Genomic DNA, 144,179 nt, shown 5'->3' with positions numbered 1-144,179 from the left:
CTTCTGCCTTGTTATAGAGGAGTTCCACAGGGTTCTTTCTTAGCTCCCAGTGTGGACCTTGATATGCTATGAATCCTTATGGGATAGAAAGGAGCCCTTGGAGGGAAACCATCATTTCTGAGTCCAGGTTGGGTTTGGTGACTGGCTCTGATGAAAGGCAGACGTTTTAGTTAACTGTTTCATGTAACAACTCATCCTCAAGCTCAGTAGCTTAAAACGATTATTTATTGTAGTCTCTCATGGGTTGTTGGATTGATTGGGCTCCAGGTCTCATACAGTTGCAGTCAGGCTGGGACTGAGTCGTCTACATGCTCTGGATGTTCAAGATGGCCCCTGTATGTCCAGCACCTCTGCTGAGAGTGTGGGAACAGCCCAGCCAAGATTGGCATGCCTCTCTCTCTGTGTAATCTCTCGGTCTGTCTAGCTTGGGCTTATTCAAAGTTTATTCTATTTCTTACCTAATGGCTGGCTTTCCTCAGAGTAAGAATTCCAAGAGACCCAGATGAAGCTACAGGTATTTTTATGACCAAGTCTCTGAAGCCATGCAGCATCACCTCTGCTGCATTCTACTGGCCCAAAATGAGTCACAGGGGCCAGTCCAGATTCAAGGGAAGGGGATTTACACAAGGGTACGAATTCCAGGAGGCATGGTTCATTGGGGAGCTAACCTTGGAGACTAAAACCATGGTTGAGCAAGAATTTTTTGGGACTTTCTAACTGAACTGGGTTCTTGGCTTTTGGTAAATACCCACAATGATACTGAGGGGATCTCCTGACTAGAAATAGGTGTGGTGAACTCATTCTACAGGTACAAAGTATTAATTGTCCCCAAAGTACTGTGAATGGGGCATAGAAAACCAGTTTCGTGAGCGGAATGGTTTGGTCCTTTGTTTGAATTCAGTATTTTAGAACTGGCCAAGGCAATCATCTATGGGAATGATCTGGAAGATGCTTAAGGAGAAGTCTGTACCTAGAGACAAGTGAATTGTGCTTCCGAGGTCCTATACCTGGATAAGTTCCTGTCCTCACAGACACTATTACTTGGCATTAGATAATAAAGCAAAGCAGAATACAGAGGACCAAAGGCTAATTCTCTGCCCCTGTGGACCATTTGTGACATTCATTCATATCTCAACGTAGAGGAGTTTATTTATGAAATCAGCTCATTGACACTTTGGATCATACCTAATGCTCTGTCTGAATGTGTGAGGTGCCAGGAAGATGGGTTAAGTGCGGGGCAGGGAAGCGTGAGAAAAGCAGGACTATCAGGTATTGCCCGAGAAACTTTCTTGCTAACCCTCCAATACCCTCGGCGTCTCTCTCTTTTTTTAATAAGTCTCCTCCTCGTTTCCCCTCTTTCTTTCAAATTTGCAAATATAATAAGGAGAAGAGAAACACTAAATTAACAACAAAAATAATAACAACAATAGAGAAAGAGGGGACAGACCCACTCAGGAAGAATTCCATATGATGGGAAGTGTACTTAAAGAAAGGATAACCTGGACACCTCACTCTGACAGATTTTATGCCAGACATGTCATTTTACAATCAAAGAAACAAACAATCTGGGACGGCCAGAAGAGAATGGGTAGAAGAGAGATCAACTTAATGAATGCAACGTGTAGGTAGTCTCTGGGGGACATGATTTCAGGAGAGAAAAACAAGGGAAAGAGCAAGGAACAGTGTGGCAGAGAAGATAATAAAATTAAAAGAGTGGGAGGGAGCCTCAGAGAAATGTCGGGAGAAATCAGAGGCTGCCCTGGGGAGGAAAGTACAATCACTACCAACATGTTCCTCTCCATTTAAATGCTGAACATAAACCAATATGTACAGTTTACAATAGTAATTTTTCTGAGAGAAAGAAGTGGAGAGAAGATAAAGGTGTCAGGAGAGGGGACTCTGAGATAAACATGCACAGTGACAGTGACAGAGGGAGAGGGTCCAGGGCAACGTATTTTCTCATGTTCTCTTGAGAACAAAACCTTATGGATTAGGTTCATCCCCACACTTTTCCCGGCCAATATTGTTGCTGATAGGGTTGCAATAAATGCTCCTACCAAAAGAATTTTGCACTAAAACATTCATTTCTGATGTCTCCCTTTGAATGAAGACATAACCAAGAAAATATTGGGTGTTGACTCATTGTATGGCTTTGGAGTCAACTCCTGGCCCAACCCTTTTCCCAGTGGTGTGACCTGAGCCAATTATGTATCCTCTTTCAGCTTCAGTTTCCTCATCTGGAAGGTGTGGGACAAAAGCAGATCACACCTCATGCAGTTGCTGTGAGGAGTAGACAGAATCTGCGTGCGGAGACTGACCATGTTAACAGAATACCTCGGCACACGGTAGCCAGTGTTATTATTACTCTATTGTTACAGGTAATAATAACATATTTCAACCTTCTCTCTTCTATAGTATTTGAAGCTCCTCCCCTCTCCCAAGGCTGTACTCTCTGCCTGCAAAATCAAAGCATGTTTCTTTGCATGGTACAGTCATGTTCCTGAAAAACTTCTGAGAGGCCACACATGAAGTGTTTTGGCAGAGATACAGTGTTGACTCAGATATACTGGTTAAGCCACACACAACTTTTCCATTTTCCTGCCTCTCAATTAGCTCTAATTCTTGACTCCACTGCTCCTGCTTTTGGAGCAAAAGGGTTTTCGATGGTCCACTGGGCTGCTGGATTAAGCTGTACTTAAGTTACTTATTTGCAGAAATAAACTTGTCTTCTTTGCTCTTATCCTTCCTGTACAATGGCACATTCCTACTAATGACATTATTCTCTATGATTCTCCAGGGTCCTCCGGATAAGAAGAAGAAGCAATGTTACAAGACATATGCTTTTACGCTTTATTGGTCACCGTTATCCATGGGCCTAACACTGAAGCTGAGCAAGCAGTCCAGACCCAAACGTGAAAACCCAACGATAGTCAATTGGGTGGAGTCTGAATTTGATTAGAGTGCCATTTTCCTGCCCTGTCCTCTGTGCTCACAGAGAAAGTAACAGCTGGTAGTCCCTAGGAGATGCTGCTTGATTTAAGCCCTGTGAAATTCTAACCAAAAGATAATAGCAAGGAGAAACCAACCTGATCAAATTGTCCTTAGGAGCACTGGTCTGTTTCACCTGTGGAGAAAGTGCAGGCCGAGTTCGGGTCTGCAATTCGACAAGCTATGGAAAGTTGCCAGCAAGAACTACCAGTAAATAACCCAGAGCTTTGGAAAACAACCTTTTATGCTCTCTGGTATTGATTTAGATGAGGTCTGAGAAGACAGTAGAAGCACACAGGGCTAGTACATTCATTGGGGTGACTTTGGGGGGAAGTAATAGTTATTGGTTAATTATAAGAAGAATTTTGGTGCTATTAGGTTGTTAGCTGGATGAAGGACACTGTTTGGAATGAAGGTTGTTTTCTAATAAGCAGAGTAATAGAGGAAGGAGCCAAGGAGCCAGTATTACCTCCTCCTTCTGACACAGATAATTTAGTCTATTTATTGGAGCTAAGGAACAAAGAAGGAAAAAAAACAAAGAACCTCACAGGTGTCCTTTTAATTTAATCAGTGCAGTTGGTATTGTGACCAAAATTGCTTAGGCTGCAGGGCCTTCTGCTAAAAGGGCACTGCATAGAACCATCCTCTGGAAAGGTGTCAGGAATGCAACTGTTTATGGCATAAACAGGGAGCTGAATCTTAAATAGCTTACTCTGAAAATCTGATATGAAAAATAAGAAAAGGCATCAGAGCGTGGGTTTCACAGGCGGACGCCGGTTCACGTCAGCTTTGCCAAGCCTGATGTTCACACACACACACAACCCTCCATCATGGCTCGATGGCTTTTGATGAAACTGGAAACTGGAGACAGAGTTGAGGATAACTCAGCTCATGGTGAAGAGATCAAAGTCTTTCTGTCTTTTGTGCCAGCGGGCACTTGGCTGCTCTTGAGGACAGAGCAGAGAGCATGGGGGGGTCGGTTGGGGGGGGCGGAGGGGAGGACAGCAGCAAGCAGATGTCAGGGCAGCTTCACTCACCAGGAACAGGGAGCAAGACAGAAATTCACACTGGTTCTTGCCCTTCTATCAAGGGGCAAATGTCTCTTCCGGATCAACTCGGTTTTTCTTTTCATCTTGTCCACGATGCACATCACATCAAAGCCAGAAAGAAATTCCAGAAATGAGTTTCAATTCAATGCTGCAAATATTGATGGAGCACCTAAGGCACTGTATCTGGGCATGTTAGCAGAGGAGAGATTAAAAAGCAAAGATCAAGAGCTGGCCACTCTTTTCCTTTGGAGGGGAAGACCCACGTTCCAGGTAAAGCATTCAGAGGTGCTCAATTCGAAGGCAACCTTTGTGACACCCTCAGGTGGGAAGGTTTCACAAAAGAAACTGTTTCTCTGGCTGTGGGTTAATTTAGGCACAGCCGAAATGCCCCTTTGATGGCACTTAGTGCACCGTCGCGTTATTTTCATCTCAGCGAGTATTAGGAGAGAATGATTTTCCTTTAGTGCAGAAAGCACTGCTGTGAGGGACTGGGGGGATACAAAGGCAGCGGCCACATGACCAGGAGAGTCAGTCCCTCCTGCTGTCCCAGGCTGAGTCCTGGCAAGGTCCAGACTCCACAGCCAGCAGCTCTGGCCGTTGTCAGCTGCAGTGACACTACCGTCCCTTTGAGGCCTGGGAGAACGTGCCCAGGATAACAAAGACACACATGTAAGAAGGAGCTACTGGGGTTCGCAGGGTTTTGACAGTTCACCAGTGTCCATTTGTTGAATTCTGTATTCATGAAGCAATAAGAATAGTCTCTGACCTTTTGTTATGAGCAAGAAGACCAACTGGGGGCCTGAAAAAGTACATAATGACAAATCGGCAATAATATTAATAATAAAACTTTTGAGAAACGGGCTTTTTTCTCCCCTCTCCCTGGCCTGTTTCCCATCCCTAGCCTTGGATCCCTGGGTTAGAAAAGCAAGCATCCCCGTTTTCTCCCCCGTGTTTTGTGGGCCACTGCCTCTGGGGAGATTGGTCATCTCTCTTCAGGTTCTCCCTGCGACTTGCAGGAGATGTTGCTATTAACCCCACGAGAAAGCACTGGGCCCAGTTCTTGGTTCCTGAGCCCTTTTTAATTTTTTGAAAAATGTTTAAAAATTTTTATTGGAGTAGAGTTGATTTACAATGTTGTATTAGTTTCTGCTGAGAGCAAAGCGAGTCAGTTATGCATATACATATATCCACTCTTTTTCAGATTCTTTTCCCATATAGGTCATTACAGAGTATTGAGTAGAGTTCCCTGTGCTATACAATAGGTCCTTATTAGTAATCTATTTTATATATAGTAGTGTGTATGAGTCAATCCCAATCTCCCAATTTATGACCCGCCACCTTTCCCCCCTGGTAACCATAAGTTTGTTTTTTACATCTGTGAGTCTATTTCTGTTTTGTAAATAAGTTCATTTGTACCATTATTTTAGATTCCACATATAAGTGATATCGTGTATTTGTCTTTCTCTGTATGACCTACTTCACTCGGTATGACAGTCTCTAGGTCTACCTATATTGCTGCAAATGGCATTATTTCTTTTTTTTATGGCTGGGTAATATTCCATTGTATGTACCTACCACATCTTTTTTATGCATTCCTCTGTCAATGGACATTTACGTTGCTTCCGTGTCCTGGCTATTGTCAATAGTGCTGCAAGGAACATTGGGGGTGCATGTATCTTTTTGAATTATGGTTTTCTCTGGATATATGCCCCGGAGTGGGATTGCTGGATCACATGGTAGCTCTATTTTGAGTTTTTTAAGGAAAAAAAGGGAACCCTCCTACACTGTTGGGGGGAATGTAAATTGGTAAAACCACTATGGAGAATGGTATGGAGCTTTCTTGAGCCCTTTTTAATTGAATTGGCATAACAATCCCAAATTGAGAGAGTGTATCACCATTTTTGCATTTTTAACACTGGAATCCAGAAAGCACAGAGGATGATGTCTGTGCTTCATGAATTATGTCATTCATTTCACACTTAATACTTTGCTATTACCACTTACTTAGTAGTAAGTAATTAGTATTACTTAATAATACTATAACTTACCTTTCTGAAAAGTTTTATTTTTTTCTTGATTATGAAAAGGATACAGCCTTACTGAAAAATCTTAGATCATACAGAAAAAAAAGCTATAGTGGGTGAATTAAAAATCATTTGTCATTTCATTATCTAGAGGTAGCTACTATTAATATTTTTGCATTTATTCTGTAAAATTAACTTTATGCTAATACATATTCTTTTGTTAAAAATTCGACTATACTATGTAAGCTGTTTAGCAAATGCCTTTATTTTTATCTATATCCATGAATACAAATCTTAATTACTTTTTTACGGCCTCATAGTATTCCATAATGTAGATGAACCGTAATTGACTCAAGTTATCCATTGTTGTTGGGTCTTTGGCTTGTTTCTGATATTTTTAAATCTTTGGTCTTAAATAAACACAGCCACAGTGAATATCACTGTACGTATACCTTTTGGACTTGCAACATTATTCCTTTTGAAAAACTCCTAGAAATGTAATTTCTGGCTCAACGTGTGTAAGCTCTTGAAAGGCTGGAAATGTATATGACAGCCTCCAGAGAGACTGTCCCAGTTTTATTTTTTCTTTTTGCTAGCAGCAGGATCTGAGTGCCCATTTTCTCAACCCTCACCTCTCTATGCCTGTCTATTTCCCATTCTGATGAAAACTAAGATGTTAACAACATTTTGATCTTTGCCAATGAGTTTGTTGTTTTATTTCACTTTCTTTGTTTATCAGTGACATTTAAGGTCTTGCTATTCATTTATTTATTAGCTTATTTTTTTACTCATTTTCAGTTATCTATTAAATGACTAGTACCTGGAGGCCTTGTGCTCTGACCTGGGGAAGCAACAGTGAGGAAAAAGAGTTCTCACCTTCATGGGGCTTAGGGTCTGACGGGATACTGTATTCCTTTCCAGAAACCGGGTGGCCTTAAAACAACAGAAATGTATTACCTCAGTTCTGGAGGATAGAAGTGTGAAATCAAGGTGTTGGTAGGGATGTGCTCTCTCTGAAGCCTGTCAGAGAATCCTTCCTTGCCTATTTCTAACCTCTGTTGCTTTGTTGGCAATCTTTGGCGCTCTTCAGCTTGAAGATGTGGTACCTAGTCATCTATCTTCACCTGGTGTTCTCCCCGTGTCTCTGTCTTCATATGGATATATTTTTGTAAGGAACCTAGTCTCATTGGATTAGGGGTCCACCTACTCCAGTGTCACCCCATTTTAACTAACTACATCTGCAAGGGCTTTATTTCCAAGTAGGGTCGTGTTCTGCCGTACTGGGATTTAGGACTTCAACATATCAGTTTTTTTTGGTAGACATAATTCAACTCATAACAGGGACCCAGACATTAATGAAGTGGCTAGTCAAATTAAAAATTTCATCTGGAGTCACTGCCCCGAAGGAGAGGTACACGGGGCTGTGAGAGAAAAGGACTGAGGGAGAGGCAGCTCAGTCAAGAAGCTCAGTGAAGGCATCCCCAGGGATGGATGATTTATTTGAGATGTTATGGAAGAGCTGAATCAGCCTGGCTGAGGGGAACCCGTGGAGGAAGAGCTGCCAGCAGGGCTCCCAAAGGCATCAGGAGGGCAGTGCAGTGTGGGGACTGAGGAACAGCCTGACCAGGGTGCAGGGAGCAAGGGCCAGGAGGGTCAGGTGAGACCGGAAAAGGTAGGTGAGGCCAGTCATGTGGACCAGAAGCTGGACCCTGAGGCAAAGGGCAGGCACTGAAGTGCTTTGTCTGGAATGGGGAAGAGGACGGCAGGGTGGCATTTGCATTTTTACATGTATGGACCCACTGTGGACATGGATTAGACGGCTCTGAGTAGATGCCAGAGCCAGGTGGAAGCTGTTACAAGGTGTGGTGAGAGACACCAGTTTGGACTGTGGAGAAGAGGGTTAGACTTGAGAGAAGAGAGGGGGGCAAAAGAATTAGGATTTGCTGATGGATGAAGTGCCAGAGGTAAGGGTAGGCAATGTCCAGAAGAAGCCTGGTTTCCAGTTTGTGTAGCAAGAGGGATGGTAGAAACCTCACAGGGAGTCTGCAACCCTTGGAAGAGATCCAGGGATCCAGATTTGGGGCATCTTAGGTTGAGATGCCTTTAGGATGTGTGGGTGGAAATACTAGGCAGGCAATTGAAGAACTGGGTCTGGGGCTTTGAGAGGTGGCGGAGTCAAAACCCCGAGAGCCTTTTGGGCTCTTTTGCGATTTGCCCATTAACATTTCTGCCTATATCTCCTGTAAACAGGAGCTCTTGATATGTTATAAGAGCTCTTTTTCATTTACAAGAGCTTGTTATCTAATGGGAAGTGGGGATACAGCTGCTCGCCACTCAAAAGCCAACAACGAGGCAAGGTTGGTGGAAAGGAAACTGCTTTACTTCAGATGCCAGCAACTGGGGTGTGTGTGGTGGGAGAGCAGACTTCTGTCCAAAGGCCGGCTCCCTACACCTGCCAATCAGGGGACAAGAGTTCTTATAGACAGAGGGAGGGGGCTACATGTAGAAACAGCACAGTCAGCTCAGTCATCTTGAAGTCGGTCAACGGTGGTCTGACCAGCGTCATCTTGATTGTTTTAAGTACAGTTCATCTTCAGTTCCAGGGTTGGTTTGTTTCCATTTCTTTGAGGCCAGTTCTCTGAATTGTGGCAGCTTATGTGATGGCTTCAGTCTGGTCATCATGTAGTTAACTTCTTCCACCTAATGGGGGTTTCAGTATCTATAAGACAGCTCACAGGATATGGCTCAGGATATTATCTATAGCCCATGAAGAGGAACTAAAGGTCCTTGACTTTGCTTAATGACTAAACTAGTATTATTTAGTCTTGTTGGACTGTTTTTCCTTCGTTTTTGCATTTTCTCACTTCTTTGATTAAACTTATTCTTCGGCTAAAGTTTTTCCACAGACAAAAAGGCAGTCAGAGGACATGGTGGGGAAGGACCATAGGGTCCTGCTTCATTTCTGTTATATGTTAACACATTACTTGAAATATATATTGCATTTTCTCTCAGTTTGTTGCCCATCTTATAACTTTATTCATGGTGTTGCTGTGATTGTTTTAGGCATTAGGAAGGTTATAGATATTTATGTAATTTTAGGTGTCAACATTTTTCCTTCCAGTACAGTGCAGCGTTTAAGTTCTCAAATCACACTGCCTAAGTTTGAATCCTGTGTCTGCCACTTATTACCTGTGTGGTCTCAGGCAGGTCATTTGCTTTATTTGTGTGTCAATTTTCTTCCCTGTAGTATGGGGAGGACAGTGGCACCTACCTCATCATGGACATTAAATAATGCACGGAAAGAATAGCGCCAGGCACAGTAAATGTGTAAGTCAATAAGTACTAACAATTATTGTTGCTGTTACTGCAGAGTAAATATGACAAACAAAATTGTAAAGAAAATGTATTTGTAAGTTCAAGTTCGAATAGTATTTTAGAAATAAGTAAAAATAACTATCTGGGGAAAAACAAGTTTACAAACCACCAAGACCACAAAAGTACAAGGAAAGTGGAAAGCAGAGAGGTCAGTTTAATACCATCGATAACCTGTAATAGAAAATAAACCTCTGGTACTTTGAACATTCTAATCACAGGAGAAAAATGTGGTTTGCACGCAGTTGGGAGAAAACCAGCTAGCATTGTCTCCTAGGAAGAAGTGTCTAGGCTTCATATAAGAAAATCTGGGACCTCAAAACATGCCCCATATTATGATAAAAGGTTATTTTCTTGATACCCAATTTCCAACATGAGCGGGGTTGGTTCCATACAGCAACAAACAATTCTTGGACACCAAGAGTGTGTCCAAGACTTCAACTCAATTCTGACACTATCTACCAGGAGAGAGCGTCAGATTTCACAGGGTAAGGGTTCAGCCTTACAAGACTTCTTTGCACGCCACCGTCCCCACACCAACACACACACACACACACACACACACACACACACACACACTCACAACACTTCAGACACCAGTCACAAGCCCAGGCTGTTACCCGTGCTTCTGACCAACTGGCTATAAGTCAAGAGTTCCCACAAACCCCTCCTCAGGTATGGTTAACTTGCAAGAGGGGCTCACAGAACTCAGAGAAACATTTTACATACTACATCACCAGTTTATTATAAAAGGGTCAGGAATAGTCAGATGCAAGAGATGCATAGGGCAAGGAATGTGTCAAGTGGGAAGGGGCAGAGAGCTTCCATGGCCTCTCAGGGCAAGTCACTCTCCCCACGCTTCCACATGTTCACCAGCCTGGGAGCTCTCCAGACCCTCTCCTTTTGGGTTTTTATGGAGGATTCATGATATAGGCATGACTAAGTCATTGGCCATGGTGATTGAACTCAGCCTCCAGCCCCATTCCCCTCAACGGAGGTCTGGGGGTGGGCCTGGAAGTTCCAACCTTCTAATCACATGGTGATTATTGGAATCACAGGGCTCGTTGGAAACCAGTCCCATCCTTAGGTGCTTTCCAAAAGTCATCTCATTAACGTAACAAAAGAGTCCTCAATAGCTCTCCTCACTTAGGAAATTCCAAGGGGGTTAGGAGTACTGTGCCAGAAACTGGAACAAAGACTGTTTGTCTGAAAAATATGTATTTCTTATAAATCACAATATCACAGTTATACATAGGGGTGATTGTATGAGCCAATTTGGGGCAGTGCAACTGGCAGCACGGAGGGACTGCCCAGGCTGACCAAGGTTGCCTCGAAGGTGGTACCCCAAGGTAGAAGTGGCCTGGAATCAAAAGTGACAGCAGAAGAGGTGGATTTGGTTTTGAATAAATATGTAAATCAGCAGGTCTGGCTGAGCATTTCTGGGAGACTCTGTACTCAGGATTCTTCTTCCTGATCTTTTGTTCAGTTGACATTGTTACATTAGAAACCTCAGGCAGGGAGAGGTAGTGATGTTACCTGGATGCACTGGCATTGGCTCAGGATCTGGGTGATTTACACTCCTTTGTGTTTAGATTGACTCCTTGCCTTTGTTAGCAGGAGCAAAGGGCTGGAAGGGCTGTGCCTGCCCAGAGTGGACTAGAACTGATGTATACCACTTTTATTATTGTCATTATTAGGATACGGATTGTCATAAATATCATTAGCAATGGTTTCTGTCTCTGTCGTCACGCCTAGTAAGACCTTCCTCATCCTGAGACTGAAAATTATTCATCTGTATTTCCTTTCTTGTGCTTCTGTGGTTGCATTTCGCTTTAGAACTTCGGTGTTAATCACTGTAACACATGTTTTCTATCTCCCTAATTCCTTTCTAAGCTCCTGGAGGTCAGGAAAAATGTCCTTGTTACCCTCTGGCTGGCCCAGCACCGAGCCGATCCTGGTGGACCTTCAGCAAGTGTCTACTGGTGATGAGGGTGATGTGACATTGATTACAAAAGACTATTTTTCCTTTGTGTTTGGTAAGGTTTGGGCCTTAGTTTTTGTATGGTGTTCACTGTGAATGAAGGAGCCTGGATTAGACTCTCTCGGTAAGTGGTCAGAGCCTTCCACAGTTGGAGGTGGGCTCAGGAGGAGTCCCTGAGGACAAGCCTGTCAGGTAATAAATACACATCACGCTCTAAACAGTATGGCAGGCAGCCATTCCTATCCTTAACATCCTTGCCAGCACACGCAACGTGTGCATGTGTGTGGAGCTGGCCCATCACTTTTATCACATCTCAGAGAGGTCAGAGACTAACAAATAATAAGGACCCATTGTTCACCGCTCCAACCTGGGATAACTGGCTGGGTTGCTCGTGAACTCTGAGGGCTCCATTGCCTCCTTGTCCTCTTTCCTCAACTTGTCTGCTCTGGAGAGAGAGAATAAGACTCTGGCAGAAGGATAAGGGGCGCTTTGCCCCGAGGCCCTGAGCAGAGCTGGCTCCAGGGACCACCGTGGACCTCAGTGGTTCCCAAGGCAGAGAAAGTGCTCTGGCCGCATCCTTGGCCTCATCTAATCCCACAGCTTCATGGGAGGAGAGAGAAAAAGAGAGAGCTCGTTGAGCTTAGGATGGAGTTTCAGGACCTCTTTTTTTTTTCCTTTGTCCCTCATAACTGCCTGATAGAATGACTTATTTCTTTGCTTATATGTTTAAATGTGCCTCCTTTTACTAAGTTCTGTATTAGATGAGAGCAGTGGCCTCATATACTTGTTCACTACTTTATCCCCAGCAGGAAAACTAGTATTTGGCACATAGTAGGTATTCAATAAAGGCATGTCTTAGCTAATACGTGAACAAATTCAGGTTGAATTATTTTTTTGACAGCACTAATTGTGTTCGCTCAGCTAAAGTCTTTAACAAGTGCTAGAAATCATCAAGGACAGGTCTTGTTGCCATGTCCATTCACACCCACATAGCATCTGGTTACATGCAGAGAACCAACTGGGTACCCGCGATCTAAACAAGGCAGAGCCTATATCCTCTGTACACGTCCCCAAACTGCTTCCAGGGAAGTGCAGTTCGTTGTATAAATCTAATCTAATCATTACTCAAGTTGGGATCCGCTTTCATGATTTTAAATGACATGTAGTAGCAATCGCGGTAACTATTGTCCAACATGCAACGGCCTCACCCCCCTTTTTTTTTAAATTTAATTTTTATTTTATATTAGAGTATAGTTGATTAACAATGCTTTGTTAGTTTCAGGTGTGCAGCAAAGTGGTTCACTTACACATATACATATATCCATTATTTTTCAGATTCTTTTCCCATATAGGTTATTACAGAATATTGAGTAGAATTTCCTGTGCTATACAGTAGGTCCTGTTGATTATCTATTTTATATATAGTAGTGTGTATATGTTAATCTCAGACTCCCAATTTATCCTTTCCACCCCACCTTTCCCCTTTGGTAACCATAAATTTGTTTTCGAAGTTTGGGAGTCTGTTTCTGTTTTGTAAATAAAATCATTTGTATCATCTTTTTAGATTCCACATATAAGTGATATGATATGGTATTTGTCTTTGTCTGATTTAACTTCACTTAGTATGATAATCTCTAGGTCCATCCATGTTGCTGCAAGTGGCATTATTTTATTCTTTTTTTATGGCAACCTAAGCGTCCATCAACAGGAATGGATAAAGAAGGTGTGGTACATATATACGATGGAACATGACTCCACCCTCTCTCCTTGAGAAGCCTCATCTCTGCTGGTGCATGCAGATCTGTGTCACGTGGTAGTAAAGCCTCCTCATCTTTCTTCTCCTCCGACTGAAATCTTGCCGATTTCATTAAGTGCTGGAGATCTGTTAGTGCATCTATTCCTGGGGGTAGAGCGATGAGGGAAGAAAAGGAAAAAAATATTGACATTTGTTTATGTAAGAGATATTTATTAAGTGCTTCTTAATACCAGAGATGATGCTGGCTCATGTGGAAGCCCAGATACATGGAGGTCCTTGAGCAGGAGAAGAAAAGCTGAAGCAGGAAGTTAGCACTAACTTTCAAGTATAAGGTGAGGTATATGATCTGCCTGTAAGGTGGTGAGCAGCTTTCTTTTTAATTAATTTATTTATGGCTGCTTTGGGTCTTCATTGCTGCACGCGGGCTTTCTCTAGTTGCGGCGAGTGGGGGCTACTCTTGTTGGGGAGCACGGGCTCTAGGTGCACAGGCTTCATTAGTTGTGACATGCAGCCTTCAGTAGTTTGTGGCTCACAGGCTTAGTTGCTCCACGGCATGTTGGATCTTCCCAGACCAGGGCTTGAACCCGTGTCCCCTGCATTGGCAGGCAGATTCTTAACCACTGTGCCACCCGGGAAGCCCAAGCAGCTTTCTTCATGTCAACTAAGGATAAGGCCAAAAAACACAACAAGCACCCAGCGACGTTTGGGTTAGATGTGACTGTAAACAGGACTGACGTAGGTACGGGGGCCATATTTTCTGAACTAGAAATTGAGACGCACGATGGAATATTTTGGATTATGAGTGCTCTAGAAGAAAATCTCTTACAGATGGCCTAGGTGTTGTACACAGCCATTGACGTTGTGACTTGAGGGACATGCAGAAAATGCTGTGCCCTTTTTCCAGATATTGTTCCCATAATATGCATTCTGCATATTTTGCTATTAGAGATTTACTTCTGTGTCTTATGGAAGCTTTTAGATATCCCAGCTTGTCTTATTCAAATGGAAATACTTCTAGTAGGTAAGATTTGGAACACTTCTCAAGTTTCAGATTGGGGGGGTTCAGCTGTGAAAGTAAAGGTATGCAGGGATGGGAAACCTGTGGGGAGAAGCAGCGATAGGAGTGAGGGAAATATTCTTCTCTTCTACCTAGAGCTGCCTTCATCTACCAGAGTTGCCAGATGGTGTCACAAATAGCCAGGGAACTTGTGAATCTCTTCTTTGCAGATTTGAAAGATGAGATGGCTGGCCAAGGGGCAGCCTGGCCCGAGGGGCCTGAGCCCAGAGCCAACCCTGCTCACGTCCGGTCTAGCAATGAATATGATGCATAAAGATGCAGGAGAGCCCTGCCCCCTGTGCACGTCCAATTCTGTGACTCAGGAAAGAAAGTTCACAGCGTGGTCATCTCCGTAGAGCAAACTCTTGCCTTTAAACTGGCAGGATTTGAAGCGGCAAAGTCTTGTGTGAGCTCATGACGGAATTCCACATTCTTGTTTGTGCCCAGTGCCTGCGATAGTTTTGAAATTTGAAAACTATAATCTCTTACAGAGAAGAAAGAAAAATGACCTTGGAAGATGTCAGGTTTAGAAATAATTATTTCATAAGTACACGGGGGTGGAGAGTAGCTGAACTATTGGAATGTTCCAGTCCTGCCCTGTTCACACCTTGGCCACAGCTGCTCACTCTGGGCAACACATCTCAGCAGACATTTCATGATGAGACATTTCTTAATAAGCTTTGTACGAGCGTCTGTCTTGACTGTAGGCCACTTTATTATAGTACCAAAACAAATGCACGGAAGAGTCAAAGATACACAGTGCATAAAGGACATCGGTGTAAGCTCTTCTGCTAAAAAAGAAGTTGCTTGAACGAAGTGTTCAGCTCTAATTTCTTTGGGGTTCCGTCCCCTCCTCCAACCACAAAGTGATTTTAACAAGCTAGGCTGTTATTCAATTCATGAATGAATGGCTTAATTAGACAGAAGACTTCTTTTTTGCTGTAACGCGGGCCTCTCACTGCTGTGGCCTCTCCCGTTGCGGAGCACAGGCTCCGGACGCGCAGGCTCAGCGGCCGTGGCTCACGGGCCCAGCCGCTCCGCGGCATGTGGGATCTTCCCGGACCGGGGCACGAACCCGTGTCCCCTGCATCGGCAGGCGGACTCTCAACCACTGCGCCACCAGGGAAGCCCAGAAGACATTTTTAATCAAGGGGTTTTCTTAGGACCTTTTCATGACTTAGTTGAGGTTTTGTTGTTGTGGTGGTGGTTTTTTGTTTTTTTGTTTTTTGTTTTTTTTTTTTTACTTCTACCTATACTAACACTTGTACAACTCATGAAAAAAAAAATCTCAAACATGGGCCAGAAGAGGCCACATTAAAATTAAAAAAAAAAGAACCAAAGAGGAGGAGACCTCATGATATTCTTACCATCTGCATAATTTCTGCTGTAGTTAGTTATCAGTGGCTATTTAGTGTGCCGCAGTTTCCAGTCCTGTGAACCTGTGAAAGATTATCCTGCAATACAACTTCAGGTGGAGAAATAAAATGGAATCCTCACCTTTTTCGCCCTAGACTGGGAGTAGCTGGTGGATAGAAAATGTGTCCATTTTCTCTATTTCTTGAGCACTCAGCCTGGTACCTGGCATTTAGGTGTTCAATATTTGATTGTGAAATAAATAGCAGAATAAAATGTTTCCAGTGGCTCCTTTGTTTAACTGCCTTGAGAAAACCTTTGAATAAATGACGATACCTATTTTACACATTTATCACTTCCGGCTCCTCCTAAAAGCATTTTAGGGGATGCAAGAGTGTGAGGAAATACAGAGGAAACAATGCAGAACATCCCAGCGCTGGGGACACTTGCTTGCTCATAGTAGGAGTTTAAAAAATATGCTTTGAGCTAATGTATATGTACACATGCATATGTGTATGTATATATGTATCTACATTTCCCCTTAACTGGGATGTTTAATACAACCTCTGAAGCTTTGAGCTTGGTAAACACAAAGACACTGTTATTACTCTAAGTACTCAATAGTGGGCCTTCGGAAACTGGTAACACATTTTAAAAACTATGGTTCTTTCGTTTGGCGTGCTTTAGTTCAGTTGCTTGTTGAAAGAGGTGAGCTCTAGTCAGCTCCTTCAGGGGAAGAAGAGGTCTGCAGTGCTGGGAACTGGTAGCAGGGAGCCATCGAGGTGCACAGCACTGTCTGGCACAGGTGTTCAGGAGGGCACGTGACAGCAGCATGAAGCAGCTAGACTTCGATGGAGGAACCCGCAGGGCAGGTACTCTGACCTGGCTTTCTAGCTCCTGTTTGTTAGAGGGAGCCCCAAAGGCCATTTCTCTTATTTTCCTAACATAGAAAATAACTGTACAATGGACAGTAAGGGATTGAGAATATTTTGACAGCATTTCTGTTGATATGCCAGGGAGAGGTTTAATCCTTCCTGTGGCCTATTCTTTTTTGGGGAAAAACCAACCGGTACTATTACCAGGGCATGAGCTAGAAAGCAATACAAACAAGGGTGATGGATTGTGAGTGTGTGTGTGTGAATGTGAGTGTGTGTTTATCCTTGGTCTGGAAGAAATGTGTGGAGTGATCTTCCTGGTTGTAGGTTAATCTTTTCCCACATAAATAGAGGGGTTTAAAGAGAGATATAAATACTTTCCTACCCTGAGAGAAAACAGACTTTGTACTGCAATGTACAAAGTATCCAAGTGAAAGAAATTAGAAGTAAAATAAGGAAAGAGAAGGGGAGAGAGAGACAGGAAAGTGGAAGCATCAGAGTGTGTACTAGTGAGAATTCTCTAGGGAAACAGAAACAATAGGATGTATATCACATTATCTATCTATCTATCTATCATTTATCATCTATCTATCTATCTAACACCTATCTTTCATCTCTTGAGAAATTTATTTTCATATTTATCCTATGGGCTTGGCTCACATGATTGTGGAAGCTGGTAGGTCCCCAGCAGGGCAGCCAGAAGGCTGAAGACCTGCAGAGAATTGGATGCTGCAGTTCAAGTCCAAAGGCTGTCTGCTGGCAAAATTCCTTTTTCCTCAGGGGAGGTAAGTCTTTCTCCTGTTCAGGCCTTCAACAGATTGGATAACGCCCACCCACATTTTGGAGAGTGATCTGCTTTCCTCAAAGTCTACTGATTTAAACGTTAATCTCATCTAAAACAAACCTTCACAGAAGCATCTGGAATAAAATTTGACCACACATTTGGTTACCTTGGTCTAGCCATGTTGACATACAAAATGAACCATCTCAGAGGACATCTACACGAAGCCCATGTGAGGATTTCTGGCCAGCTGCAGCAGTGTGAACTATAAGCCCCTGCAACACATGTGGGACAAGAATTTAAGATATTTCTACCTCTCCAGGAGAGGGAACTGGAGGTGCTCTGCTACCCTGCAGGCAAGTACAAATCAGACCAAGACCTAGGACAGCTCAGACATGGACCAGTAGAGGCTTAAGACCCAAATAAAACGTATATTTATATTTAGCTACCTAATGATATTGTGATACATCAGACTTTTATATTTGCTTTAGTGGTCTATGTATAACTTATACTTCCAGTAAGCTTTGCTTATAATGTCATCTAAAATGTGTATTAAGCTTCACATAATCCTCAATATATTTTTGTACCTTCAGATTAAGAAACTCAGAGTGAATGAGCTGTAGTTAAGGGTTAAATGGAGGGAAATTCCACCAACTCACTTCGTTCTAAACTCTGCTCAGGCAGAGTCAGGCTAACTCTGATTGGCGCAGTGGGGAAACACAGGGTTTGAATGAAGGCTCTGCATATAGATGTGCCATTTAAATGATGTGACTGTCACTTAAACTTTTAGAAACTCCGTGTCTCCATCTGTTAAATGGGGATTATGATACCTGTCTTGTAGGGTTATTGAGAGTATGAAATGAAATCATGCAACCAAAGCATCTAGTACAGTTCTTGAAAAAAGAGTTGGTGCTAAATAATTGTTACTTACCTTCCTCCTGGGTCAGGCCAGGGTTGGAGTATAAGACAGACACTATTAGTTGCCTATCTAATTTCCCTTCTTTCCTTTTTCGTTGGTTCAGGCCAGATCCTGTTAAAGAAACCTACATTTCCCAGCCTCCCTGTGGTTATGAGTGTCATTTAACATGTTCCATCCAATGTGACATAAATGGAAGCCATCTACTTTGCTGATAATGGTGCCATCTCTTCCTCTTCTTCACTTCCTTCTTTTCCCTACCTGGTATGCAGATTTGATGGCTGGAGCTGTGGTAATCATCTTGTGACCACTAGAAAATGGATAAGAAATCCAGAGGTCTCAGCACAGATATCCTTGCATCACTGAACCAATTACCAGCACCTTTTTTTTTTTATCATGATAACTTCTACCTGAGTAAAAATATTCTATTTTGTTTAATCTACTATTTAATCAGATTTTTTTATCAGTAATAGTCTATTGCAATCCAACCAATATGGGAGTTAACTTAGTGAATAGTAAATGTAGTTTTAAAAAGTTGTTTAGGAATATTATTGACTACCCAAATAAAGTTGTCCTGTAAATATCTGTGATTGGTGTCAGTAAACTATGCCATACAACTTGAGGCATACCTTCCCCTGCTCCCTGTGCCTTGCTACTTTAAATAGTTGTCAAAGTTCAATGGATTCCCCTCCTTACCTCTTGCCTCTTCCAAATCCCATCCACCTTAATTTTTATTCAGGTCACACATACAGAATTCTCTCTCAACCATTAACCTCTATTCTTGCATGCCAGAAGGAAAAAAAAAAAGGATGTTTTTCTGCTTTCACAAAAATAAACTGAGGTATTTCTATAACATTTAATCCAGTTTTCTAAAAACAGAATTCTATGCCTTCCATTTGAGGAAGACTTAGAAGTCACCTCTTAGGTACCGCACATCAAGCTCTAAGCAATACTGCTATTTGTTGGTTGCTGGTCTGCAACGAGATGATACAGACATTGAGAGCAAGCATTTAGAAACTTTCATAATCATTAGACATGATTGCAACATTTACTTTTATGGTATTTTAAGAAAGTATTAGTCCATCATGGATTGGAAATTTGAAAAAAAAGATTTCTTTTTTTTTTTTTTAAACCATAGTTAGTTTGAGAAGCACTGTTGTAACGGATAAATACCAGGCGGTAAGAAAAGTCACTACAGAATTTATTATTATTTTCAAAATTAACCTTTAAAAATGATAGTATTTTCATAGTGTGAGAAATAAACCTACTGAGTATTTGGAAAAGTTTTTTGAGGATTTGTCCAGTATTTAGTTCACACACTCCTGCGCACACACCCACACACACCCCTTATGTGGTTAGAGACCAACATGAATACTCACTACAACAATAGCTTCTTATTTTTCTTAACTAAATGTGATTAGCCCTTTGCTTATATAAATTAATACTTCAATACACAGAATGATAATGAATTATTCTCAAAAGTAGGACATAATAGTATCTACAACACATCAAGAGAAATTTAGAAATAGGACTATCTAAGATAATGAGAGGCAATTGGGAATTTGGGGAAGAGGTGAATTTAACATATGGAAGTAATTATTATGAATTTTAAATATTTACCAAGTATAGCAACATTGAGATGCTTTTGTTAACCAACTTCAGAATTTTTTTTAAAAAAAGAAAAGACCAAAATGTGGAACAACTGCAGGTATTCTGTACTCTAAAAAAAATATAATGAATCAAAAGTCTTCAATCCTGTAAAGCTCTTGAGAAAATCTAGGACTAATCCTGGATGGATACAATGAAGTTTGTTTGTTGTTAGTTGATACAGTCATTGTTCCAAGAACTGTGAACCGCGTAAGTCAGCCCCATGATGTGGAGCATTTTGGCTTGCAACTTTTTGCCTAATGCTTTTCTGTTTTCCTTAAGAAGAAAAATATCTCTGTGCTGTTTACAAAGACTTCGGTGTGCTGCTCACCATTTTGGCTACTAACACAAACAACCTTGACAATAATAATCTATTTTTTTAATCCCTTTTCACCCAGACAAGTAAGCAATCATCAATTATAGACCCTCACGTGGAATACAAATTTAGCACCATGGAAATGAAAACTACAGCAATTTGTACCTTTTCTATTCCAAGGGGAATCATTCTTGGTCTATTTATTATGAAATATTCCCTCTATCTTATACTCTTCTAAGTTATATCAATGTCATCCACCATAACTTGAATCATAATGAGTAGATGATGCTCTTTCATGACTGGAATCATGTCATCATTATTAGATGACCTAGTTAGCATATGTGGCTAAAAATGCCACTGGTTTTTTATTTATTGACTTATTTCAGAATGGCGTAGGTTATATCAGGACTGGGCTCCTGGATGTATCTTTATGAAATAGCATAGTGTTTGGTTTATTTTTTAACCCATATCCACTAACCATATACATGGGGCCATCCACACTACTTTAAAATATTTCTTTACAAACCATATATTTTTATTATCAATGCCCCTGGAAATAAAGGTAAAACACGGGCAAAGAAATGTGATAGCCTTGTTTCAGAAACATTGGTAGACTTTAAGAGGAGGAACCTCAAATCAGGAAAGATGTCAGTGAGAGAAACAAACCTTCTTCCTGAACCCATGGGGCTCCAATCTGTGCCTAGTGTGCTTGTGTTCCTCGAGGTCTGTGTACATTTATGAGGGAAGGAGTGAGTGGTCGGTACTCCCTAAGGATGTTTCCTGAGAACGCCACATCCAAGGTCAAACGTCTTGGCACCATTTCTGGTCTTGTGCTTACGAATAAGCATGCATAAAGGAAGAAAGAAGCATTTGCTTTAGAAATGATGCTAGAATTTATCTTTACCTGACTCTCCTGCCACTGAGATCTGTATTTGGCCCTTAATCATTACTTCCCGCTGTTGCAGTCCCCCTCCCCCTCCCCCCCACCCCTACTCTTCGTTGGCCACTACCCTCAGAATTCTCTTCAGCGGAGACCAAAGTGCCCCAGACAAGTTATTCTCTCCATTTTGGAAGAACTCACTGTCTCATGTCCTTTGACTTTTTCCTCTGGCCTTTTGCTTCTTTTCAAATTCTATTCAAGTCTCACCTTCTGTGCCCTAAGCATTCTTTGGAACGCCTTCTTAGTGTTTATGGGTCTGTTCACTTACTTGCTAAATCTGCCTGAGTTAGTTCCCAGGATTTAAAAGAAATTAGGGTAGATTAAACATATTAAGCAGCATGCCTAATGAGCAATGAAATGTATGTATATATTTTTAAGTTTTGTCCTCTTGTAGATGGTTATTAGAGAATTTGGGTTTGTAAGGAAACTGAGATTTTCTATGTATTAATATGATAATATCAGTGATTCTACAGCATGTTTATTTTCTGATCTGCTTAATGGTTATACTAGTTTAGTTGCATGATACCTAATTAATGATATCTTTGGAAGTCTCACCAGATAATATAATGATAACTTAACTAGAAACTGATAAAATTAGCTGAGCCACCCTCATATGGTCTGAGTTTTCTTTGCAGACCCAAACTGTGGGTGGTAAGAGAAGGTGAGAGTATTTGAATGAGTAGTATTTCTAAAGGTGAGAAGACAATGCACATACTGTAAGTTAAGTAAAATGAATCCACTTTTTATTTCTACTATATAATTGGAGGAACAAAACCTTACCCCCTCTGAACCATTACTCTCACTGTAATGCTCATTAGCTCATGATTAAGTCTTAATATCAAATGCCATGGCTTCTTTTTCAGATTAAAAACTTAGCTTACTGAAATATGACTTACCTTCTATTGACAATCATCTGGCTATTCTAATTAACTCCCCCTTCTTTCCCATTTTCCCCAGTAGCTTCTTCTTTCTTAAAAATAAAAATATTTGAGAATATGGTTGTGACACTCAATCTAAAATGAAAGTCAGAGCTATTACTAAGGAAATCATATAGCTTCCATTCCCAACTGTATACCCTTTTGACTAGTGTATTTTATTGCAACGTTTGTTATATATGTTAGTCATTGGACTGGATTTGTGGCCCCTGTTTTTGAGCATGTGAGTTGCAAAGATCTCAAAGGCAATTCTCTCTGCTCTGTGAAGAAGGACTTACATTTTTTTAAACATCTTTATTGGAGTATAATTGCTTTACAATGCTAACACATATATATGGAATCTAAGGGAGAAAAAAAAAGGTCATGAAGTACCTAGGGGTAAGACGGGAATAAAGACACAGACCTACTAGAGCATGGACTTGAGGATATGGGGAGGGGGAAGGGTAAGCTGTGACGAAGTGAGAGAGTGGCATGGACTTACATTTTTGAATAGAATATACACTAGAAATAGAGGTCTGGATTGCAGCCTTTATGTTAAAGCAGTATGTTTCAATTGACCAAGCAGGACACTAACAATTCAGATAAAAGCATGTAATATCAATTAATGGACTATAAAAACCCCTCAATGAACATTAACCCTTTAGAGCACATAGGTATGTATATGCATTGTAAACATTTATTTAGTTGGTGATAATGACGGCTTTCATGGCGCCACTGTTATTATTTAAGTTTGTGATTAGCTATTTATATACACCTGGGTGGAAAATAAGAAGTCTGATTCTAAACCTCATTGCTCTGATCATGAAGGGTTCTTTGAAGGGGAAATTGGAGTTGACATAGAAACTGAAATACAGGCTAAGAGTCATTTTATCAAGAGTCACTTTAAACATTTATCAATAAATGTTTAACAAATAGATTCTTTGGAGGTGGGCCTGTGTCAGGTGTGGTGGAGGTCACGGCCCCATGCCTCAGAAATTACAATCACAGAAGTTCAAGCTAGTCTAGTAGTCATGAAGCAACTCAAGGGTTAAGGGTCTGACTCTGACTGCAAGCACTGACAGAGCTCAGAATAGGGAGGGAAAGCATCAGAGTCTCGGATGGCTGGGGAAGGCTTATGGGACTGATGGTCCTTGATCTGGACTTTAAAGGAAAGCCTGGATTTGGATCAAGGGAGATAAAACTGTAGCAGAGGCTGGGAAAGGGAATGAACACCGTGTGTCATGGGCATGGTGGAGACCAACTGGGCTGGAGCTGAACAATCAACAATGCACAGAGGACAAAGGGATGGAGTGCCCTGACATGTGCAACTAGTTAGAAGAGTCATGGACTGAGTGACAAGCTCTGACACCTATTGCTGCTGATCTGGAGGAGCTAATGGGCCTATGTGGCCAAGCAGGTTGGGAGCAGGTTGGCATCACAGAGGTGGAGCCCAACCTTGCGAGTGTTGGAGAAGATGTCAGGTTTGCAGAGGGAAAGACACATCTTTTGGCACATGGGGCTGGCTGTAAATGAATTAGTGTATATGGACATTTATCTTTGGCATCTCTGCTTTATCACCCTCTGTGTTTCTCCCATAGTTTGGGTATCTTGCTCTGGCTTCAATTGCACAAGGCTTCCCTTTGCTTTGCCTTATTTTGAATTAGTTGTAGTTTCAGTTTCCTTAGTCTCACATCCTGAAAGTTAGAATCTCTGGGGTTCTGCTAACTATGTAGGTTACATGAAAGAAGGATAGCACCCTGTGCTTAGTGACTTTGGGGACGATATCTCCCCTTTTTCGGGTGAACATTTTAATATTCTTTGGTTAAATAAGTGTTTTAGTATCTCTAAAATCATGTCACCCTCCCCCCCCCACATTTAGTCTCTGTATAGCGGTCAGGCTTCATAAACTCTGCTTTGCTTAATTAAAACAATACCAAGCCCTTATTAAATGATACAACTGGTATGTGTGTGTGTGTGTGTGTGTGTGTTGCCTGGCTAATTCAGTTATTTAAATCACGATATTGAGTCTGAGTTTTCCTGTATAGGGCATTTAAACTTGCAGAGATAAAAATGTAGTCCTGTGCACACAGATTTTATTCTTAGCTTTATATAAAACCCTAGGAGGATCTTATAAAGGAATTGTGGCCACTACTTAAAGCTGGTATTGTGGTGATGTCTCAGGTGTGGTGGAAGAAAGTGGTGACCAGTAACATCAGGTGTGTATGTATAAAACCACTTTTGGGGGGGAACTAATTATTTTCACAGGAAATAATTTGCAACCCACAAAGTTGCTCCATGAGTTCTGCCTCAGTTATTTCTTAAAAAATGGCACAGCAGGTCTCTAATCTGATTGATTATTACCAGATTTCAGGCTTGAACTGTCCTTTAAGATTTGACTTTTAGGAGAGAAAATGGAGGGAAAGGAGCATAGGAAATATATCTTTGAGAGTACGGGATTATAATAGGAAAATAGCAACTGAATTCAGTTTCACTGCTCAACTCAGTTGAATTTCTCAATTAAACTTTGGTGTTAAAGATGAAAAAAATGTTAGTGAGCAGTTTTAAACACAATGCAGCTGTGCAAACTCTGGCATGGTGATGTTTATCTTGCATCGTCCTATGGTCTGAACACAGTGTTTTTTAAGTGTGGCACCCAATAAAAATTGGTTTCCTGAATAACTGAATAATTGAAAAGTGAGATTATTATTCTAGCTGGTGATTTGGAATGTATAATTATTTGACATTTGACGTGAAGAAAATTGAAAATAAGGCAAATCAAATGCGAATTTAAGCATTAACTAACTACCAGCAACCTGTTTCCTTTCATGTCACCAAAAGTTAAAGAAGGACATTTCCCATGATTAATTAGAATTAGTTGTTTTTCTATTTTTTTAAAGTTGAAAAGTATATATAAAACTATATTTGATGCTTTAAAATGAGGAGATTAATGTATTAGTCTATTTTTAAAGGATTTATAGTTGGTCTGTGGAAAATGCAATATTGTTTGAGTGTTATATATTATATTAGTAAAGCCATGTAATTTAGAAACTCTGTACTTAAGTGACCTTCTCTAAAATGTGTTACTATGTGCTCTGTACAGTGGTCTATCAGTTACTTTTTACTTAAATAAAACCTGATCATTTCTGCATTGCAGAAGTTTGGTCAGTTAATTGTTTTAAGGATTATTTTCTTGTCATGATACATGTAACTGTTGATACCACAAAAGGTGGGCACAAAAACTGCACCTCTTCTCTATCATTTTAAGGCTCTTTACTAGACTTTTTGGTATAAGTTATTAAAAATCTGTCCTCTTAAACATTATAAATAAATAATATATAGGAAAAGTCATTAAAACTTTGAATTTTGGAAGTTTGTCTCCTCTACCTTCAGTTTATTCTTCAATGGTAAAATGTCTCCACATCACATCCCCTGTCATCATCTAAGCCTGATGCCATCTGAATATTCTTGTCCAGAGAATTAGGTTTCTGTAACTCATGGTATAAAATATAATTCCACAGCATCTTATGTTCTCCTCAGTGTAGGTGGAACCATTCTAGTACATTGGGAGCAAGTTTTAAGTAACATGGTTTAAATGTAAATTTCAGAAAATTGCAGACAAAACACACACATAAAATTTAGTCTCTTATTTTCTATTAGTTGTTTATGAAATCAGAACTAACATTCCTTTTGGAGGGGTGGGTAGAAACTGTTCTTACCTAACACAATAAAGATCAACTCCCTTTATGAAATTTCCTATTGTAGTAGATCGTTATAATAATGGTCTCTAATGAATCATGCTGACCTGTGTCCCTGCCCCTTTGTAATGGAATGCTGCTGCTCGTTCTACTGTGAGGTAGAGTCTATTTCTCTACCCTGTTGAATCTGGGCTGGCCTTGTAAATTGCTTTGACCAATAGAGTGTCGCAAAAGTGACAATTGTATGAGTTCCAGAGCCTAGGTCTCAAGATATTTTGCCTTCACTTCCTGGGAACCCCGAGACCACCCGGCTGGATAGAACCCTGAAATCAAAGAGTTCTGGTTACGCCAACCAACAGTCATCACTAACTGCCAGACATGTGAGTGAGGCCACTTTGGAATTTCCAACCCAGATCAGCTGTAACTGCACGGAGATCCCGGCCAAGATCAGCGAAGAGCCACCCAATCAACCCACAAAATGATGAGAAATGACAAATGGTTCTCATTTTAAGCTGTTAATTGTTGAGGTTAGATTGATGCCTAAAACACCAATGAAACGCTAAAATCTGTCACACCAGAAACACCCTAACTCTGTAATAGCCTAAAGAACATTCTGCATTATTTTTCTAAACAATTTGTGCTGATCTTTGCCAATATCATCTAGCTGACTGGAAACTTTCAACACTTCATGAAGAATGCTTGAATTTTAATTTGCTATAGGGACCCTCCCAGGACTCTGTATTTCTTTGTTGGCCTTTTGGCTGCAGAGTGGAATGTGCTTCGATTGAGCTGCTTTTCATAGCCAAGGTAACCTGAGTTACTTCACAGAGGAATGTACTGGGGGGTAGTGTCTCTGCCAGCTGTAGAAGGACAATTATGTAATGGCTCATACAGCACTTAATTTTTAGAACTTGTCTTACTGAGAGGAAGTGTAAAGAAAAGGGAAAATAATGGCTGAATATTGGACCCCAAATACAGAGAGAAACAGCACCCAAACTTTCCATGTCATCCTTATATTTTGCAATTCATTTTTAATTGACATTGAGAGGCTGTTTAAGTGAGTCATAATTCAATTCTGGAAGTATCCTGTGTAATTGCATACATTCCTTATTTCCATGTAGCAGACAAATAAAACCATATGTAACTTCTTTTGAATTAGTTCATGTTACATATTCTTTAATTTCTTTCATTTATGTTACAGGGAAATTTACCTACCTTCAAAGTATCTTGTGATATAGTCCACATAGATTGATGCCATAGGAGAAAGAGCCATCTGAATCATGAAGATATGTAATTCATACTGCAAAAGAAATCACAAAATGTGATTAGTGGGTTATATTTTTCCCCTGTTACCACTCTGTTAAATAAATTCTATCAAAAATGTAGAAAAACAATAAGTTGTATAAAGTCTCACAGTAGAACTCAAGTGGATTAGTGTCCCAGTAACAAGTGCTCTAGCTGCTTGTTGGTACCCCAGGAACCAAGGAAGGAGAGAAACTCTATTTCACAGGATCTAGCTTGTTTTCACCTCTGGTACAAAACAGGAAGTCTACATTAGATGAATTAGTTTGGGGTCAAGGTTTCATTTTTTTAGAGTTCAACTCATGCTTTTCCTCCCCTTTGCTTAAATAATGCTCATTCTAAACAGGTATGGATTCCTTCATGTCACTTTTCAGTTTGCTGTGCCTGTGTATGAATGGTCTAATTTACAGAGAGCCTGGTGATTAAGCTCCAACTAGAATGTTGGAGAAATACCTGCACTGCACAGCCCAGGGGTTCAGTAGATAGCTTATGTTCCGCATGAAGCAAAATCCAAGAACCCTAGAGTGCCAAATAGCTCAGTTCCTTGCTATTCCCCAGGGAGTCGTGTTCCACCATCCTTAGATCATCTTTTCATCCTAGGCTTCCTCATCGGATGTTTCCCCAGAGTTAGCCACTGCTTTGTGTCCTTTGACATGCTCACAGTGAAGTAGAGGAGAGGGACTTGACTACTTGAACAGTAAGTGTGTTAAGCCAGATAACAGAGATATGGACAAAGTGCGAAGGGAGCAGAAAAAGGGAGATTCACAGAAGCTTTGGTGTCAAGGCATCAATACAAGTTTACTGCGGGGGAGAGTGGTCCAAACTGCTAAAGCACAGTCAGACATGAGCATGAATTGTTTAGAAAATAGTGCAAAGCTTCTCATGAATAACTGGGCTTCAGATCCTTGAGGGCAGGGGATTGGTGGGATATGAAGCGTGTGAGGTAAATTGGGGCCAGATTGTGAAGGGACTTTTATGCTATAATGAGGGAGAAAAACCTCAGTTTTGAACCCAACTTGTTAACGGCTGTGCAACAAAAGCTTGACCTGAGTATTGAGAGGGTTGTGGTTCTTTCTAGGACTCTCTGCTTCATTATGCATAAGATGCGGGTAATAAACAGGCAATTAGTTGACATAAAATTATTTATTATTCAATTATGTGACATCATGATGGTCAATATCCAAGAATTTGGCTTTTTCGAAACTGAAACCTGAAGAGTTAGAATGATATATAACATATAGAAGCAAATTAAAAAGTTATAACTAATAGATCTGGCACTATTATTAATTAAGGATAATCAACAAATAGGGTCACTCTATTGGAATGAAGGGTTGAGATAACTGTCTGGATAATTGACACCCAGAACCCTAGTTGACCCGAATTACCTGAGGTTTTTGACTTTAATTATGCAATTAGTTGCCTCTAATTCCCCATTTTGCTTTGCCAGCACACTACAACATCATGACTAAATAGGCCACCGAAAAGAAAATGAAGTTCTCAGCAAAGATGATCAGAAACTATTTCAAAGGGCACCTGACAAGCATGTGAACGGCAGTTATAGGGTGACTTCCAAGAGCAAACAGCACTATATTTCTAATGCTGTCAACCTGAGATAAAATGACTTCTTATTTTAAAGAAAATCAACTATTTAAATTGTGCTTAAATTGCTGCAAAATTTTAAAGGACTCCATACCGAATGAGGATAGCATACTTTTCCCTTGGCTTTATATCCTAATATAATTCTGTGCATGGGTACTTATACCTGTGAATGTTTTCTTTTCTTAAACATTTGGTTTCTGCTGTCTGGAGATGTGTCTCTTGTTTTTGTGAAGATTCTATAGAGGACTGTGATCACGTGACTCTCACTCCACTGCTTGTACACAAACAGAACCATCTAAAGCAAATATCAGACGTCGATAACTTACAGTAGAGACAGAGTTTTGAAAAATAAACAAATACCTGTACTTTTAAAAATTGGCTCCTAAGTAAGGAAGTACAGACCAAAAAATAATAAAATATACTTTGCCTTTTTTTTCCTTAGTACATCAGAGTTAAAAATCAAATCAATATCATTTCAGTGTGAGATAGTGGCTACAGCATGTAGACATCAGCAGGGTAATTAAAAAGCCAATGAGTTTACTTGGTAAGGTGTAATTTAGCCATAGTCAGTGGCTGCTTCCAAGAAATCTATTTACCCCCAAGTATCCTCAGGCATGGATGGGAGAGTGTGAAATGATGGAGTTTTAGTTATTCTTGTATGTAGCAAATTTCAATTACCACTTCTTCTGTAAAAAAAAAATTGTTATAGTAATATTACCTTGAAGTTCCCCAAGCTTACAGGCACCAGAGATTTAAGAGCAAAAACATTTCTGTTTTACTGATTCTGAAAACCTCACTTCATAGATTCTGCCCCGCCCCCCACCCCATTGGTTAGAAATTCCTTGATTCAACTCACAATGCCTGCTGTTTCTGGAGCTTAGGTGGCATGCCTGCTTAGAAACAATTTGTGGAAAACAACAACAAAACTTTGCTTCTGAAGTGTTTTGATAAAGTGTACCCAGATTCTCCAGAGAGATTTTCACCCACAATTTAACACATAATGAGACCTTGCTACTTTTATGACATACTTCAGAAAGACCAAGGTATGCACAGAAGCACAGGAGTTGGAAAATAGGTTTCAGGTCAAGCACCAATCCCCATAGACTGTTAGTGGGGCCCTGTGCTGAGACCATCACCAGGGAAAAAAAGGTACATTTCATTAACAATGTCTGCTATGCATGCAGGAGGTGCAGAGGCCAGCTATCCTTGCTTGGCTCATTAGAACAGGTTTTAGGGAAGCATTTCAAAGTGAGGCCATGGATTCGCATCTTTTTGGCCTTCTTCTGCCTTCAAGAGTGGTGTTCTTTTTCTTTCCCTATGCCACCTAAAACAATACTTTGAACATGAAGACATGGGGCAAACACTCCTCTGATGACCTCATTGTCCCCAAGTAGGAAGTAATACCTTTGCCATTGGCTTGCCATAAATGCCCCAGGCCCTCGCTGAGAGTTATCTGTAATGTTACATTAAATCTTTTTAGTTCAACATTTCTATATCGTTATGGCAGAAACGTTCAGTATAGTCATGGTTTTGAAGAAAAGGTTTTCCCAAGTGTAAATGATTATAAACGTTTCACATTCTTGTCTTCTTAATGTGTTTTATATAAAAAGTTTTATTTTCTTCTACAGAAACCTATAGAGTCATTAGTAACTTTTGGAAAAATTTTAATTATTAACTAGTTTGTTTTTTACCATTTCCCACCTGAAGAGTAGAAAATTGACATTTATCATTTTACTTTGAGGAAGAGGAACATTGATCAAGGGAAACATTGATCAAGAGAATACACTACATAGGTACTTGATACAGGCAAGTCTGAGGCCATTTTCTAATGAAAAATTCTAGAGCTGTGCTCTTCTCACAGGCTGGGCATCTTCCAGGACTGTCGACTTCCCAGCATGAAAGCAACAGTGCAATTTCTTGCTCAAATGATACTGAATACATCTTGTAGAGCTGCACTGCCCAATGCAGTAACCTCTAGCTAAACGTGGCTATTTAAATGAAAATGAATGAAAATCAAATAAAATGGAAAATCCAGTTCCTCAGTCACAAAAGCCACACTTCAAGTGCTCAACAGCCACAGGTGGCTTGTAGCTAACATTACGGGACAGTGCAGGGCAGATAGAGAACATTTCCATTATCGCAGAAAGTTCTATTAGAAGATGTATTTTAGAAGGTTCCCCTGTTGGCAAAAGACAGTGGTGATTCGATTCCCACTCTGCACCCCTCACATAGTTTGAACATCCATACAGCAGAGACAGAGCTAGAAAGCAAGTTTTCCTAGTATAGTCAGCTTTCAGATTTACCTTTCCCCATTTATAAATTAACATATTTACTTATTGACACTGTCACAATAGCCTTCCTATTTTAGACTGGATTTTTTTAAACATCTTTATTGGAGTTTAATAGCTTTACAATGGTGTGTTAGTTTCTGCTTTATAACAAAGTGAATCAGCTATACATATACATATATCCCCAAATCCCCTTCCTATTGCGTCTCCGTCCCATCCTTCTCATCCCACACCTCTAGGTGGTCACAAAGCACGAGCTGATCTCCCTGTGCCATGCAGCTGCTTCCCACTAGCTATTTTACATTTGGTAGTGTAAATATGTCCATGTCACTCTCTCACTTCGTCCCAGCTTACCCTTCCCCCTCCCCATGTCCTTAAGTCCATTCTCTACATCTGTATCTTTATTCCTGTCCTGCCCCTAGGTTTTTCAGAACCATTTTTTTTTTTTTTTTAGATTCCATATATACGTGTTAGAATATGGTATTTGTTTTTCTCTTTCTGACTTACTTCACTCTGTATGACAGTCTCTAGGTCCATCCACCTCACTACAAATAACTCAATTTCATTTCTTTTTATGGTTGAGTAATATTCCATTGTATATATGTGCCACATCTTCTTTATCCATTCATCTGTCGATCGACAGTTAGGTTGATTCCATGTCCTGGCTATTGTAAACAGAGCTGCAATGAACATTGTGGTACATGACTCTTTTTCAATTATGGTTTTCTCACGGTATATGACCAGTAGTGTGATTGCTGGGTCATATGGTAGTTTTATTTTCAGTTTTTTAAGGAACCTCCATACTGTTCTGCACAAGGAAATTTACATTTCCACAAAGAGTGCAAGAGGGTTCCCCTTTCTTCACACCCTTTCCAGCATTTATTGTTTGTAAATTTTTTGATGATGGCCATTCTGATCAGTGTGAGGTGATAACCTCAATGTAGTTTTGATTTGCATTTCTCTAATGATTAGTGATGTTGAGCATCCTTTCATGTATTTGTTGACAATCTGTATATCTTCTTTGGAGAAATGTCTATTTAAGTCTTCTGCCCATTTATGGATTGGGTTGTTTGTTTTTTTTGATATTGAGCTGCATGAGCTGCTTGTAAATTTTGGAGATTAATCTTTTGTCAGTTGCTTCATTTGCAAATATTTTCTCCCATTCTGAGGGTTTTCTTTTTGTCTTGTTTATGGGTTCCTTTGCTGTGCCAAAGCTTTAAGTTTCATTAGAGTCCCATTTGTTTATTTTTGTTTTTATTTCCATTTCTCTAGGAGGTGGGTCAACCAGAATCTTGCTGTGATTTATGTCATACAGTGTTCTGCCTATGTTTTCCTCTAAGAGTTTTATTGTGTCTGGCCTTACTTTTAGGTCTTGAATCCATTTTGAGTTTATTTTTGTGTATGGTGTTAGGAAGTGTTCTAATTTCATTCTTTTACATGTAGCTATGCAGTTTTCCCAGCACCACATATTGAAGAGACTGTCTTTTCTTCCTTGTATATTCTGGCCTCCTTTAACAAAGATAAGGTGACCATATGTGCCTGGGTTTATCTCTGGGCTTTCTATCCTGTTCCCTTGATCTATATTTCTGTTTTTGTGCCAGTACCGTACTTTCTTGATTACTGTAGCTTTGTAGTATAGTCTGAAGTCTAGGAGCCTGATTCCTCCAGCTCCGGTTTTCTTTCTCAAGATTGCTTTGTCTCTTCGGGGTCTTTTGTGTTTCCATACAAATTGTGAAATTTTTTGTTCTAGCTCTGTGAAAAATGCCATTGGTAGTTTGATAGGGATTGCATTGAATCTGTAGATTGCTTTGGGTAGTATAGTCATTTTTACAATGTTGATTCTTCCAATCAAAGAACATGGTATATCTTTCCATCTGTTTGCATCATCTTTAATTTCTTTCATCAGTGTCTTACAGTTTTCCGTGTACACGTTTTTGTCTCCTTAAGTAGGTTCATTCTTAGGTATTTTATTCTTTTTGTTTCTGTGGTGAAGAGGAGTGTTTCTTTACTTTCTCTTTCAGGTTTTTCATCATTAGTGTACAGGTATGCAAGAGATTTCTGTGCATTAATTTTGTATCCTGCAACTTTACAAAATTCATTGATTAGCTCTAGTAGTTTTCTGGTGGCAGCTTTAAGATTATCTATGTATAGTAACATGTCATCTGCAAACAGTGAGAGTTTTACTGCTTCTTTTCCAATTTGTATTCCTTTTATTTCTTTTTCTTCTCTGATGGCCATGGCTAGGACTTCCAAAACTATGTTGAATAATAGTGGTGAGAGTGGACAACTTTGTCTTGTTCCTGATCTTAGAGGAAATGATTTCAGCTTTTCACCATTGAGAATGACTTTTGCTGTGGGTTTGTCGTATATGGTTTTTATTATGTTGTGGTACAGTCCCTCTATGCCCACATTCTGGAGAGTAGTGATCATAAAGGGTATTGAATTTTGTCAAAAGCTTTTTCTGAGTCTATTAAGATTATCATTTGGTTTTTATCTTTCAGTTTTTTAATATGGTGTATCACATTGATTGATGTGTGTATATTAAAGAACCCTTGCATTCCTGGGATAAACCACACTTGATCATGGTATATGATCTTTTAATGTGCTGTTGGATTCTGTTTGCTAGTATTTTGTTGAGGATTTTTGCATCTATGTTCATCAGTGATATTGGTCTGTAGTTTTCTTTTTTTGTGACCTCTTTGTCTGGTTTTGGTATCAGGGTGATGGTGGCCTCGTAGAATGAGTTTGGGAGTGTTCCTCCCTCTGCTATATTTCTGAAGACTTTGAGAAGGATAGGTGTCAACTCTTCTCTAAATATTTGATAGAACTTGCCTGTGAAGCCATCTGGTCCTGAGCTTTTGTTTGTTGACATATTTGAATCACAGTTTCAATTTCAGTGCTTGTGATTGGTCTGCTTATAGTTTCCTTTTCTTCCTGGTTCAGTCTTAGAAGGTTGTGCTTTTCTAAGTATTTGTCCATTTGTTCCAGGTTGTCCACTTTATTGGCATATAGTTGCTTGTACTAAACCCTCATGATTCTTTGCATTTTTGCAGTGTCAGTTGTTACTTCCCCTTTTTCATTTCTAATTCTATTGATTTGAGTCTTCTCCCTATTTTTCTTGATGAGTCTGGCTAATGGTTTATCAATTTTGTTTATCTTCTAAAGAACCAACTTTTAGTTTTATTGCTATCATTTCCTTCATTCATTTTTCATTTATTTCTGATCTGATCTTTATGATTTCTTTCCTTCTGCTCACTTTTGGATTTTTTTGTTCTTCTTTCTCTAATTGCTTTAGGTATAAGGTTAGGTTGTTTATTTGAGATGTATCTTGTTTCTTGAGGTAGGATTGTATTGCTATAAACTTCCCTCTTAGAACTGCGTTTGCTGCATCCCATAGGTTTTGGGACATCCTGTTTACATTGTCATTTGTTTCTAGGTATTTTTTGATTTCCTCTTTGACTTCTTCAGTGATCTCTGGGTTATTTAGTAGTGTATTGTTTAGCCTCCATGTGTTTGTATTTTTTACAGTTTTTTCCATAATTGATATCTAGTCTCATAGCATCATGGTTGGAAAAGATACTTGATATTATTTCAATTTTCTTAAATTTACCAAGGCTTGATTTGTGACCCAAGATATTATCTATCCTGGAGAATGTTCCATGAGCACTTGAGAAGAAAGTGTATTCTGTTGGATGGAATGTCCTTTAAATATCAATTATGTCCATCTTGTTTAATGTATTATTTAAGGCTTGTGTTTCCTTATTTATTTTCATTTTGGATGATCTGTCCATTGGTGAAAATGGGGTGCTAAAGTCCCCTACTATGATTGTGTTACTGTCGATTTCCTCTTTTATGGCTGTTAGCATTTGCCTTATGTATTGAGTTGCTCCTATGTTGGGTGCATAAATATTTTCAATTGTTATATCTTCTTGGATTGATCCCTTGATCATTATGTAGTGTCCTTCTTTGTCTGTTGTAATAGTCTTTATTTTAAAGTCTATTTTGTCTGATATGAGAATTGCTACTCCATCTTTCTTTTGATTTCCATTTGCATGGAATATCTTTTTCCATCCCCTCACTTTCAGTCTGTATGTGTGCCTAGGTCTGAAGTGGGTCTCTTATAGAGAGAATATATACAGGTCTTTTTTTTGGTATCTATTCAGCCAGTCTATGTCTTTTGGTGGGAGCATTTAATCCATTTATATTTAAGGTAGTTATTGATATGTATGTTCCTATTACCATTTTCTAAATTGTTTTGGGTTTGTTATTGTAGGACTTTTCCTTCTCTTGTGTTTCTTGCCTAGAGAAGTTCCTTTAGCATTTGTTGTAAAGCTAGTTTGGTGGTGCTGAATTCTCTTAGGTTTTGCTTGTCTGTAAAGGTTTTAATATTTCCATCGAATCTGAATGAGATACTTGCTGTGTAGAGTAATCTTGGTTGTAGGTTTTTCCCTTTCATCATTTTAAATATGTCCTTCCACTCCCTTCTGGCTTGCAGAGCTTCTGCTGAAAGATCAGCTGTTAACCTTATGGTGATTCCCTTGTATGTTATTTGTTGCTTTTCCCTTGCTGCTTTTAATATTCTTTCTTTGTATTTAATTTGTAATAGCTTTATTAGTATGTGCCTTGGTGTGTTTCTCCTTGGATTTATTCTGTATGGGACTCTCTGCACTTCCTGAGCTTGATTGACTATTTCCTTTCCCATGTTAAGGTAGTTTTCAACTATAATCTCTTCAAATATTTTCTCAGTCCCTTTCTTTTTCTTTTCTTCTTCTGGGACCCATGTAATTCGAATGCTGGTGTGTTTAATGTTGTCCCATAGGTCTCTAAGACTGTCCTTAATTCTTTTCATTCTTTTTTCTTTATTCTGCTCTGCAGTAATTATTTCCATTATTTTTTCTTCCAGGTCACTTATCAGTTCTTCTCCCTCAGTTATTCTTCTATTAATCCCATCTAGAGAATTTTTAATTCCATTTATTGTGTTGTTCATCATTGTTTGTTTGCCCTTTAGTTCTTCTAGGTCCTTGTTAAACATTATTTGTATTTTCTCCATTCTATTTCCAAGATTTTGGATCATCTTGACTATCATTACTCTGAATTCTTTTTCAGGTAGACTGCTTATTTCCTCTTCATTTGTTTGGTCTGGTGGGTTTTTACCTTGCTCCTTCGCCTGCTGCATATTTCTCTGTCTTCCCATTTTGTTTCAGTTACTGTGTTTGGGGTCTCCTTTTTTCAGGCTGCAGGTTTGTATTTCCTGTTGTTTTTGATGTCTTCACCTAGTGGCTAAGATTGGTTCAGTGGCTTGTGTAGGCTTCCTGGTGGAGGGGACTGGTGTCTGCGTTCTGGTGGGTGGGGCTGGATCCAATGGTGTGTTTTGCGGTGTCTGTGAACTTAGCATGATTTTAGGCAGCCTCTCTGCTAATTGGTGGGGTTGTGTTCCTGTCTTCCTAATTGTTTGGCATGGATTGTGCAGCACTGGAGCTTGCTGGCCGTTGGGTAGAGCTGGGTCTTAGTGTTGAGATGGAGATATCTGGGAGTGCTCTCACGGATTGACAATATGTGGGGCCGGGAGGTCTTGAACTCGGCTCTCCCACCTCAGAGGCTCAGGCCTGACACCAGGCCTGAGCACCAAGACCCTGTCAGCCACATGGCTAAAAAGAAAAGGGAGTAAAAAAGAAAGAAAAAATAAAATAAAATAATTAAAGTTAAAAAATTAAAATAAAAAAGTAATAAAAAATAAAGAGAGCAACCAAACCAATAAACAAATCCACAAATAATAACAAGCACTAAAATCTCTACTAAGATAAACAAAAAAATCAGGAGCAAGTCAGTTGCAGACAGCAAACCCCAAGTCTACAGTTGCTCCCAAATTCCACCACCTCAATTTTGTGTTGATTTATTGTCTATTCAGGTATTCCACAGATGCAGGGTACATCAGGTTGATTGTGGGGATTTAATCCGCTGCTCCTGAGCCTGCAAGGAGAAATTTTCCTTTCTCTTCTTTGTTCTCACAGCTCCTGGGGTTCAACTTTGGCCTTGCCCCCACCTCTCTGTGTAGGTTGCCCTCAGGCATCTTTTGGGTAGTCTGAGGTCTTCTGCCAGTGTTCAATAGGTGTTCTGTAGGAGTTGTTCCACATGTAGATATATTTTTGATGTATCTGTGGGGAGGAAGGTGATTTCCACATCTTCTCTGCCATCTTCAAGGTCCACCCAAGAAGTTACTTTAATCAGTCATTTTCTGGGACATTGGATGCCTCAGACCTTGGATCTTTATAGTTAATGGGGAAACACTGATGGGAACACAAGCAGATTTCAGGCCCTCATGTTCCTTTACTCTCTGTCATGCTGACAGTGGTGGTGATGAGCATGGTGGGACCATCAGCTCTGCTTGGTGATTTGCGGGAGTCTGTTGGCACTGAGCGTGGTTGACGTGGCAGCAGCCAAAAATTGTTAAGCACACATTTTGTTATGAAAAAATAGGCATCACTGTAATTCACGTAATGAATATTATTCCCAAATAATTGCCCAAATTAAGTTTGCTTTTTAGAGATAAGCACATCAAAGTTTTTCAAAGATTCTTCACCAAGAAGAAACAAGCCTATAAAACTATGATAAAAATTTGTATTTGTTTTGATGTAGTCCTACTTGTTAGTTTTTTCTTTTGTTACTTGTGCTTTTGGTGTCATAGCCAAAACCACATGAGGTACCACCTCACCCCTGTTAGAATGGCTACTGTCAAAAATGCAAGAGAAGTGTTGGTGAGAATATGAAGAAAAGGGAACCCTTGTGCACTGCTTATAGGAATGTAAACTGGGTCAGCCATTATGGAAAAACAATGAGAGGTTCCTCCAAGAATTAAAAATAGAACTACTGTATGATCCAGCAATTACACTTCTGGGTATATATCCAACAGAAATGAAATCACTGTCTTGAAAAGATATATGCATTCCCATGTTTATTGCAGCATTATTCACAATAGCCCAGACATGGAAACATCCTAAGTGTCAGTCCAGTGAATGAATGGATAAAGAAAATGTAGTATATATGTACAACGGAATATTATTCAGCCACAAGAAAGAAAGAAATCTTGTCATTTGTGGCAACATGAATGGACCCTGAGGGCATTATGCTAAGTGAAATAACTTGGACAGAGAAAGACAAATACTCTATGATATCACTTGTATATGGAATGTAAAAAAAGCTGAACTTTAGAAGTGGAGATAAAATGATGGTTACCAGGGGCTGAGGGTAAGGGAATTGGGGAGATGTTGGTCAAAACGTACAAACTTGCAGTTAGAATATGAATAAATTCTGGAGATCTAGTGAACCGCTTGTATTTATAGTCAACAATACTGTGTTATATACTTCAAAGTTGCTCAGAAACTAGATCTTAAATAGTCTTACCACAAAAAAGAAGTGATAATTATGGGACATGGTAGAGGTGTTAGTTAATGGTGGTAATCATATTGCAATATATAAATACCAAGTTAACACTTTGTGCACCTTAAACTTATACCATGTTATATGTCAATTATATCTCAATTAAAATATGTATTTGCTATATCTATTTGGTAAATTTATAGTGCATTTTGTCCATCATTTCAATTTCTAGGTATTATAATTATTCTCAGTTTGTAAACAAATTTTTAACAAGTTTTGAGTTTACTTATGCTTTATGTAATAATTTTAAAATCTATCATTTTTCAGCATTATAAAATAACTTTATTCAAAATTTCTTTTCTTTTAAATATGAAATTCATCTGACATTTACATTATTTTCAGGTAACATTTTATCTGACTTCAATAAAAAATTATATTTGTTTATTTTATTAGAATATCTGGAAAATAAAGAAAAGTTCAAAGAATTGAATGAGCATCACCCCAAATCCCAATACCTATAGATGACTATTTTCAAGTTTCACTGTGTTTACTTCCAGTCCTCTACTCCATGCATATGGGTGCATCTATCTATATGTGTGTTATCCATAAAACAAAGGCAATCAGGATCATACTACACCTACTAGAGACATACAGTATAGTTTGAGACAGTGATGCCCAGAGGTTTGAGTGGGGAGTCAGGGTCACACTGCTATAGTTCAAATCCATACTCTACCATTTACTAGTGGTCTGAACCCAAGCAAATCCTTTGTCCTGTCTCAGTCTCAATTTCCTCATCTATAAAAAGGGGATGATAGGGCTTCCCTGGTGGTGCAGTGGTTGAGAGTCCGCCTGCCGATGCAGGGCACATGGGTTCGTGCCCCGGTCTGGGAAGATCCCACATGCTGCAGAGCGTCTGGGCCTGTGAGCCATGGCCACTGAGCCTGCGCATCCGGAGCCTGTGCTCCGCAACGGGGGAGGCCACAACAGTGAGAGGCCCGCGTACCGCAAAAGAAAATAAAAACGGGGGGAAGGATAATAATAATATCAAGGCGGTGTAAAGATCACTTAAAACACTGCAATAAGAGCATAAAAGTTTTTTTAACAATAGATCGTGAAGATCTATTGTTAAATAACTTTTGACATATAGGTTTTAATGGAAGCATAGTTTTTATAATGGTAACACTATAAATTATGTAACCATTTGTTTCAGTTACTTTTACTCTTGACTCTGGGCAACAGAAAAGCGAAGTAAAAGTGGCCTTAACAATAAGAATACTTTTTTGTGTGTGGTACGCGGGCCTCTTACTGTTGTGGCCTCTCCCGTTGCGGAGCACAGGCTCCGGACGCGCAGGCTCAGCGGCCATGGCTCACGGGCCCAGCCGCTCCGCGGCATGTGGGATCTTCCCGGACGGGACACGAACCCGTGTCTCCTGCATCGGCAGGAGGATTTTCAACCACTGCGCCACCAGGGAAGCCCCAAGGATACTTTTTATATCATATACCAAGAGGTTTTGAGGTAGACTTGTTTCAAAATGGATTAATCCAGCAACTCAACAACAGCACTAAAGACCCATGTTCTTTCCATCTCCCTGCTCTTTTTTTCTCAGCATGTGGGCTTGTTATACTAGGTTGGATGCTCTCATGGTTCCCAGACATTGGCACTGTTCCGGGTATTGCATGCAGACATATCAATGCTGACACCAATAAAACAGAAAAGCCCTGACTAACATCCTTAATAAGAGCAAGGGAAACATTGCTCAAGCCCAGCTTGCTCTCGTGTAGAACTGGTCACCAAAGGCAAGCCACTGACACGATATGTCAAAGTGAGAAAAGGCTGCTCTTGGTTTTGGCTCCAGAATCTTATCACTTTTGGTACATCACCTATGATTTCACTAGTGGGTGACTCAAGCTTGTTTTCTCTTCCCAGTTCTGAATTCAAGATTTACAAAAGTACATCTGATAGCAGAATCTGAATGACATCCAGAATTCTAGATGAATTGGGTTCCGGAGAAGTAAATTATAGCTTTTCAGCTTTTGCAGTATAAGAAGACATTCAGGGAGGAAGTTGGACAAGATACTGATAAGCCAACCCTCAATTTCTCAGAAATTCTACTTCTAGGAATTAATTTAAAAGAAATAATTGTGTATGTGCCTAAAAATGTAGCTAAAAGGATATTCATCACAGAGTTGTTTATACTAGTGGAAAATTGGAAACAACTTAAATGACCAAAAATAAAGCTTTGGTGTTAGTTTTGGAATATTTTTAAATCATTAAAAATGAGGCTCTAGGAGAAAATTTCTCTAGGAGAAAATCTAAGTAACCTGGAGTTTGACAATGAGTTTTTAGATACAAGATGAAAAGCTCAATCCATGAAAGAAAAATTGATAAGTTGGACCTCATTAAAATTAAAATTTTCTGCTATATGAAAGACAATGTTAAGAGAATAAAAAGGTGAGACACAGTGGGAGAAAATATTTGCAAAACACGTATCTGACAAATGACTTGTACCCAAAATTTACAAAGAGTAATTTAAACTCAACAATAAGAAAACAAAAACCCTTCAAAAACTGGACAAAAATCTGAATATACACCTCATCAAAGAAGATTTATAGATAGCATATAAGCATATGAAAAGATGACATTAGGAAAATACAAAATTAAAACAACATGAAACACAACTACACATCTATTAGCAGCGCTAAAATCCCAAACATTGACAATGCCAAGTGCTGAGTAGGATGTGGAGCAACAGGAGCTCTCATTCATTTCTGACGGGACTGCAAAATGGTACAGTCACTTTGGAAGACATGTTAGCAGTTTCTTACAAAGCTAAATATAGTCTTACCATATGATTCAGCAATCATGCTTCTAGGAATTTACCCAAATGCATTGAACACTTATGTCCACATAAAACTTGTATGCAAAAGTTCATAGCAGCCTTATTCATAATTGCCCCAAATTTGAATTAACCAAGATATCTTTAAATAGGTGAATGTACAAACAAACAGTGGCGCATCTACACAATGAAGTATTATTCAGTGATAAAGAGAACTGAGCTATCAAGCCATGAGAAGAGATAGAGGAAACTTAAATACATATTGCTAAGTGCCCGTCTGAAAAGGATACATAATTCCACCTATAGCACATTCTGGAAAAGGCAAAATTATTGATACAGTATAAAAGATTGAAGGAAGAGTAGAGAAGGATGAATAGGTGGAGCACAGGGGATTTTAAGGACAGTGAAACTATTCTGCATGATACTGTACTGATGAATATATGACACTGTGAATTTGTAAAAATCCACAGAACACAGCATAAGGTCTGGACACTAAATGTAAACTCTAGACTTTAGTTAATGATAATATATCAATATTTTTCCATTGACTATAACAAATATACCATATTAAAGCAAGATAATAACATGAAACCATGTATGGGGGGGAGATGCATGTATAAGGGAATCCTCTGTATTTTCTGCTTAATTTTTTTCTGTAATTCTAAAACTACCCCCGGCAAGTCTATTAATTTTTTTAAAATTAATTAATTTATTTATTTTTGGCTTCATTGGGTCTTCATTGCTGCATGCAGGCTTTCTCTAGTTGTGTCGAGAGTGGGCTACTCTTCATTGCGGTGCACAGTCTTCTCATTGCAGTGGCTTCTCTTGTTTTGGAACACGGGCTGTAGGCATGCAAGCTTCAGTAGTTGTGGCATGCGGGCTTAGTAGTTGTGGCTCATGGGCTCTAGAGCGCAGGCTCAGTAGTTGTGGCACACGGGCTTAGTTGCTCCGCGGCATGTGGGATCCTCCTGGATCAGGGCTTGAACCTGTGTCCCCTGCATTGGCAGGCAGATTCTTAACCACTGTGCTACCAGGGAAATCCCAAGTCTATTAATTTTTAAACATGAGGCTATAGAAGGTTATTTAATGTCATGAAAAATGTTAATAATACATTAAGTGAATAAATCAGATCACAAAATTCTATGTTCCTATTTTATTTTATTTATTTATTTATTTATTTATTTTTTTGTGGTATGCGGGCCCCACTGTTGTGGCCTCTCCCGCTGCGGAGCACAGGCTCCGGACGCGCAGGCCCAGCGGCCATGGCTCACGGGCCCAGCCGCTCCGCGGCACGCGGGATCCTCCCGGACCGGGGCACGAACCCGCGTCCCCTGCATCGGCAGGCGGACTCCCAACCACTGCGCCACCAGGGAAGCCCCCTATTTTATTTTAAACACATGTACAAGTGCATTTCCCCCATGCCCCGCCCCCCCACACACACTCATGGGCAAAGACTTGCACACCTTACCCAAAAGAGCAATAGTCATTGTCTCTGAGATATGGAATAAAGTGCAATTTTTTGTTTACCTTTTAATTAATATGAATTTTCCAAAATTTCACAATGGAACCTGTATCACTTTTCTGAAAAGAAAAAAGTAGCTTTAAAAAAAATTTCTACCAAAATATCTACTATAAATAATTATATTTTTATTGGTAGATTCTATTGGCAAGTTCAAGAAATGGTACAAATGTTTTTCTTCTCTTGAGAAACAAACATTTATCTAAAAATATTTGTGATAAATTATTTCCCCCTGGAGATAATTATTTTTTAATGCTCACTAGTTATTTTTACAGAGACATTAGGTTAGGCTACAATTTGAAACTCACAAAGTCTGAAGTTGAAGTCACCATCTTCATCTTCCTGTCTATACTCATTCCTCTAGCATTCTTTTTTTTTTTTTTTTTTTTTTTTGCGGTACAAGGGCCTCTCACAGCTGTGGCCTCTCCCACCGCGGAGCACAGGTTCCGGACACGCAGGCTCAGCGGCCATGGCTCAAGGGCCCAGCCGCTCCACGGCATGTGGAATCCTCCCGGATCGGGACACGAACCTGTGTCCCCTGTATCGGCAGGCAGACTCTCAACCACTGCGCCACCAGGGAAGCTCACCTCTAGCATTCTTTACATCTGAAAATTGCAGTGTTGCCCTCTCAATCTCTTAGAGTTACAAATCACAGACAGCTTCCACATCATAATTCTCTCCTGACTCCCCAGTTCATCCGTCATACAATGTTAGGCTTTTCTTTTTTTTTAAATCATAATGTCCTTCTTCAAAACCACTAATAACTGTATTGTCTAAAGGACTGACTAGAACTACAATTCTAGTTGAGTGCTTGACATTTACCCTTGTCTGACCCAATTGACCTCTCCAGGTATATTTTCCAGAATACAAGACACATCTTGTGCCCTATACAAAATGACTTTCTGTTTCCCTTACATTCTATACACCACTCTTTCTCACCTTCATTTCACATGTCAAACTTGGAATCTGTTTATCCTAACTCATTCTTCCAACCTCAATATCTGTGGCTGTTGAAATCTTATTTTTCCTTTAAATCTTTGATCAGTTCCTTGAAACTGTTCCTTTTTTAAAAATCCCCATCAGAATCCATCTCCTCTCTGATCCTCTATGTTGAGTCTATATGTTGGGGACTATGTTGAGCCTCCATTATAGCACTTTTTATAATCTCCCTTATGTAATGTGAGTGATGCCTACATCCATTTTCCTCAATAGATAAAAATATCCTTTAGGATAGGGACCATGCTTTTGTATCACCTAAAACACACAAAGTACAATAAATGGCTGTTAAATTGAATTGATTTAAATTACATTAGAAGTCATTTGAAAGTGCTAGCAAAATACCATTAATGGTGTCTGTGTAAGATGCTTTGAATTAAATGTGAGGACAAATACATTAATGCTAACATGCTCTCAAGCAAACACCACCAGCTCTGCAGTGAAGATTATCAAACATCAGCTTCCCTACCTGGGACTTGTGATTTGAATGCCTGATTCTGTAAGTTCAGAACAAGTTCACTTTTCTTGTTTGAACCAAGAACAGAAGGGTGCTTCATAAGATCAATATAAGAAAAAGTGTAATAGATGCACAATTTGAGAAGTGATCTGAGATCATTTTATGTGTAAGAACATGTTTGTGCTACTACAATGAAAAGAAAGTGAGGAAAGCAGAAGAAATGTTGTGTGACCCCCTTCTCTCTACTCTTTTCCCCTCAAACCAAATTAGCAAACAATTGATGATCCAGATTTGCCTTTTTTTGAAAATCAAATAATCTTCCTCTAAAAGTGGTTATTTAATCATTGCTCTATATGGGAACATGTTAAATGTGGTTTGACATCCCTTCAAGAAAGAAACTGCTGTGTTGGCACTCAAATGTCCTTTGTGAATTTGTGAAGGCTTTTAATAATAACTGATTTTTAATTTATAGTAATGGAACAAATATCAAATGACATTGCTTATAATGCATTTTTAAGAATCCACTATTCAGCTGCATAGCACAGGGAGATCAGCTCAGTGCTTTGCGACCACCTAGAGGGGTGGGATAGGGAGGGTGGGAGGGAGATGCAAGAGGGAGGGGATATGGGGATATATGTATACATATAGCTGATTCACTTTGTTATACAGCAGAAACTAACACAACATTGTAAAGCAATTATACTTCCATAAATATGTTAAAAAGATAATATTGGGGGAATAAAGCACGTTGCATAAAAAAAAGAATCCACTATTAATTTCTATTATAGAAACATGTATTCCTATGGAAACCCAAGATGCTGTCCATGGTCCTGATGCTCACACAGAATCAGAGCAGCAAAATCCCAGATATAAAAGAATCATAAGGGTAGCCTTCATTGTGCAGTGTATTCTTATAATCGTTTAATTTCCCACTCGATTCAAGGGTCAATATTTTACTTAATTTCTTATTTATTAATTTGCATATAAAATTGTGGCCTTTATAGACTCTAAGCCACTGACCTCTCTTATACCAAGTATTTAATGTCATATATATAGCAGTATAGTTTTAAATAGCTGAAAAATAAACAGTGTGTAACAGTAAAACAATGAAACAAATCATTAACTCCTCAGAAGACCACAGTAACTTGGTAAATCTCTGGTGTGTGTGTGTGTGTGTGTGTGTGCGCACACATGTGTGTTTCTCATTTTTTGTCTAGCTTCTGTGTTCAGATGATTCTGTTACTCTGTTGTTACAGGGTGTCAATGAAATCAACAAAAGGCCTTTACACACAATGTACACCCCAAATTTGCTTTAGTTAAAAAAACTAAATTTTCTTTAAAATATTTTAAAGACTGAAGTATTCCAATCTATAATTATAAAGAGGTGTCGACTCTCTTGATAGTAAAGTTGTTTAGATCAATTATTTCCACTGTCATTATGTCATAAATTCTGATGAAATTCCTCAAGTCAATGAAAACAACACACCAAATAAATAAAATGATTTTAAATCCAGAAATAAGACTCAGGACTTAATTTGTTCCTCTGTCCAGATATTCAGGGCAAGGTTGGACCTGATTGGTGGTGATACACTGCAGTAAGTGCTGAAATTTAGAGGCTTGATAGGATCAGCTATAAGACTGCTACTTTAAGTCTGAATTCTTTCCATTTATCATCATGTGTCACACCTGAAATACTACCCCAATTCAGTGTATATTTTGTATGTGTGGTAATCTAACTTTACAGGCAATAGTCTAGTGATCCTTGTTTACTATCAAGATGTAATGCTGGTGATTAAATTACAGATGACACATCACATCAATTCTTATTAGAGATGTGCAGGCAGTAAAATGTTTACATTTCAGTAGATGATTTGAGCCATCTCTCTTGCATACTCTTCATTATATTAAACTTGGTGATTATCAGTGAGTATTTCAGGCTACAGTTGCCCAAGTTAAACATTTAGCATCTTATTAAGGCAGTTTTTAAAAATATATTCACATGCTAGTATTTCTCTAGGTGGTTATAAATATTAAATGAGATGAGGTATATCAGAATGGTTTGTACATTTTAAAGTCCTATAAAAATAAGATGGGACATTATATTTATGGAACAAATATTTATTTAGCATCCATTATGTGTCAGGCATTCCTGTAGGTACTGGGGATAAGCTAGCTGAAAAAGAAACTCCTGCTTTCATGAAGCTTATATTCTAGTGAGGTAGACAGACAATAAAGAAGAAAAATATAGTATTTCATGATGGTAAGTCTTATAAAGAAAAATAAAGAATAGGGAGTGATAGAGTGAATATTAAGAGGTAAAATTTAAAATAGAATGGTAAGGGAAGGACTTGTGAGAAGATGTCTTTGAACAAAGATCTAAAAACCAGGGAAGGGATTTCTGGAAGGAAACTGTTCCAAGCAGAAGGTACATCAAGTTCTAAGTCAGGAGCATGTGTGGTATGTTTGAGGAACATCAAAAAGACTAATGTGACTGGAGCTGCGTAAGTGAGGGGAAGAGTAATAAGATTTGTTGATAGAGCTAAGATAACACAGGAAGAAGATAATGTAGAGGGCTGTAGACCTTACAGTCTTTGGTTTGCCATGTGACTGGCTTTGGCTAATGGAATGTGAGCAGCAGTGACATTGTTAACTCTGGAGAACTCATGTGTGCCTCACCTTCCTTTTCTTTCTTCTGAACTGCTACTGACAACCTTAGAGTTGGAGGCTCCTATAATAACCTGGGTCCTGGGGTGTCCAAGATGAAAAGATATGAAGTATAGTGTTCCTCTCACCTATAAGAGGCAGATAATGGCAATAAGAAATGAGCCTTTGATATTTTAAGGCACTGAGATTTTGGGGTTGTTTGTTACTACATCATAATGGAACTCCTCATACAGGCAATCTTTGGAGTTTTTTTGAGCAGAGGTGTTACATAATCTGACTTCTGTATCAAGTGGGTAATCCTAGCTCCTGCACTGAGAATAGTCCATAGAGGTCAAGGACAGATACAGGAGATGAGAAGGGGACTATTGCACTTATACAAGCAAGAGATAACCATAGTTCAGACCAAGGAAATAGCAATGAGGATAGCAAAACATGGTAGAATTGTAGGTATACTCTGAAAAAAAGCAAATAGTATATTCTGATGTCTTTGATGTGGGATATGAGAGAAAGAGGAGATTTAAAAATGAATTCCAAGTTTTTGACTTGTACAGTTGGAAAGACAGAGTTGTAATTTACTGAAATGGGAATGAATATGGAACAAATGACTTTTGAGGATCAGGAGTCTTATTTGGTACATGTTAGGTCTGAAGTATGTGTTAACCATGTAACTGCAGATGTGAAGTAGATATGTCCATATGTAAGTCTGGAGTCTGGGGCAGATAACTAGACTGGTGATACCTTTTAAAGAATAATCTCTGTAGATGCATTCAGTTATTTAAAAATATTTTTTCACCTAATTCCAATATCTAGATCCTCTAAGGATTTGTTTCTATCGGCTCTCTTTTATTCCTCTCTCTTTTAAAATGATGTGGTATTTTCTTTTGGAATTTTTAGAAATTTTTGGTTGAATGCTAGATATGATGAATGTAAAAAAAACCATACATGGCAGAAGCTGCAGATGATGTTATGTTCCTCCAGAGACAATTCACCCATCCTTGCCTAAGCCAATACCATGGTCAGGCTGGCTTGTGGCCCTCACAGGCTCAGTTTATCTCTAGGTGACCTGTGATCCTCTCTCCTGTAAGGCCCCAAATTCTAATCTTGGTCTTGTGAGGCTGCTGAAATCTCTACTCCGCTTTCAGAGCCTTTCTGCTTATGCTTGGGGTCTCTTGCCCCATTCAGCACTGGAATTTTAAAACTGTCCTGAAGAGATAACTATCCATGTGCATGAAGTTCCTCCAAGTCTCTGCCCAATCTCTGCTAGTTTCTCTTTCCCCTAGAAATGGCCCCCTATAGATATAAAGGTTTAATCCTAATCCTCTTATTTGCTCAGAACTGACAAGTTGGTCAAAATAAATGGCTAAGAAAGTCAGCTGACTTCTAGGAAGCTCTTACCTTTCCCAAGTTTTAGCATTTTCAGTTCTTGTTGCCTCCGCATTTCTCTGCTGGCTTCACACAGATGATTTCTGATTTTTTTTTTTTTTTTTTTTGGCTATCACAGTTGTTCTTGGTAGAATGCTGGTGTTCTGCTACCCACTACATACCATTCAGAAGTGAGAATTCAGACAATATTTAAAGTTATGAGACTGGATGACGTATCAAAAGGAATGAATGAAATAGAGAAGAGAATTGAGTCCTGCGGTTTGGAGCATTCCAAAGTTGAGATTTATCCACAAATACAAGGAAATAAATCATATTCTGTATGATACTGAAATATATTTAAGAAGATCATATAATGCAATTGTCTTATCACTTTTGCTATTTTTCAGTATTCAAGCTTATTTTCTTTTCAAATGATTTGCTGATTAACAGATAAATGTGGGGTCCCAGTTGGCACAAATTCTTTTGGGCCTCTTCTAATAATTTCCTTTTTTTCCACCAGAAGAACTGAAAAGGGTCATTTTGTTAACAATTTCATTCACGGGTTAAAGCCAAAAATACTTTCAATATGAGTAAAATTTACATATGAATAAAATTGTAGAAGCTCTTGAAACAAGTACATTCAGTCTCTTATGACTATCAATTAGTGTCTCAGTAGCAATGAGATAAGATAGTCAAATAGGGTAATTTAAGAGGAGTTTGATGAGAAGACAATTTACAAAGAGTGTTTGCAAGGGGTATTGTCATACCTTAGGGCTAGAGATACAAGGCATTATTATCACCCCTAAGCCTGAAGGGGCAAAAGAAGGGAATATATACTAGAACCAGGAGACAAAGGGGCCAGGTGCTGACAGGCACCCACAGTGATCCCATAGAGAGTTAATCTCAATATGCCTTTCTATTTTTGCCTGTGCTTCCCAAGGGGAAGCCAGAAAATGAGGTAACCTATGAGTTCATTCTTACAGGTAAACTTCCAGCACAACATAGATCTCTCTCTCTCTCCCTTTCGTTCCTTTTCCAGAATTGCCATATGGCTCTAGAGTAAACTCAGCTACAGTAATACTACTTAGACCGTGAAAAATATGGCACGTCTTAACATTACTCACATAACTTTGTAAATTCATTTAATAGAACTCTGTTACCAAGCTGATAAAACTGTAAAGAAATGAATTGGACTTAAACAATGTACTTAAGAAACCTGTCTGGAATACAGAGTATGAGGTATTTCCTCTTATAAGCATTCTTCATATTCTTATAAAAAACTATCCTGCCATGTGTCACATACACAAAAAAAAAACAGTTTGGGAGTAGTTTGCTGAAAATAAAAACATCAGAAAACTAGATGACATGGAAGGTTGGGAACCAACTTGGTTTAATCTGGTCCACATTCATAGGAGCTTAGTCTAGAAGATTTGAGACTGAACTTCTGCTTTTGAAGCCTAAGTTTTTAGAAGCATAGGCTCATATTTTAATCTCAACTCACTCTTTACATGTAATTGATATTATAATGTAATTTCACTGTAAATATCAATAGAGAAGTTACAATGCCAAAGGACATAGAGACTGAGCTGGACATCTCAGAGTTATGGATTACTGCAATATCATTAATACATATTAGACATTGTAAATAATCCAAAAACTTGACTCAAAAAGCTGCCTTAAAGTCTCATGATGACTCATTCTGTTTCTGGGTCCCTGATGTGAGAAGAGGGGTCTATACCTAAATTTGTAGCCCTTGATGAAACTGCCCCCCTTCCTGCGTGTTTTTTAATCTTTATGAAAGATGCCATAATTCTCCAGTGACCCACAAACAAAACACTGAAATGATGTATTCATCCATTCATTTAATCAATGATCATTTATCAACCATTGCCATCCTGGAGATAAAGTCAAATGAGACAAATGAGGCTGAGTGGGTCTCTTCTAGAAGGCATGATGGAAAAGTTAACAGTATTCTAAATCTCATAATAGATCTTTGCTCAGTGAGCTACTGAAGTCCTGGAAAGACACTAAAAGCTCTTATGTGTACAAGTCTGTGAGGGAGTGTACTCCAAGGAAAGCCTACTCCCCTTTCTCTAAACAAGGATTACATTCACTTCATCTCTAAAATGTTTCTTGGAAATCATTCTCTTGTCTCTATTATGGCTGCAAGGATGCAAGTTGAGGACTTCTTACCTCTATTCGGCCTTGTTGCAGTTGTTCCTTACTTAGTCTCCTAACCTCCACTCTCACCTACCTGCAACCCACCCTTCCCAATTATTGGCACTTTATTTTTCCTGGAGCACAGTGCCCTCACCCTATCTTGACCTCATCTACTCTCTGCTCTAAGCTACACTCCTAAGTGTTTACCTTGTTCCCTCCTGGCATGTCCTTCCTTGCTTATCCCTCATTTCCATCTTTGGAAATCTTGCCATTTCCTCAAAATCTGGTTGGAAGTAAACACTCTTTCTTCTAAGCTTCCGTAAGTGTTTGTATTTTTTTCATGTACTTATGACAGTCTGCTTTGTTTTATGCTTTATCTCTCTTGGAAGATTATAAGGTTTTTGAGGGTTCTGATCACACCATTTACTTATTTTTCTATGTCCCTCCTCATAGCAACTGGCATGATGTCTTTACCTATGGGGGGGAAGAGGACTTAAATTTTTAAAACTTGAATTATGCAAACATTGCATAACTATTAGAGCAGACTAGAGATAAACTCTAATTTGATTTGGTACTAACAAATTTTGGTGTCAGGTGGAGTGACACTGGAAAAGCATTAAACTTGTCTCTTACATACATTCAGTGATTAAAGAGTCATTTCATTGAAAGAAGCAAAAGTTATAACTTTTATATACATAAGTCAGTACAGAGAAATCTTGAAAATATTTAACAGCCTCCTATGTTCCCAGCTCCCTGTTGAATTCTATCATGAACGTGCCCTCGTGTAGCCTATATGTTGCATGTTGCACCCAGAGTCTTGGAATGAAATACTTCCTTTTCTTAAAAAAATTGTAATTTAGTAGTTTTGTTTTCATGTAAAAATTTCCATGCAGAGCATGTTTTATATTTTGAAACACAAACTCCCTACCTTAAAAACAATCCATTTCTTCCCATGTAGAGCTGTCAGGAAGGAGAGATTCAGTAAACTGCATGTCACTATCAGCCATTGATAGCTAGTGATCTGTTCCAAATCCAAAGGCTAAACCAAACCTCATGCTGCTGTATGTCAGATACAATTGGTCCACAGTCAAAGTTTTACAGCTCATACAGGGCACACTTTATCCTTCAGGCTGCTACTCAAGATAGCCACGACCCTGAGGAGAACCAGTCAACAAAACAGACAGACAAGAGGATGTAATTTGTATGCATCCCTGAGCCAGCTCACATCACCCCTGACCTACAGGTCAGGCTGCAAATGACAGCAGGGTGCATGCACCTGATCAGACAGAATATTCTCATTATAAAGCCTGGGAAGAGGGGGCAACTCCTCTGTGTTTACCCACAGACCAGATGCAATCTACCTAGGAAATGAGGCAAAAAAAAAAAAAAAAAAAAAAATAGTACTGATTTAGCTCAACAGGAAGATGTGACCGACATGTCAATACCTTACAAAATTTTTCATCAGTCATTTATCCTGATAAACTTGGGTGAACACAAGATGATTATACAAAGGGAAGTTTATCAAAGGGAAGCAACAGTTTGTTTAATCACAGTTGGGTCATCCAAAGAAAGCTAACCCAAAAAGAATAATCCTTATTGAACTGCAATAGAGAAACCTCATCAAATACACTTGGCCACCATCATTTGTTTTCAGAATAGATTTTGGTTAAGCATGAGTTTGAAATGGTAGTGCAAGCCTACAAATGTAATTTCTTTTAAATTATTGGAAGATGGTGAAAGCTTTCATATTTTTAAATGAAATCTGGATTTCCAAAAAGATCTTCATTGAAATGAGAATGACTGTGGAGGCGGTTAGACCAAATTGCCACATGTGGTAATTCTTAAGAACAGAGAAGAAGACTATGTCTTGGATTATTGGAAGTAGATTTGCCTGAGGCCAGTAGAGTAGAGATGACCTCTGGAGTTCCCCATGACAGCATGATTCAGAATAGCAGTATCTTAAATATTTTTAACATTCATAATACAACTGCCCTGACACACCCTGGGTGAAATTTCACTGTACAAACTGTACTAATTACATATACCAAACCCCATCATTACACAGTTGGTGTGTAAAGTCAGTATTAATCTGAAATACCTGAGTAATAAAGGAGCTCATATATATGAATATGTGTATATTCATAATTTATATTTATCTATATTTCATCATAAACAATGTCTTTATACTCACAAGAATACTGAGATAGTGAATGGAATCATGCAGATGAGATCCCTGAGGAAACTTAAACACAGCCCTAGCCAACAATGTCCACTTTATGTCTCTTTAGCAACATGTAGTAGAAAGGCTGGGTAAATCAAATTTCTCTCAACGAGCGTTCCCTTCCCCTTAGACTGTAAGTTCACAATTTCACAGAAAACGTTGTCTTTATCCTTATGTTCTCAACGTGTAGAACTATGCCTGTGGACCCTGAAAAAGACCTAGGCTTGAAGGTATGCAAGTGATCAACTAATAAAACCTACAGCTGATGTTTCCTAAGGAAAAGCAGGTAGAATTCCTTCTCTTTCCTTTAATGTTCGGTTTGGTCTCTTAGGATTTTTTTTTTTTTTTTTTTCTGCTAGGCTCATCCTTCATGTTTATATCAACCAAGTTTTAGCTTTAGTGTTTTAAACTATATTGACTGCAGAAAGTTTGTGGAGAGAAGGGAAAGGACATTCAAGTGGCAGCACATATGCTAATCTTGTGACTGGACAAATCTTACTTATACCTTCTGAGGCTTATCTTTTAAAAATTTGAAATATAAGAATAGTTAGGCTGATATCATAAAATTATAAAACTTTTTAAATGAGAATATATGTGAAATTATTTATAACACATAAAATGCTATTAAATGTGAATCATCATGTTATTTTTTCTCCCTTTGGAGAGATCCCAACATTAAGGTCTTATAAGGAAATTCTATTTAATAATATGGAATTTGGGTAACAAATAAATTCTGCCATATATTCTGTACCCTGTCTCATGATGTGATGCTAAATAACAAGAAATAGGATACAGAAGAGAAACTGGTGTCCTTTGGCATAAGGAAATTTTAAATTTAGATAAACAATGAACATTTTTAATGTAAAAAATGTCTCATATAATATTCAAATTTAACTGGTTATCTTGTATTTTATCTGGCAATCCTACCTTGGCATCAATAAAAAATTTTAAGCCTTGATTAATTGTAACCCAGCTTTCTTCTAAAACTGTCCTCTTGACCCCCTTATTAAGTGGATCTTAGTATTTTATTTGATTTTTTTCGGTATGCAGGCCTCTCACTGTTGTGGCCTCTCCCGTTGCGGAGCACAGGCTCCGGACGCGCAGGCTCAGCGGCCATGGCTCACGGGCCCAGCCGCTCCGCGGCATGTGGGATCTTCCCGGACCGGGGCACGAACCCGTGTCCCCTGCATTGGCAGGCGGGCTCTCAACCACTGTGCCACCAGGGAAGCCCTGGATCTTATTATTTTATCTTCATTTTCATTGTCTGATTGTACAGATATCTCTTATAATAAGCAACCTCAAATCATCTGGGGGAAATAGAAAGACAACGACTAAGAGATGTTTAAATAGGCAATGTGTTTTATTAATGTCTGAACATTCTTTCCCCCTATCAATCTTTCATTTGATACATATCCCTGGGGCACAAGCTAGGCGACAGGCACCGTGCTAGGTATCAGCATACTCTGGGATCCACCCTCACCATTTATATAGTCCTTTGTATTGCCAGGGTTGGAAGTCTGCAAACTATATATTCTCAGTTCCTTTGGCCTAGCTAGGTATTAGGTTCTGGCTAATGGGATGCCCTGGCCTCACCAGAAGGTAAGGGAAAAGGAAAAAGCTATTTTTCCTTTCCATCCGTTTTCATCAGCAGCAGTTGTGGGTGACTGGGAATTATTGCAAATGGCTATCAGCTTCAGCAGCAACAACACTAATTTCAGAAGCCTCCATAAGACTTCAGACTTCTTGATATCTTGCCCTGTGGCAGCAGTGTGATTTCAACAGCAGTGGCGGCTGCAGAGGTTATGCCTCCTGGGAACCCAGCGGTGAGTGTGGACTCATGGCCATCATGCAAGAGATGGTAGCAACTTCCTAATTTTATGTAAAAACTTTCTAATGCCTTGTACCCCTCTAGTTCCTTCTCATATTCTTATTCTTCTAGTTCCTCCAATTAGTCTGTAATCCACACCTTGTATTAAAATGCTGATATTTAAAATACCTGGAGTCGTTTCTGCTTGATTGACTAGACATTGACTGATATGAGAGTTTATGGGTTGAAAAGTTTGAGGACTGGTGCTCTACAACATCACTGCCAGTTTACACCATCTTTGGAATCATGTGACCCAAAAGTAATGGAAGAATCTGTGGCTCTTTTTAGTCACAAAGACCTTCCAGCATGGGGATTTTAGGGAGGAGTCTACAATTACTAATAAGCTACGTAAAAATCAGAGCTACATCAAAGGAGCTTCCACTTACATGGTCAGCAGGAAAGTAAACTTTTATGGTCAAATTTTGTGTCCTTAGCCACTCATTAATAATAGCTTGACCAGATTGCCGGTAATAGTAATACATGTAATATGAGAGGGGGAAAAAAAGTCCTGTAGATATCATTAATATTAAATAAAAAAAATTTCCCTGGGATTCTATTAGGAGAGAAACTTATTGGCAGACGATCTGTATTTTATATAATTATTCTGTTGAATTGAGTTTGTCTGGTTTACTTCTCTGTTCCTAGATGGATCAAAGCCTTTAATCAATGTAGAGTTTTCAAAACACCTTTTTATTGAATCTGTTACAGTATTTCATTATCCTATAGTCAAGACATTATATCTTATCTCTAATTAAATTTTCTTGAAATTTCAGTCTGTTTGCTCTTTATCTTTACTTGAAAAGAAGAATACATCTGGATCTTCCTCAACACTGCACATACTCCTGAAGATAATTAATCATTAGCCCTCTTCCCCAGTATTCTCGTTTTTTTTTTTTTTTTAGGTGAAAAAAATCTCAATTCCATTGACCTTTAGACATGATTGTTTCCATCACATTACATAGTCCTCTGCACAGAGTATAATTGATGTAAGCTGGCCCGTCCTCTAACTGCCACAATTAGAGCTAAGGTTTTTCTAATCCTGATAAAGAGTGTCACCTAAGAAGTTATTTAAAGGAAAAATATTTGTTTTGCTTTCACAAGAATGCAAAAATTTGTGTGGAGAATATCTGACAGAAATATGGATGGAGTTAGAAATTACCCAGGACTATTGGTCTGACTTCATAAAATGCTTTCTAAATGCATAGTCTCATGGATCAGATGTTCCCAAATTATCTTAGTTCAAGCAACATTTTCCTCTTTCACAGGGAAGCATTCTAGCCTAAGTCTATAAAACCAAATAAGTAAAGTGTACTCAGTAAGAAAACTATGTCTAAAATCTGGTTTGAGATAAAGTCTGAACTGAAACAGTTGATAAAACAGTGGCTGCTGGTTTTGTGCTTTTCTCCTTAAGTCACTAGAAACTTAAAATGTTGAATTCTTAAAGAACCAGCAAATAAACCCCCAAAGAAAAAAAAAGAAGCCTAACGTTCATTCCTGTATTAGACTATGTTGTAGTTCCTGGCTGAGGTCAGGCAAATAGTAGGTACTTAACGCAGGGTATAGAGTTAATTATTAAATAATGACAACAGTAATGTGTTTTAAAGTCATACCTGAGGGGGAGAAAAACCAATTATTTATGACAAAGTGCTCATCAATGCTTTACATTGTAGTGAAATCTTTAAAAAAATAAATAAATTTTTTTTTTTTTTTGGCTGCGTTGGGTCTTTGTTGCTGTGCGTGGGCTTTCTCTAGTTGTGGCGAGCAGGAGTACTTTCCGTTGCGGTGCGCGGGCTTCTCATCGCTGTGGTTTCTCTTGCTGCAGAGCACGGGCTCTAGGCGTGCGGGCTTCAGTAATTGTGGCACACGTGCTCTGTACTTGTGGCTCGCGGGCTCTAGAGCACAAGCTCAGTAGTTGTGGAGCACGGGCTTAGCTGCTCCGTGGCATGTGGGATCTTCGCGGACCAGGGCTCGAACCCATGCCCCTTGCATTGGCAGGCGGATTCGTAATCACTGCACCACCAGGGAAGTCCCTGTAGTGAAATCTTAATGTATAGTATATAATATGCTACATAGCTTGTATCATGAAAAATTACAAGAAGAATCTGTTGATTTTATTTTTAAAGATTAATATATTATACATATTTTATGCATGCACACTAGAATAAGCATAAAAACAAAATATTAGTTTACAAACATATGAAAACCAAAAATAAAAAATGCATTCATTCATAGAGAGAAATAAATTCTGAAATATTTATGCCAGTGGGCTTTTCCTTAATTACCTTTAGCTAATGAATGTATGTAAAATGTTTATCCATTGCAGAGAAGATAATCTATTTGATTTATAAAGTATATTTAGATGATTGAATTTTAAAGTTTGTAATGTTTATATAACTGCAGAGGTTTTCACGTGATTTTTCCAGTGCCTGGTGAGGTAACAATGTTAATACTTTTAGATCAACATTAGGAAGCTTTTTATGTTATGTAATAACTTTTATCCTATTGAGCTGATACAGTTTACTTAATTTTCTGAGTTTACTCATTAAGAGTCATGGAATAATCTGGTAGAACCTGGTTTTAAGAATAATAATATTGGGGCTTCCGTGGGCGCAGTGGTTGAGAGTCCGCCTGCCAATTCAGGGGACATGGGTTCGTGTCCCGGTCCGGGAAGATCCCACGTGCCGCGGAGCGGCTGGGCCCGTGAGTCATGGCCGCTGAGCCTGCGCGTCCGGAGCCTGTGCTCCGCAACGGGAGAGGCCACAACAGTAAGAGGCCCGCGTACCGCAAAAAAAATAAAAAATAAAAAATAAAAATAATGATATTGGACTGAAAGCAAAGGACCCAGATTAGAAATCATGGAAGTAATGACACTCAGGGATATTTTGAATGAGGTTCCTTTCTTCTACCCTCCCTCACTCTGTCCCTCTTTCTTTCTACATTCATTGAGTACATCAACCAGGAAATCCTAATACTATAAATTCAACCCATTTATTTGTACCTAGTGTAAAATCATATGTGATAGTAATAATGGGTGGGAAAGGGATTTAGGCTTTGGAGTCAGGTTTGCCACGTGGCTCCACTCTTTACCGACTAAGGAACTTGAGTACGTTAGTTAACTTCTAGGAATCTCAGTTTTCTCATCTGCAAAAATATAGAAATTAGCACCATCTCAGATTTTATGATAAGAATGACATATGTATACAGAATTGTTAACCCTATGCCAGACACAAACTTTACGCTATTTATTATTATTTTACTGTTTCAGGTACTGTTGATGAGTAAGATAAAGTACTTTCTTTCCTTTGATTTTTCTCCTATGTAGAATGAAATTGTTGGATGATCTTGAAATTTCCTTCCAACTTCAAAATCTATGGATTTATAATCCCTTCCTTCTTAATGATGCTGCTGTCATGGCGGTACCTGCATAGTCATCTGGTCTTTCTTAGCTAACTTGCAGGTGAATGTGTTAGTAACAGATGCATGATCTGAAGACCGAGCAGGTGACCTAGGTTCCAGATGCTTTCACAGCCCAGAGTGGAATAATAAATCTGCAATTTTAATGAACTGAAAGTAGTTTTACAACCTGAATTAGTATAAAGATTTTGGAGTAATCTGGAAAACAGATTAAATAACAGCAGCAGCAATGATAGCAGGCCTCGTCCAGGAATATTATAAAGAAGGAATCAAGTGACATTTTTTAATGGCACGTTGAGTGCCACTCAACTTAATCAAGTGCTAGAACTTAATCAACAACTGTTAGTGTTTGTTGAACTCCTATTGTACATTGAACCTTCAATAGATTCTTCAAGAACCTAAAGGAGAGGAAAAGGATGTGATGGGAAACTAATACCTAGGATGTCCTTCCACTTCCTCCAATCTTTATACTGTGTGTCCCTAATTGGCTTGTCATCATAGGATCCCACAAACATCAGAGAAGGGGGTCTATGTCTGATACTTATTTATACTGCTCATGTCTAACATAATTACCTGGATACAGTAGGAGCTCCAATTAATATTTTTTGATACAACAAAAAAAAGTGAGTAAAAGTTCCTTTGGAAGATTCCAATAACTCATAGGGTAAATTCTAAGAAGCGATTCTTTTCAACACATGCAATGCCTGAGGGGGCAAAAAAATTTAGTACACCTTTTAAAAATGGGGAAAAGTATATTTTGCACATTCCCACAATGTGGGACATGAAAACTAACTGAAGGGATTTTTTTCAAGATTTACTAGGTCTTTTGTTTGAGAAATGACTTTAAAACTTTCAGTAAGGGAGTCTCTCCCTGCCCCACAGAAGTTATAATAGTGAAAAAAAGAATATGGAGGCTCTAGTTTCTGCTGTCAGTTAACATTGTACTGACCATTTGAATTTCCAAACTCTGTAGATTGAATGGATATTCTTGAAACAAAGATCAGAATTTATTTGAATCGTGAATAATGTTAAAGATTAATTTTTGATTATTTTAAAAGAATATCCTTTGCTTTTCTCCAGTCACATCTTAAAATTTCATAGATAAAAGTATTATGATCACTCATCTGGAGCTCAGCTTCATTATTTCTTTCTCTGATGATCCACTGTAATGACTGAACAGTATCTTCCAAGTTAGAGGGCCTTTTTTCACATGACACCCTTTGCTTCCTCCATCTCCACAGAACAAGACTACATAGCATCAAACTTGAAGCTTGGAAAGACCCTGAATACCTTCCGAATTTCTACCCAAGATATGAAGAGTAAGACTCAACAATTAAGGCAAAAGCAAGATTAGAGTTACTTTCTGGGGCACTGACAGCCACAGAGATGGATTTTAGTCTTTGTAAAAGTGTGCTTTGGGGTTTAGGGTTTCCTCACTTCTTTTCACTCATCCAAAATGAGTTGAATACATATGTAAATAAAACATCTACAAGAATTCTTATGTAAATAAAAAATATATAGCATTCAGAGAAAGAAAAGAGCAGTAATAAAGGAGAGCTAGTCCTGTGGGGCTTTGTGAACAAGGGAGGGAATGATTTCTTTGTGTCACAACAAAACGTAACCCTGCCCATGAAAGGAAGGAGACAGAAGGGTAGTTTCTGCTGAAAGCCTGGTTGCATGTAACTGACCCAGCGGAGGAATCCTGGTTCTATCTCTAGGGCTCGTTAGCTGCTCAACATGGATCCTACGTGTACACAGGATACCTGCGTCTGTTCTCCTTTTTAAAACAAAAGAGAAACCAATACTAATCAGCAGAATTATATTTGAAACTATTTCTAGTGAGCTGTATTATTGCTTAAAGAGAAAGTTAAAGACAAGCAAGCAAATTATGTCTTTAATTAAAGTTTTGGGGTCTTTGTTCTAATGCTGCTGGTTGCTAACCAGAGGAGAAAGTCCCTCCTTCTCTGCTACCTTGTCAGATTTGTGTCCTAAACATACCAGTTCCCCGTGGAGCTGGGCATTTTAACAAAACCGGTACCACTTGAGCAAAATATCAATCATCCTCTGAGGTTGGCAGCCTCTCACTAAAATGTTTTCTGTGGATGCTGCATTACTTTATGACAATTCACATCCAGGCATAAGCCATAATAAGTTACATAAGGGAGGCAAGGTTCTGTGAAATATTCATGAACAATTAAGTCAGTAATCTGCAAATTATGGATATTGATGCTTTACAGGTTCTGAGCAGTAAAGATAGCTAATCACCATCTTGTATGCTTTTATCCAAAATCTCAGAGAGAATAAAAATTGCAAAGGTATTGCTTCCTTTTCATGTTACTGATCTGCCATTTGCTACGCAGCTATTGTTAGGTTTAAAACACGCAAATGAGACATTTCTTTTAGTAGACTTACTGTTAGGCACTTGATTGAAAACACGTCAAATGTTTCACATCAGTTTTTCTTCTCCTCCCCAGTACTACATTGTTAGATTTTTGTGACCTAAAAATTAAGCAGATTTGTATAAATATTATACACCTGAAAAAAATAACTTTTTAGAAATAGATCTCCCTGGTAATTATTTGATACTTCACTCATTTGCAAAGAGATGGTACTAAATTTTTTTTTGCACAGGTTGGGATAAAAAAAAAACAAACCTATTTTGTACCTGGCTTAAGATTTTTGAAAAAACTTCAACATACTATTCACACGTGACAGGAAGAATCTGTCATTTGTCACACATCAATTAAAATGGTAATGAAAACTCTAAAGGCTAGAAAAGGCCCCTTTAAACAAGTCAAAAACAACAATCTAGATTTAAAAAAAATTTCCACAAAGGGAAAAATACACAAAGAAGCAAGAATCAATTACTATACAACACACAAAAATAAGCAAGGATTCAAAGACTTTCTTAAGAGTAGCTTTATCCCAAAGGTAATTATTATCTGTGCTCTCTGGGGTGGCAGAAAATCCTACAGTAACTTTCAGTGAATCTCTCTGACCCCTGTAACAACTTGGATGTCTTCTCACTATAACTCAGTTAATAGAAAGGCATCTTGCTTTCTGAATATCACACCTGCAGTCGTCCGCCCTTGGGAATCATTCAATTCATTGGTAAACACAAGCCACATACATCAAAAGTTTCCACTTTCTCTAGCTCTTTATAACACCAAGGTCCCTCCCCTCTCCCCAGGCTTCTTGCAGCTATCTAGGGAATCTTTCACTTTTTGTCCTTTCCCGACCCTTCTGGACCACATTTTCTCTTCTTATTCAGGCCATCTGCTCTCAAGGAAGGTAAAACTTCTGCTAGGAAAACAATCAGCATCTCTAGCAATTAGCAGCTTTTGTGAACCAGCTTTCAGCCACCGCCTATGAAGACATACATTGTGCAAATCACAATGCAAATTATGATAGTAGTTTAGAAATAGTTTGTAATTGATACATTTCTGGCCACAGCCTCCCCCTTTATCCTGCTAGTGGTACAATCTTCTTGCCCTTGACAGAAGTCTTTCTAAAGATCTGCTCAAGCCTCACTAAGCAGCTGTGAGTTAGGTCATTTTCCCAGGAGTTTTACATGTGGAAAACTGGGCATTAGTAAGGCCTCAAAAAGGACACCATCTGGCCCTAGTGAAAAAAAGGATCATGACACTTCCTGTGGTACCAACAGACCCTGATGAACCAGAAAGGAATTCAGCCCTGGACTGTGATCCAATAGAGACGGGCCCCACAGCTACCTCCGTGACAGCCAACTCCATTCATCTTCGCAGTTATCTCATAGCACAATGGACTTTTGTGTCGTGCTGTGTACTGAAGGCGGAGTAAAATCCATTTTGATTTTTGTGTTTAGTGTCCGTGCCTGTCCTCTTTCCTGGAACACATACCGCCTCAGGAGAGAGTGAGATGCACGAAGAACAGTTCTTTCGGAGACCATTCAAACTTCTCCATTTCCCTCCCACTGTACACGAGTGTAATAAAATGGTGGACTCTTCAGAAGCTTCCAAAAAGACCTGTCCCTGACATGAAGAGCTGTCCCTCCCACTTTCAATAAAAATGATTTTAAACTAGTCAGAGCAACAGTTGTTTGTTGTTTGGGTTTTTTTGGTAGAAAAGAATTGAAAGTTACACTTATAAGGAAATCTTACGGAAACACTTACTAGAAACATTCTGGTTCTGCTGAGTCCATCAGGTGTTGAAAGATCCTGTTAAAAACTATAGCATCAGCCTCAACAATGAACCAGGTTTTCTGTTTCGAAAAGAAAAGTGACCCAAGCAATATGAGAGTGGACGCTGGTGACATCTTTCATTGTCATAGTGTTTATTACAGTTGACAAAGTCTTTTCATGCTTCCTACTTTAGAACATGGAAATTGGAAAAGTCCATCCAGTTCTCTGGATTCTGGAAGCGCCAGCAGCATATTATGACTAGAAAGCCCACGTTTTTGTGTATAAGGCTCCCTGTGTCATAATGAAAATGCCTGCAAGTAACAGCTTGATTAAGAATGAAGGAGAGAGAGAGAGAGAGAGAGAGAGAGAGAGAGAGAGAGAGAGAGAGAGAGTGTTTCTATTTTGAAAGATCTAAAACCAGGGTACGAAATAGCCCGCATCCCACTGCTGAGGTGTTTGTGCTATACGCACACCGTTAGCCATCCTGTTAGGGGTCACAGGCTTTCACAGGATGCTTCTAAGGGCTGAAATAAGAAAACTATCAACAGTAAATCCTTCCTTCTAAATTTTTCTCTCTCAGTAAACCATAAAAATGAACAAGATACAAACAAGCCACTTAAATCATTATCAGCAACTGTATATACCTGCTTTTTAAACATAAAATATTCTTTGTGGTAGATAATTGGAGATCCTGAAACTTGTCATCCTGGAAATGAACTCTGGTCACTCAGGATAAAAAGGGGTTTCCATTTGAAAGCTTTTATACCATCTCACACCACAGCGAAAAGGACTTGGGTGTGATGGGAAGGTGTTTTCTTCAATCTGAGCGCTATCCTCTCAATTCCAATCAGATTCTTCTTAGTTATCTAATTTCCACTTTTTAAAAAAATTCTTGCAGCGCTAAGATATTAAACCTCATCTTGCCTGCCCCTGGGGGCTTCACTTCATCTGTACACAGACCTGAATCCTCCTGCACTGTTGGACCCTTCAATAGAAAGCTATATTGTCACACATAGGGACCCTGGGTTAGAGAAAATGATTAAGGGCCATCATTTTTCCTATTCTCAGAATTTGGCTTGGAAGGGGTGTAGAGAGACTGCCTTTCTTCCAAACAAATCTTCTGCTGTCCGGATTTTGCAGAACTTAAAAAGCCACCACAGAAAGAGTAGAATTTAATGAAGGACAACATTTTTCTGCCTCTGATTCCCTGATGGAAATGATGGGTCCTGTATTGTGGGAAGACATAGCTGAAACTCACTTATTAACATGTGTGTCCAAGGCCTAATTACAGGCGTTCTCTTTTAACAGAGAATTGTCACTATTGGTGTTATCCATAAAGTGCCTGTTGAGAGGAGTTCAAAACCACAACCTTAATCCGTACTCATCAGTGAATTTTCTCTGGATTCTGGAAGCACCAGCAGCATATTTTGACTAGAAAGCCCACGTTTTTGTGTGTAAGTCTCCCTGTGTCATAATGAAAATGCCTGCAAGTAACAGCTTGATTAAGAATGAAGAAGAGAGAGAGAGAGAGAGAGAGAGTGTTTCTATTTTGAAAGATCTAAAACCAGGGTACGAAATAGCCTGCATCCGCACATCCCACTGCTGAGATGCTTGTGCAATATGCACACAGTTATCCATCCTGTTAAGAGTCACAGGCTTTCACAGGATGCTTCTAAGGGCTGAAATAAGAAAACTACCAAAGAAACTCTGAGGCGAGGCTGGTGGCAAGGGTCACAGATGTGAGCGCCTGAAGGCTGGCTGCAGAGAGTAGGTACACTGAGTGGGGGAAGCAGGGCCCAGGGAGGGCACAGATGCAAGTATTTGAAAAACAGCCTCTCAGGTAGCAGAGGCAATTCCCTGAACAGAAGGAAGGGGAGAGAAAAAAGGAGTAACTCCTGAGTCGGGGAAGGAACCCAGGTTCCCTCAGTGCTGCTGAACAGAAAAGCCACTTTGCCACCAGGAAAGGGGGTTGAAATATATACTTCATCAGGCACATAGATGTTCAGTGATACGGGACACAGACTCATTCTTTCCTTAATGATCGCTCAGACTCTCTGTTAGAGTGATGAAGAGTTTTTGTTGTTGTTGTTTTTTAACAAAAGAACAACTGAAAACCTGGTAGATCATAAAATAATTTTACCTACTATCTCTGTTGACAGTTTTCTCAGCATTGATTTTGCAGCATCAACATATTTGCCTAATATTAAATGATTTTAAAGGATTAAAACGTTAATTAAAAATACAAGTGGCATCCCCGTTGCTGGGAAGGAAGGCCGGCCTGAGCATTGTTTTAAACTGGAGGCTGTGCCCTCCTTTCTCCCTCCCTGCCTCCCTTCCCAAAGCAGTTCTGTTTTGAGGCAACAGTTCCCTAGGAAGAAAATGACAGAACCAGAAACAATTTGCTCCTTTAAGGATTGGAGATGCTTATGTTGGAACCTCACAAAAGCGGCGTTATGTCCTTGAACATTCTAAAGATCATTGTTAATAGGATCAATTTTTGTGTGTTATTCAGCTGGATCCCTCCTAGCCAGTAAGAAATGCATTTCAGTCAAGGGATGTGGTGGCGATGGGGGCGGGGGGGGCGGGGGGAGAAGGAAGGCCCAGCAAATTCCATGTGATCAGTTCAGCTGCAATAATCTCTTTTCTCCTTCCTGACGAAGCCACACATGAGAGCACTCTGGCGTCTTTCATCATTATTTGTCACCCTTTTGTGCAAAGCAACTTATATCCACAGCCATTCCAGCAATTAAAATGAAAAAGAACCAAACAGTATTCTCATTGAATACTCGGAGGCCAGTGCCACCAAGTGCCATCAACTTATTGAATGTCGGGTATCTAATGCCATTAGAGCTCTGTAAGTATTTTGTGAAAAAAACAAATAAATTGTTACATGCAGAATGTAGAGAAAGATTTCAAAAGATAAAATCTTTTGATGCCTTTGCAGTAGCTAGATCGCCTGGAACAGGCTCTCTCTCCGTGATACTGTGAAGAACTAAGCAACTGACAGGGATTGGGGCTCACAGGAGACACGGAGAACTTCCAATCTGGGGAGACGGTTAGACATAGAGTGAAATCAACTCAATCAGAATCAGTCAATCTTGTTTCTGTTTTATGAGCCTGATTTCCATTAGTTAAATACTTCTCCTAAACTATAAAGTGTCACTGTATTTCTGGGAAAGGTACATTTTAATTTCCTCTTCCCCAAAAGGGCAAATTGTAAACACATAAAGATAAACTAACTTTCCCAAGACCACAGACAAGAGTCAGGATTGAAGAATGATGATACTTGATCTTGGTCCTGATTTCATTTCACGTAGTCCATTCCGTATGTGAAGAGCCAGCGAGCTCTTCAATCCATACATTTTTTTTTTTTTTTTTTTTTTTCAGTATGCAGGCCTCTCACTGTTGTGGCCTCTCCCGTTGCGGAGCACAGGCTCCGGACGCGCAGGCTCAGCGGCCGTGGCTCACGGGCCCAGCCGCTCCGCGGCATGTGGGATCTTCCCGGACCGGGGCACGAACCCGTGTCTCCTGCATCGGCAGGCGGACTCTCAACCACTGCGCCACCAGGGAAGCCCCACACATTTTTAACATCATTTTCTATTGAAAATTTTAAGGTCACTACGAGACCATCAGTTTTGAAGCCATGTATTTGTTCTCCCATTCAGGAAGTACCTTTAAAAACATATCATTAATAAAGCTCTGTGAAATACCAAGAATGCTTTTTCCCAGGCACTGGAATACACACCGCCTATGGATCCTTATCTTGTCTTATAATTTAGTTGGGGAAAAAAAGTTTTCTGCCTAAAATGGTAATTAATGTTTAAGATAACATGCTGCTGAAATTCTGAGGTGGCGTCAAGGACTTGAGTAGATGATAAAGAACCTTCTAGAGAATGTCCTGAGATCTGAAGGAAGAGAAGGAGGGCCTGCTTGAGGAGAGGAGCAATGGAAAGTCTGGAAATGGCAAAGGTGGTGAAAGTGTTATGAGAGCTTTATTCACAGACACACCAGGGACCCAGGGGCATCCAGAAAGTGCTTCGTACTCCGATTGCTGCTTCCATGCTCCGTAAACCTGCGTGTCTGATGCAGAAGGGCCGGAGCCAGAATTCCCGAGTAATGATTTCACTTTTATGCCAGGGACAGTGGGGCCACTGAGGGTTATCGGCAATGATGGGCTGGCTTTGGCTGACTTTGAAATGATCGTAGAAAATGGTCAAGTGACTGAGGCCAGAGTTGGGACATGTATTAGAGTATAGTCTTCAAGGTGAGAAGGTGAGAATTGTCAATTATCCCAACATGTGAGAGAAATGCCAGGAAGAGCTATTCCTCCAAAGACCCCCATCAATGACCTTCAGGACCACATAGTCCTGCGTGTGAGGTTACAACCTTGGGTGGTAGGGACTGATGAAGTTGTGGTCCAGAAAACACTTCTGTGTAACTCTCTTATGATGCATTGTGACTATGAAGAAACAGCAGAGAAAGGACCTTTCTTCCCTTCTCCTAAATTGAAATTTGAAGATAATCTCTTTACAACCCCCTTGGGAATGGAAAATTCTAGTAACCTCTTATATTTCACATTCTTACCTATAATCTGCTAAAGAAAGCTGTGTGGGAGATTCATTGTGGCCTTTATAGATCTCTTTAAAATAAATATCTACTGTTTTATAAATGTCAAAAATTTCAGGTAAAGCCCTCATGGGATTTTCCCCAATGTCTGTTTTTTTCTCATGACATCAATAACAACAACAAAAAAGAATTTTAATAAATGAAATAACCAGACTGAGTGGGTCCAGGTGTTTCTGCTGCTGAATAATGATTGAGTTTGTCCCTTTAAAGTGACCATATTTTCTTGGTGCAATTTTTGGCAAAATATGTGATTGAGATTATCAGTAGGGAGTGGCTGGCAATTTGGCTTTAAATTTCGTAAACTTTCTTGAATGCTTAATTGTTCGCTAAGATGTCAGCTGCAAGATTAGTGGAGCTGGAAAAAAAAGTGTGCACTCACATTGGCCCTGTGTCTATTTTCAGTGTGAAAGGAACTGGCTGCAGAGTGTTGCAAACACTCGAAGCTATGCATTCTGCATTACAATGAAGTGGGGCTGTGTTACACAATACCGCGGGTTTTTTTTTTTTTTTTTTAAAGGTCATCATATCCCAAACCCTTTGAATGCAAAGCAAGAGCAACAGATGACAAATACTAGGATGTGCTAAACACCAGAACAATTACATTAAAATGGACTTCTTCCAGACTGAATCCTCTCCAATTTCTACTTGGTAAATAATTAGCTCCAAAACTCTACAAGGACGCTTTGAAAAAATATTGGAAGGAGGCTGAGTCAGAATTAAAACAACTTATCTTTACATCAAGAACATAGTATCTGGTGATTTTATATATATATATATCACCACACATTTAAGAATGTGTCATTTCACTTAGTCTCCCACCTATGAGTGAGAAAGAAAAATGTCATAAGTACATTCACAGTTGGAATTCCTTTTCTGGGTCTGCTAATTATTGTAAATACAAACCCTTTAGTTTTGCTGTACTACAGAGATTCCTAAAAATGATGTTATTACCTGCCCTCTCAATAATTTTCTTTTTCAAAGACTAATAAATGCCTTTTTTTAAGGACAAATAAATGAAATTTAGCAAAATCACTTAGCATTTTAGGGACAAATAATATTTACCATCTACAATGCAATTTAAAATTTTGAATCATACTTAATGCTAGCTAAATGAACAGAGATAGGACTTAAATTCACATCTTTGGATTCAGGTTCTTTATCTCCAACTCCAAATCAACCACAAAAATATGTCTGCTATCTGATGTATGGTAGAGAAGGCATATAGAGCTCAAATTTCAAATTCATTTTTATTTATATAGAGGAGATTTCAATATTCATAGAGTTAGGACTACAGTTTCCCACCTTATCTGTTCTGTTTAGGTTCTATGATCCCTTCTATTTGAAATCTCTTTTCTTCTGGTCTTCCACAACATTTTTGGTCTATGGGACATTTGGTGATTATTGTATTTTGCTGTGTTAGCTACTTTATTTTGGCTGTTGTTGTTAGGGTGGAGTCTTTTTTTATCACCTAACACAGAGCCTGACACAAAGTAGGTGCTCAATAAATGTTTGTAGGGTGAAGGAATGAGGGCAAGAAGATATGTGTATATATTTGGTCTTCTTGATTGAGCTGCCAGCTTCTGGAGGGCAGAGAAGGTGTGCTATGCTTTTGGTGCCCAGCTCCTGGTGCCTAGGACTCTGCTACTGCAGCTTACACGGGACAGTGACAAGAAACATTTGATCGTGATAAGGACAACAGTGGAGTGGAGAGATAGAGAGAAGGGAGGAAGCCAGGGAGGGAAGAAAAAAGAGGATGGAGAAAGAACAAAAAAAAGGAAAATTTAGAACAGAGAATGAAATTTAATTGCAGCGTCCCCCCTCAAATTACCTCAAATTGCTCTCTTTTTTTAGCCAAACGGCAAACAGAAGGCAAGAGAAGAGGGAAACTCAGAAAGTGGAAAAATATGACTTATGGCTTTAATTGTGAGCAGCATTTCAAATTTACCAAATTATTTCCTAATACAATAAATACAAAATGTTTTCTAAAGGGTTACTAGTTAGTGAATTTACACTATTTTCTTGTAAAGTTATCAAGAAATTGGAGTTTAGTGGAAATGTGGGGAATTTCAAAAAAAAAATCCTTAAAACTTGGGAAATTATAATTATTTTTCCTAATGAATACTCTTAACAGGCTACAGACTCTCAAATGTGATACATTTGGCAAAGAATAGGCCCTGTCATGAAACCTGAAAGAGGTCTGTGCCATTATTAATCTGCTACCCAGGCAACACTTTTGGGGCCTTAATGAATAGCCTCTAATTGGCTGAGATTGGCCCACATACCCAGGAGCTGTTCACCAAATACATTTTTTTTTTTTTTAAGATTTTACAACTTTCCTCCATCTGCAGTTAAGGAACATTATCCTGCTCAGAGTATAGTATATTTTCACCAAATATCTCAGTGACTTGCATGAATAATTACTCCATTAAGATTTTAAATATATAATTCTGGTTTTATACATATAACCCCCAAATAAAAATGAAATGAATAATTCCTGAATTAAAAACAACTGTTTCATAAAAAAGAACCTCTGTATTCAAAATATAGATCACTTGATTCTTGGAGCTTAGATAACTCAGGAAAAAATAGTACTTTTGTTTTCATTGCTAGAAAACCAAGATATGAGAAGACGCTCTTTTTTCACTTTTTTACTTTTTAAAATTTTTATTAAAAAAATTTTTAGGGGGCTTCCCTGGTGGCGCAGTGGTTGAGAATCCGCCTGCCGATGCAGGGGACACGGGTTCGTGTCCTGGTCCGGGAAGATCCCACGTGCCGCGGAGCGGCTGGGCCCGTGAGCCGTGGCCGCTGAGCCTGTGCGTCCGGAGCCTGTGCTTCGCAACGGGAGAGGCCACAACAGTGAGAGGCCCGCGTATCACCAAAAAAAAAAAAAAAAAAAAAAAAAAAAAAAAAAAAAAATTTTTAGGGCTTCCCTGGTGGCGCAGTGGTTGAGAGTCCGCCTGCAGATGCAGGGCACACGGGTTTGTGCCCCGGTCCGGGAAGATCCCACATGCCGCGGAGCGGCTGGGCCCGTGAGCCATGGCCGCTGGGCCTGTGCGTCCGGAGCCTGTGCTCCGCAACGGGAGCGGCCACAACAGCGAGAGGCCTGCGTACCGCCAAAAAAAAAAAAAAAAAATTAATTTTATATTGGAGCATAGTTGATTAACAATGTTGTGTTGGTTTCAGCTGTACAGCAAAGTGATTCAGTTATACATATATGTATCTATTCTTTTTCAAATTCTGAGAAGATGCTATTTTTATGAGTTTAATAATTGACCAAAGGATCATGATGGAGGGGATCCTTTGATCCATCTACCAGTGATATTAGAAACACCCCAAGGTCAAAGCCTGAGGTTTTCTCCAGTTCCCTGTCTCAGGATCCTGCCTGCAATGTCAAGTATTTCTAAGGACACTCTCGGGGTGATGTGGGCGAGGGGATGGGATGCAGCAGAGGAGCACAGGCTTAGGACAGAACTCCCCTATTTTCAGTCTGTCCCCCATTCTGCAGGAGTCCATTAAGTAACCTCTTACCAGCTCAGCTATGTCTTCTCTTCTCTTTTTCAACACCTCGAAGGATCTCTTGAATAACTATTATTATTTTATTGTTTGTTCATTTATCGCCATTCACATGAATTTATATAAGATGTTTGAAGGTTTTAAAACATCTGTAGACAAATGTAAGCATATTTGTGATAACATCTACAAGAAGTTGAAGTAGGGACTTTTGGTAAGGGAAACCTGACTCCATATTACAACCTCTTTTCCATCCCCCTCCAAGGACATGAAATTTCGATTCCCCGACTTTGTCATAGTGCCTTTTGCATGGCCACAGCCCTCTCTCTGTGTGAGAGTTTCCTCTACCTCAGCATCAAAGCTTTATTGTCATCCCAGAACCCCAATCCAGGCTGGCCTTTTGAAGGACATCATTGAATCTGAGACAAAGATGGTGCTGCCTCAGAAAGAAGGGATGGCAGAAACAGAGACCTTTGTGAGGGGGTGTAAAACAAGTCACAGAGGGGACAATCAAAGGGATAAATGAAAGGGAGGTAGGAGCAGGAGAGAACACTGGATGAGTGATGGTAGGAGAGAAAAGTATTAGAATAAAGGATGGATCATGTGGCAATCTGACTTGGTAAACTGTTGAGCTGCATTCGATTGTCTTAGCCAGAGAAGGGAAAAGTCTAAAGAGGTTTTCTGGAATAGGGCAAGGTGACATTAATATATAAATAAAGTAAAAATTGGATAAAGGTTCCATTTAACTTGATTATGATTAATTATCTAGTAAACTTGAACTTCTGTGATGCAGCACCTGTCTGAAAGTCGTTTTAATCCTCCTGAAGAACCTGGTAGCTGGCTTCTCTTTCTTGAAGTATCATCGTTAGTAAGTCTCAGAACTCTAGGAGAGTATAATTTTGAAACTGCAGAATGTCTCATGCCATTGCTGAGAATTTTAGAAAGCACCTTCTTCATTTTTTCAAAATCATAAGTGTTTGCAGTTCATCTAGGAAGGAAGTGAAATAACTAGACTTTTGTATCTCTGTGTGAGGGGAAGGGCCAGGAAATGGGATGGTCAGCGGGGGATAGATCATGGCATGAAAGAGCGGGAAGCACTACGGAGTCATTTGTAGGAATCAGCAGTCCACAGAGAAAGAAGACTCTTGTAGGAAAACTTAGTGTCATAGCTTCACTTCCTGACAAGACTGTAAAGGTGCTAAGGTGCCGTGTGCCTGGCAGCCTACTACAGGCGTGTCTGTTATTTTTCTTGCTCCTTAAAATGTCACATCACTTATACTATTTTTTAATTCTTTGTCAGTGGACAGATAATTGGCAGAGAAATCCAAGAACAGAAATTTTCTCTGAATATCCTGGTTATGATTTACAAGCTTCTGATTTTTCCTGTCATGGCGAAAAGTATCAGAGAGCAGGAGCTGGGAAATGCTCAGCTGGTATCATAATTCCTTTCTTTGTATTGAAAGCTGCAGCATTCAGTCAGCTCCAAGAATGTTCCAGGCCCAAACTGGCAAACAATTTAAGGTTGTTCCTGTGTAAATGCGGACGATCTTTGAGCTGTTACCTATAGAGCAACCAGAATTCCCAAATTCCTAATCAGACAAACTCTCCTGTTTGGGGATTTTATTATAGACCCACAATATAAGACAACTGTTTTCCTTTTAAACTGTGTCTATTTTGTTATTTTATAATTGTGAGTAACATGTACTGGTTGTAACATGTGAAACAGTGTACCAAGATAGATAACGAAAAAGTTATCATCCTCTCCCCCCATTGCCATTTCATTGGGACCAATCTTATAAAGGTTTGGCGCGCTTTTTTCCAAAGCTTTCTTTGTGCTCACACCAGCATGCACAAACACATCTATGCATATATATTTTGGCTTTCTACAGAAATGATGCCATCTTGGACAAATTTCTCTGAAACTTGTTTTCATTTTAACCTAACAGTAACATATCACAAATATTCCCTTTGGTTAAGTACACATTCAAATCACTCTTTTTTTAACAGCTGCATAACAATATTCCACAGCATGGAATCTACCCAACCGTTCCTCAGTTGATGGGTACTTGTTTCATACTGTTTTTCTTTTTCCCCCAAGTGTTATGGGAAACCTTTTGAAATATTTAATACTATTTGTTACTCTTTCCGTATTAGAAGACTTTAAGTCAATTCATGTGAAACATAGTTTGAAATCAAGCAAGCCTCAATAGTTGCTCCTCCAGGTGCATTTGGAGTAGGAATTTGGTTTTAAATTTCCTACATAAAGAGATTTACAAGACCCTATGTATAAAGAGGTGCAAGTCTAAAATATATTTGTATTATTGAAAACAGGATTTTCAGAGACTCAGGAAAACACTGAACAAAAACTAACAGGTAAGCATGAACTTGTATTTCTATGGTGCCTTCTTCCAAGAAAGGCTGAGGACTTTGCAATCATCCTAGTTGCCATGAGTTGAAAATGAGGCCACTTGTATATCAAAGAGAGTGGAGGAGTGCAGAATTGGAAACCAAGTCTTCTAATGCTCAAAGGAGAACCTGTATGCTCGTTGAAGAACACTCAATATTCTAAATTCTGAACACAGGCAAAGAATGAACAGAGGAGTGTAATCCATATTCACAAAGCACTCTGCTTCACAAAAGGACGTAAGTTCTAGGAGCAGTCGCTGCACAGTGAATGGCCCAGGAGCAGGGCTTCATGATGTTGGCGTCCATGGCTTCAGGAGGGACTCCAGATTGACCCACCCCATATCTCGGCATCCACAGCTATGCACATTCAAAATAGACAAACTGTAACACTGACTTATCACTCTCTTGGCATAGTCATTAGTTCCTGTAAATAGAAAACGCTGGAAGTGCATTTAAAATATAATTGATTTAGGGGAAAAAAAGAGATTTAGGGCAAAGTGAGGTACATCTTTATTCTGCATTATGGACAACCTTCAAGGATGAAAGATTTCTCTGAAAAGGGAAAGCTTCACATGTGGCAAAGAACAATGAATAGTAAAATTCATGGTGGGCAGTATGCTGGTCAATTCGAATTTCAATCTTGACTTTGGGTCGAGTTGATAATCTTATTTCAGATTGATTTTCCCCTTATTTGTCTGTTTTCTAATTCTCAATAAATGGGAGTGGCTGGTAACTACTATAATCCCCCCTTTCTGTGTAATGACGAAGAAATGTGATAATCTGTCCTATATTTGGGGATGGGGCTGAGATGAACTGTCCAAAAGAAGGTGAAGATGTCTTGGGTGATTCTACATTCTGTAACTCTGCAGGGCTTGGGAAGCAATAAGGAGGAAACAAGGGTCAAAGATCTACTCTGGAGCTCTTCATTGTTCCCCACCCGGGGAACTCGGCCTTCCTCCTCCAAATCACTGGGTACCTAGGGCCTGGATGGGGGCCAGAACCCATGTGCTAGGAGAGCAGAAAATGGGGTCACTCCCACTTGCTATTTGGTAACTTTCATTTTCTTCTCTGTAATTATACACTTGAACACTCTGTGTCTACTTCCAGCCTCTCTGCTGGTGTTGAATCTGTGCGCTGCTATTTCACTGCCCTTCATCCTGTGCCACTGTCCCCCCCCACCCCCCGTTGAAGCGAACACAGCAGGTATTTCTCCTACTTTCTCTCTGCCCGCATCCAGTGCGGGCACATAGTAGACGTTCAATCTCAACAGCTGAGTGGCTTTTCCTCCCCCTTTCCTTTTGGCCTCTCCTCCTATTGGAAACACTGGTATTTCTGTGTGTGAGCCAAGCATGATGAAAGGGAGCATTTTTTGTTTAATGGTCCAGGCATTTTGCCTCCACTCTTTATCTAGTCATCATTTCCTCTTTCACGAAACCTGCATCTTGGCTATCTATTTATTGTTTCCTGAATGTGCCTGGAGCACTCTTGGGGACTTTGTCTGCCTTCTGCATCCTCTCCTCTCATCCACGTCAGTATTCAGCAAGGGCTGGTCCATGGATTTGAGCCAGTCCTTGCTGGAATTTTCTGAAGGGAAACCAGAAAACACACACACACACACACACACACACACACACACCCCAGGATGATTTATTTCGCATAAGGCTAGATTCATCCAGTTTAAAGAACTGTCCTTTACTTTGAAGTTTTTTCCCCCTGTTTTTAGTGTTAAAATATATCTTTCTAAACAAAATAATAGTTATTCTAGTTGGAATCATTTTTGGTTTTAATGACATTACATGGAAAAATTGAGCTGGCAACATTCTGTAAGTCTCCATTTAAAAAAATTGTTTCATGAAATCTGGAAATCACTCCTCTAACCCAACCACATCTTTTACAGAGCAACTCAGGGGCTAGCTCCTCTGGCAGGAGAGGGCTGACTCTCAGTCTCCACTCTCTATTCTGCACTCTTCGTGCATTTTCCATCTTTATGACCCACTCATTCATTCAAAGCACATATCAAGAACTTACTAGGAGGTAGGTCCCAAGCTGAACACTGTGGATATACTGGCAGAGAGAATAGGTGTGACCCCTGCCCTCAGAGGACTTAAAGTTTACTACGGGAATACAATGATGAATTGCAGAAGATGCTCTGGAGGAAAAAAAATGCATGTTCCTTGAAAGAATATAACAGGCGAGGCTGCTTTCATATTGAGGAACAGGGTGGCCTCTGAGACCTGAAGGATGAGAATGGGTCATTCAGGTGGGACTAGGTTGTGTTGAGGGGGTGAGAGGGACAGAGAATAGCCCAGGTAGAGCGGGAACAACACTTGAGCTGGGAAGACACTTGGTGAACTGTAGGTTCAGTAGAAAGAGCTGGAGTTGCAGAGGTGGGCAGGGGCCAGATATGCCCGACCTTGTATGTCATGTTTAGGACTTGGTATCTTAAGTTCAATGGACAGCCAATGGAAGGTTGAAGTAAGTGAATGACATGATGATCCAATATGCATTTTAAAACTAAAGGTGAGCAACATGGAAAGTGGGGTGATAGTAAGGAGGGTCCTCAGAATCCAGGTGCAAGGGGATGGTGCCTTGGTTATGGTTTTAAAAATAGAAAAAGTGGATGGATTTTAAGATAAAGTTTGTGGCATATTCTTTTTTTTTTTTTTTTTTTGTAGGTACCCTTAGTGTCAAGGGTCGTTTTTAATGCCAATTACATTCCCAAAGAAGTTAAAATAGGAATTGCTTGTTTGTTTTGGTTTTAGGTGCTGACAAGTTATCATTAGCTACGACTTGCCTAGTACTTGTCCTTTGAAGTTTACAGTCCAGTGGGGGAGAGAATGAAACAAAGAGGCCCACACATTTTCTGGTGATAAGAGCTGAGATAAACAGAAACCCAAGGTGCTGTCTATGAAGAGAGGAGTGACAATTTACATAACCAATTAACATAATGTTCGGGAGCTAGGAAAGGCTTTGAAGTGAGTCATCTGCACTGGGATTGAAGAAGAATTCTGAAATTAAATTCACATGCAGGAAAAAATTACATATTATTTGAAAGAAACCTAAACAGTGAGTCGACAATATTAAGGAAAGGGTGATAGAGAGGGCAGGGGTGCAACAGGTATGTTCCAGACAGAGGACACAGCATGTGCAAAGGGCTGGAGATGGAGAGCTTGGTGTAGAATAAAGTCATTGATCATGACAATCCACTGCTTGTTGGTACTTACCAAACCGATCCATGTACTACATTATATGAAGGTTCCGTGATAACTGGGAGGAACACAACAGGTTTACTTACATGATTGAGGGCAGGTTAACCAGCTTTCGGGAACTGAAACTTATGACTAGCCTACTCTGGTAGGTGACCTCTGATTGGCCTGCCGCTGAATCATGCAGGTACTGTGTTTTCTGCTTGGCACTCATAGAGTTGATGCATTGCTACCCTAACACATTTAAATATATATATTTATTTTAAATCTATTTTATTTTATTTTTTACTTTTATTTTATTTTTGGCTGTGCCTCGGGCATGTGGGATCTTAGTTCCTCCCGGCCCAGGGATTGAACCCGTGCCCTCCACAATGGAAGCGTGGAGTCCCAACCACTGGACCTCCAGGGAAGTCCCTCCTCTAACACTTTTGATATTCCACGCTGACTTGTGTGCAGTGTTTGGAACATCAGGTACTTCGCTTCCACTCTATGAATTGCAAAGTGTTTATTTCTCAGTAGTGACGGGAAAGGGAATTTACTGAGGCTAGACAACTTCAGAAGTAGCTTACATTATTTTTCTTAAATTCCCCAAAGGGTTTCTTTCAAAGAGAGAAAGATGCAGCAAATAAATGAAAACCATGAGATAGGCACCAGACTTGGAGAATAGAGACTGAAGATCCCACCTAAGGGTTAAACGTATTCAAGGGAAGAAACAAACAATTAGAATACCAAGCTGTTTTCATTATGGTAGATTTTTTTTTTTTTTTTTCCGGTACGCGGACCTCTCACTGTTGTGGCCTCTCCCGTTGCGGAGCACAGGCTCTGGACGCGCAGGCTCAGAGGCCATGGCTCACGGGCCCAGCCGCTCCGCGGCATGTGGGATCCTCCCAGATCGGGGCACGAACCCGTGTCCCCTGCATCGGCAGGCGGACTCCCAACCACTGCGCCACCAGGGAAACCCTATGGTAGATTTTTAATATGTTTTAATAGCTGGTAGAATAGATTAGACCAGCCTCTTACTTTTCAAAATTTCCCTGGTTATTCTTAAAATTAGGAGCTTTAATTTCTTGGTAGTAGCCCTTAAAATATTTCTAGAATATCTTCTTTTGTTTTCAAAACTGTTCTTATAAAGACCATCATTCATATGTGAATATTCATATTAATTTACATATGAATAGTATATACATAGATGAATAAAGATATATTTGCATATTAATGACAATATCATATATAGTAAATATATATTTACACGTATATCTAGTAAATATATATTTACATGTATATCTAGTAAATATATATTTACATGTATATATATTTACTATATAGTTACTTATTATATTAAAGATATTTTACTTGGACTCATAAAATGGACAGACTATATTCATTAAATGTGCATTATACAAATAGGTTAACACTTTTGGTTATTCGTTGTATGGAAAAAAATAAGGTAGAACTTTAAAAATCAGTTAAATGCACTGACATGGAAATATTCTTGGTGTTTTTAACTTTCATATTTTAAAGCACAGGAAATACAGTTTTTATACAGAGCAGGGACACAGATGAGATCAAGAATATATATTTAACTGAAAGAATCTGAGAAATATTTTGACAGAGGGTAAACATGACCTGCAATTGCCACACTTTGCACTATCTTTTTGTGGAAGGTAACTTGTATTAGATAGAATCATTCAAGTTATGAACCAGCTTCTTTGAAATTGAGTTCCATTTTTGGTGAGAAACAATGCGTCTTTCTCCATCTCTATGCAATTAAAACACCCCAATCTTCAGGAAGAAGCCAATTTAAACCGGCAACTTTGGAGTTATAATAAACTTTACAGATATGTTCTGTGAATTGGAACCTCAAATTTATCCCTAAATGTTTTCACAGTGGATCACAGACCTTCATCTTCTTTTGTTCTGGTTACTGCAGCAACATAATTCATTAGCTAGACTTCAGCTATTTGATCACTAGTGAAATGACTTTAGCCTGATTTTACCTGTCTGCAAGGAGAGGATCTTTTTGCATTAATTATGACTAATACTTTAAAACTGTGGTTTTCTCCAAAAGCTACGCGGAAAGGTCTTCCTTCTGATCCAGCATCTTCCCAATTATCTTTTTGACAAGGTCAAAACCTTTTTCTCTTGGGATTCTAAGTCCTTGGGTGGAGGTGTGGTAACAGCTTTGTCTGTGGGTAGTCCTGTCTCTTGTAGGCATTGAGAGTAGCAGCTGTGCAGATAAAAGGATGGCCTTTGCATGTGGACAGGACACTTGGCCTCTCGGTGGTCCTCTCGCCTGGCTTTTGTATCCACCAGGAGCAATCTGTGTGAGTAGGTTCATCTCTACATATGAAGAGCATGTTTATGTGTTAGTGTGTGTTGGTGTGTGTGTGTGTGTGTGTGTGTGTGTGTGTGTTCATATACCCACACACACATGCATGCTATTTATCAAATAGCACATTGAATTATTTCAAGGTTAGGGTATTGATTGAAACTGCATATGTATTTGGTGGAGTGTTTTTCCCACAGGGTCAGACCACAATGGCTAGAGAAGCTTGTTTTTTTTGGTTTGGTTTTTGCATGGTACATTCTTCTCTTTTTTTTTTTTTTGGCGGTACGCGGGCCTCTCACTGTTGTGGCCTCTCCCGTTGGGGAGCACAGGCTCCGGACGCGCAGGCTCAGCGGCCATGGCTCACGCGCCCAGCCGCTCTGCGGCATGTGGGATCCTCCCGGACCGGGGCACAAACCCGCGTCCCCTGCATCGGCAGGCGGACTCTCAACCACTGCGCCACCAGGGAAGCCCACATTCTTCTCTTTTTGATTGGATCACTAGGGGGTTATTAACATTGCTCTAGTTGAGGAAATGGAAACCTAGTACCCCCAAAAAGTCAAGACATTCCTAAATTACCTAATTCACAGTAATATTTCTCTGTCTCTCTTCTTACTGGGCGTCCACGTGTATATGTGTGTGGGGCAGGATCCTGCACCAAGAAAGGTCTCAAAAATTGCCAGCCAGGGTACTTGGACAAGCATTTTACATTCTGTACCTCTCAGACTATTTCTAGAGCACCTGGTGTCTCCATATTCTTCATGGAGACTTTGTTGCTCTATCGAATCAGATTTTGTGCAGAAAGCTGTCTTGTCATAGTCTAAGAAGAGTTAAGATAAGAATTTTGGCCTATCACTGGGCAGCATCATAGATTCTTAGTCTATCCATTTGACTAATCCCCTTCCTTCCATTGAGAAAAGTGTATAAATTACCTTTTAATATCAATAAAAACAAAGAAGTAGCCCAAGTGTTTGCCTCTTCTTTAAGGGTTTTTTTTTTTTTTTTTTTTTTTGTGGTACGCGGGCCTCTCACCGTTGTGGCCTCTCCCGTTGCGGAGCACAGGCTCCGGACGCTCAGGCTCAGTGGCCATGGCTCACGGGCCCAGCCGCTCTGCGGCATGTGGGATCTTCCAGGACCAAGGCACGAACCCATGTCCCCTGCATCGGCAGGCAGACTCTCAACCACTGCACCACCAGGGAAGCCCTAAGGGTATTCTTATAATGCACCAGAGAAAAAGGATAGACTCCCCAGTGCAGATGCTTCTCTTCTCTTGCTCTCTTTTCCCATCCTTCCTAGGCCTGCTGTGGGCAGCTGGTCATTTCTGGAACTTCAAGACCATTTCCTCCCTCAAAATGATACTCTGGTCTCAGCAGAAAGGTGACGTGGGGAAGGTCATACTTTATTTCCCTTTCTTTAAAATTTCCTACTACACTAGAACAAAGCCAGTGTCCTTAGTAGGAGTTTGGGAGGAAACTAGAGGTTATTACAGGGGAGATGAGAAAAACAATTAAAAAACCCAGATTTTAATGTGACTTTTCATAGAGTGAAAAGTATCAAACGCTTCACAGGGATAGTCCTTATGGGTGCTCGGATTCCCAGTCTTGTTTCCCTACCTGAAGGCACATTTTGAGAGACAGAAAGAGGGAGAGAGAGATGGGTGGAAAGAGAGAGGGGAACAGAGGAGAAAGAGAGAAAGAGAGAGAGAGAGAGATTTCATAAGAGCACTCAAGTCTAGCATAGGGTCCAAGGTGAACTTTGGTGAGCTGAGTCAGGTTTGTTTTCACTTGTGTAAAGGGAAAATATATCCTTCATTTTTCTTGTGGTTTAAGAGTCTTTAGGTTAAACCATATACATAGACACAAATATACACACAGAAACACACACTTACAGACATGTCATGTGGTTACTGAGCCCATGGATTGTGGATAGTTCCAAATGAAATGTGCCACAAATGAAAAAAAATGTGTGTGAAATTTTGGAGAGTTGGTGTTTAAAAAAACATAAAATAGCTCATTAATAATTTTTCATTTTGATTATACGTTGAAGCAATATTTTATATATATTAAGTAAAATATATTATTAAAATTAATTACACTTTTTAAAAAACTCTTTTCAATGTAGCTTCTATTACATATGTGGCTTGCATTATATTTCTGTTAGACAGCACTGGTCTAGAGCTATATGATAGAAGAGAAAGATTTTCCAAATAGCGGTATATTTGGAAACAATTTCTCCTGTTTAATTTTATACAAAGTAGTTTGAGTTACCCTTTTCTTAGTCTCCTACTTTCAGACTTTGGTCAACAAAGTGCCTCAGAATAGCTTTAAATTTACAGTTTTATCTTTATTTTAGATCAGATTAAATTTTGAGGTAGGTGGATCTTCTTCTCCTAACATGTTTCTATAAACAGAGGGGGAAGTAAGTAATCTACTTTCCCTTCTCCCTGTAAATGTCTCAAGATTGGGTAGGATGGGTAGAGGGAAAATTGTTGGCATTTAATCAACAATTATCACTATTTTTCTGTGCCAGCTCCTCACAACTTATCTCGAATTCTTCCATACATACATTCAAAAAGGTATTGCCATCACCATTTTAGGGAAGAAAAAACTGAGATGGTAGAGGTGACTTATCCAAGGCTAGAGGCTAAGGATGTTGGAAATGCAATGCAAACGCCTAAGTCTCCATTCTTCACTGTGCCAAGCACCATCAAGGCAGAAGAACTGCATTACACAATTAACTTTATGATCATACTGTAAAGATCAATTAATTACTATTAATTTGCATGTATATTGTACATCATATGAATGATGTATTTGGCACGTTGGCCAATAGAGGGAAAAATTATTCTTCAAGCCATCAAAATAAGGATGCAAAGTGGAAAAGTTGTCATTGGGTTCAAAGGCAATAAATATGAAAAAAAGTTCATACATATTTTGAGACAACAATGATTTTAGAAACAATGAAATTAATTAAAAATCTTCAAAGGAAAATAAAAGTACTCATACGTTTATTAGCCTGCTTTTGAAGTTACCCTTTCTTAACTTTTGAAATTATTGAATTAGTTGCATCTTCCCTAAGACCCTGGATCAGGCTTTTATCCAAATTTGTGCTTGCTCTATTTTCTAGTATGCAAAAGGTCTGACTTATGCATATGCACCACATGAATACTTAGTAAGCTCTTGGTGAACAAGTACCTATTCCAGGCTTTGAGTTATATATGCTGAGCAGACAAATAGGACTATAACATGGTCCCTGCCCTCCTAGGAGTCAATGTCTAGAGAAATTGTGATGACGGACTTCTGGGAGCCATAGGAGGGGTACTTGGTAGGCAGAATTCAAAGATGGCTTCCAAGATTCCCACCTTCCGGTACAAGTCCCTCCTTTTGAGCCTGTGAAGAACCTATGAATATGATGGGATAACACGCTTATAATTAGCTTACTAATCTGTTGACTTTGAATTAATCAAAGGGGAGTCTATCCAGGTGGGCCTGAATTAATCAGGGGAACCCTTTGCAGGAAATGGCCCCTTTCTGAAGTCAGCCATATTGGAAGTGTGAGATGGCCAGAGGAGGCCATATGGCAAGGACTCAAGAGTAGCTTCTAGAAGCTGAGAGTCGTCCCTGGCTGCCAGTTAAGAAGACACAGGGATCCCAGTTCTACAACTGTAAGGAAATGATTTCTGCAAACAAGCTAGGGGAGCTTGGAAGTGTATCTCACCTTAATTGACACTCCAGATGAAGACACGTCTGATTGACACCTTGATTTCAGCCTTGTGGACACTGTGAGTAGAGAACACTACCATGCGTGCTTGGACTTCTGACCTACAGAACTCTGAGCTAATAAACGAGTGGTTTTTAGGCTAAATCTATGGTATTTGTTATGCAGCAGTAGAAAATCAATGCATGACCCTATGCCAGTCTAGGTTGGCTGAGTTCAAGAAATACTTCACAGGAAGAAAGCATAGCTGAGCTGTGTCTTGCTGGATGAGTAAGGAGTGAGGCAACAAAGAAGTGAGTTGTGAAGTAAGGGTGGTACTTGCAGAGAAAGACTTTGGGGCAGAGTCTCAAACTTGACTGCAAGTTGGAATTGCCTGGGGAGTTAAACACAGCTGATGCTTTGGGCCCACTCCTTGGGATTCTGACATAATTTGTCTGGGTTGGAAACTGGGCATAAAGATTAACACCATCTACCCAGGTGATTCTAAAGTGACACTAAAGTTGAGCACTATGTTTTAGACAGTGAAACAGAGTGGAACTACAAACTCTGTATGGCTGTGTCAAAGGGTAGGGTGAAATGAAAATCTGGGTAAAAAAAATAATAAAAGAAAAGTTGAGACAAGATAGTAAACTTTGTTTTTTTTTAATCAAAATCTAACTTAAACTATTGTTGAAGGCCTTGGATAGATATTCACTTGATTAGCATATGGTGGATGTGTAGGGTGCTTGGGAAAGGGAGGGCAAGAACTCTAGGAGGGCAGGGAATGTTGGCAATTTTCACAAGTATATTTCAAGCCTATTTCAGGGATTTGAACACAGGAGGTGTTCAATAAATGTTTGTTGAATGAATGAAAATGACTGGGCATCCTCGGGAGAGAAGCTGGTAGTATATCATAGGTAGGCAAAAAAGTTACCTACCTAGCTTGGAATCTGGGTGATCGTACTCATAATTTTCTTTCTTTCAGGACACAGTACTTTCCCCAAAGATGAATCCTTCTACACTTGCCTCATTGCTTTCATCTGGAATGGGAGTGACCCTTTATTTTCACTACTACAAGTAGATATGGCTAATACCAACACAAAAGAAGAGTAGATCTTGAGTTGCTTTGATAGCTGTATAATGTTCAGTTCAAAAGACAGCCCTATATTAAGATAGGTAGGTGAGCTCAGGATATATAAGGAATTTTGGGGAAAGGATATTTGAACAGAGTATGCCCATGTCCTTGAATGGCTGGGATTAGTTGGATGAACTCCATTCTTTTCCATGTGTTAAATGATTTCTCCATGATCAGTATAGGGCAAAGCACTCTGCATTCATTATGATATGACATTTCATTTAATTGTCACCAAACCCATTAAGGAACAAGTTAAAGTCTCCATTTTACTTGGGAGATTAAAAAAACCAATGTCACATGATTTGTAAGTAATGGAGCCAGGATTTAAAATGAAATCTGTCTGACTCCAAAGCTGGATCCTTAACCACGGTATTAGGAATAGTTCTCTTTGGGAAGGGTAATACTAAAGACTTCTAAATTTTTCTAATGTCACAGAACACATTCAATCTTTAGATATGTTGCAGTGAAGAATTTCATTTCTAAGAAATGGACTAACTGATTCCGATTTCCCTTTCATGTAAACTAATGAGGCAAAATCAGTTTTGGACTTCATGAGTTAATATTTGGAGAAGTTTTTGAATTATATTAAAATATTCCTATGTTATTTTCACATCAGAAACAAGAACAAACAGGTAAAAGAAGTTCAAAATATAAATCATCGAAAGTAAGCTGTCAATTTTTCAACTCAGATGCTGTCATCCCTAATAGCTTATATTTATATATATGCATATATGATTTTGTAAATACAAAGGACTATCAGATATATCCATTAAACAACTTTGCTCTATACATAATGAATGATGCTTTCAGATGTATTTTCTTCAATATTCAGACTATTAAATTTTGATCCTTTATGATATAAAATTATCTAAAATGGGAAAAAGTTAAAAAAAAGTTTTTTGTTTTCTGATCATCTCTTTTCAAAGTAAACTCTCAAAGTGCAAGGATCTTAACTTTTATGTGTTGGGCATTTAATTTGTAAGGCATTACATGTGGTAATATGCAGAAAAATGATGGCATGATTGGATTCATTGCTTAAAAATCTGAATTATTTTATGTGTTTGTAATATTCATGATATAACTGTAAATAATTGTGGTGTATCTTAGAGTTATAATCATATGATTATTATTTATTTCCATTTCACTTTTAAAATTTATTTACAGTTTATTTTTAGTTTGGATTTTGACACAAATATTCTTCTATTTAATTCACTACAAAACTGTAAACTTTTGTCCTAAAGAGTCACATGTGAATTGTGGAGACATGACTGGCAAAATATGATATTAATAGGTTATTGACTTGTTAGGTCTTAAAGAGCCGAAGGGAACATCCCTTGCAGCCCCTGCAATGCACTGGAGGTTTGTTTCATTGATTGGTCTGTTTAACCCATCATCTCCAGGCATTTAAACAGTGATATACGCTTGACAAACCTAATATTTCATTTTCTATCTAGGGAGCATGGAACAGAAATTAAAGGAAAGAAAGACAAATGGACAGATATACAAGCAGAAAATGATGATAAATGTGAGAGAGAAGGAAGAGAAAAATACAACACAGGCCAAAATTTGGATCAGTAAATTCTGGAATCTGTAAATGTACAACCTAACAGCAAATATAATTCCCAGGAGGTGGGTAAGGGAAAGAATTTAACATGTCTATTGTGAGCAAAATTCAGATTTAGATACAGAGCAACCAGCAAACCAAATAAGATATCAAATAAGAGGTGGCTGGGTTTTTGGGGTGTGTGTGTGTGTGTGTGTGTGTGTGTGAGAGAGAAAGAGAGAGTGAAGCCATTCTTTGAAGTGTTTTGAATATTTCTGTAAAGAGCAAATCTAGCCTAATCTTTGCTTTTTAAACCTTGAAGGAGGTGCCATGGTATGAGAAATGCTTTCTTTCTTTAAATTTAGGTTTTTCTTCTCTCACCAACTGGAAAAGGGGATACTTTACAATAGCCTGCCTCAGGTCCCTTGAATCTCTCTGGTGTGACAGAGAATGAAGCAAAAGAAAAATTATATCTATATTATATATAGATATAGATATAGATATAGATATATAATATCAAAAGCTGGTTATTTTGTGGGACTTGATCTGATTAAAAATCTATCCTTAATACACAGTGTCCGGGCTTCCCTGGTGGCACTGTGGTTGAGAGTCCGCCTGCCGATGCAGGGGACACGGGTTCATGCCCCGGTCCGGGAAGATCCCACATGCCGCGGAGCGGCTGGGCCCGTGAGCCATGGCCACTGAGCCTGCGCGTCCGGAGCCTGTGCTCCGCAACAGGAGAGGCCACAACAGTGAGAGGCTCTCGTACCGCAAAAAAAATTTAAAAAATACACAGTGTTCCTAGAAACATAACAGTCACACCCTGCCCTGTCTCAGGAACACAGGATGAGGAGAATGTATCAGAATAACTGACAACACATTTGAGTAACTTAATCTTCAGGGAAAGGCAGGATATTGGGAAAGTACATTCTGACGATTGAGTCACATCTTCAATCACACACTTGAGTATCTGGAACTTTCATTTAGATTTTATATGCTTCTGTTAATCACAACTACGAAACCCCAGTATTTAAATCCTGAAAGTACATCAACTCTTGCGGAGCTCTTTTAAGAACTTGAGCGATATCATTCTATCCACAAAGAGTTACTTTCTATTTATGTGTTACGTGTTAGGTGCTGTGGTGTGGGCGGGATGGAGAAGTAGGGGTGGTAAGAGGGAATTCTCAGAAAAATGTTCTTGCCTCAAGAGGTAGAGACTACTTATGTGGGAATGACCCAGTGTGCATAGACTTTTCATACTGTGTGAGATAGGAGGTCGGGACAGTAAAAAAAAAGTGGGAATGGGAGAACTTGAGTAGGGCCCTAAGTAGAGGGGTTTGAGTCACTGGGCAGGAAGAGGAAGCATTTCTAGGCGGAAGCGGTGCATGCAAAGGCAGAGAGTTTGAAACCAGGGTGAACTGCGACAGCATCACACCCCGAAAGGCACTGAGGTTCAGTGCATGCCTCTGGCTGGCTCCAGGTTCCAGTGTCTGCTCCATCAGCTGTCTGACCCTGGGAAAGCCATTTCACACACAGGGACACCAAAGGGTGACAGTGAGGAATACATCCTCAATAAATATTAGCTACTGTTGTTGTTTTAGAAATAAATCATTTTTAAGGTAGATAAATAAAAGGTGGTATAGTGATTGTAACAGACTTCAGAATTTTTCATTTCTAAAGCATAGATGAAGCACATAGAAAACACAAGTTTCTAAGGCCATAAATCATCAGTTTTGGAATCTCTCTGCTGTCCGTCCACCTCTCATCTTAATTCTTAATGTTATTTTTTCTTTATCACTTCCCAGTTCTCTTGATAGGGATTATTTAAGTGTATACACACTTAAAGTCATAAAAGTAGGGGTTCTCAATTAATATACACAAATTCACAATATTTTTATCTACTTCAGTGTTCTAGGTCTTCATATTATAGCATATCTAATCTGTGTACAAAAGTCACCAAAATGATTTATTAACCCCACGAAAAAGTTAGGTAAACATATTTGGTTTCATTTACTTGCAGGAAATAAATTGAGACTTACAAACTATTATTCAATTGTTCATTCATTCATTCAAAATATTTACTAAGTTCTGTACCAGGTACCGGATATCTGAACATACGAACACAGAAGTTCAATTAGAAGATGCACTCTCATGCTGAGCCTAAATAACAAAAATGAAGAATTATGGTTTTAGATAAATGTTCAAGTAGAAGGTTTGAGATAATAAAGTTGTCTTCTAAGGATTTAAGATGGAGAAATTAGTCACTTTTCTTTATTAGAACTCTACCAGACAAATATTTTATATATTTTGCTTCAATTTCCAAAATAAGACTTTTGCAGCCTTCAGTAGAATATCAGGTCAGTTCTCGTTAAGTAACAACAGTGTCCAATAATGGTGATAATATTGGGATACGAACTTTGACATCTGGAACTAAGTAGTAAAATCATTGGTACTGAAGATAGAAATAAGGAGGGTATTAAGCCATAAGCTTCACCTGGCATCTTTCATTAGAGTCTGAATAAAATTCTTCATTGGAATTTGCAACACTGCTTGTAGTTCATCTTATTACTTTTACAGGGGACAAACAGCCATGTAATTAGAGTGTATTTGCAGTATTACATGCTTATTTGTAGCCTGAAGATTAGATACCAATTGGATGTTATCATTTAATGGCAAGTATAATTACCATGAAACTTGTTCTCTGCATCTAAGAGTTTACATTTCAGTGCTGCTACAACTACACAATTATTTTTCAGTTAGCTTATATCTGTAACTGTAGCTTATATAATCATTTAATAATTATATCCATAGAGGATGTAATAAGACCATTTAAAAGTCACTGTTAAAAAAACAAATCAGCTATACATAAAAAGCACACAATAAATATTTTACATTATGGCAATTTCTATTTTTACACTAATTTCCAATTCAAGTTATCACAACCATATATCTAGTTTCTTGGGAACATGCACAAGTTTTGCCTTCAAGGACTTGAAACTTACTATAACAATAGTAGCACTGCCATATGTTTGTATAGCAGCACTTATTTTCAAAGTGCCTTCTCGACAATTAAGCTTCATGCTATCCTATGGGGTTAGTAAGGAGAGGGGATTAAGAGCCTCTTTTAACCAGAAGACAATTTGGGATACAGAGAAGTTACACTCAAAATCCTGGGAGCAAAATTGGTATTTATGAGTCATAAATAGTGTCACCTGGCTATATGTTGTGGAAGTCAAACAATGGCATGATCATACTTTAGAAATAATCCCTGGGCTTCCCGGGTGGCGCAGTGGTTGGGAGTCCGCCTGCCGATGCAGGGGACACGGGTTCGTGCCCCGGTCCGGGAGGATCCCACATGCCGCGGAGCGGCTGGGCCCGTGAGCCATGGCCGCTGAGCCTGCGCGTCTGGAGCCTGTGCTCCGCAACGGGAGAGGCCACAACAATGAGAGGCCCGCGTACCGCAAAAAAAAAAAAAAAGAAATAATCCCTGAAGCATTCATTCATTCATTCACTTCTCCATCCATCCATTCATTCATTCACACTATAAATGCCAAGAGGTGTGCAATGGGGCTCACCCAGGGTGAAGCCGGCTTTGCTGGGGAAGCTGAGAATGGAAGCCAGTCATCCAGTGGTCATACAAAAGGCAGGGGTTTCAGAAGGATAGGGGTTGGGAGGGACTAGGAAGGCATTTCTGGAGGCAATGAAAGGAAGCAAATGTGGTACTGGATGAGGCACTGACATCTCTGGGCCCGAGGTGGGTTGGTAAATGTTTAACAACCAGCTCTCCAGGGGATCAAAGTCCCAATTTGTAGCATTTGCTGATTTTCATGATGTAAATTATCCAACCAGAGCTGATTTCAAGCTACCAACGTGATGTCCCTGATTGTGGAATTGGGCAGAGACATTCAGTAGCACATCATTATATAGTATTTCCATCATACAGCTACAATATAGATGTAAACAGCCTCAAAGCATAGATCCTAGTAAAATGCAAAATTATTAGTTGGTGATGAATTTTGAGTATTATCTGTTTATAGCTCCTTTATTTTATTTTATTAAGGTGTAGTTGATTTACAATATTATATAAGTTCCAGGTATGCAACATAGTGATTCACAATTTTTAAATATTATACTCTATTTATAGATATTATAAAGTATTGGCTCTATTGCCTGTGCTGTACAATATATATGTGTACTCATTTATCATATGCATAGTAGTTTGTACCTCTTAATCCCCTGTCTCTGTCTTGGTCCTGCCCCCTTTCCTCTCCCCATTGGTAACCACTAGTTTGTTCTCTATATGTTTCTGTTTTGTTATATTCATTCTTTTGTTTTATTTTTTAGATTCATCTTTATCTGTCTGACTTATTTCACTAAACATAATACCTTCCTGGTCCATCCATGTTGTTGTAAATGGCAAAATTTCATTTGGTTTTATGGCTAATTCTTTATCCATTCATTTTTGATAGATATTTAGGTTGCTTCTATGTCTTGGCTATTGTAAATAATAATGCTATGGGTCTTATTACATTTGCTTTACATATAAGTTCCAGAGTTTTTAATTATACTTAGTGGGAGAAATAGAGAAAAGTATGTCTACTCCCTTTTCCTGGAGGTAGTAGTCCAACCTCAGTTTTAAAGATAATGTGCTATGGATGCATTTTAAAAGGTTAAAGAAAAGTTTGCTCAATTTTTAAAGTAAGTAATCCTTAATTCTTTTGCCAAGTGTGATAGGTTCAGATTATTTATCTTTTTTTTTTTTTTTTTTTTTTTTTTTTTTTTTTTTTTGTGGTACGCGGGCCTCTCACTGTTGTGGCCTCTCCCGTTGCGGAGCACAGGCTCCGGACGCGCAGGCTCAGCGGCCATGGCTCACGGGCCCAGCCGCTCCGCGGCATGTGGGATCTTCCCGGACCGGGGCACGAACCCGTGTCCCCTGCATCGGCAGGCGGATTCTCAACCACTGCAGCACCAGGGAAGCCCCAGATTATTTATCTTTAATGAAGAGAAAAAAGCAACTACCAAGACAACCAGTAAAAATAACAAGAAGGACTTCTAAAGTTCTAAGTTTCCATAGTAAAAATGTGATATAATTGTGTAAAAGTTTAGATCATAGCATATGGTGTTTTATCAACTAGAAAGACACTCATAAAGTACTTAGAAAATCCATTCCTTTGTGGCAATATTTGAAAATCACTGTGGGAATGATAGTCTGGCTTTCATCTATACATTTCAAAATAGCTTCTTTAGAGATTTAGAAACAAAACATTTGGGATGAGACAACTGGATTTAAATTCTGAGTTCTGTCAATTATTAGCTTTTCAACCTCAGGAAAGTTTTGAAATCTTTCCTCCTCTGTAAATCAGGATGAGGGTGATAGTGAGGATTAACTGAGATAATATACAGTTGTCCTTCTGTATCCACTCAAGACTTGTTCCAGGACCCTCCCCCAGATACCAAGATTAGTAGATGCTCAAGTCCCTTACAGAAAATGGTGTAGTATTTGCATATAACCTATGCACATCTTCACGTATACTTTGTTATCTCAACATTACTTATACTATTTAATACAATGCAAATGCTATGTAAATAGTTGTAAATACAATATAAATGCTATGTAAGTAGTTGCTGGAGTGCTGAAAATTCAAGTTTTGCTTTTTGGAAATTTCTGGAATTGTTTTTCCAAATATTTTTGATCTGTGGTTGGTTGAATTTGAGGATGTAGAACCTGTGGATGTGGAGGGATGACTATATATACAACTCCTAACAGTTTCCAGCCCATAGCAGCTACTCTACAAATGGTAGATCCCTGTCTTTAAGAGGATTAGTGTTTGCTAAAAAACAAGTCAACAAGCCCCAAATGGAGTTGTTTATGCTAAGCTGCATATCACCAAACTGAGACTTAATTTTGGCTATTCCAGAAATGGAATCTTAAACCAGTGAATCAGGAATTGCCTTATCAGTACTAGTTAGGTAATCTGCCTGATAGATTCCTGCCATCCCCTTAGGAAAAGTAACCTTGCAATAACCAACCCGCTTTTTTGCCTAGTATAACTTTCTTGTACCTTGTTCCCTTCTGCCTATAAAAGTATTTCATTTTGTACAGCTCCTCGGAGATCCTTCCTATGTGTTAGATTAGATGCTGCTCAATTCAAACTGCTTTTGCTGAAATAAACTCTTAGAATTTTTAATATGCCTCAGTTTATCTTTTACCAGGGCTCATGTTAATTCAGATGAATTACATCTCATAGCCCTTAGGCAAGTGTCTTTGTAATCTGTCATTTTAGAATAAAATGTGCCTTGAGGACATACCAAAGGAAATTGCTTAAAGAAATGTAAAACTTGGAAAGAGAGTGTAACCTACTTTAAAAAAAAGTCTGAGACTCACTATTTTAAAACAATTTCATTAAATAACTACTCAGAGAAAATGAAACAGGAGGCAAAGTTCTTGAGCTGGCCACATAGAAAACTTTAAAACAAAGAGCAGTAATTCTATTCCAACTTCCTTGTAAAACAATGATAACAATTCTTTACATTTGTATACTGTTTACTGTTGACAAAGAGCTATCACATACATTATCTCATTTCACAGAGACTGGAAGGCACCTTTGCTACTCTGACTGATGTTTATGAATGTACTACTTTCCCCTGGGCTGCAGTCATCAATAGTCAATGAGAAGAAAGGCTGGCCTTTTTGGAAACGCTTTGCTGCCAGGTAACTGCATTAACTCTGCTGTTGTTAAACAGAGTCATATATTAACTATGCCACAGGATACCATCCATATCAACTAATGAATATTTGAATCCTTGTTCCTTGTGGAGCAGTGTTTAGACCCATTCCTCTCTGCTTATCCTGTGCCCTCCCTCAGGAACCACATCCTCAGTGACGTTCTATCTGATGGCTCCAGCCACTTCAGAAAAACCTATGCTGAAGATACTTAAGTCCTAAAGGAAAAATGCTGTACAAGGTACATAAACTGGGAACATGCTATATGGAATGAGGATTATACTGTTCTAAGGCTAGAAAGTGATCCTATTTGTGGAGGTCGTGGGAAGACTTACCATAATAGGAGTTATGGTGTGCTAATACGGTCTCTGGCGATGGAAGTATTGAACGCAAGTCTGGGATGGGACAGAAATCTCTTAGAAGAACTTCCTGCACTGTTTGGGAATCTGGGGCAAAGGATTTCTAAGGTCTCTTCTGATTCCAGATTCTGTGCTCCTGAAATTCCTATTTGTTCTCTGGTTGTTTCGGTCTATAAGGAAACACTCCTTAAATTCTGTGTATTTCTCTTGATGCCAAGCAGTGTTCCACAGCCTATTGATGGAAAACTGAAGAAAAACAAATAAAACAAAAAACACATTACGCTTTCTAGGAAAACTAGTAGGAGCAGAGGTAGAATTAAAATGGGCAAAACAGTATCTCTGAACCAGGGACATCCTCAACTGTGATTTGTTTTAGGGTCTCATACAGGATTTCTACAGTCGTAGCCATCATTTCTAATCTCCATGAATGATGATCTCTTGACATTTCTCCACCAAAATTCTGAAGCTTCAGCCTGAGTCTCAGGTTTCAACAGGCCAGTTCTGAGCAGCTGCTTTTATTTTTTTAACATCTTTAATGGAATATAATTGCTTTACAATGGTGTGTTAGTTTTTGCTTTATAACAAAGTGAATCAGCTATACATATACATATATCCCCATATCTCCTCCCTCTTGCGTCTGCCTCCCACCTTCCCTATCCCACCCCTCTAGGTGGTCACAAAGCACTGAGCTGATCTCCCTGTGCTATGCAGCTGCTTCCCACAAACTATCTCTTTTACATTTGGTAGTGTATATACGTCCATGCCACTCTCTCACTTTGTCCCAGCTTCCCCTTCCCCCTCCCCGTGTCCTCAAGTCCATTCTACGTCTGTATCTTTATTCCTGTCCTCCCCCTAAGTTCTTCAGAACCATTTTTTTTTTAGATTCCATATATATGTGTTAGCATACAGTATTTGTTTTTCTCTTTCTGACTTACTTCACTCTGTATGACTCTAAGTCCATCCACCTCACTACAGATAACTCAATTTCATTTCTTTATATGGATGAATAATATTCCATTGTATACATGTGCCACATCTTCTTTATCCATTCATCTGTCAATGGACACTTAGGTTGCTTCCATGTCCTGGCTATTGTAAATAGAGCTGCCATGAACATTGTGGTACATGACTCTTTTTGAATTATGGTTTTATTAGGGTATATGCCTAGTAGTGGGATTGCTGGGTCGTATGGTTATTCTATTTTTAGTTTTTTAAGAAACCTCCATACTGTTCTCCATAGTGGCTGTATCAATTCACATTCCCACCAACAGTGTAAGAGGGTTCCCTTTTCTCCACACCCTCTCCAGCATTTATTGTTTGTAGATTTCTTGATGATGGCCATTCTGACTGGTGTGAGGTGATACCTCATTGTAGTTTTGATTTGCATTTCTCTAATAATTAGTCATGTTAAGCATCCTTTCATGTGTTTGTTGGCAATCTGTACATGTTCTTTGGCAAATGTCTATTTAGGTCTTCTGCCAAATTTTGGATTGGGTTGTTTGTTTGTTTGATATTGAGCTGCATGAGCTTCTTGTAAATTTTGGAGATTAATCCTTTGTCAGTTTCTTTATTTGCAAATATTTTCTCCCATTCTGAGGGTTGTCTTTTCATCTTGTTTATGGTTTCCTTTGCAAAAGCTTTTAAGTTTCATTAGGTCCCATTAGTTTATTTTTGTTTTTATTTCCATTTCTCTAGGAGGTGGGTCAAAAATGATCTTTCTGTGATTTACATCATAGAGTCTTCGGCCTATTTTTTCCTCTAAGAGTTTTATAGTGTCTGGCCTTATATTTAGGTCTTTAATCCATTTTGAGTTTATTTTTGTGTATGGTGTAAGGGGGTGTTCTAATTTCATTCTTTTAACATGTAGCTGTCCAGTTTTCCCAGCACCACTTATTGAAAATGCTGTCTTTTCTTCATAGTATATTCTTGCCTCCTTTATCAAAAATAAGGTGACTATATGTGTGTGGGTTTATTTCTGGGCTTTCCTGTTCCATTGATCTATATTTCTATTTTTGTGATAGTACCATACTGTCTTGATTACTGTAGCTCTGTAGTATAGTCTGAAGTCCAGGAGCCTGATTCTTCCGGCTCCGTTTTTCTTTCTCAAGATTGCTTTGGCTATTCAGGGTCTTTTGTGTTTCCATACAAATTGTGAAATTTTTTGTTCTAGTTCTGTGAAAAATGCTATTGGTAGTTTGGTAGGAATTGCATTGAATCTGTAGATTGCTTTGGGTAGTAGAGTCATTTTCACAATGTTGATTCTTCCAATCCAAAAGCATGGTATATCTCTGTCTGTTTGTATCATCTTTAATTTCTTTCATCAGTGTCTTATAGTTTTCTGCATACAGGTCTTTTGTCTCCTTAGGTAGGTTTATTTCTAGGTATTTTAGTCTTTTTGTTGCAATGCTAAATGGGAGTGTTTCCTTCATTTATCCTTCAGATTTTTCATCATTAGTGTATAAGAATGCAAGAGATTTCTGTGCATTAATTTTGTATCCTGCTACTTTACCAAATTCATTGATTAGCTCTAGCAGTTTTCTGGGATTGTCTTTAGGATGCTCTGTGGATAGTAACGTGTCATCTGCAAACAGTTACTGCTTTACTTCTTCTTTTCCGACTTGGATTCCTTTTATTTCTTTTTCTTCTCTGATTGCTGTGGCCAAAACTTCCAAAAGTATGTTGAATAATAGTGGTGAGAGTGGACAACCTTGTCTTGTTCCTGATCTTAGAGGAAATGGTTTCAGTTTTTCACCATTGAGAATGATGTTGGCTGTGGGTTTGTCATATATGGCCTTTATTAAGTTGAGGTAAGTTCCCTCTATTCTTACTTTCTGGAGGGTTTCTATTGTAAATCGGTGTTGAATTTTGTCAAAAGCTTTTTCTGCATCTATTGAAATGATCATATGGTTTTTCTCCTTCATATTGTTAATATGGTTTATCACATTGATTGATTTTTGTATGTTGAAGAATCCTTGCATTCCTGGGATAAACCTCACTTGATCATGTATGATTCTTTTAATGTGCTGTTGGATTTCCTTTGCTAACATTTTGTTGAGGATTTTTGCATCTATGTTCATCAGTAGTATTGACCTGTAGTTTTCCTTCTTTGAGACATCTTTGTCTGGTTTTGGTATCAGGGTGATCGTGGCCTTCTACAATGTGTTTGGGAGTGTTCCTCCCTCTGCTATATTTTGGAGGAGTTTGAGAAGGATAGGTGTTAGCTCTTCTCTAAATGTTTGAATTCGCCTGTGAAGCTATCTGGTCCTGGGCTTTTGTTTGTTGGAAGATTTTTTATTCTCAGTCTCAATTTTATTGCTTGTGATTTTTCTGTTTATATTTTCTATTTCTTCCTGGTTCAATCTTGGCAGGTTGTGTGTTTCTAAGAATTTATCCATTTCTTCCAGGTTGTCCATTTTATTGAAATATAGTTGCTTGTAGTAATCTCTCATGATCCTTTGTATTTCTGCAGTTGTTACTTCCCCTTTTTCATTTCTAATTGTATTGATTTGAGTCTTCTCCCTGTTTTTCTTGATGAGTCTGGCTAATGGGTTATCAGTTTTGTTTATCTTCTCAAGGAACCAGCTTTTAGCTTTATTGATCTTTGCTGTTGTTTCCTTCATTTCTTTTTCATTTATTTCTGATCTGATATTTATGATTTCTTTCCTTCTGCTAACTTTGGGTTTTTTGTTTTTCTTTCTCTAATTGCTTTAGGTGTAAGGTTAGGTTGTTTATTTGAGATGTTTCTTGTTTCTTGAGGTAGGATTGTATTGCTATAAACTTCCCTCTTAAAACTGCTTTTGCTGCATCTCATAGGTTTTGAGTCATCCTGTTTTCATTATCATTTGTTTCTATGTATTTTTTTATTTCCTCTTTGATTTCTTCATTGATCTCTTGGTTATTTAGTAGTGTATTGTTTAGCCTCCATGTGTTTATATTTTTTTACAGAGTTTTTCCTGTAACTGATATCTAGTTTCATAGCTTTGTGGTCAGAAAAGTTACTTGATATGATTTCAGTTTTCTTAAATTTACCAAGGCTTGATTTGTGACCCAAGAAATGATCTATCGTAGAGAATGTTCCATGAGCACTTGAGAAGAAAGTGTATAGTGTTGTTTTTGGATGGAATGTCTTATAAATATCAATTAACTCCATCTTGTTTAATGTGTCATTTAAAGCTTGTGTTTCCTTATTTATTTTCATTTTGGATGATCTGTCCATTGGTGAAAGTGAGGTGTTAAAGTCCGTTACTATGATTGTGTTACTATCGATTTCCCGTTTTATGGCTGTTAGCATATGCCTTATGCATTGAGGTGCTCCTATGTTGGGTGCCTAAATATTTCCAACTGTTATATCTTCTTCTTGGATTGATCCCTTGATCCTTATGTAGTGTTCTTCCTTGTCTCTTGTAATAGTCTTTATTTTACAGTCTATTTTGTCTGATATGAGAATTGCTACTCCAGGTATCTTTTGATTTCAATTTACATGGAATATCTTTTTCCATCCCCTCACTTTCAGTCCGTATGTGTGCCTAGGTCTGAAGTAGATCTCTTGTAGACAGAATATATATGGGTCTTGTTTTTGTATCCATTCAGCCAGTCTATGTCTTTTGGTTGGAACATTTAATCCATTTACATTTAAGGTAGTTATCGATATATATGTTCCTATTAGCATTTTCTTAATTGTTTTGGGTTTGTTATTGTAGGACTTTTCCTTCTCTTGTGTTTCTTGCCTAGAGAAGTTCCTTTAGCATTTGTTGTAAAGCTGGTTTGGTGGTGCTGAATTCTCTTAGGTTTTGCTTGTCGGTAAAGGTTTTAATTTTTCTGTGGAATCTGAATGAGATACTTGCTGGGTTGAGTAATCTTGGTTGTGGGTTTTTCCCTTTCATCACTTTCAGTATGTCCTGCCATTCCCTTCTGGCTTGCAGAGTTTCTGCTGAAAGGTCAGCTGTTAACCTTATGGGGATTCCCTTGTATGTTATGTGCTGTTTTTCCCATGCTGCTTTTAATATTTTTTCTTTGTATTTAATTTTGGATAGTTTGATTTATATATGTCTTGGCATGTTTCTCCTTGGATTTATCCAGTATGGGACTCTGTGTGCTTCCTGGACTTGATTGACTATTTCCGTTCCCATATTAGGGAAGTTTTCAAATATAATCCCTTCAAATATTTTCTCAGACCCTTTCTTTTTCTCTTCTTCTTCTGGGACCCCTATAATTCGAATGTTGGTGTATTCAATGTTGCCCCAGATGTCTCTGAGGCTGTCCTCAATTCTTTTCATTCTTTTTTCTTTATCCTGCTCTGTGGTAGCTATTTCCATTATTTTATCTTCCAGGTCACTTCTCCGTTCTTCTGCCTCAGCTATTCTGCTATTGTTTCCTTCTAGAGAATTTTAAATTTCATTTATTGTATTGTTCATCATTGTTTGTTTGCTCTTTTGTTGTTCTAGGGCCTTGTTAAACGTTTCTTGTATTTTCTCCATTCCATTTCCAAGATTTTGGATCATCTTTCTATCATTACTCTGAATTCTTTTTCTATTGCACTGCCTATTTCCTCTTCATTTGTTAGGTCTGGTGGGTTTTTACCTTGCTCCTTCATCTGCTGTGTGTTTCTCTGTCTTTTCATTTTGCTTAACTTACTGTGTTTGGGGTCTCCTTTTCACAGGCTGCAGGTTCATAATTCCCGTTGTTTTTGGTGTCTGCCCCCAGTGGCTAAGGTGGGTTCAGTGGGTTGTGTAGACTTCCTGGTTGAGGGGACTGGTGCTTGTGTTCTATTGGATGAGGCTGGATCTTGTCTTTACGGTGGGCAGGACCATGTCCGGTGCTGTGTTTTGTGGTGTGTGTGACCTTATTATGATTTTAGTCAGCCTGTCTCAAAATGGATGGGTGGGGTTGTGTTCCTGTCTTGCTAGTTGTTTGGCATAGAGTGTCAGCCCTGTAGCTTGCTGGTCATTGAGTGGAGCTGGGTCTTAGCGTTGAGATGGAGATCTCTGGGAGTGCTTTCATGGTTTGATATTACGTTGAGCCAGGAGATCTCTGGTGGACCGATGTCCTGGACTCAGCTCTCCCACCTCAGAGGCACAGGCCTGACACCCAGCCAGAGCACGAAGACCCTGTCAGCCACACTTTGGGGAGGTCTTCTGCCAGCATTCAGTAGGTGTTGTTCCACATGTAGATGTATTTCTGATGTAGTTGTGGGGAGGAAGGTGATCTCCACATCTTAATCCTCCACCATCTTGAAGGTCTCCTTCTCCACTTCTCCCTGGACAGCTCTTCTTCTCACTCTTTCCTCCATGTTCCTTCTCTGCTTCCTTGTTATTTATTTTGATCCTTGTTTTTATGCTTTTCCCTCCTTTTTTCTCTTTCTCTCCCTCTGGGATGGTAATAATGGGTTAAACAATTTGGCTTTTGAGCTATAAGAACAGCATAAAAAATTTGACTTGATAAATGATACTGAAAATCTACGTCAAAGTCTTGAAGCACCGCAGCAAAAAAAAAAAAAAAAAAAAAAAAAGCTGAGCAGCTGCTTTTATACCATGTAACACGGTCAGCCAATTTCCTATCTGAGGACAAGGGATTCTTGGCAACTGAGCCTCATCCACACCTTAAGATCTGTTACTTAGCCTACTTCCAGAAATTAGTTTCAGAATCTTTCATATCTGTTTTCTGTGGCAAGCGGCAGTAAACCAACCCCATATAGCTAAAGGCTAAAAAGAAATCATCAACTTGCTACTGGCAAGTGCTGTGGTGGAGCTGACCTCAATCATAACTAGATACTTATATCTAGACTATAACCCAGTTATTCTGAAACAAAGTAGGTTGAGGGATTAGAGATAAAGAGGTTAGAGATAAGGGGATTATTTTTAATATTTGAAAACTAAACAAAGTTAAACATATTTCTTTTTTCAGGAATAGCTATCATAATACTTCCGTATTTTTATCTACCCTAATGTTCAGCTTAGTTCAATAAGCATTTATCCCAGTTTATCTCCCTTGGAACTGATTGTTCAGTGTTTGCTTTCCCTGCTAGACTGGAAGCTCCTTGAAGTCAAGTCAGGTTTTGTCAATTGCTGGTGTGCCAGTGACTAATATATAGGCCTAGATCTATATATACATACTATTTGAATGAATGAATGAATGAATGAAACGAGTGAAACCTAGCATAGTCTGTGTGAAAGAATATGGGTTCTAGAATCAGATAGAGTGTCTCTCCAATTTGAGTTCTGCCATCTTTTAGTATGGTGCAGAGTTAAATTATTTGACTTTTAAGCTTCAGTTTCTCAATTGTAAAAATTGGATAATATTATTTTTCTGTCAGCATTGTTGGGAGAATTAAGGATGATGTATTTAAAGTATCTGATACTGGCAGAGGCTCAGTAAATGATGTTTACTATTAGTGTTTTAACAAAAAATTCTGGACTAACTATTCAGGATACCAGATGAAACTATTGAGAGGGGAAGAAAGAAGTATGAGCAGATCACTTCATTCAACATTGTAATATAAATTTTAGAGGGGGGTACAGTGTGCTATGGGAACACAGGGAAGAGCCATGTGGCGAGCAGAGCTGCCATATTGTACAACTTCAGAAACAGCATGCACATTACAGTATGTATGAATAGAGGGCACTGCAGAGCTGCCATTCACAGCTTATGGGATGAACCGTATCAAATTGCTGATATTCAAGCATTGTGACATAATAAAAATAAAAATGGGAATGTGCCCCCTGGAGCTGAGTCACATGGAGTCCCTGCATGAGGAAAAGGGAAGAATCAGAGACTTAGTAGGGTCAGTCTTGTCCCCATGAGCCATGGAAGATGAGGAGGAGTCATTGTAGTGACGAAGTGGGGAAGACATAGTCAGAGGTGTTGGCAGACACCAGGCAATAGAGGTTTTCAAAGCCTTCTGAGGAATGAGAGATTCACCGTTTCTGAGCATAGAGATTGAGGCAAAGTGAGAAGGACGTAAAGCTGAAGAGGTAGGCAAGGTTGGGTTATTCAAAAGCTACAGAGACTATACAGCCTTGAAGCAAAATTACAAAGTGGCTATTTGGGAAGACATAAATTCTAGAATCTCAAAGAGTCCTGTGGTAACCAAATTAGATATTCCCTCCGCCACAGCCTTCTCCAATTCTTCAGCCTAAGTCAGGTTCACCTTTCAATCTCTGTCATGGCACTTTATTCTTTTATTTCATAGCATGGCCACAGTTTGAAATTATAGAGTATATTTATTTGTGTATTTATTTGTCTATTTACTAGATTATAAAAGACAGGAGGGCAGAAACCTTGTCCAATGTGTTTAAAATGATCTTCCAGCACAGTGCCTGGAACTAAGTAGGTAGGAGTTCAAAAAATATTAGTTGAAGCAATGGGTGGATAACAAATACGAATTTTTCTAAGTCTGTTATCCCCATATCAAATTTTCCTGGCTTTACTTTAGAAAAGTCCATTTGAAGGAGCCTATAGGAGAACAACCTCCAGCACTTGTCCCAATTACCTAATTTACATGAAAGGGGGTCCTTTAGCTCAAGTTCCAGATGTTTGAAGAGATAGCCTCCTTTTCTCCCAACTCCTGGGTCCTCTGGACCCATGCCTCTGTGGTGCCAGGTGACAAGTCAGGCTTGGCTGCATGCCAAAACCAAGAGATGCACGGAGAAGTGTTGCATATTTTTCTGAACAGACTAACTCAAGGCCTCTTAGCTGGAAATGAAGAGGTTTGAGTGTTGGGGATAATAAATGAAAGAAGTATCTTCTTAAAATTTTATTAAACCCAAGGTCGTTTGTCATAGAGAGCCATCAGAGAGACATGTTAGTTACAAGAATGCATTTGGCAGGTGTTTGCATGTTGTAAGGACTTGAATTAGGTCTTGTATTACATCATTAGCCACCAAAGGGAGTGGTGGTGTCCCTGTTGTTTGGCTCTGGCCTATCAACATCACGTATCTCCTTGCTATACCACCGTGACTAGTTTTTCACCTTAAAATCGTTAAGTTAAAATCAAAACATTTCCCTCATGTAAACAGTCTTGAAAATTATGTTCAATTTACTTCAATAGGAAAAGGGAAACAGGCTTGATTGAAGTACAAAGTATGACTCTCCCTATTCCCCTGAAATGCCTACCTGTCACTGTGATGCATGGATATCATTTCTGTGTTTGTGGGTATTGCGGTCAGGGTAAGATTGGGACTTAAGTAAGATTCCCCTTGGGACATCCTTAATGTTTATTAACTCCTAACTAGTGTTGTAAACCCAATGCCAGAATTTGGAGATCTTGGTTCCTCTTTTCATGGCGTTTTTTTGTTTTGTGTGTGTGTGTGTGTGTGTGTGGTACGCGGGCCTCTCACTGTTGTGGTCTCTCCCGTTGCAGAGCACAGACTCCGGACGCACAGGCTCAGTGGCCATGGCTCACGGTCCCAGCCACTTTGCAGCATGTGGGATCTTCCCAGACCAGGGCACGAACCTGCATCCCCTGCATCGGCAGGTGGACTCTCAACCACTGCGCCACCAGGGAAGCCCTGTTCATGGCGTTTTATTCACTATGACTAATAAGCTTCCTAATAAATCCTTGCCAGACTTATATAAATATCTGGTTTCCCAAATTCTTTTTCAACTTATATAAATTATCAACTTGCATAACATATCAACTGCATTTTCCTCCTCTTAAATGTAGAAATCTAGTTTCATTGGGAACATTTAATATTTGATATTAAATATGTGATCAAGTGAAAGATAAACCACTTAATTGTGTAGAGAGATAATATTCATTCAAAGAAAAACACTCTGGAAGCCTGGTGTTGGTGATTTATGTGAGTATTTTGGGTCTAATCCTGGAACATTCACACTGTCTCCTTTTCTTCCCAGGAGACAAAGTCCACTCGTTGTCTTGGGTATTTGAAACAAAACATTTAATGCTAATCTTAAAATTAGCAAAATTTCCATATTGAGCAAAGAGTTTGGAGAGGAACCCTATAGTTGAAACCTTTGATCATCCTTAAATACAGCTATTCATAAGAGGCATCCCATAAATGTTTCTTTAAAGGGGCCGCTTGTTTAGAGTTCCCGTGAAATTAGCTTTGACTCTCATAGACCTAGGTTATGTTTGATGCTATATGAAGATATAATAGTGAGAAGCCAATTAGGTTTGAGAGTGAAAATTCCTAAAATTGTTTAAAACAATGTTAGTTTGTGTCTGCAGAGTCCGTGGGGAGAGCATCATCGTCAATGCTCAGCCAAACCAGAAATCCTGCTGAAAAATGCTACCAATGCAAACACTACTCTGGGCCAGAGACTGCTGGGAGATTTAAGTATTGGGGGGAAAAGTCATTGCTTTATCAGGCGACTACATTAGTGGTAGATGTTATATTAGTCACCTGTAAGAATTGAAGCAGCTACTTATGTAGTAAACTGAACAGTTGATAGTGATTTGGGCACCCAGAGAAGAAAGTCCACTAAGCAAACTTTTAAAAAGCAGGCACTTTTCTCTAAGAATTCTCAGGCTACAGCCTCATCTCTGCCCTACAGGCTACATGGGAAAAGAGTAAAACCTCTGGTACAGGGTTTATTTGCAGAAGTATAAGAAGCCATCAGACACCAGAAGAATTTCATCAGGAAGTTACTCAGTTAGCCCCACACTTCATTTATGCTGAAGTTAATTGCAAGGTGCATTTCAACACACTACATGGAAATGTTTACTTTATTCTTGTGTTCTGCAAAGCTGCTGGTCTAAGAACTAATTAATGCTACCTGTTGCGAAGGGAAGAAGCCCAAACTAAAGACTTTGTTTTCCTGCAGAAGGGTCTCAGGGATTCTGCAGCTTCTTCTGCTTTACAAGAGGTTAAAAAGGTGGCTGGGAGGTTTGTACCCTCAGAGGCTCTGAACTCAGCTGGGTGGTTCTATAGAGCTAGGACCCTTCCTTCCTCCGCTGTAGCTATAACCCTTGGAGAGAAGAGAAAACAGCCAGTGCTGATATGAAGGCAGGCGGGATTGTGAGGGGCACTTGGGGCGGGCAGAGCAATTAACTCTTTTCCTCAACTGTAGAGAACCAGGCTTCTCTTGATCTCACAGTAGACTACAGCCAGTGGCCGGGATTCTTTACAGTGAGTGAAATAGACAGTGATGCTACAATACCAAAGAGGAGACCCGCCCTGGTCTGGCGTTCATAGTGAGAGAACTTTCATAATGAGGCCTGTGGATAAAGGACTGAGATCCTTTACAGAGGAGGGAAGTGCAAATAGGGTGCGTCTGAGCTGATCTGTTGGAGCCACTTCACCTCTGAACAGGTTGGGAGCTTTCAAGCCCCTTGAAGTTTTAAAAAGGCACTGATTTCAGCATGAGATGTTTGCTGCACTGCGCTCAGCTGGAATGAAACGAAGGGGAGGAAAAGTAGCTTCTTTCTTGCATTCAGAAAGCAGAGGCCAATTGAATGGATTCTACTCAAACTGATTGCGTTTGTAGTTTTTGAAAAAAAAGAGAAAGCTAAGAAGTTTAAATCCTATTCACCAAGTTCACAAAAACAAGACCCAGTCACAGAAGGACTCTGAGAAGTGCACACATCCTTACAAGAGATGGACAATTTAAAACAAGCTTTATTAAATAAGTCCCTTTCACACCGGCTTCTTAGTGTAATTCAGCAGCTCATACTTCTCTGCTTCATTTTAAGGATTTTCTTTACCGTAGTCTAGTTTAAATCAAGTGTTCAACACAATTTTCTAAGTTTACAAGGGTTTATTAATTCATTGAGTTGAAAACCAAAAGACTTTTTCTATTTTCGCTTTTCTTTTTTTTCTTTTTTTTTTTTTGCGGTACTAGGGCCTCTCACTGTTGTGGCCTCTCCCATTGCAGAGCACAGGCGCTCCGGACGCACAGGCTCAGCGGCCATGGCTCACGGGCCCAGCTGCTCCGCGGCATGTGGGATCTTCCCGGACCGGGGCACGAACCCGTATCCCCTGCATCGGCAGGAGGACTCTCAACCACTGTGCCACCAGGGAAGGGAAGCCCTAGGGAAGCCCTCTATTTTCCCTTTAAAGAATAGAATATATTCTGTACCTCCCTTTCACTTGGCAATGACTAGGGCCTCTATAACACGAAAGCCAACAAAAGTGTTGAGAAGTGAAATCTGGTTCTTTTTGATTTGTTTGCTTATCCTGCTCATCTGACATCTTCACTCAGTCAAAATGCACAGGGCTCTTACTTGCCTCTCTTTCCCTTACGTAGCCTTTGCTTATGCAAAATGTTATACATTTATCCATCCACTTAATTCGTGCAATGCTTTAAAGCTTTTATTCAACTACCTGAATCTCCTCTACATCTGTCTGCTTTAGCATCCTCGATCTTGGTCTGAAGGCCTCCAGAGGTCAGGAAATTGGATATTACCTCACTTTGTACAAGACATAGGGGAGTGCCGTCTCTGGCCCTCTGCTTCACAAATGCTTTTAGAGGATGCTGATGGTGATGAGGAGGTGCCGTCTCACTGGTATAAGGAAACTTGTAAGGAGTAGGTCAAGTGTGCAGGATATTATCTTTTGGAATTTACATTTAAGGTGATGCACTGGACTGGCCAGTTCAGGCTGCTGAGGTGCTATACAGAATCTAGGAATAGTACTGCATTTAATTAAGGGATCTGAAAGGGTCATTAGGCTGCTGAATTCACAGAGAGAGAAAAGTATCTTATTTTTTATCCCATATAAAATAAACTGGACACCCAAGGGTACTTTATAATATTTTTAACCTATTAGAGGTTTATGTTTTGTAAATTATATTTAAACCGATTTTTGTAGTTAGTAGTTCATGATGTGTAAATGTGCAGTGGTGGTGGTGTCTCATTTTTATCTCCATTTCACAGATCAGGAAAAGTGCTTCCAAGGAATTGAATAAAGCTGGAAACATCCCATGCTAGACTCACCCTGTGAAGTAAGATTAGAAGTGAGATTACAACTCAAATTTCATAAACACTAAGCCACTAGTTAAATTATTGAATAGCAACCATGTCCTTGGTTGTTTTAGTTTTCTATCCCCGTTATCCTTGCGTTCTATTTAGATGATGCTAATATCTAATAAGCATTTTCTTAGGCATAGGCCATGAGCCAGCTTGAAGAAAATAATACAGTTTTCCATAAATACTGGTAGATGGGCTGTGGGAGAGGTTACGTGTCTCTAATCTGCTTCAGGAAATGTCTTTATAGTAAATAACAACAGCTGGTAAAAATCAGAGTTGTTGCAATTCATATGCTACTGAAAGATACAGTGATATAGGAGCATTACCAGGTTCTTAGCTGAGCCAGGTAAGACTTTCTTTTTCTTTTTTTGAAGTTGATGATAATTTTATTTATTTATTTATTTATGGTTTATCTAAGACATTTATTTATGGAAATTGATTACTAACATAAGCTACTGCTGCCTGCCTCCTCCTTTTCCTCTTATTCCTCCTCCTTCTTCATATTATTATTATTAAAATGATTGAATTTCAAGCTGAGGTTTAAAAGAAAATGTAGACGTCTGCATCTCTAAATCTACTTTACAGAAGTACTTCTGTCTATAGCTCTTATTTGGCCCCAATTTGTGAAATTTAATTATGTTCCCCTCAAGGAAAATGGTGACGTTTGTTTTATGAGTTTGTTTCCTCAGTACTTTCTTTGTTCTAGTGATTATTCCAACTCCCAAATACTTTCATTGCCCCCATTAATTTGTACTTTTGTGTGTGTGTGTGTGGTACGCGGGCCTCTCACTGCTGCGGCCTCTCCCACCGCGGAGCACAGGCTCCGGACGCGCAGGCTCAGCGGCCATGGCCCACGGGCCCAGCCGCTCCGCGGCATGTGGGATCTTCCCGGACCGGGGCACGAACCCGTGTCCCCTGCATCGGCAGGCGGACTCCCAACCACTGCGCCACCAGGGAAGCCCAATTTGTACTTTTTGATTAAAGTCATTTAACAAGAGTGAAATCTCTTATTCTAAACGTTTTACCTCAGATGTGTCATTTTTTTCCTCTGGTAGCAGAACATTTCTCCTACTCCTTTAGGCATCAAGAAGTAGCATTAAGTTGTGTCTTTGAGGTGGAGGTGGGAGAGGACGGTGGAAATAAAACCACATGTTTGAGCTTGAGGGTAAGTTAGATTGAACTTTTCAGGCAAAACAGATGTGCATTTGTTGACGGTGCAGATCAGTGGGGAACCTCTAAGATTTCTATCTACCCCGCTGGCTCCTTGCTCCTGGGGTGGGTGAATCCTAGGTGGGTTCCACTGAGCTGTCAAAGGGTTTGAATTTGGCAGGCTTCCTATCTTTCTGAGAACCATGGGTTTCTTTCTGCTGCCCTAGGAAGTTAAATGGGAAGCCAGCTCGATGCTGTGGAGTCCCCTGATGAGCACAAGACAGAGAAGGTAGCTGTGATCTTAGTAACCAAGAAAGTTGGGAAATTCCTATGTCAAATTGTCTTTCAAGCCAACCACATTAGGAATATTTGATCAAATAATGATAAATACACAGGAAGCTCTGCACATAATGGTCAAACTGTATGTAAGAAAATGTCTTTAACCCCGATGGCATTCGCCCAAGAAGTCTGAAAGAATTGAAAAGGACTTTAGTATGAGGAAATGATAGCTGACACTTGATAGGAGATGATAAAATCATATACAGAAGATTCCCATTAATAATAAAATAAAAGAAAAAGAAAAATTTTCTTCTAATATTCTCTGCCCTTAGTGAATGACTATGTACTTTGAGGCATTAAATTTATCTTCGTGCTGTCTTTGAGATTTTGGTGTAGGACTGACTTGAGTTGTCTAATTTATCTCACTGGATGGCTTCCAACATAAAACAAGATTCATCTATCTTTATTTTTTTTTTAACATCTTTATTTGAGTATAACTGTTTTACAATAGTGTGTTAGTTTCTCCTTTACAACAAAGTGAATCAGTTTTACATACACATATGTTCCCATATCTCTTCACTCTTGTGTCACCCTCCCTCCCACCCTCCCTATCCCACCCCTCTAGGTGGTCACAAAGCACAGAGGTGATCTCCCTGTGCTATGCGGCAGCTTCCCACTAGCTATCTAATTTACATTTGGTAGTGTGTATATGTCCCTGCCACTCTCTCACTTCGTCACGGCTTACCCTTCCCCCTCCCCATATCCTCAAGTCCATGCTCTAGTAGGTCTGTGTTTTATTCCTGTCCTACCACTAATCTCTTCATGACATTTTTTTTTCTTAGGTTCCATATATATGTGTTAGCATACGGTGTTTGTTTTTCTCCTTCTGACTCACTTCACTCTGTATGACAGACTCCAGGTCTATCCACCTCATTACAAATAACTTAGTTTCATTTCTTTTTATGGCTGAGTAATATTCCACTGTATATATATGTGCCACATCTTCTTTATCCATTCATCTGTTGATGGACACTTAGGTTGCTTCCCTGTCCTGGCTATCGTAAATAGAGCTGCAATAAACATTTTGGTACATGACTCTTTTTGAATTATGGTTTTATTAGGGTATATGCCTAGTAGTGGGATTGCGGGGTCATATGGTAGTTCTATTTGTAGTTTTTTAAGGAACCTCCATACTGTTCTCCATAGTGGCTGTATCAATTTACATTCCCACCAGCAGTGCAAGAGTGTTCCCTTTTCTCCACACCCTCTCCAGCATTTATTGTTTCTAGAGTTTTTGATGATGGCCAATCTGACCGGTGTGAGATGATATCTCATTGTAGTTTTGATTTGCATTTCTCTAAGATTCATCTATCTTTAAAAAAATTATTAAAAAAATATTTTTAGCAAAGGAACACATGCAACTAGTTTTAAAAATCAAATATACTTCTGGGTTTAGATGACAGATTTAAACTTTTTGCAGAATTATTTTCCCCTAATACCTAAGAAAAAAGCACAACTACATCATAGAAATCTTTTACCTGCATTATTCCAATAGCTTTCTAATTGGTCTTCCTTTTACCTTTGTCTACCTACACTATACTCTCAACAAACTAGCCAAAGTAATCCTTGTAAAATGTTAGATCACCCTCCTTGGTTGAAACCATGAAACTCAGAGCAAAAGTCTTTCAATGGCCTGCTGTGAATATCACAGACTGAATATCTAGCTCACCATCACCTCTGTGGTCTTAGCACACACCACTTTTTGTTTCCCTCCCTCTATGTTGTTTTCCTTACCTTCACTTTTCTTCGGACGTTCTCAAACGTGTTCTCACCTTAGGCCTTTGCACTGGCTGTTCCCTTTAGCTCTAACACTCTTCCCCTAGAGATATGCAGAGCTCATTCCTTCAATTCATTGCTCATATATCACCTTCTAAATGAGGCCTTCCATGACTGCCTTGTTTAACACTGAAATTCGACCTTTCCACTTTCTCACTACCGTGCCCCAATCTTCCTTACATTTATCTAGTTTTCCTTTTATTCCCATAGCACTTGTCACTCTGTCATACTATGCTACTATGTAACTTACTTCTTTATTATGTTTCCTGCTTAGTCCTTTGCCCTCACCTGGTCGCACCCCCAACAAGCTCCATAGTTTCGTCTGGTTTGTTTAGAGGTATACCCAACAGCCTAGCGCCGGACACATAGAAGTTTAATAAATATTTGTTGAATTAATGAATATATTACAAAGTAATTTCTCTTTTGTTAGAAAAAAATGAACATTTGGATTGAATATTCCAGGAATTTTGATATGGGATACTCAACATGGATACATATCCTAGTTAAGGTATTGAACTTCAAGGATTGAAAAAAAATCTTTAGGTATACAAGTAGATAAAGCAAATCACCTACTATGGTTTAAAAAGGAGTCAGATCTCAGACATCTTCATGGCAACATTCAATGCCAGATGATGATGGAGTTATTTCTATGAAGTTCTGAAGGAATGAAAGAAAGCTAAGATATCAGTAGAAAGAAAAGCAAGAGGCAGACATTCAAAAACATGAAAGAACCCATGGGATATGGCATTTTTGAATCCTTCATGAAAAAAATGCTTGACAATGAGTACTAGCTAATTAAGAGATAACTCAAAATTTAAAACTTGGAAATTGAGAAGGTGTGATAAAAAGGACTGATGGTGTTTGCATCTGTTTAAATACATAGAATTAAAGACTAAACAACTGATTTCTATAGAACAAAATGTAAATGTTATTAATCAGAACAATGTAAAATTAGTAGTATAAAGATAATTAGAAAGTGTGGTAAAGGGATATACTCTCATATTTCTAAGCAAGAGTCTACTGATATTGTCTAATATTGAAATATATAATAAAAACATGAATGACCCCAACTCACTGTTTTTCATATCCACTCCCCGACCCTTTCAAGCTTAGAGAGTTCTAAATCTTATGGTGAAAAACCATTTATTTGAAAATCAACAATTCCTTTATTCTCGCTTCAGTTTCTCTTTTTACTATTAAAGTAAAATAAGTTTAATATTTTGTTACTAAAAATAGTATCTAAATAGAATCCCATTTTAACAAAAAACAATATCTATCTATCTATCTGTCTATCAGCATCTACCTAGTTATTATCTCCCTCCTTATCTTTTATAGTCATACAACAAGATCTGGAATTGTGTTCACCTAATGTTAATGGCAGTAATTTTGGGCAGGTTGGACTTTGTAAGTGGATTTTTATTTACTTCTTTGTACATTTCTGCATTGTTTACTTATTTTTTAATGAGCACAGTCATTTTTTAACACATCAATGAGGGAAATTTTAAAATTCACTACCCTACTGCTACTGCCCCTCCAAAAACTCCAGAAGAAAATATGCCTATATATTAACAGTAACTATTTTATGTATGGTAATATGAATAATTGTTTCTTCCATCTTTATACCTTTCTGTGTTTTTTTAATTAAAAAAAAAAGCAGTGTCATGCCATATCCTCTTTTTCTCATGGTTTCACTCCAGAGATCCAACAACTTGTAATCTTTTCAGATGTTTCTTCTGATATTTATATACATGTATTTAAACTATTACTTTCTTGATTTTAGACATTATCTACTTATTTTCCAATATTGCAGTGAAGACTTTACCTTCTTTATGTCTTCATTCCCCCACCCCTACCATAATGGTCTTTTATTTTCCTCTAATAGTTATTGAAATTTTTTGTTAAAACTCAATGTTTATGTTATAATGACTACATAAATGTTACATTTCGGACATTGGAGGGCTATGATTGTTTTTTCCTTCTTATTGGATGTTTCATTTTTTCTAGAGGTAATAAGTGTTTCATTTTAAAAGTTTGTTTAATTTTCCACATATCTATTCCTGTTTTCCCCAATGTTCTAATCGATTCATCAAATGCCTAGCAATAATTCTTCCAAAATGCTCAAGCATCTTATGTACCAATTAAATCTCTGTATTTTTTCCCCTGCCTTACTTACTTATTTATTGGATTATTTCTTTTTTAACTGGAGGCATCTATTCTTCAGTCCTCCAACTTCTTGCTCCAAGCTGGGCTGTTTGTTCTCTGAAAATTCCCTTTGTTGTTCTGTATTATGTCCCTTTTCCTGGCTCCTATATCACCCTTTCTTTGAGTACTCTTAAATTTCATAAGGTACCTACTTCAGTTACTTTCTGAGAAAGAGTAACATTTCTGAGAGCTTGCATGCTTTAAATTGTCTGCCCTCATACTTGCATAGTAGTTTGATTGGGCATGAAATTTTAGAGAGAAAATAATTTGATTCAGAATTCTGAGGGCAATGTTCCAATGTCTTCTAGCCTCCAATGGTGATAGTGAAAGTCACATATGAGTTAGTTGACTGATCCTTTGTAACAACCTGTCTCCCCAGAAGATTTTAGGATGTCCTCTTTAATTCTCATTCTTTTGAAATTGTGTGATGGTGTGCCGTGGTGTTGGTTCTTTGTGATTCAGAGAACTGGACTCCTAGTGGGATCCTTTAATCGTGATGTTCATGCCTTCCCATTTGGGGAAACTTCCTTGTATTTTCCCTCGATTTTATCTTTTGTCTCTGGAATTCCTAGTTTCCAGTGTTGAACTTCCTGAACTGATTATCTAAATTTTCTCTTTATCTTCCCTCTTCAATATCACAGTTCTTTTCTGTTTGTGTGTTTATATTAATCTCTGCAGGATTTTCTTGACACTTATCTCTCATCCATTCAATTGAATTTCTAAGCTCTTCCATATATTTAATTTTCAAGATCACATTCATACTCTTTGATTCCTCTTATGAAAGCAATATCCTACTTTTAGTTCATAAATGCCTTTTTAAAATTTTTTGTTCATGTATATCAATTATTGATTTTAAAGTGTTGTTTCTTCTTTCTGTATTGTCTCTGGTTCTTTTGAATTCCTCTTTTCTGTTTCTGTGTTTAGGCTGTTTTGTTTCAGTTTGGAGGCTTTCTCAAATGTGTGGTGATCCTGGCTTTCTAAAATATTTAAAACTGAGGCTCCAAAAACTGATAACAGGCTCTAGATGTAGAAGTGAGCTTGTATTTTTAAACGTAGAGTGAGTAGTCTTTTTTCACGTGTAAGCCCCAGATGTAAGTATCTGTAGTCCTCTGTCTTGGGTTCCTCATTCTGTCTTCTCCAGGGAAAATTATTTTAAATCGCTGGGTGTCAGACGGTCATACATACCTGGCTACTGACAGAAGAGTGGAAAGGATGAGGGCTGGGGTCTTGAGCTTTTGGAATGAACACTTTGGTCTATTCCTTTAGTGAACTGTTTGATGTTCCATCTTTGTCTTCCACTGTACTTGGTATTTCTGATTCCAGACCATCTGAGGTGCAAATTCTCTAGATGATTTACTTCCTGTCTCCTGCAGGGTAGGAGATGAATTTGGCCACGCAGGGACCCTGAATCTACATGTTCTTCATACAGAGCTCTATCTTTCCCCTTCTCCTTCCTTGTCCTCATTATCTGGTGCCTCTAAATTCTCAGACTTTTCTGGGATAAGGGGCAAAACTTCTTCCTGCTTCTCACGGACATTTTCCTCTTCAAGGTTTGGCTTCCCCTACTCAGTAAATCATTTCCCACTCTCCCATCTGCTTTCCATCTTCCAAAATTTATTGACATCTAGTCCTCTGTTGTCTTCTTTCCCATTATCTTTTTTACCTGTATGTTTAGTGTTTATTCCCATTCTATCATGTAAGTAATGTTTCAGAAGGGAGTGTAAACCATCATATATAACCAGGAGGTACCTATGTGTATTCATTTAAAAATGATTTACTGACCTTCTATTAAATATAAGGAGACTTAAAATGACAGCAGTTTTGTTAAGATGAAGAAAAAAAAAGATCAATATGTCAAAAGATTAGATCAAAGAAAGAAAAAGGAAGAAGAAAAGCAAAACTTGAAGCTAATCTGACTGAGAAAAGCTGTGGCAATTGACCAAGCACCTTGGTTCCAGGCTGTTGGTACCCAGTGCAGAGAGAAGAAACCTCATCACCGTCTGCACACCTTTCATTGTTCAAAGGAAGGAAGAACACTTTGTCACTAGGAGGTAAAACACTTCCAGCCCTGAACTCTGAGAGTAATTTGTTTACATCCAATCCATTCGTCATTTTACTGGTAGAATGATCCTTCAATCCCACAAATCTGATGATACCGTTCTTTGGTTTAAAACCCTTCTGTGGTTCCCATTGCCTTGTGCTTGAAATCTACGCGGCACGCGCTCCTGGATGTTCTCACACCTACCTCTCCAGCCTCATCTCCTCCTGCTTTGTGCACAGACTCTTCTCTGAATGAGTCATGCTTACTCCCTCCTCCGGGCTTTAGAACACGTCCTTCCTTCCTGCAGTTCACCAACCTGGAGAAATTTAAACCTTCACTCTTAAAGTCTTTCTCAAGCTTCCCCTCCTCCGGGAATCTTCCCTTGCTCCTGCCTCTCCCAGGTTTGTGTGTGTGCTGCTTCTCTCTGCTTCCCTGGCCCCTTAACACATACTTTATTAGAACCCTTATTGCACTGTACTGAAACTCTTGTCTCTTGGTCCCCTGGTCCATAAACTAAATATACAGATGATGTTTATTAATCTTAGTGTTCATATTCCTCCTGGCACATAGTAGGCATTGGATTAAATATATTTGAATGAATGAACAATACATGGGCTCTAAGTATGTAGCTTTTTCCAATTTTACTCCATGAATAAGGTTTGGAAGATCTTTAAGGTTGAAGAGGTCATATGTCACAGAGAAAACATCTCAAATATCCACTGTCTCAGGCAGAACTTGGAAAGCAACAAGCTAGCAGAGGATTGCAGGCTGAAGTCGCCAGTGGAAACCAAGAAAGAAGGTATTTTGCGTTGTTGGCTGAAAGTAGAGCCATAAGCTCAAGCTGCTGGCTGATGTTTTACTGTGGGAATCCAGGGTCTTAGATTCTGTGCCTGATTGAGGGCCACATGCCTCATGTCTGCACAGCTGCGTCTTGCTCTTTATAGCCTCCAGGGTCTCTGAATTGCCAGGCTCTCTGCCCCTCTTGCCACCCACCACATGCACTCCTGCTGTGGGAGCCACGGCTGGCTGTCCTGCTGCCAGTTCGCAGAGTGTCTCACTCTCCCCTTGGGATGAACACTATTTGCATCTGTGACATTCACTTCAGCAATTTTTCCTAAGAACTAAACTATTTCAGATATGTCAGAAGCTCCATTTGTAGCTGTTCCACATCCCATCACCTTTTCTTCCTCCACCCACCCAGGGGTCTATTCAAAACAATTATAATACTTTTTATAGATCAACAAGGTAACAGGCAATGAGATCAAGGAGGAGTTTCGGTTTAATAGCACAGGACAGAGGGAACTGGGTGACTATCACTAAAACACCACTAGTTAAGATAGTGCAGATTTATGAGCAGGAGTTTGTACCTTAGGCCTGTCATATTTTTTCACCTTTATGTTAGTTAATTGCAGAGTAACATAAATTAACTTTGGAACACAAGCAAAAATAGGAACTTTATTTATGAATTTCTTGGATTTCTTTACCTCAAGCCAAACAACTAAATTGCTACTTAGCATAAATTATTTATGGGCCTGGCTCAATCCCATCCAGCACCAGCCCCCGGAGGTATGGGAGATATAAAAGATTTAAAGCATCGCTGCGACAGTGTTCAGGCCGCCACGGAGCCGTGTTTCTTTCCAGAAGGGTCCACTTTATTTTGTTGTAAATAAATAGAGGTTGGATTTCCAGGGAGGGAAGTTAGCTTCCAGCAGGACGGTGGTGGTGTTTTGCATATGTTAATTACACAACCCTTTTATGACAGATAGACACGGTGTTTGCACAGATATTTCTCAAAAGACCCTTAGACCAAAATGGAGCTTTTCATTTCCTGGCATGGAGCCGTTTCTCTCATTCGATCTCACTTCAAAATCTGAAGCCTTCGGAGCTTGCCATCCCAACCAGTCAATAAAAAATAGTCCTATCAATATAATCCTAGCTGGAACAAACGAACATCTTCTGCAATCTTGATTCCGTTTTCCTTAAAATTCAAGCTTGACAATGCCATGCTGACACCAGCGACAAACCCATTGTCACTTCCTCGGTTGTCTTTCCATAGCCCTAACCTCAGCATGTCACCCTTTGCTCCAAAATACCCTTACATACTTTGTTTCTCCGACACGGTCTGTTTCTAAGACAAGGTCATTGCTTTCTTTCTCTTTAGGTCAGACATACTTCGTTTGTTTCATACAGTGTTTTAAGATTAGAAAACCTCACACAAAAGTGTAAATTTCCAGCTTTCCACTCTATTTCCAAAGTTAGACGGTCTAGCAATTTTAGATCACCTTTTCCATTGGACAGCTGTTGGCTTAAGCAAAGTAATCCCTGCCTCTTCACCATTCTCCACTTTGTTGCAGTCCCCACTACTCCCTAGTACACACCCAGCCTATTTCGCCCAGTTAGGTTCTAGGTTACCTCCTTTGTCCAGGAAGACATTTGCATTTTTAACCCATGATTTGGGGCCATGCCTTGGCTGACACATTGATAACTTTTACATTTATCTTGGGTTAGATTATATACTATAAATTATTAAATCCAAAAGAAAAGAAGATCTTGACAGGCTTTAGCAGTGTACTGGCTCATAGATGTGACTACCATTTTTTAGGAAGCAAATATACAAATACATCTCCACTTAAATGAAACACAGATTAGGCAGATTTTCTCTCTCTCCCTTTTTTTTTTTGAAACTATGGTGTGTGTAACCATATTCCTTAAGCAACAAAAAATGCCTCCATAGTATCAGTTTTGCTAAATCCTTGAAATATTTGTATTCAAATCCTATAATATTTGAAGTGTCACTTTGGCTTGATCACTTGCCCAACCTGATACCAGTCAGGCTGTGTTGTTTTTCAGACATTTCAAGCACAGGCAGGCCTATAATCACATTGACTCAGACTCCCTACATCTCATCTCTGATAGCGCTTCCTTCATCCTCTCAAGCATTGCCACTGGGGTTTTATTCTTGGACCTTGAGTTTGGTTGCATCACTCTTTTCCTCTAACATCTTCAGTGGTTTCCTCTTAACCTGAGACTAGAATTAGATCCTAGGCATCACCCACAAAGACTAAAAACCCTGGAAACCCTGGAAAGCTTAACTCTATCCTCCTGCCCAAAGGAGGGCAGGGAATTCTATTTTAAGGGAGATTAGAAGCAGGGTAGGGGAATGACTGGGGACTGGGGAATCAGGCCTAAATCCCAAATCTGACCCTGTGTGTACTTGGACCTGCCTTGGCCTCCACTTTCTTGATCTGTAAAATGGGGAAGACAGAAGCTATCTTGCAGAGTTATTGGAAATACAATTGCTAATATATATCTTAAAGACATTCAGTGAATTATTCCTATGGATACCTCCTCTTGCTGCATTCCCCCATCTCAGCTTGCCATACCTGGTCTTCTTTTGCTGATGAAAAAAGAGAGAGAGAGAAAACTCTTTCTTCATCTCCTCATCTTCCTTTCTGCCACCATCTATGATGCAAGATCATCTATACCTAAAAATGCCTTGATTTCATCCTGTCCCAGCCCCACCCCCAGAAGCTGTCACACACTAGGGAAAATAGAAAGAAGCTTCTTCAGAGCTGGGTTCCAGCAGAGCCTGGATCGAGGTCAAGGGAGAGACCATGCTCCTTCAAGAACACAGAAGGGACCCTTCCCTGCTAGGGTTGAAAGCTTGTTCTCCCATCTCCCTTCTCTCTCACCCCTAGGAAAGGAGAATAAGACCCCACGAGTGATCATCCCCAAACTGGCTGTACTGCAGATTTTTATAACCGAATTGCATGTGTACATATTATAATAGATACTCTGAATGTGTTGTACACATCCTACATAAAACATAAAGGGTTGCTGTCTCTGTCTTACATGCATTTAAAAAGCTCATTTTAATATTTAATGCTTTGAACAGTCATCTAAATCTCAGAAGGTAAGCAGGAAATACCGTACAAAAGACCCAAAGTCTAAAACAAATGTTACTGATATAATCTGGAATCAGCCTCCCTCCCCTCACATCCTAAACACCCCACTCTCATCATTCTAGCTTCTAGAAAGCACAAAACATAGCATATGCCATTGCTTCCCTTATAGCTCAGTGACATACTTTAAAAAGGAATATCCACACTCATAACCCAGTATTCATAAATAACTTGAAAAAAACCTTTTCACTTTTTTTTTCTTTTTCAATATGTGTTGTGAATTTTGAAAAATATAATCTAAATTATAATGCATTAGGCAATACTCACCACTCAGCCAGCCAGTCAAAGGACTTCTGGGACTCGGGTACATCGGTTTGTGGTGACACCTCGGGCTGCTATCCACAGCAGCTGCTGTGCTGGGCAATTCTTTAGCAAACTTGCTAAATCCACAGGCTGGCACAGCCCTAGGGGAGGCTGTTCACTAGAGGATTGGCTGGTTCCTTAGCAAAATGAACAGAATCCCCTTTAGCAGAGATTGGGTCATTCAGACAGTTCATTTGGGCTTTAAATGTCAGAAAACACTGGGACCTTTATTTTCTGTATTAATCATGATGAATGTTTTGGGCTAAATGTTTACGTCCCCACCAAATTCTTATGTTGAAACCCTAACCTCGAATGAGATGGTATTAGGAGATGGGGCGTTTGGGAGGTGATTAGGTTTAGATGAGGTCATGTGGATAAAGCCCCGATGATGGGATTCATCTCCTTGTATGAAGAGACTAGAGTTCTCTCTCTGTGTGTCATGTGGAGATATAGCAAGAAGTCAGCAGTCTGCAAGCCAAGAAGAGCGTTCTCATCAGACCCTGGCCATGCTTATACCCTGTAGAACTTTGGGAGATAAATGTCTGTTGTTTAAGCCACAAAAACCCGTGGTATTTTGTTATAGTAGCTGGAGTGAAGACCATAAGTATGTCAGTGTCTTTTGCATGTGTGTGCGTATGTATGCATATGTGTGCTGATCCTGGCCTGCTGGGAGATTGGGTACTCTCTCGGTTTACTTTTCTACAGTGTATGACACTGTGGTTTCTGGAAGAAACACTTGCTGTTGCAGAATAGAACTGGAGAATGAGAAGCAAGGCAAGGGAGAGGTAGCAGAACATTAAAAAAAAAAAAAAAAAAAAAAAAAGCAATACTTTTCCCTTCACTTAATGAAGAATTAACCCTTAGAAATAACCAGGAATGCCAAAAGATGGTCTGAATTCTTCAAGCTCACAGTACAGAAAATGGGCCTCAATTTCTTTCAGCATTTTTAAAAAGATCATCTTTCTTTCACTTAGATCATGTTGAGGCTGCTATAATTGGTTTGAACTCCATTTTAGTGGGAGACTGTGGGCAAGTCGTTGAAGAATGAACACAGTCAAGTGAAGTGTTCAAACATACACGTTTTTCTGCTACAAAAGCAATTTCAAAAGCCCCGCTTCCTCCCCCGTACCCTCCAACCCTTGAGTCAAAATGTGTGAACCTGGAATTTAAACTTTGTATGTGCCTAGTGCACTGTATGGAAAACTCTCCTGGGTCATTTGGGCAAATAGACATATTAAAAATGAGGTTACGAAAAATCGAAAATTGCTTTTGAACATCCGTGGCTATTTTCCTTTCTATTTTGATATGGAATTTTTGCATGAGAGTTAAGTAGCCATGGCTTTTAGCTTCTGAGAAAAGATAAATCATGTTTTCCATGTACAGTTATTTTATTTTTGTTCATAGTGTCAGCTCCTTATAATTTGTGCTCTGACTCATAGCCTTATTTTTTGTAATTTAAAAAACAGAAACGTTCTTAAATGCCTTTTAAAAAATGTTGATATCTGGGCTTCCCTGGTGGCGCAGTGGTTGAGAGTCCGCCTGCTGCTGCGGGGGACACGGGTTCGTGCCTTGGTCCGGGAGGATCCCACATGCCGCGGAGCGGCTGGGCCCGTGAGCCATGGCCGCTGAGCCTGCGCGTCCGGAGCCTGTGCTCCGCAACGGGAGAGGCCACAGCAGTGAGAGGCCTGCGTACTGAAAAAAAAAAAAAAAAAAAAAATTGATATCTATCTATCTATCTATAGCTAATTGTGATTCTGTTTCAGATGAAATCAATTCCATGTAATTTTTATAGAATTTGAATTTGGGCAGGAGGGAGCTGGGAGATACACTGCCAGTTCCTTCCTAGGTGGCAAAAGCTATACCTCCCTATTACTTACCTTCATTCTTTATTTTGATCAAACTTACTCTTGCATGTGACCTTCACACTGAGAGGTGGACCGCAAAAGGGACCCTTTCCCCCATCCCTAGACATCTTTTGGCCCACAGAGGGACGGACATGTACCTGGGGACCCCCGTTAGAGGGCAAAGGTAGGTTAGAAAGGAAGATGAGAGACTTGCCTCCCAAGATGAGATACCTTCCTGGTGACCTCTCCTTGCAAGTTTCCTTCTCTCCATTCGTGTGCAATAACGCAAGTCTTCCTTTTTTCTTCTAGAGTTTATTAAAAACAAATAAACAATGGAGGAAATCAGAAAAAAAAAAAGCCAGCCTCAATGACCATGTTCACTACCTAATATTATATACTTTTTAACTTCACACTTTTCTGAAATGATCTTTGTATATGAGAGCTCTAAGATAGATGGACCCACTTATAAATGGATAAAGGCTTTCATAATTATTTTGACCCCTGTTTTCTGAAATAGGGTGGGAAGCAGAAGTAACAAGATACCAGAAACAGTCGAATGAGGCCTCAGGAGCATAACGTCACCCCGCCGAGTGGAGAGGCGGAGGTGGGTGGAAAGAGTGAGGAAATGGGGTGGTGGTTTCTCTGGGTGAGGGAAGGTGGACGGAAGTGGGCAAAGGTGGAAGAATAAAGAGTGCTATGAGAAAGAGGCGATGTGGTATAGGAGGAAGAGCACTGGATTTGGAGTAAAAAAACCAGGGTCCCGGGGCTTCCCTGGTAGCGCAGTGGTTGAGCGCCCGCCTGCCGATGCAGAGGACACGGGTTCGTGCCCCGGTCCGGGAAGATCCCACATGCCGCGGAGCGGCTGGGCCCGTGAGCCACGGCCGCTGAGCCTGCACATTCAGAGCCTGTGCTCCGCAACGGGAGAGGCCACGGCAGTGAAAGGCACGTGTACCGCAAAAAAACAAACAAACCGGGGTCCCAGCCTTTGCTCTGCTATCTATTGGTGGCATAATCTGGGGTCACCTGGTGTCTGTATTCTGTGTCCTCATCTAGATTCCTTCAAGACAGGCTGTTCATCTATCAGGGACTTTGCTGTTTCCAGAATATGGTGAGACCTAAAACACTAACTAACCCAACGGTCTGTCCATCTGGCCTGGGATCCCCTTGGAACCCCAGGTAATCCCGGCCACAGGTGATTCTTTTCAGAGAGGCCCGAGTCCCTCCAAGCATCACGGTTTCCTCCACTAAGTCTGTTGGAGACTTTGGGACTGGGTAATCTCACCCGGCCTCACAGCCGTGACAGCTTTATAAACTGCCCTTTGGCCATGTGTCCACTACCACAAACTGGCTCTGCCCAGAGGGCCCAGCTTCTTCTCTAGCAGAGGCTGTTCATATTCCTACACTCAGGGTCGAGGCGGGAGGTAAGGTCTGTGTTCTCGTTCTCTGGAGTTGCTTCCAGGTTATTATGCCTGACCCTTCAGCAAAATCTACCCAGTTCTTTGAGGTTTCATGCCTTCCTTTGAGAAGCCTGTATTATCTCCTTTTGGATGGCATTGACAAGTCTCCTGGCCATGACTCTTCACTCACTGATTTGGAGCCTGGTTGACTCTCACGCACTCCAATACGGACAAGATCGTGGCACCTTGGTGCTGTGTGGACCTGCTGTAATGCTAGATGCTATTTCTTCACTTCCTCCTTCTTTCAGCTACTCACTGCCCCCAACTTTTCTAGGAAGGACTCCACTCTGAACCCTTGAATTCAGCCCTCTAACTACCACCACCTCTCCTTCCATTACTTTCCATCTGATTTCTCATCAATCCTCAGGGTCATTTCCAAAGGCCATACTCAAATTGTCTGTAATGGGTCCGGACACTAGGCAAAAGAGAAATGGGATTTCCCCCTTAATTCTAAAGAGGGAGAGGTTGGCAATTTTCATGAAATCAGGGAAGTGTGATTATTTGTTGGTAGGAGTGGGCATGGGGTGGTGGGAAAAGTGGTTAGAGCTGCATTTTAGTTATCACATGACTTCACAGTAAAAGTTCAGACAATGATTCTGAGGCAGGACTCAGCATCTGGCTCACCTGGAGTTGTTCTGAAATGCCTAATAAGGAAAATACACTTTGATCTAACAGTGTTTAAGACATTGATTTCTGGTAAGGATGTATTGCTGTAATTTCTCCAGATTCACTCTTCATGGCGTTTCTTTTGCACACAAGTGATTAAACTCAGGAAGAGCACGTGGCTAGCGCAATCTTCTTCCTCCATCCATTCACTCATTAACTCACCAGACGTTTATCAAATACCTGCAACGCCCCTGGTACTATACTGGGCATACTTATGTAAATCATCTGTTAAGTTCTTGACTTGCCTCGTGGACTATTTCATTGCTCAGAAATTTAGGGAAGCAACAAGGCAAACCACTGCTCTGGATGTAATTCTTATCAATCAGGAAGACTTGTTTAGTTGAAAGAGCTATGGGATAAAATGGACTTGTCATCTTAGAGTCCACAAAGCAGTGAGCGGAATAATCAGATATGTGCCTTCAGGATTTGGAAAGCAAAGCTCAGTACCTGTTCAGAGACGACAGAGATGCCCTCAGGGCTTGAGACCCTGATAAACAAGACCCTAAGAGAGATGGGGGTCCAGGGGGAAAGTTTTCTGATGGTAAATGGCAAGTGGCATTAATTTATAAGAAAGAAAGGAACATTGTACGGCTCATGAAGAGCACAAGTGGGGTGTTAGGTAAAGATGGGAACATATCCAAAGATAAACACAAAAATGCAACCTCCTTAGAAAAAAGCCCCTTGGAGAAAATGTCTAGTATACCCTAATATATGTAGTAAGAAGAATAAGAAAAGAATTAGCCCACTCCTCAGGAGTGGAGGTATCGGTCTAACAAATAGAGTAAAAGTAAAGCTGCTTGAGCATAATTTTGCCGTCTTATTCTGTCTGGAAACATGAGCTTTGAAGTGAAAAAAGTGGAGTCAGGTTGGTTTAGGATGAAGTACAGCCAGGGGAGCGAGAGGATGGGAGATCCCCCAGCTGCTCTAATGAGTTAATCTCCAGGCCAGGAGGACAAAAATCCCAGAACTCGAGAGCACTTGAATGGAAACCTCTGAGGAGCCCTGGGACGAGGGAGGTGCCAGAACACTCAAGCTGACTAAATGAAATTCTGAATTTTAAATTTGGGAAGAGGTTAAGTTATAGAAACTGCAGATCACTGAGGCTTTATGACGATCTTGGCAAAATTCTATAAAAGATTTTTAAGCATAAGGTTTCCGAGCACCTGGAAAAATAAGTTGCTGGGACATGACATCAGGATTAATTCACTAAGATAAAGTCTCCACAAGGTTTTATTAAGATTTTTGATTATCAGGTTTGATTTCAGGGTTTCGGACTCATAGATCAAGAATCCCACACATATAAAGAATCCTGATTTCTTTAAGATATCTGACAATGTTTCTAATGATATGCTTGTGGAAAAGACGAAGAAATGGGAACTAGACAATAGGATTGTGAAAAAGTGAATAAAGAATGGATTATTTGAATGGATTATCTGAAATGGTGGCTTCAGTGGAATGCCATAGGATACTATATTTGTATCCTGATGTCAAAACAATCACATTTCTATGGAACTGATGACTTACAAAATGCCCTCATCTATTATCTTAATGACAGTTTTAACAAAGTTAGTTTATTAAGAATGTACTATTTTTCAGAAGCATGGCTAGAATACCTCTTTTAATTCTTGGAGCCGACCCTACAAGCGTGCTATTAGTAGTCCGATTTTATAGATGAGGAAGCTGAGGCAGGGAATTAAGCAATGTATCAATGTTATAAAGCTAATAAATAGAAGAGTTGGAATTCAAAACCTTTTCTGTCTGACTTCAGAACTCAATAATACTTTGGTGGGATCATTAGGAATTCTCAGCTCCAATCTTCAGTTGAAGAAAAGGTCACTCAGTGATTTTAAAACTCACCTATGTTTGCAGAGCTGGTAAAATCAAAACCAGAACTTGAATCTGGCATTTTGTTTGAAATTTTCTAATCTACTTTATTTATTAAAAAAAAAATATTTCATTGAACTATAGTTGATTTACAATGTTCTGTTAATTTCTGCTGTACAGCAAAGTGATTCAGTTTTATATATATATATATATATATATATATATATACATTTTTACATATTATTTTCCATTATGGTTTATCACAGGATATTGAATATAGTTCCCTGTGCTATACACTAGGACCTTGTTGTTTACCCATCCTATATATAATAGTTTGCATCGAATCCAGCATTTTTAATACTTTTGCAAACCCCTTTAATGTCTAAATTAATAGACAGTAGTCAATTCTTATATCTGTATCTTCATCTGCTGCAATTAATTTAAAAAAAAAATTTTTATTGGAGTATAGTTGATTCCAAGTCCAGTGCTCATCAGATATGGACAAGCTGAATAATAGTCTGAAACGGTTTTTAAAAGTTAATAATAACTGGGCTAAAATTAATATATTTTATTTAGATTAAAAATCAGTTGGACAAATACATAAAAATCAACATCTGACTCACCAATAGTTTCTGTGAAGAAAACCATGGCAGTGGCTCTCAGCGCGTGGCCCCTTTGACTAGCAGCGCTGGCATCACTTGGCGAGGTATCTGAAATACAAACTCTTGTGCACCACCCCAGGCCAATTGAATCAGAAACTTGGGGGGTGGGCAGTGAGGGCTGGAGCGGGGAAAGTCATTGTAGACCTTGTTTTAGCAAGCCCTCTAAAAGATCCTGATACACACCAAATTTTGAGAGCCACCAAAGCTGAGGAGTTTAGTAGAAAAATAGTCAGTGAAAAGAGAAAGTGAGAAAAGCAACAGACCAATTGGCTTAAGTCCAGGGAACAAAAACCCTGATGTTTACTTGTGGGAGGGACTAATGATGCACATGCCTGTACGGGGTGTACAGCCTGTACAGCTTTCATGTGAGTGAGGAATTAGGTTACCTTTATGTCACAACACTTAACGAGTGATTGCATTTTTGAGCTAAAAGAATTCCCAGGAATCTGCTAGTGACTTGTTCTTCCAAATGTGGTCCATGGACAAGAAACATCAGCCTACTCGGGAGCTGTTAGAAATGCAGAATCTCAGACCCCATCTCAGAGTGATTTATACACTCACTAAAGTTTGGAAGCACGGCTCTGGCTGAGCTCCTTTGTGTTATACGAGAGGAAACTGAAGTTAAATAATTTGCCAATAGTCGTAGAACTGACCAGATACAGGCTGAAACTCATGATGGAGAGATTCTAACAATTAACTTTTTCTTTTTTAAAAAGATGTCTCTTGTTCCAGTTTGCCTATATCCTCCCTTACCTTGGGGAGTCATGAGTTCCCCATCCATAGTCATAAAAATTACTAAGTGCCTTATTGGCAGGGGTTGGTAGGGTGAGGATTCCTGTGTTGATTAGAAAGTTGGACTAGACTTGTTTCTACGTTTAAATATTCTATCTTGACAATTATTGCCCTTGGGATAGGGGAAGGTAAGTGGTGGAAAATTGAAATCACTTTTTAATTTATTATTATTATTAACAGTGAGTGAGTTAAAGATGTGGGGTCCTGGAGAGTGGCCAGGAAGGAAAGCCTTGTTCTTCCCAAGAGAGCCATCTTTTCAGGTTGTATTTCTAGGTTCCTTCCACAGAGACTTCCTGGAGGAGCCTTGTGACCGTCTTGCCCAGTCCTGTACATTAAAATAATTTGTCTATCCACAATCCCGCAGGAAGCAAGTCCTGATGACATGCTGGAGTTGTGAACAGCCTAGGTCTGGTCCTCTGTCAGTTCTACAGTTTGACGTTCCTTCCTCCAATCTGTTCCTGGAATTTCCCATTCCTGAATCTCTAGCTCGTTCCCTCACTAATGGACTTAAAATTTCTTCCTAAAAGTCTCATAATTAATAAGGGCTGGGCAAGGATGAAGACATGTTGGTTATTCTGTGAGCAACCAGGCATTTGCCTTGTCCATAGTGGGCTGAATGGGGCCAGGTCAATTGAGGCACAACGTGGTATTTGGAGGAGCAGTGTTTGGTATTTTTAAAGTGTTAGAAGAACTTAAGTTAGATTCCCGTGATTTTAGGCAGGTGGAAAAGACATAGCAGAGGCGGTGAAAGCAAAGTGCCCTGAGCAGGAGGTCAGGAGATGAGGTTTCTAATGATTTTATTCCCAGTTCTTAAGCTCCTAGCTGTAAAACCTTGGGCAAATGCTTCCTCGTCTTGGATCTTAACTGAGCACTCCTCAAGGGATCCCTGTTAATCAACTTTGTTTCCCATCTTCAGTACAGAGCCTGGCTCACAGCAAAGCTCAATAAAGGATTGTCAAATAGAATAGGACTTTGTCACTTATAAAATGAGAACTTTGGATTAAAACATGACAATTAACAAGGAATAGTCTAGTCTTGACATCATCTGACTTCACGACCTTAATTTCTAATTTTTAATAGCATCGACAAACCACAAAAAATAGCGACATACTATTTGTGTATTACTTAACTGTCTACAAAACACATTCACATATTTTATCTCAATAAAATTAATAACAGTACTCCTAAGATCTAGGTTTAATTGCTTACATTTTAAGGAAGAAACTGAAGCTAGAGACAGGGACTAATAAAGTCATAGAGCCTGGGTTTAAATCTAAATCACCTAACTGCAAATCAATTGCTTTTCCCATCCACCTTATGTCTTGTCCCACTATTTTAAGAACCCTATTTTTCTTGTCTGGGTCACATCTCTCTTTAGCATTTGTCTTCCTCCTTCTGAAGTATGACGTAGCAACATAGTCTATTGCAGAATTTTAGATCAGAAGATGCAGCTTATTTGAAGAATCTTAAGACAGAGCCAGCACATCTAAAATAAAAATAATGACATTTTGAAAACCCCTGGTCTTTCAGTTATCAGCTGTGATGGTGACTATGCTTTTGCAAGGGTCCAATCCATCACCCAGAACCCCCTGCAAGAATAACCAGACACATGCATCCTTCTCTGTACTGTGTCTGCCTTGAGTTTCTTGGGGAAGCTTAATGTTAACATTGGGATCAACTTCACTGACATGATGCATTAAATAAGTCAAATGTAAGAGAATCCAAATTCAGAGAGAGCACAGGAAAGCCCAGTTTTAAACATTCTATCAGAATTCTTCGAGTGAAGGCTCAATTACATTAAATTAAGCAGCCATCTAGCAAGGCTAAAAGTGTTTGTAGGCAAATACAATGTGCTCTTTTACAATAGCTCCAAGAACTATAGGTCAGCTTCTACTTCTGTTGGGAAAATACCATTAGGGGGGCATTTGTAAAGGGCCTATCATTGTCTTGATAAGTTGATACTGAAACTGGTAATCAGTGAAATTGGAGGCATCCTATTTGAAAAGAAGTGAGCCAGAGACACAAAGAGAGAGTCCATCTCAATTTGTCCTAGTATTTCCTGATTCAGATCTCTCAAGCCAGTATCTCTTACTTAGTCATACCTTAGGTGTAACTTCCAGGGAAAGTCAATGATACAGTGCACGATAAGAAGTAATTATAGGAGATTGGAGTAGCTGATTTTTCCTTTATAAAAGCAGGCACACACAATAGAAGTTCTTATTGCATAAACAAATGGAAAAATCTTTAAGTGGATTCCTGAAACATATCTTTTAGACTAGCGAAATTTTCTTTGCAGCGTAGTGCACTATCTTTCAAATACTAAACGCACAGGTAGTCTGCTGTGTAAGAGTTTCTATAACGGAAAAGATAAAGCATTCAGAATCGTGTTAAATCCTTGGCTTTGGGCAGGATAGGAAAAGGCATTACCCTGCACTGTTTGAGGTGTCTGGATATACAAATACTCAGTTACAAAGGTGTTTTGGTCCACAGCTAACTGGACACACTTTAGTCAGGAACGAGTCTTGGGTGCCTTTCCCTTGACTGTTTTTGATGCCTCTCTCTGGTGAGCAAGTGTTTCCGTGATTAGACGTGGGAATTTAGCACAGACACCAATGCTGCAATTAACTGTTTTCTCCTTACACCACAAGCCACTATTATCTCTGTTCAACTGAGTAAAGGCCATACCCTGCCATTAATTTTTTTCCCTAGATTTCTTACTTATTGCAAAGGGAATACTGCTCCCAAATTAATGGCAGAGAATGTCCCCAGGTAATGTTGGCTATTTTGTTTCTCAAATCCATGAGTTAGGCAGTCACGGTATATGTGTACAAGTGACATCCAAAAGTATTTTAACCCTTATCTTCAAAGTTATGGTTAAATATGCCCCGAAGTGATTATCATTTATTTTTTGCCTGAAATTTCTTCTTCTTTATAACTTTGCGCTCTGAATTTAATATTGCACTATTACGTTTCTCTGAGGATGTGCTGTCTATACTGTTGAATAGCTATGAATATCATTGTGCAGCCTCTGATTAGACGATAATTTTTATTTTCACCTGCAGGACCTCACATACCACCTGGCTAGTTAGGAACCTTGGGTGCTTCTTCCTTGCCTTTTCCTGGCTTATCTGGACTGCATTTCCGTCAATACTGCATTATATCACCCAATACTTCAGATTCTTTGGTTACAAGCAATTCTGAAACAAATGATTTCTAATATTTACGTAGTTACCAAATGACTTCTGCGTATAAGTATTTCTTTGATCTTTATAGCAGTCTTGAAGGTGGGCTGGCCAAGTATTGTAATCAGTTTCCATGGATGAGAGTCAGTAATGTATTCTCACGAACATCAGGACAACTGCTTATCTGATAATGACTATTTAATTTAAGGGTATGTTTAAATTCCAGCTCTGCCACTCAATGGCAATGTAACCAACATAATCCTCTGGTTTAAATAACTGGGAAAATTCTCTTTATCTATCTCTAGATTCAGATTAGGTTTAATGTCATTGGAGAATAATTTTCTAGTTACTAGAAACCTTCAGAGATGGTGGAAAAACAATTGGTCTCATGTTACTTCAAAGGATAAGAAATATTTTTATATAATTAATGGTCATTGGATTTTCTTTTTGTGATGTGTTAGTTCAGGTCATTAGCCAATTTTTTGTATTATACTGTCTAGTTTTTCTTTTTTTCTAATTAAATTTATAGTTTCCTTACACCTGAACCCAATATAATGTTATATATCAATTATATCTCAATAAAAAATTTGTAGTTTCCTTATAATTCTCATTTGATGAAAACTGTTATAAAATTTATGTATTAATTCAGTTAAAATAGCAATGATAAACCCATACATGTTAACACAATTAATATATTTAATGAAAAATACTTGTATTTTTGAGAGCAAAAGTCAACATAAAGAGTGACATTTTCCTTTTTTTTTTGCAGATCTGTTTAATGTCTAGCTTAATGGAAGATAACTAAATTGTATACTCACTTCTTCATTCAATTTGTTGTGATTTAAAAAATTTGCTTGGTATTCAGGGGTATGGATATACTAGCATTTATTCAGCCATTACCCATATGATGGACATTCACTTTGTTTCTTCTTTTTTATTTTTTGTTTTTGCCGCCATAAATAATGCTGCAATAAACATCCTTGTATGTTTAAAATAAAAGATGAGATAAAAACTTTTCCAGTATCTATTAATATTTATTAAGAGCCTAATGTAAGTCAGATCTTTTCATATAGGTTATCTCATTTGACCCCAAAGTGTGCCATGAAAAATCTAGCTCAGAGAGTTTGAGTTAATTACTCCCTATTACGATTTAAGTTATAGATCTGGGAGGCAGAGGCAGGATAACTGGTTCCTACCTTTGCTCTCTCCAGCTGGTAGATAGGACACAGTTAGGCATATCCACCTAATAGCAGCTGCTTCCCCGAACCATGGCATTTTGTCTCCTATTGGAGGCCATTGGCTGCTGGATCCATGCCCACTCAAAGCCTGAACACCTTCCCTTTAAGATATCAGAAGCAGGTTGTATAGGGTGGCACCATCATGTGATGGAGACTGAGAAATTGTTCCTTCCTTCAATCCTAAATCTACAGGGATCTTTGCTCCATGGATCTATGAAGGCTTGTTAAGGTCTAAGAATATACTGACTACTGCTGAGAAATTCAAACTGGTCTGTTCTTCATAAAAATCAAAATGACATTCCTTTGAGGCTGGGAAGGGAAGAAGCCTTTCCCTTTCATGGATGATGAAATCAGCTCATAGAAACATGAAGCAAAATGCTCAAGATCACACAAGTCGTGCGCACTATCCATGTGGGTAAGAAGGTGTGCGGAATCAAAAGTGCCACTAACGTTCCTGGGGCCATTCCTTTTATCTGCCTTGGCTTTTGTAGAATAGAGCATGTTACTGAAAATAGACTTTCATGTTCTGAGAGGTCTTAAAATGCAGATTTGATTAAGACTCTACTTTCATACTGTTCAGAACTCGTCTGGAATTCGTCCAGGTGAAACTTTTGTTTGCATCGTTTTATATCGTTTATATCCTTCAAATAGGATATAAAGCAGTTTACGAGAGATGCATATATATTGTTGAAACTATTCAAATGAGAACAAAAGCCACAATAAAATCAAGTAAAAGAGCAAGATTTTTTTTTCTTCCTACCTGCCTGCTTTCCTGCCTTCTTTGCTTCCTAAATAACTGTCCAAAAGCTATCATGTGAGGCTGACCAAAGTAGGTGTCCACAAGGGGTTAGGCAGGCTGGAGGGCAGTTGAAGAAACAGCTTAACGTGAGTTGGCAGAGGCTACGTGGACTGACAAAGGACATCCCGGGGGTGCATGATGGCAGCGGTCCAGACCAAGGTGTTGGAGCCTGAGTGAGATGTTTAGATACAGGAGAGATTAGAATAATAAATATAATAAGGATAATGTTTAAGTTTATTGGTTAATATGATAAGGATAACAGTAACTAGGTTTCTTGTTACTGGAGAATGGAGTTAAATATATGGAAAGAAACAAAACTAGAATAAACTCTGTGATGTTGAATTGGACCCATATAGATATGGGTCTGGGAACAATGACACCCAAAAACAAAAAGCATATTTAGTGCCCAGATCTTAGTTTCTTAAATACAATTATCCACTAAAGAGAACCAGGACTCCTTGGAAAAATAGTAGGCTTTACTTTTGGGACTGGGCAAGCAAAGGATCACCCTGGAACATCTTCTAGTGACAAAAACTAAGGAAGTGCTCAAAGATGTTGAGGAAATGACAAAAGGACACAGACGCTAGCTTGAAGGGGCTCTCATTGGCCAAATCTAGATAATCTGAGCTTGAAAATAGTACACATATAAATGCATAAATGAATAAACAGTGAAAAGAAAGCTCTTCCTAACTAATAAGGTAGAAGAAATGATTGAATTAGAAAAATCACCATTTGTCAAATATCAATGGATACTAAGATCAGTGGGTAAAAGTTTGATAAAGAATGGAATATTTACCTTATCTCAGAGTATCTCCCCCTAAATACTTACTAATTACAAAGAGAAACTTTACAGTGGAGAAATGTGGCCAGCTCTACCTTAATCAAATGATCAAAGATAACATCATCAATAATGGAGCAACTCAAAATGATGTACCACTTAGTAAAATGTAAAAAAAAGAGAGAAATAGCAATATAGCTTACCTTCTGTAACACTGAAGCCATAATTTTAAAAAATCAATCTAATCGTAAAGACATATCAGGGAATCCTAACTTGGTGGACATTCTAGGAGCTGGCCTGTATTCTTTACAAGTGCCAAGGTTAGGCAAGTCAAGGAAGAGATGAGGAACTATCTGAGACTGAAGGAGACTAAGACATGTATCAGCTAATGTAATGCATAATGGTGGATATTCTTTTGTTATTGAAGACAGCATGGGAACAACTGGTGAAACTCGAGTGGAATCTGTGGATTTGATGATGATAATGTATCAAATAATTTTCTGATTTTGTTCGTTTTCTTGAGGTTATGTAGGAGAATGTCTTTGTAGGAATTCCCTAGTAAAATATTCAGAAGTGATGAGGAATAATCATGTTGGTAAACTTACTCTTAAATGGCTCGGAGGAAAATGTTTGTTTTTTTTTTTTTTTTTTGTATGTGTTTGCAAATGTTCAATAGTTTAAAAATATTTCAAACAAACAAACAAAAAATAAATGGAAGGGCCAGGGGAGAGTTGTATCATGACTTAGTTAAAACTGTACTCAGATTGGACACGATTTAGTTTTGTGTTCCAGTGGTCAATGCAGCAAGGCAAACAATATCGGGAAGCAGAATGGTCTGTTATGAGCAACAAACTTTGGCCTTATACTTTATACATCTAGCTAGTTACAATTCTTCCATACGATGACCTGATGACTTGATTTGCACAAGCGGTTACTCTCTGTTGTTATCTTTCTTCCAGATGGTTTTCCTGCTAGTTTTAGTCATATTCTGAAGTAATTAAGTCTCCAGATAAACATTTCTCTAGCAGGTGGAACCATCACTTCTACATGTCCCATCATGCACAGTGGTTTTGTTTCTTTTTTGTCTGGAGAGGGGTGTTAGGTGCCGGGTATGTGAAGGGTACACGTTTAGTTGAGAAAAAAACAACTCTTGGCATTTCTACTTTTAGATAATAAATATTTCTGATCTAAAGATATAGTGTGCCCTGACTTATATATTTGGGGAACTGAATAATTGTTTGTGGATAATTATGATGTAATGACAATTCCATAGGGAGGATTGGTTGTATTACACAAATATTAAGACTTTTTCATGACATGTCAAATGTAAATATATCTAATAAAAAATAAGAACTATCCTTTATTGAATACCTACTATGTACCAGGCGCTCTGCCTACCTTACCTCCAATCCTAGACCAGCCTTACAAAGCAGGTATATATTTCCGTTCTCTTTACAGATGAGGAAGCTGAGAGTCAGAGAGGTTAAGCCTTATGTCTAAGCATGTGGATAGTGTGCAATGGAGTTGGGATTCAACCCGCAGTCTGGCTGGGTCCAAAGCCCATTCTCCTTCCACAGTGTCTGTGGTCTCTGCAGTCAGTTTTATTTTACACACTTAAGGGAAATTAAGCTTGAAGTCAGATCCTGAGAATAAAGCTCAGTCTCTAAAATCTTTAAGCTCAGTATTCAGGGTGAAGTGTTGCTCTCAGTCCTCAAGGCTTGCTCTCAAGGATTAAGATGCTTCGAGGACCCAAGCTCCTTCCTGTTTTCAGATTAGATACAGAGCTATCACATTAAATTTTCGAATCCACTAAAGCATTTCAGAGTGGTGTGTGTGTTTTGAAACAATTCTTCACGTGGAACCTCAAGTTCTAAAGTAGTGTTATCCTTCCTACTGGTTAAAATCCACGCACTAGGTTCTTGACAGGTCCAGAGACATAGGATTCACAGTGGGTAGTGTCTGAGTCCTAACTGAGAATAATATGGCACTAACTTGGGAATCACACAGAACCTGTGTGTCAGGGGAACCCGTGTTCCAAGTAATCCTGGGCTTTGGACTGTTATTCTACCCTTGGTGTTATGGAGATAGTACCTTGCACTTGGACTTAGATGAAACTAAATTTTAGCTCCGATCTGTGTTTAAGGAATTATATTCTCATGCATTCATATTGTCACCACTTCCATTAAAAAATGAATAATAAAGGAAAGGAAAAAAAGAAACAGAAAGGAGATTTAAATTCCCTGGCTATTTGTTTCCTCTCCTATAAAAATGCCAGTGATAATATTTACCTCATAAGATGGATAATAGTATGGTGCACACTTGAACAATGGTGGCAGGATTAGGGGAGCCAACCCTCTGCCCCCTGAACAATCAAAAATCCAGGTACAGTTAGCCCCCCATGTATACATGGTTCCACATCCACAGATTCAACCGACCTCAGATAGTGTATTACTGTAGTATTTATTACGGGAAAAAATCCGGGTATAAGTGAACATGATCAGTTCAAACCCTTGTTGTTCAAGGGTCAACTGTATTTAACGCGTAGCGTAGTCCTTAGGCTTCAATGGGTTAGTGCTTACAAGGTATTTGCAGCAATGTCTGGCTGTAGGAAGGCTTTATGAGGATTTGTTATTATCACTATTAATATATTTAAAGGGATTGACACATAGTAGGTGCTCGTAAGTGATAGTTTTCCTTTCAGTTCTTAAAAAAATTAGAATAAGTATACAGAATTTTTATTTACCTTTGCTCCAAGGATCTGTATAGCTATTAGTGATCAGCGATCCACCCACGTTACTGCAGAAGATCGGAAGCTGCACTGGGCATTTGCTTTGGGATGCTGCCAATGGTGATGTCATGTACTGTTGATATACTGGTGAGTTGCTCTTGCAAGCTGTGTTTGACACATGGATTGCTTTCATCTTGTTATTTTGTTTCTGTGCAAATAATATTTGTCCCTCAGGACAAGAAGTCATCCATGCGGAATAAAGAACACCTTCTCAATATAGGTGTACTATTATCTGAAATGTAAGGACTAGCAAATGCTTGCTAGATTGAAAGTTCCATGGTAATTTGAAACGTCTTTGAGATGGTATTGACATTCTCTTTTTTTGGTTACCAGGATTTCCTGGTATTAATGTTTGGGCGGATGCTACAGAAGAGTGATTTGAAGTCATGGTTACTCATAGCAACATTAAATTTTGACTCTATGAGAAACACTAGTTATCCTCTAATCCAGGGATCAGCAAACAATGGCCCGCAGGCCAAAACCAGCCTTTCACCAGTTTTTGTATAGCCTGTGGGCTAAGAAGAATTTTTACACTTTTTTGGGGAAAAAAAGAAGAATATGTAACAAATAACATCTGACCTGCAAAGCCTAAAAACATACTGTTTGACCTTTTACAGAAAGAGTTTGCTGACACCCCTGCTCTAACCCAACTCTCTCATTTAAAAAAAAAAAAGAAAAGGGGGGAAATTGAGGCCAAAGGAAGATGCGTCATTTTACTGAGGGTAATTCAGCTCACTGGAGACAGATCTAGAGCTTGAGCCAACTCTCCTGACTTTCAGCCTTGAACTCCAGCAGCGACCCTGCTTGCTCAGTTAACTCTTCTCCTCTCCAGGGTCTTTTATCTAACTAATAAGAATAATCTCATTCAAAATGGTAACACTATTATTTTAACCTGGTGTGATAGCTCCTCTGCGAACAGCTTAAAGCACCTTCATCTGGACTGAACCAATTCCTCTACTGTGAGATCCGTCACTGCTTCTGGGTGATAAACTAGACCCCTCAGTAGCAAGAGCAATTGTATATTACATATTATAGGTTATTACATACTATTGGGATTAATAATATCTTCAAAAGGTAAGAAGTAAACATCTTTAACCTGTTTATAAGAAGCAATAAGATACTTAAAAGAATCATGTTATATCTTTAGGCTCCCAATTGAATTAGGAACACCCCAGACTAAAGGATTCAGAACTTCCATGTTAATTTACAGGTTTGAGCTTTGCTAGCCAAAGGTGAAGATGGTGGTGGTGGAGGGGTTTTCAAAGACTGTTCGTGATATACTCAACATTTATGGTGAGTTTTCATGAAATTATCATTTTTAATTCAAGCAATGGATATTTGGAAATCACATGAAGCATGACAGGGAAATTGTCACGCTTGATGGATTCTCCAAGCTTGCCAATTCCAAAGGAAAAAAAAAAAATCTCTTTGTGAGTTGGAGATAAATTTTTGGTGCACTTTTCCATAAGAAGTTTGGGAGAAAGTATACTTCAGAAAAGAATGTCCAGTGACTTATGGTTTGTCTCTTTAATTTCAACTTGTTCTAATTCTGTACGGAAAGGTCAGAGATTATTTTAATATGTGCATCAATTATTTCTAAAAATTTACAAAAGGATTGCTAATTTATTTAATTTATATTACTAGATGAGTTTCTTATCTAACTTTTTAAGTCCACTTTTTTGTCATAAAGTCTTTTATTAATTTAAAAAGTAAGTCAGGAACTTTTCTTAGAATCAAAACTCCAAACTGGATGTATTATCAACATTAGAGCAGCTTTGATCAGCACTCACTCTTTGTAAATGGTGTGAATGGAATGGGTGTGTAATCGGGTGGCATGCATTGGATTCTGAATGGAGATGCTCTAGCAGATAGGTGTATTTCCTGGAGTGTCTTTTTTAGGTGCTTCTAGTATAAACATTTCTCACATCAGATAAATGGCTGATAAGGAGCTCTTTAACTACATGGGTTTAAAATATTGCTCAAAAAATTGAGAAACATGCGAATTTAAGCACATAAAAACACTCTTTAGATTTGATAATGTTTCTCAAGAGTGACTTGAATTGACACATATTCCATATATGCTTATATATATATATGAATATCTTTAAATACTATTAAATATAGCATTGAAAATATGGTTTTTCTTGTGATTTCAGAATATCTACAGCTGAATACATTAAAGCTATATTTTATAGATATCTGATAAGCTTTTTTTCTTGATTTCCAAAAATCAGGCTCTCCAACTTATAAAAAATTCAATGAGGTGCATTACACCAGACACAGTATGCTCCAACCTATACTGCACAAAAATTACAGTCAATATTATTTAGACATATGTGTTCAGAAACTGCAAAGGACATGATGAGTATGAGAGAAATCGACTAAATATGTAATTGAGCAAATTTCTGGATATATTACATGTCTTGGTCAAACCTAGGTTAGAAAGCTATTTAGAGCCTACTGCTTCAGCCACAGACTGTTTATTCCTGACCTGATGCTAATCACAGTGATTGTGCCTGTCTTTGTTATGTCTGGCAAAGCAAATTGTAAGAAGTCAGCTCTGGCCAGGACAGCCAGTGGAACACACATGGTAGAAAGAAATCCATTTTGCTAGGATGGATGCCTTTTCCAGGCTCTTTACTAAGGTTCTCAAATTCTTGGAGATAAAATTAAAACCTCAATGTCTGGGTAACTTTTCATGTTTGCCAATTTTAATGTGGTATTTGGAAAAATTAAAGCAAATAATTATTTTTGTATTGTTGAAACACTTTTTTCTTTTTTATTGTTTTTTTCCCCTTGGCATCACATTTTTGACTAACGATATTCCCCAGAGAGATGGAATACATCTTAAGAAGCTACAGGGTCAATGCTCCTAAAATTACACTTGACATAATAAACATGATTCCCTCCGAGACCTGCCACACAGGCTTTGCCCAGAGGAGAAAGTGGGGATCTTCAGGGCAGCTACTAGGCTCTGAACAGTGAGAACCAAACGCTCCCCTAGCATTCTAGTCTTGGGTCTTGTTTCAGAATAAGCTTTCATCCACCCCTTTCTCCTAACAATAGTCTCATTTAAGGAACGATCTCTTATGAGTTCTGGACAAGTTCATACTAAGATGGAAGTTTCCTTACATCGAAGCCCATTTTACAGCTGTAAAAGCTAAGGCAAAATGTCTCCTTCCTCTGAAGTCATACAACGAGCCACTTTGTGGGGAAAACTATGATTCAGCATCAGCCACCAAGGCTTAAAATACTCCTTCTGGGTGTCATTGTACCCTGAGGATGTTTCAGAGTGAGGGACATATTTGCTAAGAACCAAATGTTTTCTATTCTTTATTTAAGAATACAATTTTTTACCAAATTAATACTTTAGAAATTAATAACAACCCAACCAAGTCCGCGTTGGTCTTAACCCTTTAAGAGTGATTCTCATTTGATTGACAGAACTTGCATGTTATTGCCTTAACATTAAAGATCAAAACAGCTGTTCTGTCCCTTAGAGCACCTACAGCAGGTAGCCTGTCCTATTTCCAAAATGTTTTCATTAAGATTTCTTTATTCCAGTTACGTGATTTTTTTTTTTTTTTTTTTTTTAGTGAGTGACTAGAACATTTAAATCTTAATGTCTCTATACATTTTACAGTTCCATACACTATCGCCACAATGGAAACAGACTCCTGTGGAATACTTCCCTAGTTTTCCCATTGATTTTCTATCCAGTATGATACTGTGATTATATATTACTTGGTTTTTCTCTTTATTATTCCCCTGGATATTAACTGTGCTATTTTAAAGCCTTTAATTCTATGGTGTGAACCTTAATCCCATTGCAGAGCACTTGCCTGTGTGTCACATTGTCACAGTTCACTCCCTAGTGTAAGTCTAGGGCGGTAGTGACTTTTATTTAGGAAAATAAGTGTGTGCTGAATTCATCATAAGATGGAAAAACAGATCCTCTTTCACTTATTGAGCAGACCACACATATTTCCATAAGAGGTAGTGCCATGTGGCCAAGGCTCGGTGTGAACAACTCTCTATTGTAAAGTGGTAGGAGAATAACTGTGAACTTCTTTTCTAACCAAGAAAATTCAGAAGTGGCACATTGTAACTCGGTTTGCAATATTTTCCCCAATATTTTCTTAAAGCCTCATGTATGGAAAGTGTCTTTGTTTTCACTCCATTTTGCATTTTGCCAAGAAAATGTGACAAAACAGTACTTATCATCTTCCTTCAAAACATATGGCATGTGCCCACGGAATATTAAATGATCTTTTACAATGACAACAAATGTTGTGATATTTCCTCTGAAACTCCCAGAATGTAAGGTTTCTTGAAGCAAGCAGGAAAAGCAAAAAGCTGGCTCAGGGGGATTGGTTTGCTGGTAGAGGTGATGAAGAAAACATATACTCCTTCAAGTCTGAAGGAGTGCTGTGTATAAATGCAGGCATAAGCCAGGGTAGGAGAAAACATTGGTTGAAATTGCAGACCTTAAGTAAGATTCTGCAGCCAGTCCAGTGTCCTCTGCTTTAAAAGAGATAAGAAATTAGAGTAAACGTAATGAGGTTGTCTTTTTTTTCTGTTACGTCTCACTGTAGTCAGAACAGTTTTCCAGTGATCCCGGGTTACTGAGAGGAGGGCTTCCCACTTTTTGTCTTTCTCTCACAAACTTCTAGCCAACAATGGAGGCACCCTTTATTTGATCCACGACGTTGGGAGAAGGATGTGGGTGGGTGTGACTTGGCCTTTCCTTCCTGTCTCCTCCGAATCCACCTGCTCCTACCTGAGCGTTTCTGCCCTGCTCCCACCCCCAGGTGGTAAGCACAACTCCTTCTGGTCCAGATTTGCCTTCAGAGGCAGCTCTGCAGCTCCAGGCCTCTCTCTCAGCCCCTGCTGGGGCTCAGCAGCGTTTCCATCTTAGTTGGTCTGATCTACTCAGCAGACCCAAGCTCTTTCTTCAGTGGATGGTCCCAAGGTCTAGACTGTGGGAATGGGGTAATGCCTCTGGAAGGACCTCTGATTTTGGCCACATGTTAAGCTGTAGTCTCTCTCTACATTTTTAGCAACAATAAAACTGCAATGTTCCATTTCCAGTGACATGGATGGACCCAGAGATGATCTACTATGGACCTAGAGAGTGAAGTAAGTCAGACAGAGAAAAACAAATACCATATGATATCACTTCTATGTGGAATCTAAAAAAAAAAAAAAATGATACAAATGAATGTATTTACAAAACAGAAGAAGACTCACAGACATAGAAAATAAACTTATGGTTACCAAAGGGGAAGGGCAGGGTTTGAGGAGAGGGATAAATTAGGACTTTGGGATTAACAGATATGTACTACTATATATAAAATAGATAAAGTGTAAGGACCTACTGTATAGCACAGGGAACTATATTTAATATCTTGTAATAACCTATAATGGAAAAGAATCTGAAAAAGAATGTATGTATTATCTATATCTATATCTATATATATCTGAATCAGTTTGTTGTACACCAGAAACTAACACAACATTGTAGATAAACTATACTTCAATTAAAAAAAAGATTTAAAAAGACACACACTCTATACTGTAGCAGGAGTGACTTTTTAAACACATGGATCTAATTATGTCAATTTGTTTTCTTCAGTGTTTAACATTGTTTATTAGATGTCTAAATGCCTCAGGGTAGAGAACCAAGCCTTTAGTGATCTCTACCTACTTGCCCCGCCTCACTGAAGATTTGCCTCTTCTAAATAAACTCTGCATTTAAGAAAACAAACAAAAAAAACCTCAGCTGCAGTGTTGATCACTATCTGTCCATATTCAGGGTCCATCTTTTATTTGGTTTTGAACTCTGAGGGAAATGCACATTACTGTTTACTACTCCTTAATAGCCTAACATTTACCATTGTGATGAAATGTTATTTGGTATCATATTCATACTGAGCTCCTCAAGAGTGGCTGCTATAAATAACAGATCCCTGAGAACAAGTGTTTTCTTTTTTTAACTACATTTCTTCCATATTAATATTTATTTAGGTACTAAAGAAAGGCCAAATAACATTTTATTTTTTAGAAAATTCTAATTCTAAGTATATTTGAAAATTGTAATCTTAATTGGCTAACTCACCTCCTGCTCCTCCATTAAAACATATCAGTTGGGAGGTTTATAATGTTTCATGAAAGATAGGAGAAAAATAATTTAGTGTTATATTAATAATAACTTTATCAGTTAATAGGTTTGTACTAATTTAATTAATTTCTGTGGCAATTAGTAGTCCACAGAGAAATCAGGCATCAATATTTTCATTGCTAAGCAAATTATTTCAAAAGAAAGAGACATTCTTTTATTCACCAAATATGTATGTGCTAAGTATTGTTCTGAGTTTTGTGGTTACATCAGTGAAAATATAGACCAAAGTCTAGGGATTTTTGTCCCCCAAAATCACTTTGTAGTGATTTTTCACTTTGTAGTGAAACTCACTTTGTAGCGGTGAGAAAGAGGTAGGAGATAATAAACATAATAAAGAAGTATTTATAGTATTGGGGGAGGTGTAAACTACTAGAGAAAATGAATACAACAGAGTAAGGGTGATGGAGGGGTAGTAGGGGGGGAAGATGCAGTTTAGGTAGGTGGGTCAGGGTAGGCTTCATTGAGGAGGTGCTGTTTGAGAAAGCTTTAAAGAGAGAGGAAGAAAGCCGTGTGGATATTAGGAGGAAGAACGTTCCAAGTAGAGGGTACAGCCCTTGTGCAAAGGCTCTTAGGAACTGTGTATGGAGAGGAGGGAAAAATGAAGACAGGGAGGAAGGGAGGTCGAGGGGAGGGAATGGGCCCAAAAAGAGCTTGGGTGGTGAGTTTTCGTGGCTTGTAGGCATTGTGAGAATTTTGACTTTCTCTGAGAGAATAGAAAGCCACTGGGAGGTTTCATAGAGGAGTAATATACGACTTAAGGTTTAATAGGATCTTTCTGGCTGTCGTGTTGAGAAAATAGACTTTTGGGAGACAGGAGGGCAAGGAGGGAGGTTTGTTAGAAGGTTCTTGTGATGAGATGAGATATAATGGTGGCTAGATCAGGTGGTGCCAGTGGAGGGAGGGAAGTTGGCTGGACTCCTGATATATGTTGAAAGTTGAGCCAGAAGGGTCTACTGATGATTGGATGTAAATTATGAGAGAAAGAGACAAGTCAAGGATGGCTGCAGGGTTCTGAGCTCACTGGAGGGCTAGAATTTCCACTTAATGAGATGGGAAAAGTGGTGGGCAAAACAGGTTGGAAAGGGATAAGATCAGGAATTTAGTTTTAATTAGACCTTAAATGTGGAGTATTCATAGACAACATTGAGAAGACATTGAATATGCTGTTGCATACGTGAGTCTGGAGCTCAGGGGAGAAGTCTCTGTTGGAGATTCACATTTGGAAGTTGTCAACATAGAGATGTTATCTGAAGCCTGAGTATACTCTTTGATAGAACACTCTCAGTGCCCGGAGACTTTCCAAAGTCCTGTGAATGTTGAGCTTTTCGTTTTACCTAAGTTTGAGATTCCATAAAGGCTGGCATTTTAAAAGGGAACCATTGAACGATGAACATTTTTCCTGCCGAAAAGTGACATTGAAAGAAAAAAAAATTGCCCTTCGATATCATGCACCTCACCTCTGCAATTAAAATGGCAAGGATTCAGAGGATCCAAAATTAATTTAGGGAATTCAGTCAGGCAGGCACCAACTTCCACGTCCTGAAGTTCTCTTAATTCTTTGCAACTCTCTCATACTTTTGTGACCATGCCCTAGACTGGCTTGAAACCAAGGTCAGAGGTCTTGTAGGTTTAGTGGTCAGAGGAAATAATGACTCTTCTGCTTAATAGTCAAAGCTACTCAGCTTTCACAATGCATTTATTTATAGTTCAAAAGAAATTATTAGACGCTATATTACAGACCTGAAAGAGTTAGTTCATTCCTCCAAAGAGCCTAATGCAAACCTAAGGAATTTCCACATTGGGAGAATCTGGCTCAAAATAACAATCTACACAAGACTTTCTGAGTCAGAAAACTATTTAAAGAAGAGAGTGCTAAACAGTAATTCCAATAAATACTGGAAAATCTTTTGCTTTTGAGCATACGGCAATAGAACGGGTGAAATAACTATCTTTAGGTCACACAGCAAGATGGGTGCAGAAAAGGACAAAACCGCAGAGTTTCTGCCTTTCAGCTCTGTGGTCAGGCCCTTGGTGACATGGGCCTCAAATGTCCATAACTGAATGACACTGGTTCTGACACTGTCAAGCTGACTTCTCCCATGATTTACCTCCTTGGCACAGAATCATGTAATATTATACTCCTGACAGAGTGGCTACCATCAGGAGCCTTAGAAACACTGTTTGAATATTCGGTGCCCATCAAAAGAGAATGCCAATGTTTAAAAAATGCATAGAACAAGATTTTGCCAAGCTTAATCTTAACATAATTTTTCTTGGAGAAACTGTCCTTAAGCCAGTCATGAAACTGTGAAAATATCCCAGGGACTGCCTTCTTACACAGAGATTTGAAAATGCCAAACAGAGAGATGAATGTTAAACTTTCACTCAGTACCTGGCCTGGGTCAAAGGTCAAAGGCCAACAGCTTGAAAATGTTGAATGGCTCAGCTCACTGTGAAAGGTGAAGAGAGAAACGCGGTCCATGCTTTCAGGGATGTCCCTGGCTTTCCTCCCCTTATAATATAACCTGTTTCTCTTGCCCTGCTCTGTTGAGCACCAGCTCCCTATGGGGGCTTGATCTGAGCTGGGTGGGAGAATGGAGGTCTTGGGAGATGGGAACCAAGAACGCACCAGGCGTGAATCCGGGCAACAGTTTGCCCCGTCCCACTCAGTGCTGAGCCATGCACGTGTGCACCATTTGAGTGCGTTATCACTGGTGAGCTGCGGATCTGTTCCTTCAGAGAGCACAGTCTGGGGAAAACTTTTCTCATTTACGTAGAGAAGAGGACAGGGAATACTAATGAAGTCTCTATATGGGCTGTATTTCCATCTATCTTAATAGTCTATGCTTTCACCAGGTGGGAAGTTGAAGGGAGGAGGGGAGGGCACCGAGTCAAGGGACTTTCTGCGGTTCTGTCCTTTCAGCTTATAGAACTCTGGTTTTAAGAGGATGGAAACTGTGATGTTAGTAGACTCACTTTATCATCATTTAAAATGGGTCGGTCTGGAGGTGGGCACCCTTGTGTTTTGGGTCCCATGTAAAATTTAAGGAAACTGTTTCTAACTGTCGTGAAGCTGTATTTTCCAAACAAACAGCCTGCAAGGCGTTGTATAGGAATAGAAGACACCAGCTTTACAGCCCCAATTCTCAAAAACGATACCAGTGCCTGGATGGATTTGATTACATTTGCCTTAATGGGCCACACAGGTGCCCCTCAGGTTCTGTGGGGTAATGTTAGGACTAGAACAGCTTTTGGAAACTGCTGCCAAGTGAATAAAGGCCTGATTTGATATCCAAGAAGCACTCATTTGCTCTCTCCAGACCTCACATAAGTTTGTTAAATTGGGAAAGCTCAGCAGGTGGTGTGTCTGAAATCTCTTTTTTTCTTTTCTTTCCCTTTTTCTTTTGCACTTGATTCTTGCTGCTTTTGCCAAGGCGTGAGGCTTTGAAACTGACACAAAGACACAAAGACACACTGAAACTGCTTGGTCAAATCTCCCTTCTCAAAAGAGAGGGCCGCCTCTCTTCAAGAGGGAAACGTCAGCCCTCGGGATGTGGTAATTGCTTTCTAAGTAGTCCTGTCCCTTCTTCCTGGAGGAGATTTTAGTTAAATGGCCCTGAGGTTCGTGCCTTCAGCTCCTGAAGTACCCTTACCTACTTGTAGGACAAATGGGACCCTCCCTGAAGAAAAACATGAAGTATTCTTCTAATTAAAGATTGAATGCTTGCTATTTGCACTTGTCTCTCTGTAGAAAGAGAATACACACTAGCCTTCCCACAGTGAGTATTTACTCACATTCCTGTCTGCACCCTCTTCCCTCTGTGTGAGCCTAGGACAAGGTCACCTTCATTGCCTTTCACCTGGATCAGCCCACAGCTCTATCTCACAACTAGCTTTGGGCAGGCTGGAAGGGGCTCCTACCAACAGACCTCATTTGGGCTATGAATACTTCTGGCTGTTCATCCTTTCCCATCAGGGCCCTGTTTTCTGCTTGCTGTCTTCAAGCTGTGTTTATCTGCTTCCTTTTCCCCAGGCTGCCCCGGGCCTAAGCCATCTATGGCTCTCAGTGCATGCAGGTCAGGACCTTCCTCTATCTATTGTCCGTGTTTGTACAACATAAATGAAAGTGAAAACCATCCTTTTTCAAGAATCCTTCAATAATATAGGGGAGGTTCTTCTGACTTATGTAGTTCTGTCTCACCAGTGCACTCTTCATATATGAAGTCCATTGCAGCCATGAACTCTGTCTCCTGTTCGTCTGAATCCTGGAGGTCCCTCATCTGTGCACCTTTCACACTACCGCTCTGGGAGACTGGGAAGGGCTCGGTGCTAGTGACTTTACCTCTTGTCGTTCTCTCCAGGATCCTCCCTGCACAAGACCTGGCGAGAAAGTTTTTCGGACGAGGTGAAAACGCAGAATACCCTTCTTTGTGCCTTAGGTATTTAGTCAGAGGCTTTGGGGGAGGAGATGGGACTCAGACAAGGGGTTCTTCAGCAAGACAGCAACTGACTGAGCACTAGATGAGAGAAGGCATCTGCAGCCTCGATTTCCTATTTCCCTACCTTCTCTTGTCCAGTTCTGTTCTGTCACTAAACGTGCCACTGTGAACTGTCACTGGCAGGGAAATCTGGAGGAGAGATAGGAGGGGAAGGGATTTGCTGAGGCAGCACTCAGGGTGTATGGAAGGTGGGTTTGCGTCCTTTGGGAGTTGCTTGCTGGTGGGCGCTCACAGATGGGAGGACCCCATTCCACCCCATCAAAGCCATGGGCTGGCGGCCTCCCCTCACTCTTTTCTACAAAGCTCTCCTCTGTGTGAGATTATCTCCACCTTTCTGGTCCTGTGTTACCTTCAAACAGAGACCCATAATTACTCTAAGCTAGGGCAGATCTGGGATATACACAGCCTTTGACAATTTTCTTTCGGAAGATTTCGGTGTTCTCCAAGTATTAACATTCTTAGGTTTTCTGAGCCTGGGAACTTTCCTAATCCAGTGCATGCCAATAGGTGGCCCCTCATAGCCCTTCCCATTTGGGCCTACTGGGTTTCAGCAAATCCTAAGGGTAGAGCTGGAAGAAAGGACAATGCACTTTGACTATTACCTCCATTAGTTTGAATTTTTCATAGGAAAGAGAATGAGCTCAGTGATTACTAAACCTTGAAGTTACATGGGCCCTTGTTTTTTTTGCATTCATTCAGTAGAAGTATTTACATAAAAAAAGCAAAAAAGCCCACCTCAACTTACTACATTATTCAGCATTGCAAGGACTCATTTCATGTCTATTATTGTTAAATTAAAAAAAAAAATGTAATGTACCTTTCAAAGTAAGTAATTTTTTATTTGAATTCTACGTCCTTGTGTATTATGTAACAATTAGTAATGATGTGATGGATAATTTTCTTTGGAACAGTTCCTGATTCCATTACTCAACTATTCGATTGACCAGTAATTATGAATCATATCTTTAATTAGCTGCTGCTCTTCAGAAGCATATGAAAGCCAAGGGCATAAAGTAATTGGCATAAAAGTTTTCCTAATTAATTTATCTGTCCGTGTAAGTAACCAGGGCTAGAGTCTGGGAATCATTTATAACTCTGGGAAGGCCAGCCCTAAAACTCACTGTCAAGGATATTTATATTTGTGAATTATAAAAAGACAACAAGCCACAAAATTGCATTATCCCCCAACTCTAACAATACAACTCCTAATGTGCTGTTCAGAGATGAGCAAAAAGTTTCTATTGATCCAATTCATTTTCATCATATCCTCCAGTGAATCTTTCAAATCTCTCTTGCCTTTTCCTCATCCAACATTGTAACAGTAATCAAGCACATTAAGCAATTCATTAAACAA

Source organism: Kogia breviceps, chromosome 13 (assembly GCF_026419965.1).
Source record: "Kogia breviceps isolate mKogBre1 chromosome 13, mKogBre1 haplotype 1, whole genome shotgun sequence".
Classification (NCBI taxonomy): Eukaryota; Metazoa; Chordata; class Mammalia; order Artiodactyla; family Physeteridae; genus Kogia; species Kogia breviceps.
This window is presented reverse-complemented; position numbering follows the sequence as displayed.